This window comes from Nycticebus coucang, chromosome 9 (genome assembly GCF_027406575.1).
Source record: "Nycticebus coucang isolate mNycCou1 chromosome 9, mNycCou1.pri, whole genome shotgun sequence".
Lineage (NCBI taxonomy): Eukaryota > Metazoa > Chordata > Mammalia > Primates > Lorisidae > Nycticebus > Nycticebus coucang.
In genome coordinates, this window is record NC_069788.1 from 45,910,378 (window position 1) to 46,045,598 (window position 135,221).

Consider the following 135,221-nt stretch of genomic DNA (forward strand, 5'->3'; position numbering starts at 1 on the left):
CCTGAGGCCACACAGCAGTGAGAGGCAGAGCCAGGACTGGAAGCTCCCAAGTGTGGGCTCTGGCCACACAGGCCTGCTCCCCCAAGCTACACTGTTCCTGAAGGGGCAGACTCAGGCCATCAGTGCTCAGGGGGTCATCTAGCCCAAAGAGGAAGGGGACATGACTTGCTTAGGATCATGCAGCTAGTGACCTTGGGTCGGGGGGACTCAAATCCCACAAGGCTGCCACAGGAGTCTCCATTTTTCTCCCTGCTAGGAACAGCCCCGCCAAGAGAGGAGCCACTTCTGAAGAAGCCACTGCCTGCCACTGAACACACCCTCTTCCTTCTCACTGCCCTCTACCATGATGGTGTCAGGGAGAATGTTGGGAAGGGATGTCATTCCAAGGGCAGCCTCCTTGTGCCAGAAGCAAAGCCTTGACTTTTGCTGGTCTCCTTAGGCACAACAGCACCTAGGGGCTTCATCCCTCTGCCTCCCAGTCTGCCCATCAGCTGTGGGCAAATGAGGACATACTCTTAGGTCCAGTTGGTTAACGGTTGAGCCGATTCATATTACAGACACTGGTGAGTTAATGCTCTCATAAGCTTAAAAATAAATACATGATAGAACATTCACTGAGGTTCAGGAAGCCAAACCAAATTGCTCAGATGCTCTGGGCATGCCAATTGTGGCAGTAAGCACTCTGTCTGCCCAGCTGGCACGGCCTCTGGTTGAGATACATGGGCAGGGCCAGAGAGCAGCCAGAGGGGGACTCTAGCTGGGCCTTGCACTCTCCTACACAGGGCAGGCCCTCCAACATCTAATCCCATGGACACATAGGGCAAGCAGGAGGCCAGGCTGGAGCTCATATGGCTCTTGATTCAAAGAACAATTCAAGGAGTCTGGATTCTACTGACATGCTGTCAGGGGCAGCAACCCGAGACTGTTTGAAAGGGGGCTATCTGCTCTGGGCCCTATCTCGTGGGTGCCAGGTTTTGGAGGGAAGAGTTGGGCTGAGCTTTGGGGACAGAGGGTGTAAGAGATAGAGAAGGAGGGAAAGAGAGACAGGGCTGGAGAATGACACAGCCGTCAGAGGTGCGCAAAGAAATAGAGAGAGAGACAGGGACGCAGAGGCTGGCCATGTAGCTCTGACAATATGAGAAATGGAAATGACTTTGGATTTTATTGGTTTTGGGTTATTTGCACCTCTGCTCTCCTCCATTCACTCAGATGCTCAGAACTGATGAGCTCAGACAAGAGCTGGAGTCTGGAGAGTAGGTGGAAGTCACGATTCTTGTCCTTCTGGGGGCCTCCTGGGCCCAGAGCTTCCAGGCCTGTGGTTTCTGGCAGGCCTGCCATCATAGCCTCACAAGCAGAAAGGACAGCAGCTGCTAGATGGTAGCTCTAACTTCACGAGACCCGAGAAGGCCTTGCCCTGGCCAGCACACCTTTCTGCGTTCCCCAGCAGTTGGGATCCCCTGAGCTCCCTAGGGACCAAAAGGGTGGCCAGCCAGTTCTCGCCTGTTCTCTCATGAGGACAGATGGGCTATGGGGCCTGGTGTTGATTTCAGGAAGGCCAGTTCTCCTCCCTAGAACAACACCATGACATTCCTTCCCCAAGGACACAGGGCCAGAGATGGAAACCCCATGTCCTGGGGCCCTCAGTGCTGATGGCCCCTCCTGAGTGAGGATCATGGCCTCTCTGTTTTCTCCCACAGACAGAATGAGCAAAGCAAATGTGACTGGGAACACAGCAGGAGCGTAACTCATGGATACATGGGGTAAACACTGTGTGATACCGGACCCTCCAGAGACAGTCCCCGGCTGTGTGTAACACCTTGTCCCTCCTTCCATACCCACATCTGGGATGGCCTCTCAGAGCTCCACCCTGTTCTAACCTGTGACCTTGCTTGGGCAGGTTATTCCATCTCCCTGAGCCCCAGAGCCTACCGTCAGTGGTCTTACAGGTGCACTGTGACTTGGAGCAAGGAAAAGCAGCATGCTGCCAGCATAGTGCCCCACACAGTGGTGGGAAGACAAGGGCTAGGGCACTGGAGAGCTGTGACCATCCCAGGCCATGAGGGCCAAGCTGAGGGGCTGGTATCACCAGCGAGTGTGGAGGCCACAGTAATTCCTTCCCCCACCTGCTGTCAGACCCTGTTCTCCAGAGGGACAGCTACAGTGGGCTTGGCCTAGGGATGAATGAATGCTGGTGCCAGCGAAATGGTTAAATGCCAGGTTTGGGTACAATGTTATCATTACCATCATGATTGCTTCAGAGGACACAGGAGTGTGGGATGGGGTGAGGAAAAGTGGAGTTTTTTTAGGAGCTGGTGAGAACTGAATGTCACTCTCAGGCAGTAGAATTAGGACACTGGGAATCTGAGATGACAGGACTGGCCCAGGGAGACCGCTGAGCTAGGCACAGATGACTCTTGAGGTTAACTTGCTGAACCATAGAGCAGCCCTGAAAATGAGTGTCTACCCGACCAGCCCAGGAGGGGACGCAGGCAGGGAGATAGCTGCCTTTACAGCCTGCCCAGTGGAAATTACCACTTACTCTGAGAAGGTGACCACGTGGCTAGGGGAGGAAATACGTACCGTGGAGGGCATAAACACGTGCAGCCCACCCTCGTCAGTCAAGGCCCCTGCAGAGGACAGATGGTATGCTCGAGGGGGTTAATGAAGAGAATCTTAAGAGGAACTATCTGCAGAAGTGCAGGCAGGATTCAGGGAACAACCAGAGCTGAGGGTGCCAGGGACTAGTAACACTGGAGAGCTGTGACCACCCCAGGCCATGAGGGCCAAGCTGAGGCGGTGGCGTCACTGGCAAGCATGGAGGCCATAGAGGAACACGGCAGATATGGCTGCAGGCCAGCCTGCGTGAAACGGGGCAGAGCCAGGCCTTTCTTCTTCCACTCTCCAGCTCCTGTCCCACCCCGCCCCACTGGCTGAAGCCACTGGGAAGCTACAGGGCAAGGAGCCCGTTGGGATACTCCACAGGCCAGACCTTCAGGCACAAAGTGGGGCAGAGCAGGGTGACAGTGGATTAATGCGTGGGCGGGGGGGACCAGGGGAGGAGGCATGAACAAAAATCACCCATGTGTGTTTACAGATTGGTCATGTCTGTTGATGTGTTGTTTTAGAATGACCATTATCTACAGAAATGCAGTACAATTCATAATTAAAACAAACTTTTTGAAATTAATAAAAAAAAAAAATCACCCATGTGGCCATCTCTTGGGCCACCACCACGGAGCTAGGGAGGCTGGGCACCATCCGGATGCCACACCCAGTGAAGAAAGGCTTAGGCTCTGCCACCCTAGCAGGAATCTAAAGGGTGACCATAGAGTTAATGGGCCACCGCTAATTACCCAGCCTGGCCATTGTTTTGGAAGAGGAGGAGAACACCCATTCACACTCTCGTTAAAGGGTTTCCTAGTAGCCTCTGAAAGTCAGAACCAGTTGAGTTTTGTGCCTTGATTACAAACACCAATCATAGGAGGTACCATAGTTGGAGAAATCTCACAAGTCTCCTGTTTTGCCAAAGAACCACGTTCCAACGAGTGACCTTCATGTGCCCATATATCTGACCAGAGGACGAGGATGAGCACCAGGGTGAAAGGCAGAGATGGGGGAGGGCGAAGGAAGGGGCAACGCAGAGTCCTGCCCTAGAATGCCTCTGAGGGAGGCTTCCTGAAACAGACTGGTCAAATAGAGATAAAGGGAAGGGAAAGGAAGGGTGGGGAGGAGGCAGAGGGTAAGGGCGGAGAAGTGGGATGGGCCCCAACTTCCCTCACTGCCACTCCCAGGTGGGAGGATCAGCTCTGATGCCCCCCAGGTTGGGCACAGTTGGGGTGGCTGTGGCGTGACTGGGAAGGCATGAACTGGAATTCAAGAACAACATGTGCAGGTCTGGCTTTGCTTCAAGCCTGAAGAAGCAGAGAAGTGGGATAAAGCAGAGGATGTGCTGAGATAGCCCAAGGCTATTTTCTGCAGGCTCCGGGCTCTAGGCTCATTCTGGAACAGGATCGAGTGTAGGCAAAACCAGGCCAGTTCCATAGATCTTTATTGAATGAGGAGTTAGGGGAGGGAGAGGTTGACCCATGCCATTCAACTGAATTCCCAAGGCTGTCACCCACTGGCATGTGTCCACGTAGAGGCCCATCTCACTTGGTTTCTCTTCCCTTCCCTGTATGTTCTGCAGGCACTGTCACAGTGCACCTCTGGAAAGACAGCCAGGGACATCTCAGCCTGGTTGCCAACCCACTGAAGGAGAATCAGGAGCCCTTCAAGGTCTCCGCGGAGTCGGCAGCAGTGGCCATCTGGCAGACACTCCAGCAGACCACCAGTGGCAGTGGCAGTGGCAGCGCCTGCGTCCTCACCCAGCTGGCATGCTCACCCAAGGAGAGGTGAGGGCTACCATGCAGAATGACAGAAACACCCAGCACTGCTCCCACCCATGCCCCAGGCCAACCCTCCCCATTAGGGCTGGTGCGGAGAAAATGAGAAATTCAGAGGAAGGCTCTGTCTAGAATAACCAGTGTGACCAAAGAAAGGAAGGGATTTCCTTTTATGCCACTTCTAGAGACAGGATTACGGTGCATTTTATCTCAGAAGCTGATGCACAAGCAGAGCTCTATACAGAGTAGATATTTGGTACATATTCGTTTAATTAAATACCTGTTTCACTGAGACCATCAAGTGTCTCTGAGGGAGAAGTGTGCAGAGCAGAAACCCTAGAATAGCTTATATAAAGGAATAGTGTGGCTAATTGCTCTCACAAAACATCTCTTTCCTTAACAGTTGGGGCATGATGAGGAGAGAGGGAAGTCCGTGCAGCTCATAGCATCCCTGAGGTCCTTGGAGAGGGCTCCAAACCTCTGACAATGTCATCTGACCATTGTTGGATGAAAAAGGTCCCTGGAGATTCTCAAAACATTTAAGGAAAACAAAAGGGAGGTAATACAATGAAAATATCTCCCCTCCCTAAGGAGTGCGGTGGATCTAATTAAGCCTCTTGGCTCAGCATCAGGAAGCAGGGCACATTATCTCCATTTCACAGATCGGGAAGCCAAGATGATGCAGAGGGCAGGAGAAAGGGGGTGTATCAGGGTTTCCCAGCCCACCCTCACCCCACTCCCTGTGGCATTTTGAGGTCTCGAGGAGGTAGCAACCTGCCAGAGTATCAGAGTCTCAGCCAGCCTTGTGATTGTGAATGGGGTTGCTCTGCCATTCCATGTCACCTCAACAGGAAGATGACTAATAATCCAGATCACTCACAAGTGAATTGAAATCACCTCAGCCCTCTGATGGGGTGACACATTCTAATGAGTTATTTTGGGGTTTAGAGAACCCTGAAAGGGCAACAATGTGGTGTGATCTGATCCCAGGGACTGGAGTTGGAGAGGGAGGGCACTTCAGGACCTGCACTGTCTTCTAGCACCCTAGTGAGAGCTGCCAGGGGAGCAGCTGGGGACAGCCCTGTCAGAGCCCATCCCAGAGAGCCCTAGTCAGCCACAGCCACAGGCACCTTTCACAGACCTGCGGCCCTCACTCCCTGATGGTCGTGTGCTCCCGCCAGCCGCAGCCCAGCGAAGGCACTCCTGAGGCCCCAGTCCCACCTCAACACTCAAGTCTCCTTGCTGGTGGAAGAAGACGTTAACGGGAACCAGGTGGAGAAGAAGAGCTTTAACCCATGGGGCCTGCACTGCCACCAGGCCCACCTGACCCGCCTGTGCTCCGAGTTCCCCGAAAACAAGCGGCACCGTATCCTTGCCCACCCTCCCCAACACGTGTAGTCCCAAGGCGAGGACAGAGACAGAGAGACATGGGGGCGGTGGGGTAGGAGTGGGAGGGGGAAACAGATAGGCACACAGCCAAGGAGGGGTGGGCAGGGAGGGCCAGACATATATGAAACAGCCCTCAAACCTGGGACTGAGAAGAAATCAGATCCCACCAAAAGAAAACTCAGAGAGCTTGGGGAAGTCAGACTGAGGATAAACCAAACACAGTGACCCTGCCACCTGGGCAATAAGGAGGGGGTGGGACGAGGGTCGCTGTTGTCAGACAGGTATGATTATGCCATGTTAGGTGGGAGCAGCAGGGGGCTCCGAGGCCTAGATGGGTCCCCAGCCCCAACCTCCCATCTGTCCTGCCAAATTCCTCTCAGAGGCCACTTCCATGGGGAAGTATCCTAGGCATGGACTCTGAAAGGAAGCGGGCTCCCTTCCTCCACAGGCTGGCAGGGAGCGAATTTAGGTTTGAAATGTCCCTTTGCCACTGTGCTCCTTTCTGCAATAGGGCGGCTGGTTCCACAGTATTTACTAAGACACATCTGCAAGCCTAATCCCTAAGAAGCTTTTGCAGGATAATTACTCCGCTGAAATTAATATTCCTGCAACTCATCTCCAAAGCTAACATCAATCCACTTCTCCCAAAAGGTATTGGTTCATTCAGTGACTGGAGGTTTGGCCTTATGATTTTCTTCCATAAAACGTAAATTGAGCCTGGCCTGCCAGGGATTTCATGCCTGCATTTAAATTTCAACCTCAGAGCAAATGGGAAAAGAAAAAACTTACACACTCATCAACTCCCCCTAAATAAATGAACTTACTAAAGCAACCTGCAAAGCTAATACCTTGAATTCTTACTAGCAAGGACAAGCTTGTCTGTAACAAAGGAATGGGAGTGAAGGAAGGATCCCTGAATAGGGAATTTCCAGGCAGCTTCCAGAGGCGCTATCAGCTTTCTTGACTCACTGTGACTAGGATTCCTGTTGCTGGAAAATGTAGTGTCACAGTACACGCATCCCTGTATCCTGGACCTGAAGATGGGGACCCGGCAGCACGGGGACGATGCGTCCGAGGAGAAGAAGGCCCGCCACATGAAGAAGTGTGCACAAAGCACCTCGGCCCGCCTGGGCGTGCGCATCTGCGGCATGCAGGTGGGTCACTGAGGGCTCCCCCATAGGGGCGATGTCTTGGTGTGTTCACTTTGGCATGAGGTCCCCCACCCAGATGCCACTGTCCCTGAAGAGCCCTTCACTTTGGGGGTGGGCAACAGAGGAGGAGCCAGGAACCAGTCTGTCAGCAGAGAAGTGCCTTTCTTGGTCTATGGCATGCTGGGTTCTTTCAAGAACACCCTTCAGGGGAGTGCTGGAGGAGCTGGAGAAGGGCTAAGGGAAAGAGTTCCTTGGTGCATTTGGGCTTCCTGCCTCCTCATTCTCTTAAATGATAAAGCTGAATCCTCTCCTCAGATGCTGTATGGCAGTCTGCTCTTTGAATTCTCATTAGGAATTCTCATTTCCTCTTTTTGCTTTTAGATAGGGTCTTGCTTTGTTGCCTGGGCTAGAGGAGTGCAGTGGTGTATCACAGCTCACTGCAACCTAGGCTCAAACCATCCTCCCACCTCACCCTCCCAAGTAGCTGGGACTAAAGGTGCACACCAAAATGCCCAGCTAATTTTTTATATTTTGTAGAATTCGGGTCTTGCTATGTTGTTGAAACTTATCTCAAACTCCTGGCCTCCCAAACCGCTAGAATTACAGGCATTAGCCACTGTACCCAGCCCATTTCCTCTTCTTAATCCACTTTTTCTGCTTCTTTTTGTTACCTGTTTTAATTAACGAAATGGGAAAATCATAACCTGCTAATCCATGCAAAGGAATATTTTCTTATCAGAAAATCTTATCTTTCTTATTTTCTTATCAGACTCCATACCTCATTTTTGCTGCTCTGATATAGTTTATGGCAGGGGCTGCAGGAAATCAGGAGGAAATAAACTTTCTCCACTCATTCCCTCTTATAGTCTGTCTACTCAAAGCAAAACCAGACACCTTTTTGACGGTAAACGTTATAGCTTTCCTTAATTGAAACTGCCACCCCTTGAAGCTGGAAGTTAAGTCTATAAATTTGTTGCACAGATGTCCCTTGAAAAGCTTGGAATGCAGTCCTCGAGAGAATAGAGTATGATGATTTGTGGTGTAAATGGAATCTCTCTCTGGACCTCAAATCTTCTGAAATTGATCTGATTTATTTAGAAAGTGATGCCTGTCATGTATTTACGATGGCTAATTTAGCAGCCAATCTTCAGTTCCCCCAAAGCAACACAAAGTCTATCATTTCTTTCTGATTTTTTTCAACACTGGTTTTCTGTAAACATATCATGTACTCTGAAGGCAGGAAAGACCACAGAAACTGTCTTGGCCAGGTATGGGCAGCCCTTCCAGGTGTGCCAGGCAGAGGGGTGCCAAGTCCCCCTCTGGCCATGCCTCCACTGGCCTTGGTTCAGCTTTTGCTGCTGCCTGTGCCATCTGAATGAAATGGGGGTGGCTGTCACCATGCCCCCATCAGCATCTCTCTTCCATCTGCTCCCTTCTGGTGGCCAAGACATGATAGGGCAGGGGAGGGAGATAGTGCCAAGGAGAGGAGCCACCATCCCCACAGAGCTGCTATGAACCACCCTCCTCTGCCTAGGCTCCCCTCAGCTGCACTGGCTACTCTGTCCACACTGGACATAGTCTGTATTTTTATCTTCAAACAATTCACCTCACTCCACCTCAAGAGCCAGTACTATATCCTTGGAATCTGCAGAGAAAGGACTTTATAAACTTTGTTGGGAAAATATAATCTAATTGGCTTTCCAAGGCCATTGGCCGTGATTTCAGATTCCTATTTAAGCTTTCTAGCTTGGGTTGCCAATATTTGAGTTGAAGAGGGCCAGAAGCCAGGGCTTAAATCATGAATAGGAGGTTGACATTGGAAATTCACAAGAAAGGAGATTCAAACATTTTCCTCGTGGGTGGAGGGTCACCTCTGTAGGGTGAAGGATCTTTAGTCCTAGAATTACTGTTAAGATCTGCACAGAAAGCATTTTAAAGTGTAAATGCTGCACTGGTGCTTGACGGAGGGTCGCCTCCTGCTCATGTCAGTCACCCTGCACTGCATTTCTTGGACATCATTCCTGGGTCATCCTAGCTTGTGATGCTGCAACCATACCAGATGCAACTTTTTTATGTTTGCAATTTTTCATATTTTCCTCTTTTTTTCTTTTTAATATAAGGTTTATCAAACGGATAAGAAGCACTTTCTCTGCAAAGATAAGTACTATGGAAGAAAACTCTCAGTGGAGGGGTTCAGACAAGCCCTCTATCAGTTCCTGCACGATGGAACCCGCCTCCGCGTGGAGCTCCTGGGGCCCATCCTGCGCCAGCTGCAGGCCCTCCTCTCCGTCATTAGGAGCCAAAGTTCATACCGGTTCTACTCCAGCTCTCTCCTCATCATCTATGATGGGCAGGAGCCAGCAGAAAGAACATCAGGCAGCCTGCATCTCCAGGAGGCTCCCCAGGTGACCCACAGCAGCTCTCCCAGGGGTCTCGCCAAGGTGGACATCCGCATGATTGACTTTGCTCACACAACATACAAGGGCTCCTGGAATGAGCACACCACCTATGATGGACCAGACCCTGGCTACATTTTTGGCCTGGAAAACCTCATCGGGATCCTGCAGGATATCCACGAGGGACAATGAAATTTCTTGGGCTTATCTGGAGTTTTCTGGGCTACGGATCTCAAAAAGGGACCTATTGGTAACTAGGATAGTCTAGACACTCTTGTATGTCTTTGTAATAGTCATATCTACCCTCAAAAGCCATCCCACACATAGCAGGCTGGCTATATTACAGCTGTTAAAGAAATCAGCTCTGGCATCCTGCTCTAATGCTGACCCTCGCAGATTGGACAGTGAGGATAAAGTGGCACCAGTTTGGAGTACACTGGAGGGGGCAGCATGAGTTGCAGGCAGCATGGCAGTGCGATTCTGAGTATCTGCTTCTAAAAATGCTCTCTTGTCGTCATGCTGCACTCTTTGCAAGCCGTGAGGCAAAAAACCTTACTTGAAGTAGCCTTGAAGAGTGAGTTCATAAGTTCATGGTTTTTCTCCTTGTATGCGCTGCCTGCTCCAAGGGCAGACAGAGCCTCTTACCTTCCTAAGAGGAGTTCTAAATGGGGCAGGATGAAGTGGAACAGATTTGCCCCATCTCACCTTCCTGTACCCAGGTTCTAAGTGGACAAGGACAAGCCCAGGCGTGAGCACAGGTGAAGCAAGACCCCAGGTCCTCCATGTGTGCCTACGGAGATGAGGGTCTCTTTACAGACTTCTGAATACCTATTGATAGTGATGATTCTGCCACATTCTGACCATGAAATGCAGCTTCCAGTGGGGGTGGGATGCATGTGAGGAGGAGCCACTGATGTTAAACTACACTCTCCGCTTTCTATTTATTTATAAATAAAAAATACTTGGGGTGGGTGAGGGGAGTCAGAAGAAGCTGGAGGACTGAGGAAACCAGGGGCTATGTTTACAAGACTGGTGGACAAGTGTAAATACGGAGCAAGAACAAACAGTGCTAATTAATTCCTTCTTCTGCAGTATGGAAACCTATTACAATGCCCTTGAGTCAAGCACTGAGATACGTTACCCAATTAGGGAAATAAATTTGTTAATAAAATTGCTGAGGTCACCAGTGATTGTTGGCGCGCCTTATTACCCTTTCCATTTGTTTATTCTGATCACACTGTATAGCAGTTCCAATTTATGAGTGACTAGAGTACACAACAAGAACAGTTCACCAATTTCCTACAATCCTTCAGGGAACTCGGGTGGAAATGGTGGCTAATAAAACATTTGCATGTTCTGCAAGGTAGGCACCAGACCTGACAAGTAAGTGGTCTTTTCATCTGAACCTCATACGATGTAAAATTAAGTATTTTTGGACTCTCGTGGATAATTACCATCAACTTTCCAAAGTCCACACTAAAAGAAAGAAAAACTGGCCTGGATAATAAAAAACTTTTATTTATTTTGAAATACACTACATAGACTTCAAAGCAGGTTAATTTCCCAAATTATGTTTGGCTGAGGCAATGATGTAATTAATTTGCATGCTTTGTGCCCATGGTAGGAGAGTTGAGTCAAAGCATGTGGGGGGCAAAAGGGAGTCAGCCAAAAGCTACATATTTGCTAAGGACAAAACAGAGCCCTAAATGCTGCCTTTTCTGGGCTACTTCCTTGCTTGAAAATCTGGTATCCAAGTCCAAAGCTCCCTGGCTTAGCTTCCCATTCCTCCACCATTGTCAGCCCTGGGAGTTGTGGGACTTGCCAGACGATCAGCTGGAATGCAAGTCTCTTAGGGCTTGCATACCCACAACACTAACTGTGCTACACTGTTCTCCACGGCCTGGGTCCTAATTCCCGCCTATCTGGTGCCACCTCTCTTGGCTATTCCTTCACCCCATGGCACTCTTCATGTATGAGGACTTCTTCCTCCTCTCTAAATCACCAGCCTTCTGAAGATGTCCCTGACAAAATTACAATTTGTTGTAAAAAAGAAAGGGGGGACAAAATTGGCTACGGGTTTTAGTAAATTCTTACTGCACTACTAGACTCAGAGGGGTCATTGTGGTCTAGAAACGTGTAGGTGGCTCTGCAGATTCAGAAATCCAGTGAATTCAGAAAATGAAGAAGCCCATCTAGTGGAGCCAAATCTGGGAACAGGGAGAAGAATAGAAAAGCATGGAAAGAAAAGAATGATGGGGTGTGATGTTTCTCATCTCCAATTTTTGAGTTTATTTGAACATGGAAAAAGGAGTGAGGGAGCCCTAAGTAATCTGGCAGTTGGCAGGTGTCCCCTGAACAGTGATTCTGTGCTGATCTCTTTGCTCAGGCTGTGGAAGATACAGCTCTTGGGGAGCTTAGATTCTAATCAAAGAGACAAGAATAACACACATGAACTGACAAAAACCCACACAAGAGGGCGGTGCCTGTGGCTCAAAGGAGTAGGGTGCCGGCCCCATATGCCAGAGGTGGCAGGTTCAAACCCAGCCCTGGCCAGAAACTGAAACAAACAAACAAACAAACAAACAAAAACCCCACACGAGACAGTACCCAGTGATACTGAGGATTAATCTGTGTGGTCAGTTGATTAACACTATGATTTAAAGTTGGAAGAGGTTTACTGAGAGCAGAGTCATTGCAGAAATTATTGGGAGGGGGGATTTCATCTGGGCCCTGAAGGGTGACAGGAGTGGAGAGGAGCTGGGGGATCAGTGAGGGAGGGGGAGAAGGCAGAGGAGGGGATGGGGGAAGGAAGAGTCCCACATGCTCAGGAGTCTGGGGACAGACTAACCCATTCAGAATGGGGTTTTGTGGTTGGGAGTAGTAGAAATGAAAAGAAATGAAGTGGACCCAGATGGTGGAGATACTTAAAAATCTTGCCAAGTAGCTCATTCATTGTTTATGATTTCATTAGTCTGCATGCCTGCCTGCCTGCCTGCCTGCCTTCTGTCCGTCCATCTTACCAAATATTTACCAAGTTCCTGGTACATATAGCACAGTGATAGGGCCTATATAGGACAAAAGAAAGTGTGAAGATCATGCTGTTATTGTTAATAACCTCATAATTTAACAAGAGAGTTAAGACTCCCTTATGAAAATATCATGGGTGCTTCAACAGGGATGCTCAGCTGTGTAGAGTGATACCCCAGAAGGGGAGGCAGTAAGGCGCACTACTGCGTGGGTGATTACAGAGGTGGTGTTTACATTGTTCCTTGAGAAGGAGTCTGAAAGGTGATGAAGAATGGAAGGTTTTCCAGAAAACGAATTGACAAGTCTGGAATGGGGAATCAAGCATTCTACTCAGAGAACAGCAAGTGATCTGGGTTGGCCATAGGGGGCTGATATACTTGGGCACCAAGAGAGATTAAGATGGAAATGGAGAAATCCCAGAAAGTGAGAACTAGAAAGAACCTCTGAAACTTCCACCTCTACTGCTCCCTCTTGCCTGGAAGACTGTAAGAAAGAGCCTCTTGGCTGATCTCCCTTACCCAAACTGGGTAGCTCCTTTCATTTTTTAATTAAGAAACATATCAGTCAGAGTCAGGCTAACTACTATAACAATCTCCAAATATCAGTAGTGTAACATTATAATCCAAGGTTTATAAGATTGGCAGAGAGCCTCTGCTCCACACAATCATCCAGGGACCCAATCTCCCTCCATCATGGGACACCACCATCTTCAAACACCATCCATACACTGTTGCTGACAAGTAAAAGTTAGATGACACGGAGAAGGCACATCTACATTCCATGTATCAAATTGATATTTGACTTGATAAGGGAGAAATAAAGACACATAGAGCACATGGGGACTGTGAGGGGATGGTGGGGGCCTGACCATGCCAGGGCCACAGGTTCTCATCCAGGTCCTTCCTTTGGTCATAGGGTGTCCCACACGCTGGTAGATTTGTTAAGCATCTCCTCTACCTCAGTTTCCTCATCTGTCCCATGAGAACTCTAACTTGGTCCTCAGGGCGAGTAATGTGGAGGAGCAAGTGTGAGTCATTACCACATCAGTGGATCTGACCTCCTCACTGCTGCCCACCAGCAGGAGAACAGGGCAGCCTATGAGACATTTATCTCCCACCTCCACTCCTGTCCCCCAGTGTCCCCTCTGTGACTAAGGAGGAGACCAAAGAGCGGAATGGTATTACAGCTTTTCCATAATCAATGTCATCAGGAAGGCCTGGGCCTCTGGGCAGCACCCTGGCAGCCCCATCACTCTTCCCAGCTGCATGGAGCTTTTAGACCATGCAGGAAAGGGCAGGAAGCAGTCTAACAAAACAAATGACAAGGCAACACCACTCATCAGCAGCTCTTCAGAATGATCTAAACTTCTGACTTTTGATTTAAATCTGCATCCTCTGTTGCCAAAAACATAAAACAGAAAATGAAGGAAAGAGCTAAAATGAAAGCATGGGCGCCAAGAATTGGAGGGGAGGGAAGGAGGAGAAAAGCAGCCCTGGGACAGCACTGAGCTGAGTGCCAGCCAGGCAGACTGACTTGCAGCCAGGTCCGGGCCTTTCTTATTAGGCATTTCTCAGAGCTTCTTCCTTCTGTTACTAAGCTGCCTTGAAATGTGATGGAAAGGTTGACAGCTGGTCCAAGAATGAAATCTAGCAATCTACCTGCTCCTCGTTTGCCCTTAACCTTTCGGCTTAGCTCCTCAGGATGAGTGAGGGGTGTGGTAGGTGGGCCAAGAAGCCTGGGTTTACATTCCAGTGTCCTTCTCATCAGATTCATTAACTTAACAAACATCATTTAGTGAGAGATGAATGCACCCTAGACCCTATGGTCAAACAGGGAGCAGTGCTTTGAAGCAAGAGGGGACAAGAGTGGTAGAGGCTGTTACTTTAGATGGGGCTCAGGAAGGCCTCTCCAAGGTGTCATCTACTACAGAACAGATGTGAGGAGACAGGCAGGTCCCCAGGGAGGACAAGATGTTTCAACAGAGCTGAGGAACTCGAGACATGTTAAGCTGCACTTACCATCCCCACTCAGCCCAGCATATCTCAAACACACCTGCATTTTACCCCTCCAGCATGAGGCAGCCCTCTGCTGCCAGTGTGACCCTTTTGGCTACTTTTATCCAGGGGTATTAAATGACGGAACTACTCTGACGCAAGTTCAGGCCCACTGTTTTTGGTAACATCTGGCTATTGCAGCCAATCATTTCCTCTACTTGAATAAGTTGAAAGAAGAAAAATCAAGCAATTGTGCCACACAATGAAGCTAAGTATTTAATTCCTTTTTAATGTTTACATTATTAACACCAACATTACAAAATGATATTTTTGCTTTCGAGCAATTTAAATGTGCAATTCAGTATCTTGATTCTTGGGATCATTATAACTTGAAAAACTAAAGCACTGCTCCCTTCCTCCTCTCTCTCCTCCCCCATGGTGCCTCCTTTCTACTTAGAGTGATCAGGGCTCCAGAAAGCCCAAATACCCATTCCGAATGGCTGGGAGGTACAGGCCTGGTAGGGGGAGGCTGTATTCAGTGTGGAATGAGTGACAGTGGCAGGTGGGTGTTAAAATGGTCATAAACGCCCCGAGGGGCTGGCACCAGCAAGCTGCATTCCAGGCAGTGCCTGTTAATGTGTACAGAATGGCACTGGGTGATTGACACACCAGTGAGCCCCAATTGTCTCAAACTACCCACAAGCACAGGGAAAGGAAAAAGGGACCTAGGAAACAGTCAATAAGAGCCACTACATATTGATAGCCTACTCTGTGCCAGCGCTGGCCACGTACTATAATACATATATAAATACACGGTTCACATGGTTCACAGCAGTAATGCTGCAAGGAGGCCCAAAGAGGCACCTGACAAAGCACAAGAGCATGGGCTCAGCAGCCACTCTGCATAGGTTCAAGTCCCAGGTCTTCCACTTACTAGCTGGTGACATTATCTTCTCTGTGCCTCAGTTTCCACCTCTGTAAAAATGGGGACAATAGTGGTACTTAAGTCTGAGAGCCATTGTGAGGACTACAAGATCAATATGCATAAGGCATTTAGAACTGTGACTGCCACATAGTCAACATTCAGTGCTAATTTATCATCATAATAACCCACCCAAAGGCTCTGTCTTTGTTGCCTCTGCTTAGAAGCCGCTCTTGCCCTTCCACAGGTGACTCAGATCTCTATCAAATAAGCTCCTCGGAGTTGGCCTCCATACTACCCACCCCAGCCCCACTACTGTGGACTCAGCACCCTACACTGGTCTCCCTACACTGGTCTAAAAGCTCCATGCAGCTGTGTAGGTCTCACCCTACACAGCTCCTACCTTGTTCATAAGTAAAGGAGTTAATACAGGTAAAGCTCTGTTGTTAGGACGGCATGCGTGCTTAGTAGTTGTCAGGAGCAGGGCCCTCATCTGTCTGGTTCACCACATGAGAGGAGCTCAGGCTGGCTTCGTGGGGCTGTGAGCTGCAGGGTTGCCCAGGGCCCGGCACTCAGAAGGGCCCACACATGATTTAATGCTCAGTTACTGTCTTAAAATTCTTAGTTATTTAACAAGGAATCTCATATTTTCACTTTGCAATGGATCCCTAGAAAATTTTATGTACTAGATGAATGGATGAATGAATCAATGAGCAAGGCCACATTCCCACCTGGGTCTGTCAGACTCCAAAGCCTCACTACTTTTTTTTGTTTGTTTTTTTGAGACAGTCTCAAGCTGTCGCCATGGGTAGAGTGCTGTGGCATCACAGCTCACAGCAACCTCAAACTCTTGGGCTTAAGTGATTCTCTTGCCTCAGCCTCCCAAGTAGCTGAGACTACAGGTGCCTGCCACAACGCCCAGCTATTTTTAGGCTGTAGTTGTCATTATTGTTTGGCGGGCCCAGGCTGGATTTGAAACCACCAGCTCCAGGGTATGTGGCTGGTACCCTAGCCACTGAGCTACAGGTGCCGAACCTAAAGCCTCACGACGTAACCACATGACAAACAAGCCTCCAGATGGGGAAAAGAAAAGTGGGCAGGGCAGTCTGAACTGGGGACACCCACAACCTGACCCAGAAGGAGATGGGGTACAGGAGAAGGAGGCATCTGTCTGAGCGTCCTCTGCATCCAGGTGTTCCTCGTTGATCCTCATTGCACTGTACCACAAGTGGCATGAAAACCATTAGCTGCCACCTAAACTTACTCTTCCTGTTGCCTAAGACAGAGGAACCTCAGTCCCTGCCTCCCAGGAGGGCTGTCAGCCAGCCAGGTGCTCTTCAAAGTCACAGCTGTGGTGGGGCCTCAGGCAGAATTATAAAGCCTCGGGGCACCCAGCACAGCCCTAGGTGCCTGGAGCTTAATAAGTAAATAGATACAATCCTTGCCCTTTGGGCCTCAGGGCAGTCATCAAAACTCTATGACTATAAATACTACTGAGGTGAGGATGGAGCAGAGAGGTATTGTTGGGCTGGGAATCTGGTGGGATTCATCAGGGACACTTTCTGGAGGTGACACCCTTGAGCACCTCACTTTCCACTCCCCCGTGAACTTCCCTTACCTCAGATGGGTGTTGGACACCTTGGGCCCCTGGAGGTTCTTCTTTAATAGGTCTTTACTCCTAACACCCAATGCTGTTCCCTTGCTAAGAGCACCCATTGATTCTTTCCTCAGATCCTCAGATTGATTCTCTTCCCCAGTCCTGCCCCGGGCCTGCCTCTTGCTGCTCTGGAAGCCATCCCTATTCTTTCTTCCCTTCTCCCCTGAACAGCCAGAAGTAATATTTCTTTCTCCAAACCTTCTAGCATTGTCTAACACGTAGGTTAAGCCTCTGTCACCTTTAACTTGTGTCTTAATTACGTATACACTTCCAGACCCAGCAGTCAACTCCTTGAAGGCAGGATTCTTGGGATTCACCTTTACGAAGTAGGTGGGGCAGGAAGGAAAAGATCTGGAAGAAGCAAAGCTTTGTAGCATGGGGTGGTCTAGGCTAAATACGAGGTGATGAAGATGCAGAGGGGGCAGAGGCTTTCTGAAGGAAAATCTAGACAGTGGGGAAATCTTTTGAAAGAAAAAAGCAGTCCACATGTGATGTAGCCAGAGATGTATCAGAAAAACAAACATGTTTTAATGGGAGAAAATATTTTGAAATCATATATATGATAAGGAATTCATATCCAGAATATATAGAGAATTCTTGAAACTCAATAACAAAAAACAAACAACCCAATTCAAAACTGGGCAAAGCACTTGAGTAGAGTGCTTCTTCTCCAAAGAAGATACATAAATAGCCAATAAGCACATAAAAAGAAGCTCAACATCAATAATTATTTGAGAAATGCAAACCAAAGCTACAGAGAGATACCATTTCATACCCAATGAGGTTGGCTACCATCAAAAAAACAAAAACGCTGCACTGGACTAGGTGATCTGAGGGGAGTCATGTTTACAATGAATTGATCATAACCAGTTAAAGGATTTCCTTGTTCCTTTCCACTTTTCCACCCCTACTGCTTCACTTTACTCACCTTATTACATATACATGTGTGTATATATATATATGTATATACACACACACATACATACATACATATATATTTTATTTTTAGACAGGGTCTCACTATGTCGCCCTTGGTAGAGTGCTGTGGTGTCACAGCTCATAGCAACCTCAAACTCTTGGGCTTAAGTGATTTTCTTGCCTCAGCCTCCCAAGGAGCTAGACTACAGGTGCCTGCCATAACACCCTGCTATTTTTTGTTGATGTTGTCATCATCGTTGTTTAGCTGGCCCAGGCTGGGTTCAAACCCGCCAGCCTCAGTGTATGTAGCTGGCGCCATAACCTATGGGCACTGAGCCTACATATAATTTTTTCAAAACCAGAAAATAACAAATGTTGGTGAGGATGTGGAAAAACTGGAAACTTGTGCACTGGTAGTGGGAGTGTAAAATGGTACAGCTGTGGAAAACAGTACAGCAGTTTCTCAGAAAATTAAAAATAGAATTACCAAGGCCAGTCCCTCACGCCTGTAAACGTAGCACTCTGGAAGGCCGAGGCGGGTAGATTGCTTGAGTTCATGAGTTCAAGACCAGCCCGAGCAAGAGCAATATTATGGCAGGCATCGGTAGTTCCAGCTACTCAGGAGGCTGAGGCAAGAGAATTACTTGAGCCCAAGAGTTTGAGGTTGCTGTGAGTTATGATGCCACAGCACTCTACCAAGGGTGACAAGTGAAACTCTGTTTCAGGCTCAGCGCCTGTAGCTCAAGCGGCTAGGGCACCAGCCACATACACCAGAGGTGGTGGGTTCGAATCCAGCCTGGGCCTGCCAAACAACAATGACAACTATAACCAAAAAATAGCCAGGCGTTGTGGTGGGCACCTGTAGTCCCAGCTACTTAGGAGGCTGAGGCAAGAGAATCGCTTATGCCCAAGAGTTTGAGGTTACTGTCAGCTGTGATGCCACGGTACTCTACCCAGGGCAATAGCTCGAGATTCTGTCTCAAAAAAAAAAAAAAAAAAAGAATTACCATATGATCCAGCAATTCCACTTCTGAGTAATTGCCCAAAAGAATTGAAAGCAGGGTCTTTCCTGTAGGTTGCTTTGATAATTTTTTTTTTTTGTGGTTTTTGGCCGGGGCTGAACCCACCACCTGCGGCATATGGGACTGGCGCCCTACTCCTTGAGCCACAGGCGCCACCCTTGAAAGCAGGGTCTTGAAGAGATATCTGTACATCCATGTTCATAGCAGCATTGCTCACATAGCTAAAATGTGGAAGCAACCCAAGTGTCCATTGATGGATGGATAAAGAAAATGTGGTATATACCATACATATAATGAAATATTATTCAGCCTTAAAAAGGAAGGAAATGCTGACATATGCTACAACACGGATGAATCTTGAGGTGAGGACATTATACTAAGTGAAAAATAAGTCAGTCACAAAGGTCAAATATTGTATGATTCTACTTATATGAGATACCTGGAACAATCGAAAATCATAGAGCAAGAGTGGGGAACCTCTTCTTGTTGAAAGATTAACTTAGCTGTAATCAAATAAGTCCACATTCAATAAACTTTTATTAGATATACTTAAAATGTACACTGTTTTGAAAAAATCTAAATACTAAAAGCACTTAAGAATTTTAAAAATGAAAACTATTTGTGGCCCAGCGCTTGTGGCTCAAGCGGCTAAGGTGCCAGGCACATACAGCTGAGCTGGCGGGTTCGAATGAGCCTGGGCCCGCCAAACAACAATGATGGCTGCAACAACAACAAAAAAAATAGCCAGGCGTTGTGGCGGGCATCTGTAGTCCCGGCTACTTGGGAGGCTGAGGCAGGAAATCACTTGAGCCCAGGAGATGGAAGTTGCTGTGAGCTATGATGCTACAGCACTCTACCCAGGGCGACAGCTTGAGGCTCTGTCTCAAAAAAGAAAAGAAAAAGAAAAAAGAAAACTATTTGTTAATTTCGAAGTTAACTAAACTTTCAATGACTTTGTTGTGTCTGCTTTTTGTTGGAAGGCATTGGAATATTTGTTTGTAGAATGGAAGTCTGTAGTTTCAGCTGATCCCCTAAATGAGTCTTAATCATTTGAGAGTTTGAGGGATTGATTTGGGTTATGTAGGAGAATGTAGATTCACAGCAGTAAGTAGTTGAAAAGGATGAAAGAATTTTGGGGGCATGTTGCTGAAGATATGGGTATTCTATCTCATTTTTCCATATTTCGATTGGATCTTTCTTAGCATCAAATTACAACTTTAAAATGTCACCTACTGAGAACTCAATTGATTCTATGTGTAGTTAACTTTAAGTGCCTTGATGATATCTACTAGGTGAAGCTGAAATGCTAATTTGAGTGTGATATCTCAGTGAACCTTTGCTTGTATGCTCCAATTAGTAGGTCTATAACAGCTGTGTATTTTTCAAATGATTCACATATATCATCCTGCTCATCAGTGACCTTTACTAATGGGGGGAAAATGTTTATCCAAAATTTCCTTTTGGGCTCAGCACCTGTAGCTCAGTGAGTAGGGCGCCAGCCACATACACCGAGGCTGACGGGTTCAAGCCCAGCCAGGGCCTGCTAAACAACAATGACAACTACAACCAAAAACTAGCCAGGCATTGTGGCGGGCACCTGTAGTCCCAGCTACTTGGGAGGCTGAGGCAGAATTGCTTGAGCCCAGGAGTTTGAGGTTGCTGTAAGCAGTGATTTTATAGCACTCTACGGAGGACAACATAATGAGACCGTCTCAAAAACAAAAAAAAAATTCCTTTTGAAGAAAAAGTGTTTTGAAAAAAGATAGCTTTTTAAAAAATGCTTGGATTTTTTTGGCCACATATATATATAGTTTTACCTTTCAAAGAAATATTCAAGTCATTTTGATTTAACATGATATCACACAGAAATACTATATTCCCATAGTAATCTTTCAATAATTCACAGAGCTGATTCTGTTCTTCACAAAATTTATATGTTCAGGCAGAGATAAAATTTTAGCTAACACCTGTCCCTGCATTAGCCAATGCACTTTAGAATGATATGGCAAATCCACACTGAATACCTCATTGGTCACCTTTAGCACGTTACAAAACTGATGATGCCATGTTGCATTTGCAGGAATAGAGTTAACAATACTTATAACTTATAGTAAAGTGTCACTTAAAATAGTAGCTTTAGGCTCAGCGCCCCTAGCACAGGGGTTACGGCGCCAGACAACACACCGAGGCTGGCAGGTTCAAAACCAGCCCGGTACAGCTAAACAGCAATGACAACTCCAACAAAAAATAGCAGGCTTGTGGCGGGCACCTGTAGTCCCAGCTCCTTGGGAGGCTGAGGCAAGAGAATCACTTAAGCCCAAGAGTTTGAGGTTGCTGTGTGCTGTGACGCCACGGCACTCTACCCAGGGTGACATAGTGAGACTCTGTCTCAAAAAATAAAAAATAAAATAATAAAATAGTAGCTTTAGCACAGAGATTTTGCTGATTCAAGATACAATGAAAATAAATGACATCATCTGTTATCAGTCAATACTTTCTTTTTATTTTTTTGTAGAGACAGAGTCTCACTGTACTGCCCTTGGGTAGAGTGCCATGACGTCACACAGCTCACAGCAACCTCTAACTCGGGCTTCCAGCGATTCTCTTGCCTCAGCCTCCGGAGCAGCTGGGAACTTTTTTTTTTTTTTTTTAAACCAGGGAGTGGGTCGGGGAGCGGGCGGAGGGCCTCGGGGCAAACCCGGCCTGGGAGAGACCAACAGCCCGCCACCCGCGCCCCCTGCCGGCGCCTCCGCGCAGCTGCAGGCCTTTCCCGGGCGGGGAACGCCCCTCCTGGCCCAGAGGCTGAGTCCGCCCTCCTGCTGGCTGTGAGCCCAGCCGCCAGCGGGCTTCTACCACGGGTCAGTCAATACTTTTTATATCTGTACAATAAACCCTTCGTGTTATGGCACAGAATAACCAAGAGATGAACCCAGCTACTTACCGTTATTTGATCTTTGACAAGCCAATTAAAAACATTCAGTGGGGAAAAGATTCCTATTTAACAAATGGTGCTGGGTGAACTGGCTGGCGACCTGTAGAAGACTGAAACTGGACCCACACCTTTCACCATTAACTAAGATAGACTCTCACTGGATTAAAGATTTAAACTTAAGACATGAAACTATAAAAATACTAGAAGAGAATGCAGGGAAAACCCTTGAAGAAATCGGTCTGGGCGAGTATTTGGTGAGGAGGACCCCACCCCAGGCAATTGAAGCAGCTTCAAAAATACACTACCGGGACCTGATCAAACTAAAAAGCTTCTACACAGCCAAGAACACAGTAAGTAAAGCAAGCAGACAGCCCTCAGAATGAGAGAAGATATTTGCAGGTTATGTCTGCGACAAAGGTTTAATAACCAGAATCCACAGAGAACTCAAACGTATAAGCAAGAAAAGAACAAGTGATCCCATGGCAAGCTGGGCAAGGGACTTGAAGAGAAACTTATCTGAAGAAGACAGGCACACAGCCCACAGACATATGAAAAAATGCTCATCATCCTTAATCATCAGAGAAATGCAAATCAAAACCACTTTGAGATATCATTGTTGTTTGGCGGGCCTGGGCTGGATTCAAACCCACCGGCTCAGGTGCATGTGGCTGGCACCTTAGCCACTTGAGCCACAGGTGCCAAGCCTGTACCAGAATGTTTATTGCAGCCCAATTCATAATTGCTAAGTCATGGAAAAAGCCCAAGTGCCCATTGATCCACGAATGGGTTAATAAATTGTGGTATATGTACACCATGGAATATTATGCGGCCTTAAAGAAAGATGAAGACGTTACCTCTTTCATATTTACATGGATGGAGCTGGAACATACTCTTCTTAGTAAAGTATATCAAGAATGGAAGAAAATGTATCCAATGTACTCAGCCCTACTATGAAACTAATTTATGGCTTTCATATGAAAACTATAACCCAGTTATAACCTAAGAATGTGGGAAAGGGGGAGAGAAAGGGGAGGGAAGGGGGGAGGATGGGCAGAGGGAGGGTGATTGGTGGAATTACACCTGCGGCGCATCTTACAAGGGTACATGTGAAACTTAGTAAATGTAGAATATAAATGTCTTAACACAATAACTAAGAAAATGCCAGGAAGGCTACGTTAACCAGTGTGATGAAAATATGTCAAATGGTATATGAAAGCAGTGTATGGTGCTTTAATGATTTAATGATTGCATTAATGTATTAACATACACAGCTATGATTTAATAATTTTAAAAAAGTTATAAATTAAAAAAAATTAAAAAAAACCTTCGTGTTTTCCTATCATGGAAGGTGCACCATCTATACATACACTAAATTTACCAAATTCAGTCCAACTTCATGACATTTATCTTGAAAGTTGTTGAAGATACCTATTCCGCATGTTCTATTTGCCATAGTGCCCAAAGTAAGTAATTCTTTTTTTTTTTTTTTTGTAGAGACAGAGTCTCACTTTATGGCCCTCAGTAGAGTGCCATGGCATCACACAGCTCACAGCAACCTCCAACTCCTGGGCTTAAGCGATTCTCTTGCCTCAGCCTCCCGAGTAGCTGGGACTACAGGCGCCCACCACAACGCCCAGCTATTTTTTGGTTGCAGTTCAGACGGGGCCGGGTTTGAACCCGCCACCCTCAGTATATGGGGCCGGCGCCTTACCGACTGAGCCACAGGCTTTGTAGCAGAGAAAACCTTCTGTTACAAACCGAATGAAGTATAATACTACCGCGTTGAGTCAGTAGTATCAGTTGATTCATCCAAAGCGATTGATTAATATATATTTTCTTTTTGAAGTACTGCATGAAGTTGTTCTGTTGAAGCTAATTTATGCCATCAGTTATGGGTCTCCTTTAAAGAGGCATCTGTTTGTACTTTGAAACGTTATCAGGGTCTAAGCATCCTACAACTTCAGCAATGCATTCTTTCATGAGTTTTATATCTGAATGGCTTCCCTTTTCCCCCAAATATATAAGCTACTTTACAAGTTGCTTCAGTGGCATTATTTCCAGGTCTTATTGCTGCTTGAAAGAAATATCTTTGCTTTTCCTTTTCATCTTTTAATTTCTGCAATGCAACCTTTCGTGTCTCTCCCTCTAATTTAAAATATTTGTGGTCCTTATGTTATAATGTTGACGACACTGAATTTCTTTAATGCCGATATTGCAGTATCACAAAGCAAGCAAATCATCTTATCTTAGCAGAAGTGGGATAACACTGCAATTCCTAATCCTCATTTAAAAATCTGTTTTCTTCCTTCATCATTCTCTTGGTCTTCTTTGACACAATGGGCTATTAAGCAGATAGAAATTAAAAAATACTTTGAAGCTGTGCAAACTATTTACAAATTCCACTTCAAATAGAAACACAGTACACTATTGTCAAAAGCTGATAACAGACTGGTGTACTCAACTCCCATAAACTGTCACCAACCAGCCCCACTTGGGAGTGGCTCCAGTCAGATAGGGAAAATTAGAACTATATCATGAGTGCAGCAGCCATCAATTTAGCCCTTATGGTTTACTAATGTTCTATTTGTGCTGGTCAATCTGGAAGGATTACTTCATTAAAATGTATTTTATTCTTTGGCATTTAAAATGTGTTCATTTTAAAAATAAAAATATAAAAGATGAACAAAAATATATTAATAAAAATAAAAGGATTTGGTCTGTACAATTGGGATTCAGTCTAAAGGGCACACTTAAGGACCTAAAAGGCCACATGTAGCTTTAACGTTCCCCACCCCTGTCATAGAGACAAAAAATAAGAGTGGTAGGGAGTGACAGATGGCAGCCACTACAGGTTCAAAAGGAAAAGTCCCTTGCAATTTCCAACTGTTGGAAGAACTTGAGGAAAGGCAGAAAGGAGTAGGAAATGGACAGTTAGCTGGGGTCTAGAAGATAACAAAGATACTGAACCTAGAAAAGTGGCCTACAAGATGGAGTCTGAGAAGCTAAGCTGAAGGAGTATAGCTGACCTAGTCTGCTTAGCCTTCCCCACATACCTTCCATGATTATCTAGTTAAGTTTTCATCACGATTGTGAGGATGTTTGTCTCAAAAGATTTGGGGGGAGGTAGTCACACATAACCAATAAGTATTGTTAGACCAGAAGTTACTTTAATGTTGTTTTCTTTGATGATTCTCTTAAATATTTTCTTAGGGTAAAATTTACTTTTATTACTATATTATTAGAGTGAAGATTATGTTTCTGTTGTTTAAACATGTTACCTTGGGGTGGCGCCTGTGGCTCAGTGAGTAGGGCGCCCGCCCCATATGCCGAGGGTGGCGGGTTCAAACCCAGCCCTGGCCAAACTGCAACAAAAAATAGCCGGGCGTTGTGGCGGGCGCCTGTAGTCCCAGCTGCTCGGGAGGCTGAGGCAAGAGAATCGCGTAAGCCCAAGAGTTAGAGGTTGCTGTGAGCCGTGTGACGCCATGGCACTCTACCCGAGGGCAGTATAATGAGACCCTGTCTCTACAAAAAAAAAAAAAAAATGTTACCTTGTTAGAGTAAAGATGATTCTGATACTATTTTCTGTCAGAAAAACTTAAAATTTTCTAGGTTTATTTCTTTGTATTTCATTATACAAATTATTAGAATTGTAACTGAGGCAGAATAGATTTGAGAGGCTACTCTCACTGATCTCCAGAACTGCTGGCCTTCTGAAAATAAAGCTCGTTGGAACTAATCCCCATCTTTGCATTCGACCGACAGTGACAGGTGGCAGGCAACAACGTGATACTTACAAGATGGACTGGGGTGATAATTGGACCTCCAAGAACAATTTATGAAAACCAAATATACTGCCTTTAAAAAGTGGACCTAAATACCCAGAAACACCCCTCTTTGTAAGATTTGTAACACAAATTAATATGGAGTTAATAGTCCTAATAAAGTGGTGGCCCCAAGAGCCGTATCAGTGCTAGTAAAATGGCAGAATTCATACACCATCAAAGCAAGAGCTTTGGCACCTTCCAATGTCTAAAGAAAATATGAAACTCCCTCAGCTGCCTGAGGACAGTGCTACAGCATTTAATCAAAAAGAAAAGCCACAGGCCCTTCCCCTCCCCTACCATTCAATTTAAGCAGTCTTCAGTTTCCACAGTAGTAAATTTTCTAAATTTCTCTTATAGACCTCAAAGTACTAGAAAGTAAGTTCCCATTTAAAGGCAATTTATCTTAAGATATTGTAAATAATACTATTTTTTGTTTATTTGATATACATAAGTTGTGCTATAACAAATCATCCCATCAAAGTTAACCACTGTCCAAGTAGTTGAACTTCTAAGATCAATACAATATATTTAAATTGGTTCCCATAGTATAATAACTGTTGGGGCACATCTAATTCAACTGTGAAAAAATACATCACACAATCACCTTGCTGCTGATTACATGGCCTGGGGTCTTCTTGAACCCCCAACAGCAACAGCCTTTCAGCCTGGGGGCTTGTTAGAATAGATGTGAATGTTTTAGGTCCCAGCTTGTGAGACTACCTGTTGGGGTATGGGGTGTTTTACCTACATCCCTGGTTTCTTTCTTTAAATCTTAAATGATGCTCCATTCTAAGCCATCATCCCTTCCCCACTTTCCTCTATTCCCCCACTTTCCTCTATTCCCTCTATATGCTTAGCCAAAGCATATAGATTGTAATCTCTTCCCTTCCCTCTGAGATTGGCCTTTGGTGAAGTATTCAGGGATTTCCCCTCTTGTCTCTCTTCCTCCCTTTGTCAAGGAGTGCTGCTTTCTCCCTCCTTAAGTCCCTCTTTGGACCATCAGCACCCAATACTTTCCATGACACTTCCTTGCTATGGCCAAAAGCCATCAGGTAAGGTTGGAAAGACTCTCTGACCTCCTTCATTTAGTTTTTGGAACATTTATTCCCTCCACCAGCCTAGGAAATAAATATTGAGTCCTCTGCTTTTGTCATCAGTTGATGAATTTTTTAGCTATTTTTTTTCTTTTTATTGTTCGGGATTCATTGAGGGTACAATAAGCCAGGTTACACTGATTGCATTTGTTAGGTAAAGTCCCTCTTGCAATTGTGTCTTGCCCCCAAAAGGTGTGGCACACACCAAGGCCCCACCCCCTCCCTCCTTCCCTCTCTCTGCTCTTCCTTTCCCCACCCCACCCTCCTTCTTTCTCTCTCTGCTCTCCCCTTCCCCCACCCCCACCGTGACCTTAATTGTCATTAATTGTCCTCATATCAAAATTGAGTACATAGGATTCATGCTTCTCCATTCTTGTGATGCTTTATTAAGAATAATGTCTTCCACTTCCATCCAGGTTAATACGAAGGATGTAAAGTCTCCATTTTTTTTAATAGCTGAATAGTATTCCATGGTATACATATACCACAGCTTGTTAATCCATTCCTGGGTTGGTGGGCATTTAGGCTGTTTCCACATTTTGGCGATTGTAAATTGAGCTGCAATAAACAGTCTAGTACAAGTGTCCTTATGATAAAAGGATTTTTTTCCTTCTAGGTAGATGCCCAGTCATGGGATTGCAGGATCAAATGGGAGGTCTAGCTTGAGTGCTTTGAGGTTTCTCCATACTTCCTTCCAAAAAGGTTGTACTAGTTTGCAGTCCCACCAGCAGTGTAAAAGTGTTCCCTTCTCTCCACATCCACGCCAGCATCTACAGTTTTGAGATTTTTGTGATGTGGGCCATTCTCACTGGGGTTAGATGGTATCTCAGGGTGGTTTTGATTTGCATTTCTCTGATGGGGATGATGAACATTTTTTCATAGGTTTGTTAGCCATTCGTCTGTCTTCTTTAGAGAACATTCTATTCATGTCTCTTGCCCATTGATATATGGGATTGTTGGCTTTTTATTTGGATTAATTTGAGTTCTCTATAGATCCTACTTATCAAGCTTTTGTCTGATTCAAAATAGGCAAATATCCTTTCCCATTGTGTAGGTTGTCTATTTGCTTTGGTTGTTGTCTCTTTAGCTGTACAGAAGCTTTTCAGTTTCATGACGTCCCATTTGTTTATTTTTGTTGTTGTTGCTATTGCCATGGCGGTCTTCTTCATGAAGTCTTTCCCCAGGTCAATATCTTCCAGTGTTTTTCCTATGCTTTCTTTGAGAATTTTTATTGTTTCCTGCCTTAAATTTAAGTCCTTTGTCTATCTTGAATCAATTTTTGTGAGTGGGGAAAGGTGTGGGTCCAGTTTCAGTCTTTTATATGTGGATATCCAGTTCTCCCAACACCATTTATTGAATAGGGTGTCTTTCCTCCAAGGTATGTTCTTGTTTGTTTTATCAAAGATTAGGTGGTTGTAAGATGTTAGTTTCATTTCCTGGGTTTCTATTCAATTACAAGTGTCTATGTCTCTATTTTTGTGCCAGTACCATGCTGTCTTGACCACTATGGCTTTGTAGTACAGCCTAAAATCTGGTATGGTGATGCCCCCAGCTTTATTTGTATTACTAAGCACTGCCTTAGCTATAAGGGTTTTTTTCTGGTTCCATACAAAATGCAGAATCATTTTTTCCAAATCTTGAGAGTACGATGTTGGTATTTTAATAGGAATGGCATTGAATAGGTAGATTGCTTTGGGAAGTATAGACATTTTAACAATGTTGATTCTTCCCATCCATGAGCATGGTATGTTTTTCCATTTGTTAAAGTCCTCTGCTATTTCCTTTCTTAGGATTTCATAATTTTCTTTATAGAGGTCCTTCACCTCCTTCGTTAGGTATATTCCTAGGTATTTCATTTTCTTTGAAACTATGGTGAAGGGAGTTGTGCCTTCATCTTGACTGTTATTGGCGTATACAAAGGCTACTGACTTGTGGACATTGATTTTACATCCTGAGACATTACTGTATTTTTTGATGACTTCCAGGAGTCTTGTCATTGAGTCTTTGGGATTCTCTAAGTATAAGATCATGTCGTCAGCAAAGAGGGAGAGTTTGAACTCCTCTGCTTCCATTTGGATCCCATTGGATTCCTTGTCTTGCCTGATCATATTGGCTAGAACCTCTAGCACTATGTTGAATAGTAAAGGTGACAGAGGACAACATTGTCTGGTTCCAGTTCTAAGAGGAAAAGCTTTCAGTTTTACTCCATTCAGTAAAATATTAGCTATGGGTTTGTCATAGGTAGCTTCAATCAGTTTCAGAAATGTGCCACCTATGCCTATACTCTTCAGTGTTCTAATTAGAAAAGGATGCTGGATTTTATTGAATGCTTTTTCTGCATCTATTGAGAGGATCATATGATCTTTATTTTTGCCTCTGTTAATACAGTGGATAATGTTTATGGACTTGTGTATGTTAAACCAGCCTTGCATCCCTGGGATGAAATCTACTTGATCATGATGTATGACTTTTTTGACAATAAGCTGTAATCTATTGGCTAGGATTTTGTTGATAATTTTTGCATCTATATTCATGAGTGAAATTGGTCTGAAATTCTCCTTTTTAGTTGGGTCTTTTCCTGGTTTTGGTATCAGGGTGACGTTTGCTTCATGGAACGTGTTGGGGAAGATTCCTTCCTCCTCAATTTTTTGGAATAATTTCTGCAGTACAGGAATAAGCTCTTCCTTGAAGGTTTGATAGAATTCTGGTGTGAAGCCATCTGGACCAGGGCATTTCTTTGTTGGAAGCTTTTTTATTGTTTCTTTAATCTCAATGCTTGAAATTGTCTGTTCAGGAGCTGTATTTCTTCCTGTCTAAGTCTAGGGAGAGGGTGTGATTCCGAATATTGATCCATTTCCTTCACATTGTCAAATTTCTGGGCATAGAGTTTCTGGTAGTATTCAGAGATGATCTCTTGTATCTCTGTGGCATCAGTTGTTATTTCCCCTTTATCATTTCTGATTGAGGTACTAGAGATTTTACTTTTCTATTTCTCGTTAGTCTGGCCAATGGTTTATCTATTTTATTTATTTTTTCAAAAAACCAAGTCCTTGTTTCATTAATTTTCTGAATGATTCTTTTGTTTTCAATTTCATTGATCTCTGATTTGATTTTGGATATTTCTTTTCTTCTACTGGGTTTAGGCTTAGGTTGTTCTTCTTTTTCCAATTCCATAAGATGGCTTGTGAGTTTGTTGATGCGCTCTCTTTCTGTTTTTCGAATGTAGGCATCTAAAGCGATAAATTTTCCTCTCAAAACTGCTTTTGCAGTATCCCACAGGTTTTGGTAGCTTGTGTCTTCATAGTTGTTATGCTGAAGGAAGTTAATGATTTCCTGTTTTATTTCTTCCTGCACCCATTTGTCATTCAACAGAAGGTTGTTTAATTTCCACGCCTTTGTGTGGGGTTGAATGTTTTTGTTAGAGTTGAGTTCCACCTTTAGTGCCTTATGGTCTGAGAAGATACAAGGTAAATTTTCAATTCTTTTGATTCTGTTGATATTTGTTTTGTGTCCCAGGATATGATCAATTTTGGACAATGTTCGATGGGGCAATGAGAAGAATGTATATTCTTTATCTTTGGGATGGAGTGTTCTATATGCGTTTATCAAGCACAGTTATTCTAGTGTTTCATTTAAATCTCTTATATCTTTGTTTAATTTCTGTTCAGAGGATCCATCCAGCTCTGTAAGAGGAGTGTTAAGTTCCCCTGTTATTATGGTATTATCAGATATCATATTGCTCAGACTAAGTAAGGTCTGTTTCAAAAATCTGGGAGCATTTAAATTGGGTGCATAAATATTTAGAATTGAAACATCTTCTTGTTGTATTTTTCCCTTGACCAATATAAAGTGTCCATCTTTGTCTTTTTTGACTTTAGTTGCTTTAAATTCACATGCATCTGAAAATGAGATTGCAACTCCTCTTTTCTTCTGAATTCTGTTTGCCTGAAAAATTGTCTTCCAACCGTTGACTTGGAGTTTTAATTTGTCTTTTGAAGCCAGGTGTGTTTCCTGCAGACAGCAAATGGATGGCTTGTGTTTTTTAATCCAGTCAGCCAATCTATGTCTCTTCAGTGGGGAATTCAAGCCATTAACATTTATTGAGATAATTGGTAAGTGTGGTAGTGTTCTATTCATCTTATTTTGTGAGAGTCCATTGCTTAGTTTTATCTTTTGCATCAGTGTGGAAGTTAGGTTCTGTCCTTTAATTTCTGAGTTCTTACTTTGCTGCTGATCCATTGTGATCGTCAGTGTGTAGAACAGGTTGAAGTATTTCTTGTAGAGCTGGTCTTGTTGTGGCGAATTTCCTTAATGTTTGTATATCTGTAAATGATTTGATTTCTCCGTCAATTTTAAAGCTTAGTTTAGCAGGATATAGAATTCTGGGCTAGAAATTGTTCTGTTTAAGTAGATTAAAGGTAGATGACCATTGTCTTCTTGCTTGGAAAGTTTCATTAGAGAAGTCTGCATTCACTCTGATGGATTTGCCCCTGTAGGTCAACTGGCGCTTACTCCTGGCAGCTTGAAGAATCTTTTCTTTTGTCTTGACTTTGGACAGGTTCATCACAATGTGTCTTGGAGAAGCTCGGTTAGAGTTGAGGTGACCTGGGGTCCGATATCCCTCTGAAAGGAGTCAGTCAGAATCTTTGGTGATATTTGGGAAATTTTCACTTATAATATTCTCTAGTATGGCTTCCATTCCTCTGGGGCATTTTTCTTCCCCTTCTGGGATTCCTATAACTCGTATGTTGGAATGCTTCATAAAGTCCCCTAATTCTGTCAGTGAACATTCTGCTTTCTCTCTCTTCTTTTCTGCCTCTTTAACTATCTGAGTTATCTCAAGAACTTTGTACTCTACCTCCAAAATTCTTTCTTCTGCATGATTTAACCTGTTGCTAATACTTTCTATTGCATCTTTAAGTTCCCTAATTGCTTCAGTTCCTTCAGCTCTGCTATATCCTTTCTATATTCTTCATATTGTTTATCTCTTATTTGATTCTGTTTTTGGATTTCCTTTTGGTTATTTTCTACTTTATTAGTAGTTTCCTTTGTTATTTTCCACTTTATTAGTATTTTCCACTTTATTAGTAGTTTCCTTCATTTTCTTCATTGTTTTCATCATCTGTATTCTAAATCCCCTTTCTGTCATTCCTATCATTTCTTTATAGGTGGAATCCTCAGTAACTACCTCATGGTCCCTTAGAGGGGTTGCTCTGGACTGGTTCTTCATGTTGCCAGGAGTTTTCTGCTGATTCTTCCTCATGAGTGATTTCTTTTATCTGTTTCTTTGCCTGAATTTTCCTTTCACTTCCTCTTGCTCTTTAAGTTCCTGTGCCTGTGGACTAGGGTATCGATGAGTCCTTTTGATACAGGACTAGAAGGATGAGAAGGTTGAAGAGCAAGAAGGGATAAAAGAAAGAAAAAGAAAGAAAAGAAAATAGAGAAAGGAGAGGGGGTGGGTAAAAGGGAATATTGACAAAAATAAGAGAGGCACAGAAAGAGGGAGACAGAGCAATATAGGTGTACAGTAGGGTACTTTGACACAACCTTTAAAAAACCCCAACCTCTGGGGGTTCCGGTTGGGTGGTTCCCTTGAGGTCAGCAGCTCTTTGCTAACCTGGTCAGACACAGTACCCCACCTCCACCAAGTAGAGAGGAAAGATAATAATGCTATAAATCAAACCAAAACAAGCAAACAGAAAACTTTATGGGATAAAATTGGGTAAAAAAAACAAATAATAAGGGTAGAAACACTAGCAAAAATGAAGTTCTAATTATTGAAAAAGGCAGCAATGGGAAATTGTATTTAAACTAGAAAAATGGAGAAAGAAAAAAAGAAAAGAAAAAATCTGTAGGGAAAAGGTTGAAATTAAAAAACAAAACAACAACAAAAATAAACAAAAAGCAAACAAACACAAAAACAAAGCAGTATATATATCTTGTTGAATATTGTCTGGGCAACAGGTGGTCTTCTGGGGTATGAAATGTTAATCACAATGCTGATACGACTGGAGGCCTCCACTGATTTCTCAAACCCCACAGGGTGGAGACCCTAAGTCTCTCTTCAGCCCTCTTACAAGGCACTTTAAACTTCTAACCTTGGCTAAGTTAGGCGCAGGCACTGGCCACAATGCCCAGCTATTTTTTGGTTGCAGCCATCATTGTTGCTCAGTAGGCCCAGGCTGGATTCGAATCTGCCAGCTCAGATGTATGTGACTGGCACCTTAGCCACTTGAGCCACAGGCGCTGAGCCTAGCTCAGGTTTTAATAAGGTGAAAAGAACAGTCACCAGGATTACTCAGACCTGCCAGCTGTCAGAGTCCTCGGTGGTTAAACTCGGAGAAAGCCCACATGAAGACACTTGTAAGCATACATGATCCCTCTGAATTGTTGTCTTTTCCTGAAATTGCTTTTGCCTTTAAAAACTGAAGAAGTGGGTAGAGGGAAGGGGATTGGTGGGATTACACCAGCGGTGCATCTTACAAGGGTATATGTGAAACTTGGTAAACAGTCTGTGAAGCTAGTGAATGATGCCCCATGATTATATCAATGTACACAGCTATGATTTAATAAAAAATAAATAAATAAAAATTGGTGAACATTAAAAAAAATAAAATAAATAAAAACTGAAGAAGTTTTTGAAACTGGGCTCTCATTTGGTCATCCTTGAAATCCATTGAGGTCTAGTTTGGAATCTGATAATTGGAACAAAAGAACCTTGAATTGCATATTTTGTTGTTGGTGATTCTGCTTCTCACAATACTCTCAGTAGGGATGCAGAAAGAACTAGGTGTGTGCATCAGATCCCTGAAATTAGCGGGCTTGACTTCCTGGCAAATTGCTGCATTTTTCCACTTTTTGTTCAGGACCATCAAATGCTGAATTGTGGATGCGTACCAAAATATAAGCAATTCATTGTGTACTAACTTTTTTTATACTTAGTATTTGTGTAAAACCACCCTTTGAGCAGTAACTGTCAAATCTGAAAAGCAATTGATGTTTCCATTAATCTTTTTCCAGGAGAAAAAAAGTTAGTTCTAAGGAGTCAACATCCTGTAAATAAAGTTTAATATAACAGTACTCCATAAGCAGACTTTTTATTGTCGGACCACTGCTTGATTTTAAGGTAATTTTTATAAGTGTGTATTAATCAAAAAAAAAGAAAAGAATAGTGGTTTCCAGGGGCTGTGGGGAGGCAGGGAAGGGGGGAGTTATTGTTTAATGTGTATAGAGTTTCAGTTTTACAAGTTCAAAGAGTTATGGAGATGAATGACGTGAGGATTGCACATCATTCAGCAGTATTTAATACCACTGTACTATACATTTGAAAATGGTTAAGATGGTAAATTTTATATCGTGTGTATTACAACACAATAAAAAATAATAAATTACAAAACCCATAAACAAAATTTTTCTAGGGTGCATCCACCTAGCTGCCATTGCCCAGGCTAGAAAACCTGAGCCTTCTAGAAAAAAGTGCCTAGCTTGCTAGGGGATGGGAGGACAGAGGGGATACTTACAGGGGCTGGGAGAAAGGGCAAGAACGGGGAAACACTGAGAAGAAGCTGCGGACAGTACCAAAGGGCAGTGACAGGTACAAGGGCTGTAAGGGGGGCAGAGGAGCACGAACAAGGCAAGGCGTGCCGTCTACGTTGATTAGATTCAAACATCTTCATCCAATAACTACCTGTATTTACGTGGTAAACGTACTGGCTCATGCAAAATAGCGGAGGTCTCCGAGGAGGGTTTTTTAGTCTGGAGTTTGTGCGGTCATTAATAAAGAGAAGTCAAGCTGTCCCTGGGGTATTAAGTGTCTGCCTGGCCCGTGGGAACTGGGCCAGTTCCAAGAGTAAGAAGGTTAAATTGGCCCGGCTGACAGAAACAGGCTAGCAGCGCCCCTACTCGGAGAGGAGCGGGCAGCCGGCCCAGACGCGCATGCCCACTCCTGTCTCCCACCCCGCCTCCTAGGAAGGGCTCGAGCCTTAGGGCGCAAGCGCTACCCGTCTGTACCGACTCCTCCCCCAGGGGCGGGAACTAGTGGGGCCCAAAATGGCGGCCAGTCGCTACCGGCGTTTTCTTAAGCTCTGTGAGGAATGGCCAGTGGACGAGACCAAACGGGGCCGGGACTTGGGCACTTACCTGCGGCAGCGGGTAGCACAGGCCTTTCGGGAGGGAGAGAACACCCAGGTGACCGGCGGGGAGGTGGCTGGGGCGGGGGGAGGAAAGGATGAGGTCGGGCGGGACCAATGAGCGAGCTAGCAGCGAGACCCGCGCATGCGCGCACCATTCCTCCCAGGCTGCACGTGCCTGTGGACCTCTCCCCCCCCCCCACCCCCGCCCATATCCCTCCGGGAGCTCCACGTCTCTTTTACTTACATCTCTTACTCGGCAGCACCTTGGTATTACCGAAGAAACTTTTCTAAAATCCTGATGCCTGTGACCATTAAACCTTCCTCAATCAGAATATCTCGGGGTGAGGTCTTGGCCTCAGTGTTTTTAAAAGCTCTCCAGGTGATTGTTTTAGGTGCGAGCAGAGTTGAGACCCCCCCCCCAACACCAGTCGCAAGTGGTGACACTCAGGCTTGTTGCCCCCGTGTCACGGTACCATTACGTCGGAGTGCTGTGTGTTGACCAAACTGATTACTAATGGCCTCCGCAGGGCCCCCAGCAAGCTTTTCCGTTTTTCGTGGGCCCCTATAAGCCTATGCAGCAGGTGTGGCGCTCTGAGATTTTTATTCATTCATAGAGCACATATTTATTGAACACCTACCATGTGCCAGGAACTGTGCTGGGTGCTACAGAAACAGTAGTGAATTAGATGAGGTCCTGCCTCTATGAAATTTTATATTCTGGTTCAGGATACAATAAACAAGTGCCTAAGACAGATAAGTACTGTTGTGGACATAAAGGAGGGTAGCATGATGAAAGGGTAACGTTAGTCAACCTTTCTGAGGAAATGGCATGTAGGTAAGACCCCGGAGAAAAGGGTGAGCCAGCAGTGTACAGTGGCGGGAAGGGCACTCCAGGTGCTGCAAGATCCTGAGAGGATAAAAAGAAAGCAGAATGGTTGGAGGTGAGTAAGGTGGAGTCTGCTAAGAGTTGAGGTCAGGAGGGTGCCAGGCAGGCTAGGGTCTTAAAGGTTCTAATTAGGAGTTAGATCTTACTATAAGGCCAGTGGGAAGCAACGAGGGACATTTTAGTCAGGGGCTAACTGAATTTACTTTTTTAAAAAAGGTCACTCTGGTTAAATGTGGTGAATGGGTTAAAGGCAGCAAGAACAGAAACAAGGAGGCTGGAGAGAAGCCTGCTAGGCAAGAGATGGAATTGGTGGATTGGATGGGGAGGGCAGCACAAGCAACGGAAGTGGCTAGATTCAGGTTACATACAGATTGAGTTGACTGGACTTGCTGATACATAGGAAGCAGGATAAAGGGAAAGAGAGGAGCCAAGAATAGCATCTACATCTTACCCTTTTGGTTTGAGTAACTGGGTATAAGATGGTGTCATTTACTGAGATAGGAAATAGTAGATGAGGAACAGGTGGGCTATGGGAAAAAACATTGAGTTAGATGTTAGGTTAAACTTGAGATGCCAAGTGGACTGACTTCCAAGTAGAAATGTCAGGTAGGCAGTGGTATATTTGAGCCTGGGCTTAGGCAAGAGGTCAGAAGAGATATGAAATGAGACACATACACAGTCTGAAGAAATTACTTTTGCAAAATTTGGCTGAGACCTGTCAAAGCAGGAACATGTGTTTTGTTTCTGCAGCTTAGCCTATTATAGCCAAGCCGGCTCACCTAATGGAAGAAAAGCATGCCTGGTGGCATCATTGTGACTGGGCTGCTAATTGGGTGATGGCGTGGATGAAGTATCTGGGAGGAGGTTACACTACAGTCAGGGCCCTAACATCTTTTATGGCGGTCTTCATTGGCCCACAGTGTAAAGAACTTGAAAGCAAGAATTGTGTCTAGTCCCAACTCTGTAAACCCTATAGACTTTCTAGGGCTCTGTTCCCTGCATATTTTTATGCTTCCTGAGAATGGAGGAAGCATAAAAAATGCCATTATCTCCAACCCAGTGTTTAGTGTGGTTCTTGGCACATAAAAAGCACTCAGTAAATGTCTGAATGAATAGATAAATAAGTGTTTGGTTATGGCTCATGAGACAAAATTCATTTGAATATAGTTGCAGATGTGGCACTAGATGAAGAGAAGTAGGGAAGAACAAGAAGGAAATAGCTCCTAAGTGGTAAGAATTGATTTACTGTGTTTGGAGAACTGCAGAAAGTGCAAAAGAGAGACAATCTGGTCGTCACCACCAGGGAGCTTAACTGGTGGGCAGTGAGAGGCTAGATCCTTGGGGAGGCAAAAGAATGACATTCACCTACTTGACTGTTCATGTAAGAGGAGCTAACAAAGGAGGGCAGAGCTTTCTTTTTTGGAGTTGTCATCCTTTGTCATCACCTAGGGAAATAGTTTCTTATCTGTCAAAGACCCACATAGGTTTGAGTCATAGCTGCAGGTGCAAGTCATGGCTTGGTTGATGGTTCCACAGCAGCTGATTAATGTATTCCTGGTAAAGTGAATCAGTGCATCTTGATGGCAGTGGGCATTTACTCAGGACCACTGTTGTATCTCATCTTAATGTCACCTGAGAATGCACCTGGGCTTAGTAAATCTTTGTGATAATTTTTGGAGGGAGCAACCCCTTGCTGATGTTGAGAACAGTACTGTGAGTCACTCCTGCTGACACCCCCAAATTATTTATAAAGACCTTGATAAAGGTGGTTCTGGTAGGCTCTTCATTAAACTGGCAGCAGGAGGTAGGGTGCTGATTAGACCCAGTTGTCTGATGGATATGGAGCTCCCACTTGGTTATGCCAGTTGCCAGAAAGACAGGACTGGAGGGGAAGATAGCTCTGCTCACACAACTTTTTTATTCCTATAGAAGAGAGAGGCAGGCAGTCCTCCCCTAGCCTCTTAGCTTCGTATGTCCTAACAATAACAAAGGTGCACAGCACACCTTTCTATGCATAATCTCATGTAATTTAATGTGTAGTGTGGCTGAGTGGTGACCATTTTATAGATGATAAAACACAATCAGAAAAATAAAACAACTTACTGAGGGTCTTCTGCTGGTAAGAGAAAAGCCAAGTAAACAGACCTAGCCTGCCTGACCTCCAGTGTGACATGTCTCCTCAGTGCCTAGTCTTTCCTCAACTGCTGTTCTCCCAAGTTATATCTTGTTAGAACAATCTCTAATTCTATGAATATCAAACCACTTCCTTCACTTCATTCCTCACTCAAACTTTTTTGGACCATAGAGAGTTTGGGCAGTGAATTAAATATCTTACTGTGTTTGCCCACCTGCTTTTCTTTGCCCCAGCCACTACCTTCCTAGTGTGGTTAGGAAGAGAGATTGTCCTCCATGGGTCACCAGTGCAGGAAAGCCAGGCTCAGTAGAAGGCGAATTAATAATTCATACTGAAACCCAGAGTACAAAAACTACTGCCTCCATTTATTCCGCTTCAAATTGCCCTCAGGGGAGTTTCATGGTCCACCCTAAACCTACCCAGAGGGGAGGCGATGGTGGGAAGCAGGAACACATGTAACACCTCTTACACCCTATGTCCTGTTGTGCAGTTTTTAAAGTCACCGTTGATAGGTTTTGCCCCCCCCTTTGAATACAGTTTCTTTAACAACACGTGTTTCCTGGAGCTCTGAGAGCTTAATAAAAGAATCACAACATGAGGGAAGGTGGCAAAACAGCTAATTGTTGACTTCGTTATAGTGAAAGGAGCAAGTCCTTCTAATAAGTTCATTAGGTGCACAAGCAACTACCTGAAAGATCCCTGACTGTGTACCAGCACCCTTTATCTTAGCACAGAGTGTAGTCCTGAGGGACTATGTGGAAATGGTACACAGGAAGGGACTCACCCACCAGCGAGTTCTTATAACTGTATTGTACCCAGTATTTATTTAAATAATAATTGGCCCAGTTTGAAAGAAGTTAAATGTTGTCTTGGGTTTCTAGTAATGTAAATGATTTTTCCACCTTGTCAGAGGAGAATTCAAGGGTTTTATATAATTCTGTTTTGTTGGTCTTCCAGTTAAGTCTTTGGCATTCCTCAGCATGGCCGGGAGTTGGCTCCCCAACTGCCTGCAACATGCTGGCCATGTGAAGCCACCTCACTGTTGCTCACCCTCATACGTGGACCCCTTCAAGTCATGTTTTTGAGGAGTAGGCTAAGAATCGATTATTCTATTTTTAATTATAATATTGAGCCCACTGCGAAACAGGAGTTGTGAAGAGAATCATCACTAAGGGGGAATGCAAACATCTCCATCTTTTTTTCTCTCCCAATTCTGAATGGAGCTAGCATTGAGTTAAGGTAGTGTCTAGATCAGTGGTTCTCGACCTTCCTAATGCTGCGGCCCTTTAATACAGTTCCTGTGAGTTGTGACCCACAGGTTAAGAACTGCTGGTCTAGACCAAGGGGTGGCATTTTTCTGTGCATATGAAGATACAGGGACAACTAAACGTATAGTCACTTCTAGTGGGACCATTGAAAGATCTTTGGATCTGTCCATTGCCTCCTGGGTAAGTTGCAGGCAACTTTGTGAGACTTTCAGTGCCCTCTGGTCCTTGGTCCCAGCCTTTGGTTCCAGCCTTGCTTCTCACTACCCCCAGCATAAGCCGCAGCCTCAGCAAGGGTGTCTTCACATTGCCTCTCAAATTTGCTATAAAGAAGTGGCTATGAGACTAGTGCACTGTCTTATAGGTGGCTGACAGCAGTTGGTACATAGTCTCACTACTCAAAAGGATATCAAGAGCTTGGTGACCATTGCTTAGGGGTTAGGGTGCCAGCCACATACAATGGGGCTGGCGGGTTTGAATCCGGCCCAAGCCTGCTAAACAACAACAACTACAACAAAAAATAGCCAGGTGCTGTGGCGGACACCAGTAGTCCCAGCTACTTGGGAGACTGAGGCAAGAGAATCGCTTAAGCCTAAGAGTTTGAAGTTGCTGTGAGCTGTGATGCCATGGCACTCTACCAGGGGTGACATAGTGAAACTCTTGTCTCAATAAATAAATAGACAGATAGATATCAGTGGAAATGTCTGTCTAATTTCAAAAGCCTCACCACATGCTTATGCCAACATAGATAGCTTCCCAGGCCCTTGAAGCTTTTCCTGCCTGAAACAACCTTGTCCCGTGCATCTTCATGCCTTGTCCTCCCTGCTACTCCTCTGATACCCGTTACACTGGTGCCCAGGTCAGTGCTCCTCAGAGTTAAGGACTCTGGCTCCCCTCACCCTGTGTCAGTGCAGTGACACTCGACCCTTCCCTGTCAGCCCAGCCTGTGCCCGTCTCCCACCTCAGCTCTCCTGCCACAGTGGTGTTCCACAGCTCTGGCAGTGTTATACTCTGCCCCAGGGCATGGTTGATTTTTAATGCAAGTGGATCTTGTCTCCTCAGCTTGACTGCCAGCTTCTGCAGTGCCAGGCTGGGTCTTCTTCTTTATGTCCCCTCACAACCCCCCAGCAGAGCACTATGCATAGTAGGTGCTCAAGAAATAGATTTCCAATTGAATTGAAGGGTATAGGCACCCATAATAGAATGAACTCATTTCAGAAGTTCATTACCAAGTCATGAAAACCTTTTTCATAGATCCTCCTGGACCAAATCCAATTCTACCTTAATTAGCAAAGCAATTTGTGACACCCTTTCCCCAAAGTTCTTATGCGTCCCTTTGTGAGACTAGAATAGGGACCGCTGTACCAATTGCCGTCACCACCCAAAATTCAATTTTGCAAATTGAAATCAATGCCTGCAGCACTGATGTAGATTTGTATGTATAAAAGTTTAATATGGTAAAGAGAAATTTACTGACGACTGAGCAGGGGAAATGCAAAAGGAGCAAAAATAAAGCTATAAAGGACACTTTGTCAGTTGAACATCTATTTTATTCACATTTAAGGAGCAGTGCTGAATTTTTCATAATGCCCCTACTGCTGCCTTTTTCAGACCCAGCACTGATATTAGTCCTAAAATGTCCATAATCTCATTGGGTGCGAATGCAAAATCAGGTAATTTAAAGCTTGTATGAAGAATATTTCTAAAAATGCACAATCCATTTCATGAGAAAAACTGTATGTTTCAAAATTAAGGAATGTTTGTGCTAGAGTCTGTGAATAAAGTATGAGGTCTAAGTGTGTGGTGAGGCTTCTGGAATTAGACAGGTTTCTCCATTGATATCTTTTTAAGTAGTAAGTGAGACTTTTTTAATTGGTGAGCTTGGACTGGGTATGACTAGGAACTGGAATTGGCCCAGGCTGTGTGTCTCCTTCGGCAGTAGGAACTTGGCTAGAAATTGACATATCTCAAACCCCCATCACCTCCACTGAGCTACTTTCCTAGCCTCATTTTGACACTTTTTCCAACCTCAAATGGGAAATTGGATAGCAAAGCCATCTTTAGAGCTTATAAGTGTTTGGTTCCTTCTCAGGTTATAATTGAGCTCTTAGGGTTATGTGAATTATCTAGAGACTATCTGTCTAACACTGTGAGAAGTTTAAGAGTTGAGGGAGCCCTGAAGGTCACTTTGTTTTTTGTACTCAGACCTTGTAGACGTTTGCTGTCATATGAGCAAGAACAGCCCCCATCCTCCTGTGTCCTTCTATCTGCTCTGCTATCCGTTAGAGATGGGAAAAGATAGGAGAGAAGTACACCACCCTGTTAACTCCCTTGAGGGTGTGTTAAAGGTCACCAAGCAGTCCTCTGGCAATTTCTCAAGTTAGAGAAGTGGTGGCAAAGCAGAAGGGGAACTTCAATTGGCAAGGTATCTGAGGGTAAGGTCTGGTTGAAATATGTATGGGTTTGATCAGGAAGCAATGGTGGGAGCCCAGGAGAGAAGCTCTGGGAGGAAGCCAAGTCTGCGCATTAACTTTCCGAGCAGCTTGGTTAGGAAGGTAGTTGGGATGGCGGTAGGAGGGGAAGGCCCACGTGAGTGGCCATCAGGTGAAGACTGGATAGAGCAGACAGCTGCTCACTTGGCAGACCTGGCCACAGACCATGGCTTACTCGTGACCACTGAGAGCCTTCAGGATAGGTCTAGAGCAGCAGTTCTCAACCTGTGGGTCACAACCCACAGGAACTGTATTAAAGGGTCGTGGCATTAGGAAGGTTGAGAACCACTGGTCTAGAGTGAAGCCTTGATGATCTCCCTTGCCTTTTCATTTCCATCTCTAACGCCACACTCTGGAAGTACACACCAGCCACACAGCCTGACCCACTGCCGTTCCCTGGGTGCTGGCGCCGGCTGGTCCTGTGCTTGGAGCACCTCCACTTCCTTTGTGGTATGCACTTGTCCTCCGTGGGTCATTCTCCAGCACTTCCTGCCTGGATCCCAGCACCCCCAGGCAGTGTTGGTACCCTCCTCCACAGGCCCATGTACCCTGTGCACACTATTTCATCTACTACCACCAGGGTTGTCTTGGACTGTTTTATTCTTTCTCCTTTAGGGACCTGTGTTTACTACAATTATTTACTATTTGTAACCCTAAGAAAATCTTACCACTCACATTTGTCAGTGTTCCAGGCTCAGGATTCAGAGAAGCCTAAACATTACCTCATTTATCCTCACAGCATCCTCGGAAGTAGAGGCTATTATTACCTTTTCTTTTAAAAGAAAGGTTAAGGGGCGGCGCCTGTGGCTCAGTGAGTAGGGCGTCGGCCCCATATGCCGAGGGTGGCGGGTTCAAACCCAGCCCCGGCCAAACTGCAACAAAAAAATAGCCGGGCGTTGTGGCGGGCACCTGTAGTCCCAGCTACTCGGGGGGCTGAGGCAAGAGAATCGCGTAAGCCCAAGAGTTAGAGGTTGCTGTGAGCCGTGTGACGCCACGGCGCTCTACCAAGGGCGGTACAGTGAGACTCTGTCTCTACAAAAAAAAAAAAAAAAAAAAAAAGAAAGGTTAAGTTGGCCAATATGCTTCAAAAATGGCAATACATGAAAGATAGGCCCAAGAATGGTCCCAGATTAAAGGAGCCTAAAGATACATGGCAGTTCATTGCAGTAGGAGATTCTTTTTTCCTGTAGATTATTACTGAGACAATCGACAGAATTGGAATACAGACATTAGGTGAGATAATTGTGTTGTATTAATATTAAGGTGGCCTGAATTTAATCAATGAACTGTGGTTATGTAAGAGACTGTTCTTATTTTCAGGAAATAAACATTGAAATACAGGGTGGTCATATTACGGAGATAAGGGGCCTTATGCTACTCAAGTGGATCAGAAGAAAAATGTGTATGTACAGATAATAGACAGTGATAAAGAAAACGTGGCAATATTTTAAGTGTTTCTTGGCCAGGCACCATGGCTCACACCTATAATCCTAGTACTGTGGGAGGCTGAGGTGGGCTGATTTCTTGAGCTCAGGAGTTCAAGACCAGCCTGAGCAAGAGCAAGTCCCCATCTCTGGTAAAATTAGAAAAATTAACCACGCATCGTGGCAAGTGCCTATAGTCCCAGCTACTTGGGAGGCTGAAGCAGGAGGATCACTGAGCCCAAGAGTTTGAGGTTGCTGTGAGCTACCATGATGTCAGAGCACTCTACCCAGAGCAACAGAGTAAGACTCTATCTCAGAAAAAAAAAAGTGTTTCTGGGGCGGCGCCTGTGGCTCAAAGGAGCAGGGCGCCAGCCCCATATGCTGGAGGTGGCGGGTTTAAGCCCAGTCCTGGCCAAAAACTGCAACAACAACAACAACAACAAAAAGTGTTTCTTGGTGAAAGATCAGCTAGTCTGCCCAACGTCCCATAGCTGGTAAATTATGGTGCCAGGATTCAACCCAAGCAGTTTGACTACACTGCTCCCTACAGCCTTGGAGACATTTATTCACCTGAGTGTCCCTGCTCATGAATGAGCCAAGCACACAGTATGTGCTCAATGAATGCCTGTTAAATTTGTAAGTGAGCAAGTCTGCACAGGTATGATGAGAGCAAGCAAAAGCTGCAACGCACAATTATCTTTTGGTAATTTAAGTAATAATCTTGTGCACAAAAAACTTTGTGCCAGTGTTAACTCTCTTTTTCCTTTTGTATCTTGTACCTTATGTTCTTCTGTGTTAGTTCTAGGTTATATGTGCCCTGCTGAGGAAATAATGTTCCAAATGCATTAGTCCAAAGCCTATGTACAGAATTCTGTTCCACTGGATTTTCCCTGGAACAGCTTACTAGCAGAGAGGCACCAGCCTTGCATTTGTTTGTTCATTCTGTCCACTCAGATAATGCCTTTTTATTACTAGATAGCAATACTAACTGGCCACTTTCTCGGTCCATAATCCTCCTCTGATGTGGCTACTTGAGCATTCTCATGATGAGTAGCCTGAACTTGGGAATGGATCAGGTACAACTAAATGATGGATCCTCTTTATTGTTTGCTGAAAAGTGGGGATTTCATTTGACATGCATATGGAGGCAGAAGTGGAGCCACCTATTAAAATGCTTTACAACTGATTTATTTATTCTCTGCCTTCAAGAAAGGATTTAAGGTAGGAAAAAATTCAACATTTAAATTCTGGGAAAAAACATAAAAGAGCAAGTTTTTATTCTAGGGAGCTTTTCAGAATTCTTGGCAGAAACGTGTAAAGAATTCTAGATAAGGCTTGGCAGTCGTAGTGCAGTGGTTACAGCACCAGCCACATACACCAAGGCTGGCAGGTTCAAACCCAGCCCAGGCCAGCTAAACAACAATGACAACTATAAGAAAAAATAGCCGAACGTTGTGGCAGGCGCCTGTAGTCCTACTTGGAAGGCTGAGGTAAGAGATCACTTAAGCCCAGGAGTTTGAGGTTGCTGTGAGTTGTGATGCCATGACACTCTACCAAGGGCGACATAGTAAAACTCTGTCTCAAACAAAAAAAAAGAATTATAGATAAATAATAGCAAGGGCATAAGGAAGGGAAAATAAAAAGAGATGTGAAAGGGGGAAAAACACTTCTCGTGTGTATTACCTGACTTCCCAGGAATTTTCAGCAGGGGCATTACTGTTTTGGGCACCCAGAGGATTTATTTATTTCCCCTTTTTATTGTAAGGCCTCAGTACTCTGGGCCTTCTTTCTAGCAGGACCTAATGGGCTCCCCATCTACATTCTCTGGTTCTCTTCAGTTCACCTATCTTATCTTAAACACTGCCTTCTTTGTGTTTCTTCCTATAGAATTTCAGCAGCTCCCCACTTAACACAGATGAAAACTCAAATAATTTTTTTTTTTTTTTTTTTTTTGCTTTTCATGAAAGAATCTTTAGTATATATCATATTGGAGGCTTAACTCAAAAGCCTTGGTCTTAAGCTGGGCTTGGTGGCTCACACCTGTAATCCTAGCACTCTGAAAGGCTGAGGCAGCTGGATTCCTTGAGCTCAGGAGCTGGAGACCAGCCTAAGCAAGAGTGAAACCCTGTTTCTACTAAAAATAGAAAAACTAGGTGTTGCATTGTGGTGGGCACCTGTAGTCCCAGCTTCTTGGGAGGTTGAGGCAAGAGAATTGCTTGAGCCCATGAGTTTGACATTGCTGTGAGCTATGATGCCACAACACTCTACCCAGGGTGAGAGTGAGACTGTCTCAAAAAAAAGCCTTGATCTTTTTCTCTCACCCAGGCTCTTCTACCTTTCTGTTCAGGCTCTCAGTCAGACTGGTCTGGCTGGAAGCATCCCATAGCATTCCTGCCTCCTGCTTTGATCAGGCCATCCCCTCCACCAGGAAGGACCCAGCCTTCTCTCTTATGCTCCCCAACTCATGTGCATCCTTCAGAGCCCAGCACAGCCTCATTTTCATCAGGCACTGACCACTTGTGTGGGTGGGGACTCTCCCTCTGCATCCTCAGAGCACACACTGCCCAGTGTTCTCTTTGTTAGGCACACCCTGCCCAACCTTACATTTCTATGGTGGCATCATCTTGCCATCACTGACAAGGTGGTTCATAAGTCACAGAAGCTTTACAAATGTTTGTTTGCTGGATGATTTATCAGTTTTTTTCTGCAGGTTGGGAAATTGAGGTGGAGCCATTCTTCCAAAAAGGTAGTTTCTAATACCAGAGTTGTAGGCCAGGTCTGTTTCCCACAGAGCAGAGAAACCAGTGATAGCTGCAGGCTAGCTTCATGTGAATGCCTTATTAAGTATGTCCTCCCTCAAGGTACAACACAGTATGGAAGGCAAGATTCCTTTGGTCACTTCCTTTGTTTTTCAGATTGCAGAGCCTGAAGCCTGTGATCAGATGTATGAGAGCTTAGCACGACTCCATTCAAACTACTACAAACACAAGGTGAGTGGGCCACAATTTTTTATAGCCCTCTGACAGTACAGCCAATAAGAATGAGTGAAAATCTTTGTGAAGAGTGGTGGGTGTGTTACTTTCGAATGGAACCAGTAATTTCAACCAAGTCAACAAAGGTGCCTGGTAGAGGCTTTTGGCTCACCTAAATAAAAGCTATTTAGAATTATGAATAAAAGCCATATAATTGATATGCCAGTGTATGCTTCTGGGAGTGTCTGACAACCTTCGGCTCTTAAACATATTTTCTCATCCACTTTGATGGAGGGAGTGTTTATCCACACTCTGGTAGTAAAGATGGGATGATTGGGAAACTCCTGTCCCTTTCCAAAGCTGAGCCTTGACATGATTACTATCATATTCCATGGAGTTTTGTTTTTCCCAGACTTCAAAAATATGTTCAATGACTCCATAAGTACAAATGGCCAAATGGAAAAGCCTAAAGAAGGGATTCCTTCTAAATCTCCCATGCTGAAAGTGTGGTCCAAGAGCCGCAGCATGGCCGTCACATGGAAGCGAGTTAGAAATGCAGGCCCCGGCGACACCTGTGGCTCAGTGAGTAGGGCACCGGCCCCATATACCGAGGGTGGCAGGTTTGAACCCAGCCCCGGCCAAACTGCAACAAAAAAATTGCCAGTTGTGGCAGGTGCCTGTAGGGAGGCTGAGGCAAGCCTAAGCCCAAGAGTTTGAGGTTGCTGTGAACTGTGACACCACAGCACTCTATGGAAGGCGACAAAGTGAAACTCTGTCTCTTAAAAAAAAAGAAAGAAAAGAAATGCAGGTTCATAGGCCTCACCCAGACCTTCTGAAATCAGAGCCTGCATTTTCCAGAGAGGATTCCTGTGTGCACTAAAGTTGGACATGCCTCCTCCAGGTGAACCGGTTCTTGCTATGCTACGTCTTAACCTCAAGGTGGCACTGCTCCTCTCCTTGCCAGGCTTCCTGGCCTTTGGATGCCCCCGTGAAAGGGCAAAGCTGCAGAACTAATCTTCCCTCCCTTCTCTCTCCCTATCTGCCCATGACTAGTATCCTCGGCCCAGAGACACCAGCTTCAGTGGCTTATCAGTGGAAGAGTACAAGCTGATCCTGTCCACAGGTATTAAAAGCACAGCTTTGCAAATGATTCTTTGAGTTTGAGCAGCCAAGGGGAATTATCTAATAAGACAGTTTTGCTTGATGGAAAGTCTTATGGAATAGCCCAGAGGAAATTCTGAAGCTACAGGGCTCATGCCTTTTGGCCACAGAACGTGGAAAAGGTCAAAAACATTATTTAAAAAAGAAAATCTATCTTTAGTGCTTTTAAATTCAAGGCTAAGCAGCAAGGAACAGGGAAATACATATTTGCCAAATGGAAGTAGTTGAAATCAGGATAGAAAGAAAATAATTTTATTTTTATGGTCCTAAGGGGGCTTTACATACAATGAGGATTTTAATTAAAACAAAAAGCCATTCAATAAATGTGTATGGGGATATCCGCCTAAGAGTTATCTGACTCAGGGGACGTGGTCAGTGGGTTAGATTTGAGTTTAACTAGATATATTTTAGAGTCATTGATAGACCCTGAAAGGAAACACCCTGCCAAGCCCTCCCCTCCTTACTTCCCTGTCTCCATTGTTGCTGAAGAGAGAGCAGGGGGAGCCAGGGTTGAGATAGGCAGGTACTGGAAAATTACTATTTTTATTACCAAGGATATTGTATGTAAAAATAGGCTAACCTTTTGTGAAAGAGCACAGCCCTGAAACATTTGCCTTCTGGTACTCTAGAAATTTATCTTTTCCTTTTCTTCTGGCAGCTTTAACAACTAAGTTTTGATGATTTGGCCTTCTAGGAAACTCTTACCCTCAGAACATTTTAAAACCTGGTAGTATCACTTGCTGTTGTGTCAACTCTGACTCTACTTTTATTATAGTACTTTCTGGAAAATTGGGGTGAAGATATTTTGCGCAGAGAGATTCACTTTATTAACAACTTATGTTTGTTTTTTGTTTTGGGTTTTTTTGTTTGTTTGTTTGTTTTTTAAGAGACTCTCATTCTTTTGCTCCATGCTAGAGTGCTGTGGCATCAGCCTAGTTCACAGAGAGCCACCACACCCAGCCCGGCAAATCTTTTTTTTTTTTTTTTTGTAGAGACAGAGTCTCACTTTATTGCCCTCGGTAGAGTGCCATGGCCTCACACAGCTCACAGCAACCTCCAACTCCTGGGCTGAAGCGATTCTCTTGCCTCAGCCTCCCGAGTAGCCGGGACTACAGGCGCCCGCCACAAGGCCCGGCTATTTTTTGGTTTGCAGTTCAGCCGGGGCCAGGTTTGAACCCACCACCCTTGGTATATGGGGCCGGTGCCCTACCGACTGAGCCACAGGCGCCGCCCCGGCAAATCATTTTTTTTTTTTTTTTTTTTTTGTAGAGACAGAGTCTCACTTTATGGCCCTGGGTAGAGTGCCGTGGCCTCACACAGCTCACAGCAACCTCCAACTCCTGGGCTTAAGCAATTCTCTTGCCTCAGCCTCCCGAGTAGCTGGGACTACAGGCGCCCGCCACAACGCCCAGCTATTTTTTGGTTGCAGCTTGGCCGGGGCCGGGCCTGAACCCGCCACCCTCGGTATATGGGGCCGGCGCCTTACCGACTGAGCCACAGGCGCCGCCCCGGCAAATCATTTTTAATGTGTGAATTTACTTCCATGTCCCTGAGTCCGTGTAATTTTCAAGATTGATGCACGTTTTCATGGTGAAGGCCCCAGAAAATTTGAGCAAAGTTTGAATTTGAAATTAGGATGGAAATAAGTTCCAGAGGCCCTGCCTTTGCCCTCTCTTTTTTTTTTTTTTTTTTTGCAATTTTTGGCTGGGGCCGGGTTTGAACCCACCACCTCTGGTATATGGGGCTGGTGCACTACTCCTTTGAGCTACAGGCCCCGCCCTCTGCCCTCTCTTTGTTAACCCTCAAGGAAGCCTCTGTGAGTGGGGAAAAAAGCAGCAATGAAGGATGGGAGATGTAAGAGTTTCCTCCATGGGCCTGTGGTGTAGCTTGTTCTGGCTGAGTTTAGTTCCAGGAAATTTGCTTTTGTTTTCAAAGTAAGCCTCATATTTTTGTTGGAATTGTGTGGAGTGCACCTTGTAGTAAGATGCTTTGAGGGTCTACCAAGTCTGAATTGTGGACATGGTTTGGGTCACATATGCGTCCAGCTGGGATTGGAGTCTGGGAGATGCTAAAGGAGGCCCCATGACTTGTGAGTGGACACAGATACCTCACTGTCACATTTTGTGTTCCATATGGGAACCTGGACTTCTGGAAAAGTCCTAAATCAGAATGCTGGGCTTGTGGCTGAAGTACAGGGTGTATCCTAATTAGGCAGGAGCCTCCTGACAATAGCTTTTTTTGTTCAGAAAAGCTATTCTTTTTCTCCAGAAGTTAAAAGATAAAAATTCAGTCTATGAAAGCTAAACAATACTATGAGATTATCTGAATTAAAAGTACAGGTAAAATTAGATGTCATGGAACTTTGCCCTGGAAAGACTTCAGACCAGTAGTTCTTCACTGGGGACAGTTGGCCCCCCAGGGGATATGTAGCAATGTCTACAGACATGTTTTCTTTCTTTCTTTTCTTTCCCTTTTTTTTTTAAGGCAAGCATGAAACAGAGTTTATTGAGGGAGAGAAAGATAGACTTACAAGAGTAAGAAAGCTTAGAAAGCAGGATACATTCGCCATAGACAGAAAACAGGCCTCCATTGCCAGGGCAAGTAGGCAGAGGCATGAAGACATTTTTAGTTGTCACAGCTGGTGAGAGGGACCAGAGATGCTACTGGCATCTAGTATGTAGAGGCCAGGATGCTGCTGCACATCCAATCAACCCACAACAGAAAATTATCTGGCCCAAAATATTGATAGCACCAAGGCCAAGAAATTCTGCTTTGGTTCCTGGGTGTTGGGGGTGGAGTGTAGGTCTTGCCAGTACTCGCCCCTCCTCCCTTCAGAGTAGTGAAGGTAGCTAGCTTTTCTTGGCCCACCTGCCCTGGTGCAAATCCCACCTCTACCACTTCCTAGCTGTGCAACCTGAGCAAGTTACTTGACCTCCCTTTACTTGTTTCCACATCTGAAAATGGAGCTAAGAAGATCTTCTGTGTGGAGCAGACCAAGTTTTTCAATGAAGCATCTGGGCCTATAGGTTGCTTAGCAGACACTGCAAGGTCATTTCTGTGGCCTTGTATGGAGCAGGGTAGCAGGCAGCACGCACCGCTTAGATGCTGAGTGTGGGGAGGGCAGGAGACTGCTGTAAGTGTGCAATGTGCTGGGTGCAGGGTCTGACACAGTGCTCAGTCACCATGAGCAGTCATTTCTGTTGACTTTTGATCTGCTTTTCAGAACTTGGGTCTGAACTTCAGTACTGAAAAGCAAGGCATGCTTATGTCAGGAAAGCTCTGTGGAGCCCATCTATGCCATCAAGTTGTAGACTTTAGTCTCTCTCTTTTTGTCTTCCCCTTTCGCAGACACCTTGGAAGAGTTTAAGGAGATGAATAAAGGCATGTGGAAGAAACTGCAGGAAAAGTTTGCCCCCAAGGGTCCTGAGGAAAAGCATAAGGCCTGGGCTCAGTCCTTATCTCGCCCACGTACATAAGTGTGGAGTCTTGTATGTTAATGCCATTGTTAATAAAGCTGCCCCAATACCCACCCTTACCTCATGGTTTGGGAATCTTATCTAACCTTCACAAAAAGGAAGCCCCTTGTTGCTGTAAGTTTCAGCCTCAGAAGAGATGCTGTTTGAGCTGTCTGCCACAACCATTGGTCAGGGTGGGGAAGTCTCCTGGGGAGAGGAAATGCAGGTTTTCCTCTGGACCTAACAAGGGAGGGTAACAGGACCTCTGCACAAGGTGCTTCCTGCTCGGCCACAGGAGCCCCCACCTCTCCTGGGGTCTGTCTCCTGGCAAGATTCTCAGGCTCCCTTTTGTTGTAGGAGCTCCTGGGAGGATGCCAGAAATAACAGTCAATATCTAAAAGGGCATCCTGTTGCAAACAGAAAGCAGCAGGGAGGTGATGAGGCTGAGAGATGTGAAACCCTGCTTGGCATTCGTCTCCACTGACTCAGTGGATGGAGCTCAGGCCTCTGCCCAGACCTTGCAAAACCCTGTGTGCTAGTTGGTTTAAGGGACAGCAAAACTCTAGACAGGTCAGGCCTCAGGTTGCAATTGGCTTTAGCACTGTGGGCAGGTTCTGTGGGAGACCACAGGACAGAGCCCCTACGGGCTAGGGAGACCCACAGGGTCACATTATTCCATGGAACCTCAGCTCTTACTGGTAAGATGTTCACATGCCTTACTTGAGCATCCTTTTGTTAAGAGTACTGCAGGAAGAAAGGGTAAGGCTGGGGCCCACAGCACCCCTCACTGGTACTAAGTGAAAGTGGGTTTTTAACCTTGTTTGTACCTAGATTTGTACCAGGATTCATGGGTATGTTACGGAATGCGTAAAATAAATGCAGTAGGATTACAACGGAAACCCACTAGACTAAAATACAGATCTGTTAGAAGCCCCTGTTTAGCAATGCCGTGAGATAGGATGTTACTCAGAACATCTCTGGAGAATCCAGGCCAGCAGGGAAAGGCTTGTATTGCTCTCCTCTGCCAGTGTACTCTGTTAATTAATCGGTACAGCCCCTGAGGCAATGCAGGAAACATATCCCTTTTTAATGGACTAGATTTTTTATTAATTTATTTAAGGCAATTAACATATTAGTTCTCAGGCCAAAGAATCTGTAAAACATTACACCAAAAGAAGAAAAAACAAGCAGTCAAAAAACAGCCACTCTAACAGTTCAGCACTTTGTCACGTGGATGTGTGACTCTTCCCCAGGAAGCTGGGGAAGAGGCAGGTCCCATGAGCAAGGCTGTCCATCCTTGAGTCATCAGGCCACCTGAAGCGGTGCCAAGGGGTGGCCTGGACACCCATAGTGAGGTCTGCACACAGTCTACAGCAGATCTGAGGCATAGAGGGAGCTGTGTAGCCATGGGCAGGGCTGAGCACAGCACCCATGGAATAAGTTAAATAACAAAGTACTAGAATCACTAGTAACAGCATTACTGCCACCTCCCTTAGAGGCAGGCAGCAAGCATATGTAGTGCTTGGAGATAAAGAGGTGAGCCCACTCCTAATCACTCACAAGGAGGGCTACAGAGGGATTCAGTTACTGTTTCAAAGGACAAAGTTCTCCAGGACTTTTCCTCCTCTAAGGCACTAAGGTAAACTGGGGCCCAGTGAATTTCCTTGAGACCTTTCTCAAGGTCTCTAAGCAGGACTATTAACTCTGAGGTTCCCCTTCCATGCTCATGAGAGGCTGGGTTGGTGTGGGGGTGTCTGGCAGGCTGGCCAGGCCACGTGACCCAAGGGAGGGAGCATTACTCCTAGTCACAGTCTCCAGTAAGGCATACCCCATGTTGGGGCCTTTGGTGGCTCTCAGCGGCTCATGCAGTTCTGGACATCCACAAAGCCTAGGCGTTGCCTGCGTTTCCGCTGTTCCGTCATCTAGGGTTAAACAGATGCCAACAGGTCCAATCTCTGTGGGCACTGCAGGAGACCTGGTATCTACCCTCTCCCCATGGATCCAGCTGCTGTTCTGCTGAGGACTCTCAGGGTGCTACAAGGATGTCAGCTCCAAACTCTCATTCTCAATTAGCATGTCACAAACCCCTGATTTGGTGCAGCTGGGAAACCATCCCACCTAACAGAGGGGCTGCCTGATCCTCATGTAATCGCTGCCAGGTGCAGATGAGGATGTTCTGGGCAGAGGGGCCTTAAACTCCCCATCTCCAGTGAACCCTTTGCAGGGACTCCTTGCAGCTGTAGCAGGGGGAACATGAAATAGGGCCCCACACCCTTGTACCAAGGTTCCACTTAGCCTGGTCTTACAGGGGTGTGAAGCAGGGTTTACTAACTCCGTCTAGCTTGCCATGGAGGGGAGAGTGTGTGGAACCTACCTTCACACCCCAAGCCAGGAACAGAGACCAACAGGAAAGATAGGTAGGGGTAGGGGAGCTTTGAAGGCCCTGGCACCCAGCATCTGCTCACCCACATGGCAGGCTGAGGGAGCCCTCAGGGAACCCCTAGGGGGGTCAGCAAAGGGAGGGATGCATACCTGCTCCTTGAGCTCATTGAGCTGGGCAGTGAGGTGGGACACCAGCTTCATGGTGGAGTTGAGCTTGTCCTGAAGAATCCGTATCTCATTCTGTTCCCCCTCACCCTCGTTGCTCACAAGGGACATAGCCCGCATCCGGGGGAACCAGTCCAGGTTCTTATTCTGAAAAACATCACCAGTGGGATGAGTAGGCTTGGGTTCGGCCTAGGAAAGCCTCTAGAAAAACAGTAATGTGTGAGGAGGCTCCTGCCACACCCTTGACAAAATTACTTGCCAGGGATGTGTCATGGGAAAATCTGAATTGACTTGGGTCCTCCCCAGGGCCAGAGTGAGCTGGCAGAGAACCCTCTGCCACCATGACGGGCTGGCTTCCGTTAGATGGCCTTGTCAGCTGAGTTTGAGTCCTTTGCTGGTATCCACACTGTTTACTCCCAATACCCCATGAGAGGTTGGGGGAAGGCCTCCCCACCCAGACCCTGAATCTCCTTCCTTCCTCCCTCCCTTCCGCCCAGCAAATACACCCCACAGTCAAGGAAGATGCGAGTCAGACAGATGGCAAATTGAAGGAGCAGGAGGCTCTGCTGAGAAGGGCTGGTGGTCTGACATGTGTCTGGGAGGCAAAACCATGTCTCCCAGGACAGAGGAGGAGTGGGAAGGGAGAGTGCGCCAAGCAGTTTTCTGGTTCCTGGTTGCGAGATGTGAATTCTGAGACCAACAGATAAATCTATACTCAAAGATCAGTTCAAAACACAGTAAGACCCAAAAGACAAAAGAAAGTCCCTTATTTATGATTCACTCCTTTCACTACTATAGAAATCGGACAGATTACAAATTTGATACCTCTAAATCTGATGATTTTAAGATATTCCAGCCTCCCTCTCAGCCTCTGGGGACCATCCAGACTTGAGAAAGCTGCCCTCCTCCCTAAGCTAGACAGAGCTCCCTCAGAGTGACCCCAGATCATCAGCCACAGGCAGTCTCCCATGCCCACATTTCAGCAGCAATGTGCCCATAGGCCCAGCGACACAATGATTGTCCTTCAGGGCTGACCAGCTTGTTGTGGACTTTTTCCCTCCACGGCAGTGGCCAGCTGGCAGGGCTCCTATGCGGCTGAAGCTGCCTCCAGCTGCTCTCTGCTCCCCTACTGACCTTTCAACAAGTGTCTGCAGCACTTGTTCCCAGGCCAGTGCAGATGTGGCCACTCCTCTCTAGGGCCCAGGGGACTCAAGGCCATGAGGACCTCTGGTGCACAGCCACTTTGACTCTAGAACACCTGGTTTTGGCCACAGGCCCCACACAAACCCTGCTCATACCTTAATCATCTGGGCCACGTAGCTCTCAGGGCCCGTGTAGTCTGTCTTGTTTTTCACATGGACCAGCACGATGAAGTACAGGTAGTTCCACATGTTGTGCTCCAACTTGATGTGCTCCTCAAACGACACCGTCTTGTTGTCAAACTTGTCCCTTTCCAGACCTAAAGGTACAGAGGGCGAGGATGAAACCATCAGCCTCCAAGACCTACTGTGGGGCCACCTGGGGGAGGGGATATGGCTGCCATGCAAGGAGGGCATTTTTTCTCCAGAGAATGCTTCTGACACAGACTCTGGGATATTTGGGTCACTTCTATTTAAAGTAGCAGCCACTAAGCCATGGAGATCCTGACCCGCCACAGTTGCAGACTTCTGCAGGGGCAGCTGAGGGCTCTGGGAGCAAACCTCAGAATTGCCCAAAGCCCCCAAATGCAGGGAGAGGAGGAATGGCTGGAAAAGGGAGGTCCTGCAGATGACGCCTGCCCCTTAGCCTGAGGGGCCTGGTGAGGGGATTAGTACTTCTATGAGGAGTAGGAAAAGCACTGAACTGAGTCCAGAGCCTTAAGGCCACTGCCTGGCTCCAGCTTCCTCATCTGTGAACTGAGAGGATTTAAAGGGACGGCCCTTTGCCACTCTTCTATTACTCCAAGTTTAGGCAGGGTCATGTTCTCAATTCTGGGATGAGCAAACTGAGTGCACAGGCCACCCAGTCCTGCTGTGGCCTCTGCAGTGCAGGAACCAGCCCTCACCACAGATGAAGCATGTTGTCTTGAGAATCTCCTCCTTCTTCTGCTTCTCGCTACGCAAGTCAGCAAAGGTGTCGATGATCACCCCAAAGATGAGGTTCAGCACAATGATGATGACAATGAAGAAGAACAGGAGGTCGTAGACCACTCGGGCTGGGAAGAGAGACTCCTGCAGAGGCAAGATAAGGAGGCTGGACCCAAGGGTCACCAAGTTCACTAGAAGGACAGGACTCATGCCAGGGATCAGGGCTGTGATAAAGGGGACCCAGACCCCAGAACGTACTGAGGGCCTTTGGCTCCAAGGGCCATGAAGGTGGCAGAGTGGACCCACCTTAGCTCCATGGAGCAAGAATTATAACCAGAAGCCCTGAGTCTGGATTAAGACAGAGCAGACTCAGGCTCTGCCAGGACGGAGCCCTATAGAAGGAATGTGGCATGGGGAGCTAGAACTGCAAGACTCGCCTTGTCTCTGCCCCTACCTTTTGATTAGAGGGAGAGCCAGCTCTGAGCTCCTTTGCCCCACCCTCAGGATGCCTGGCCTCACACATTCTAGAAACCCACTGTCTGGCCAGAGTTCTCATTCCCAAGTAATTAGGGGAGGACTGCCCTTCAGGGAGTGGCAGCTGCCCTAGCCAAGTCATGAGGCTTCCTCATGAGGCCAACTCAGCTCCCCACCCCCCTCTCCTGGGGGCTGTGCCAAGCCAGTGGCCCTAGCAGAGCCCTGCATGGCCTGACTCACACCTTCCCTAGCCCTGAGGCGAGGTTTAGTTGCCAAGGTCTTTCCTTATGGCATTTAGAGTGAGCTGGAGGGGGTGAAGGGCTAGCTCAGCAACAATGGAAAAGCTGAAGGGAAGTGACTAGGTGTAGAGAGCAAGGAAAGGGATACAGACAAGAGGGGTTCAACGTGGAAGGTATACTGGAGGCCAAGGACAGGACTCTGCACATTTGCTGATCTGGACGGGGACTTGGAATCGTGGATTTGGGGTGAGGCAGGGTGCTCACATCTTTGGAAGGCTTGCGGAGAATATCGCCCACGCCGCCACCATTACGTAGGCCATGGTTCATGACAGTGACAATGCACATCAACAGAGTGTCACAGGCCCGCTCTGTGCTGTCCAGCTCTTCATCCTCTGCAAGCAGACAGCATGCTCAGACTTGAGGCACCTGCCCCCCAATCCAGACCCCCATAGACACACTGCCTCACCTTCTAGGACCTCAGGCACCGAGACTTCTGAGACACAGTCCATCTTGTCCCCACTGCAAGTGCCCACAAATGCAGCAGCTCCATGTGGCATCCCCAGGGGGCCAGCTGGAGGGGATATGGACAAGGTCACCAAAAGACCCAAATGCCTGGCTTAATCATCCTCCTGGCTCTGTCCCCTGCCCCATACTCTGCAGGAAAGGTTACTGATGCTGCCAGCTCTTCATGTCCTGGGCTGCACACAGGACAGGGCAGAGTCCCCATACCCCTAGGCCAGCATGAGGCAGCCCCTGCAAATACTGAGTTGAATATGAATGACAGCATCTGCGAGTGGCACCAGCTTTCAAGCAAGTGGCTCTGGGCCAGAGACCCAAGGTGTTCCCACACCAAGTCTGCCCCAGGAAACAGAGAGGCAGACCGGTGTGAGCCAGACCTTTCCAGAACCCAAGAGGAGAAACAGGCAGCCTGGAGGTCCTGACGCCAGTCACCTGTGAGGCCCAACCTCATCCCATACACACCCGCCCAGAAGAGGAAGTCCCAACAACCTCTGGAGTGGTTGCTGGGCAGCCGGTCAACTTCAAGGATGAAGTCATCCTTGAGGAAGAGGAAACCAACAATGGAGAAGAGGTAGACCAGGATGAGGGCCAGCAGGGCAGTCAGCAAGATGGAACGGCCATTGCGGGTCACACTCTTGATGACATTGAATAGCGTCTCCTCTCGGTAGATGAGATCAAAGAGCTGCAGGATAGGGACAGGGCCTTGAGGGGGTGGGCCAGCCAATCTGACTGGGGATGTCGCTGGGGACCCCAAGGCTGCCCAGGCTCCTCCTTCAGGGTCTCCACTGAGGTGGGAGTAACCAAGCTCAAGGAAGCTTCTTGGAGGAGCCTAGTCCAGGGGAAGGCATGAGGATGAGATGGGTAGCTGAACCCTGGCCACAGAAGGAGATACCAGCCAGCTCTTACACTGCACTTGCTGCACACCAGAAAACACTCTAAGTCAGTGGTTCTCAACCTTCCTAATGCCGTGATGTATTTTCATTGTTATTAAGGGGTTGCGGCCCACACGTTGAGAACCTCTGCTCTAAGTGCTGTTCATGCATTAGCTCATTTCATCCTCACAATTATTCTAGAAGATAGGTGCTGTTATTATCCTCATTTTGTAGAAGGAGAAACTGACGCACAGGGCAATTAGGAAACTTGTCCAAAGCTACACAGCTAGTAGGGGTCAAGCTAGGATGCAAACTCACGGCCTAGCTCAAGTCCAGGCTGGTACCTCCACTCTACTCTGTAGGAGAGAAGGGTGAGATGGGGACCAGGAGTGGGCCTTGGGGCCAAACCCATTCCTCCTAGCTCAGCAGCAAAAAGATTGGACAGAGAGACTGGTGCTGGGGAACTGCCAGCAACTCATGGGACACCTCAACTGCCTGCGCCCCATCCAGCCCCAGCCCAGCCAGGGGCCTCACCAAGATGCTGTAGAAGAGCTCATGGGCGAAGAGGCCCAGGACACTAGTCAGGATGTAGCCCACGTGGTAAAGGAATTCCATGTCCATGATCATGGCTTTATAGCCCCGGATGAAGGTGCCACGGTTGCCCACGAAGCTCACCACAAACACAATCTTGTTGATCAACTAGGGGTGAGCACAGGGCATGGGCATCAGTGCTCCACAACCCACCCTGAATCTTCACCCCCTGCTACCATGCCCAGCTGATGCCCAGATCAGTGGGATGAATCAGAGCTGGTCCCACTCAGCCTGGGAGGCACACCATTCATGAGACAGCTTCCAGAAATGCACCTGGGCTCCTGGGACTCAGAACAAAGATATCCCTTAAGTCCTCAGCTCCAGAAAGAAAGTGAGGGACAGGTAAAGGAGGATGGGGGTAGAGACACCCCTGGCCTTCACAGTGACTGGGTAAGTTAGGAAAGGCATTTTATTTCCATCTGTTAGGAAACTGTCATAATATACAAATCTTTGCTGTCTGCCACATGAATAGTGCCTTTGAGCAGTGCACAACCAGCCACAATGGACGCAGCAGCCCTGAAGCTGGTGTTCTAAAGTGACTTCTGTCTGTCTCTGAGTGCAGGTGTCCCCAGATGTTAACGGAGAGGGAGGCGGCACAGAGCGATCCCAACTGCTGATCTATGATGAACTTGGGGACCCAACAGAGAGGAGGAGATGGGACAGAGCAGTGGCTCCTGGGACAGAAGATCAGCTTCAGGTTACTGCATGGAGAGCATGGGCTGGTTTGAGGATGGGTCTCCCCTGGCACTCACGTTGAGGGCACCCAGGATGTTGAGTGTGGGCCCAATGCCCAGATAGTAGATGGAGCGCAGGATGAGCGCCACAATGAGGGGGCGGATGCTGTAGCGCTTGGTGAACAGGGCCGCGATGGAGAAGCAGATGAGGATCCAGAACAGCAGGGAGATGAGCGGGGAGCCCAGCACACCTAGGGGTCCAGGGGCAGGGTGAGTGACCTTCGTCAAGCCCACCACAGCCCTGACAGGTCCAAGAGGCACCTAGAAGCCACCCCTCCTAGAAGCCTTCCCTATTAAGTTCCTGGTGCCTGGTTTTAGCCTGTTACATACACCTGCATCTCTAGGCCTGAGGGGCCCCTATCCACATGATGCTACCTTATCTGGCTTCCGACTCACTTATCTTTGTGTGCACACACACACATACACTCATGTGCCCTCTCCCATGAAGCCGAAGACCCTGCCTATGCCCTGGGACCGTACCTGAGTCTTTTCATGATGGGAAGAGCCCACAGGGCAGGGAGAGGAGAGCTACTCTGCACTCTGCACCTAGTTCTCTCAGAGGCTGGCTAGCCCCACAGCTTTGCCCAACCGAGGCAGGAGGTCTGGCAGGCTCCCAGGACCCTGTTGGCCAGCCCCACTTCTCACCTGTGGATGCGCCCTCCACATAAGGGTAGAAGAAGGCAATGATGATGTTGATAAACACTGCCAGGTTGAAGGAGATGCTGCCCCACAGAGTCATGCGGCGGGAGAACCAGTAGATCAGCGGCATGCCTGGGGAGGGGGGCAGCAAGCTGGTATGGGGTCCTAATGATCACCTTCTGCCCACCCACGAGGGGCCCCAGCTACCTGCACAGCTGCAGGCCCTACTCAGGAGGAAGACTGGTTGACTGGAAGAGGCCCTCCTTGGGGTGGGGGCCGGGCAGGCCTAGGGGGCAGCAGTGAGCAGCTTTGGGACCACCCTGCCCTCCTGCCCCATGGGTCCTCACTGCGGAGCTTGCGCTGCCACTCCATCTCGTTGTGCAGGAAGGAGGACTGGTCAAAGAAATCGCTCACTTTACTGCCCTGCTCGTCCTGCTCAGTGGTGGTGAATAGCCGGTGCTTGGTCTCCTCCGTCAGGAACTGACAGATGCTGGGCACTGGGAACACAATCTGCTCCATGCTGCGGTCCTGCCGCACAATCTGGGCACACAGTGCTCTGTCACACCTGGCCAAGGCCCACACTCACCCACCCCTACCCGACTCAGGCCCCACCTCGATCTGGGATGTGTGGTTCTCGTAGTAGGCCAGGGGGTCCTCCTCCTCCTCCTGCGCTGGTGCCGAGGACTTGAGCATCTGTGACAGCTGCTTGTTGTTGAGGCTGAGCTGAGATGAGGAGAGCGCTGAGGTCATGCCCCGCACCCCACAGCCAGGCCTAGCATCCGACCCCCACCCTTCCAGGCCTGAGCCCAGCTCTGAACTACACCCAGTGAGTGGCCCCTCAGGGCAAGCCCAGCTCCACTAGGACCCAGCCCCAAGGGTCTGATGCTAAAGGGAGGAAAGGAGGAGAGCCATGGCCAGAGACTCCCCTAGGACAGGCGGTGCTGGCTTCAGTCCTGCCCAGGCACAGCTTGAGCCCTGAACAAGGCTTCCGGACCAGACCCAGACACTCTTCTCATCTCCCCCACCCTGGCCTTGCTTCTGCTTCTAAAGTCTGGTTTTTCACCCCTGGCTACCAGGCCCCCAAACCCTTGCCTGGAACTCAAGTCCTAAGGCCTCATTCTGGTCCGGCCTCAACCAGAGATCACAGCTCCTCCCTGAGTTCCTGGCTCTGCCCCTACATCAGATTCCAGCCTGACCCTGAGTCCTCAGCTCAGCCCTCCTCTCTCAACTCAATTCATAGCCCCGCCCCCAGTTCCCAGCCTGGCCAACACTCACCCAGCCAATAGCCACCCCGGCCACGCTCCTAGATCTAAGCCTCACCCCTGCCCTAGCACCCACCATGGAAGAGATGCCCTCAGCCTCTTCCTCTTGGATACGTTTCACAGGCTTCAGCAGGTGCTGCAGCTGTTTGTTGTGCCTGGAGAGCTGAGTGAGAAGGTAGCACAGTCACCAAGTGTGGGGTCTGCAGGGGGCAGCTGGGAAGAGACAGCCATCGGGGTGAGACCCCAGGTGGAACTGGTACCTGCAGCGCCAGGATGTAGATGTTGTGGCCCACTTCACGTGGGCTCACCTCCGAGTTCTCGCGCTCCTCCTCCTGCAGGTAGGCCTTCTTGATGACGTCCACCTGGAGGGGTAGCACCTGCTCAAATGCCCTCCTCCTGGGGCAGTAGGGCCAGCTGGGCCCTGATCCCCTTCCCAACACATCAGACACACCAGCCTGCCCAGGCTGCCCCCTGCCTAGCCTCACCAACTCCTGGGGCCGCAGGCTGATGAGGATTCGCTCTGCGTTCTCACTGTCATGCCGGCTCTCCATCAGAGCCAGGAGCAGCTTAGAGGCATTGTCCTGGTGGAGGGGTCCAAGGAAGGCAGACCACAGTCTGAGCGCCCCCACCCACCCCACACAACCTCCCTCTGGGACTACTCTGTAACAGCCCCTCCAGCCCCCAAGATGTGCCATGACCTTCGCACCCCCATCTCCCAAGCTTGCAGAGAAGTGCTGCACATCCAGCCCACCTGGGCCTGCCTTCACCCCTACCCTGTGGCAAACACACTCAACTGTCCAGACAGAGGAAGTCTTCATAGTTGCTTCTAGAGCAATTGTACGTCCCAGCATGTTTGCTCACACATGCACTCTTGTGTACATATAAACATGCATATGTAAGATGCATACAACCTGCACACATCAGCACACATAATGCCAACACCATGCCATTACACATGCCACTGTGCACCCTCAGTGCATAAGTCACACAGGCACGTGCACACACATCACATGCACACCGCACACTCATAGGGGCCTCCCACCAGACCCCACCTTGAGTTGCAGCACCAGGTCCATACGGTACTTGCACAGAGGGCTGATATCATTGAGGATCAGTGCGGTGATGATGTCTATGCCATTGGACTCGTGCGTCACGATGCAGGTCTGGCAGAAAGCAGTGGGGGCACATGGGGACCCAGGCCCCTCAGCACTGTGGTGGTTCCAGAAACCTAAGCCTCTGTCCCTGCCCCAGCGGCTCTGTTCACACTGCCACTCTGGATGCCACTCACACACCTGTGACAGCTCACCTGGTTCTCATGGCAAGGGCCCTGGCAGTATTCAGTGAGGGTCTCAAGGGTCTGGATGACGAGGCCCACGTTGTCCTCATTGATGTAGAGCCCCAGCAGCCCCAGCCCCCCCGTAGTGCTGCCGCACATGATGTCTAGGAACTGCAGCGTCTCACACACCAGGTTGTAGTTGGTCTTGTTGTTCTGACACCGCAGGAAGTTCTGCAGAGCACAGAAGGGTGGGCACAGCGTGGCTGCAGCAGGGAGAGGAAGGCGGCTGGAGAGCGGGATCCCTGGTGCTGCAGGGGCAGGGTGCCAAGGCCAGAGGGACACCAGCCGCAGTGCACAGCCAGATGTGGGTTCATGTGCTGGTTGAAAGCCAAGGGAAGGGGCGGGTGCATGGCAAGGACTCACCTGCAGGTCCCGGTTGTGGTTCTCGCACAGCAGCTGCAGGAAGCGCAGGATGGGCTGCATGATGAGCACGGACATGCCCATCTCATTGCTCTGCACACGCTCACCCACCTCGTGCCCCCGGCGCAGGCTGGGACCCAGTGAGTAGCGGGACGAGGAGCCAGGCATCGAAAAGGAGGCTATGCGGCCTGCAGGTGACACCTGCTGAGGCTGGGGCTGCTGGAGTGGCCAGCACCTCACCCTCACCCTGTGTCCCTCCCTGGCCGTGCACATCTCCTTCTGTGCCCCCACAACCCTGCACCCTGTGCCCCTGCCCTGCACCCCTAACCTTTGGTGGTAAGATCTGCTGGCTCACGGTCCTCACTCGGCTGGCTGCCCAAGTCATTCATGTTGACTGCCACTGTGGACTTGGTCTCCTGCTGGGCCCGCTTCATACGGTCGTGGAGCACCTTGAAGAAGCGCTCTGATTTCTTGTCACTTGTCATTAGGTTGTAAAAGGACTTCTGGAAATGGACAGTGGGATAGGAGCAGCCTCAGCACTGGTTCTGAGTGACCTTGGTGAAGCTGTGAGGCCTCTACTCCCTGCTGCAGGGACAGGATGAGGCAGACGGCCCAAACATGTCCAAAGTAGACTGAGGTGGGTGGGGAGACAGAGACAACTCCATGCCCTATGACTGAGGCTGGGATGGGAGGTCAGAAGCATGAGAGGCGGAGAAAACTACTGTCACTGTGGTGCTTGAGGCCTGTACTAGCCCCCTCACCAGCCCTATACCTGCCCATGATGCCTATGTCTGTTCCCCACACTGCATGAAGGATCCCTTGAAGTTCAAGTCACATCCTTCCTCTGCTGGAAACCCTGTGGTGACCCCATGCCCCAGGCCCCCAGAGGAAAAGCCACAGCCTCCCATTGTCCATGAGGCTATGTGATGGCCTGCTGCTTCTGATCCCAAGTCCCACCACCCTTCTCTGCCCCATTCTAGCCACATCACCCACTCCCCCTTTGTGGCCTTTGCCTGCTCTGCCCAGTCGAAGTGCCTGTGTGCTCACCTCTGGGTATCACACATTCCCACCTCAGGAGCCTTCCCCAGTCATTCCACTTAAAATAACGCTGCCCTTGCCCGAATCACCCCAACATGTCTCCATTTACATGTGGATTATGCTTACTGACTGTTGTCTCTACTGAAATGCAAGTACCAAGAAAACAGGGTTTGGTTTTGTTCACTGCTGAATCGTCAGTGCCCAGAACATTGCCAGGCACACAGAAGGTGCTGATTTATCAAACAAATGAACAAAGGAATGAGGATGAAGCAATCAGAGAGGGCTTTATGCAGGAGGTAGGGAGGCCTTGAGTTGGGGGACAAAGCCTCAGGAGGATGTGGGAGAGGAGGGAAGGAGGCCCAAGTACAAGTGGGGAGGCAGAAACAGGTGGATGTGATGAGGCAGGACAGAGAGGATGAGCAGAGATGGTGAAGGGGCCACATGACCCAGGGACAGATGTAGTATTAGACCCACCTAAGTGGCCAAGATCTAAGCTGGCTGCCAGCACCTAGGCCCCCACCGCCTCAGTGACTTGGCATACCTGCCCCACCCCAGGGCCCACGCCACACCTGGATCTCAGTGTTGCCACCATCCAGCAGGCGGATGGCCAGACCAATGCTCTCCTGAAAGATCTTCTCATTCTTGGTGCTGGTGATGAGGTCACAAACCAGCTTGGTGGCCCCCTCCTTGTCTAGCCGGCACTGAGTGGCTGCAATTGCTGACCAGTCTTGGTCCAGGCCTAGAGGGGACACTCATTTAAGGAGGAGCTGGTGAGGAGGCAGAGGGAGGGAGGGACCATGCCTGGGGACACTGGAGGCAGGGCAGAGGAAGGCGGTACTGACCAGTGCCCATGGGGTCTGGAAGGTCCCCTTTTGAGCTGGACTTCCGGTTCTGGAGGTAGTTTTGTAGCAGCATCTTGCGCAGCTGGTTACCCTGGAGGAGGGTGGGAGTGAGGCCCGAAGTGCACACACTGCTCCATTTAATGACTGGCCTGGCAATCCCGGCCCTAAGCCCTGGGGCACTCACCCGCTCCCCGTACTTGGCCTTCTTGAGCAGCATCTGCTGCAGGGTGCGCAGCACCCTGATGCACAGCTTCTCCTCCGATTCCATGAGGTCCTTGGTGTGCTGGATTAGCCTGGGCAGGGCGAGAAGGGGCTCAGGGCAGCTCCACGCTGCCTCCCTCCAGCACTCCCCCATCCTACCCCAGTCGGAGTACCCACCAGCCCTCTTACCCTGTGGGACTTTCTCTGACCCAGGCCTCTGGGCCCCCACTGTCCCCACACCCTGGCCCAACATCCCACTCACTTGGACAGGAAGCCCCCGCTCTCACAGCGCTGATAGGCCTCACTGCCCTCCAGGAAGAGCAGCTCAGGCCAGTGGAGGACATCCACCAGCACGGACAGCTCGGCCTGCACCAGGGGCTTCAGCCGCTCTTCCAGGGCAGTGATGATATCCTGGGATGGGCAGGGCAGGGTCACCACCAGGCCCAAGAGACCACCAGGGTTTGGCGCCATCCCCCCACCCAAACACCTCCAGCCCTGTGCCTGTCTGAAGGACCCGGAACCCACAGAGATGCTTTGACAAAAATGTGACATCTGTCTGCTCAGAGCCCTTGGCTGGAAGCCACAAGATCTGGCTTTTCTCCCAGTCCCTCCTCTGGCTTTGTGTGACCTTTGGCAACCCTCTGTCCTCCCTGAGTCTTGGTCTCCTGCCACACTGGGATAACCCTACATACCAGCTCATGAGCCCAACAAGACAGTGGACAGAAATGTGGTACATAGACAGCAAGGTGCTGCAGGAGTGAGGGGTGGGCCGACCCCATCATGAGCTCCTACCCCCCACCAGCAGGCATCTTGGGCTCCTCAGTCTCCTCCTGCAGAGCCTGCCCTTAGCAGCCCCAGAGGAGGGGACAAGCTAACCAGCCCCTTCCTGGAAGTGTGGGCAGCATGGGAAGGAATGCCACCTGAGAACCTGCCCTTCCACAGGGGGAGAGCTGCTGAGTCAACCAAGCAGCTCCCGTGGCAGATGCCAGGCAGCCCCACACCCACCTGCAGCTTCTCAATGATGTTCTTGTAGTCCCACTGGTTGGCAGTGGGGGTGACGCGGGGGAAGGCCCGCGTGGCTGCCTTGTAGTTGGAGGCATTCCGCTGGGCTGCAGCTGCACAGCTGGCCCCACTGCTGAGCAGTGAGCTGATGTGGGCGTCCAGGTCCATGGGCAGTAAGATGGCCCGGCCCTTGGCTGGGTGGGAACGAAAGGGGCGCTGGAGGGCTGGTGTGTGTGTTGCTGGGTGGGGGTTGACCAGCCAGAGGCTAGGCTCAGGGCTGCAACACTGGGGAACAAGGTGAACTAGACTGAGGGGCTGGGATTCAGGGATGTCTACCGTGGCCCCCACCTAAGCCACCTCTACTAAAATGCAAGTACCAAGAAAACAGGGGTTTTGTTTTGTTCACTGCTGAATCGTCAGTGCCCAGAACATTGCCAGGCACACAGAAGGTGCTGATTTATCAAACAAATGAACAAAGGAATGAGGATAAAGCAATCAGAGAGGGCTTTATGGAGGAGGTAGGGAGGCCTTGAGTTGGGGGACAAAGCCTCAGGAGGATGTGGGAGAGGAGGGAAGGAGGCCCAAGTACAGGCGGAGAGGCAGAAACAGGGGGATGTGATGAGGCAGGACAGAGAGGATGAGCGGAGATGGTGAAGGGGCCACCTGAGGGACTGAGGTGCTTTCTTCCCCTTGTTAGGTAAAAAGAATTTCTGCCTCTTTGATTCTTCCCTGCTCTACTCTGAACCCTCCACTCCTCTCTCCCTCCTTCCTTCTCTCTCCAAGTGTCCCTAACAACCTACAGACCTCCCTGCTGCTTAAGACCATTTGTTTAAGCACAAAAACCCAAAATCAAGCAAACAAAAAACTCTAGCTGGTGAATGCCATCCAGCATTTTGCTCTGGGGAACTGACTCTGAAGAGAAAATAGCTTTTCTCAACTGCTAAGATGCCAATAGACACCAAGAAAGACTTACTGAGAACTGGGAGCAGATGGGCGAGTTTAGGGATAAGGTGTCTATTGTGAGGGCAGGCGTCCCTGTGGCAGCGGGTGGGGAGGGGTGCTGGCCAGTGTCCCTGGCACACTCACCCACCATGGCGAGGGTCCGGATGCAGGCCTCCACGGAGCCCTTGTGCTGCTGCTGCAGCCAGGGACACTCGAGGAGCCGTGTGGTGGATTGCAGCAGCTGCACCACAATCGTCTGGTGTGTCTGCAAGAGAACACACAACCCACTGCTGCGGCTTGATCCCCACCCCGGACAGCCCTAGACCCAGTGACCGGGCCCAGTGGGAATGGTCATGGGTAGAAGGACACGGCCTTCACCAGCCACCACATGCCTTTGTGCCAGATGGGAAAAGGCATCCCCAGTCCTTTCAGCAGTACACAACTTGCCCAACTGCACACAGCAGCCCTGTGAGTAACTCCCCAAGCCTGGGGTTCATAGCCATTGGCTGACCCTTTAAAAAATATTTCAAAATAAATTCATGTTGGACAGTGCCTGTGGCTCAATGGGTAGGGCACCGGCCCCATATACTCAGAGTGGCAGGTTCAAACCCGGGCCCAGCCAAACTGCAACAAAAAAATAGCCAGGCATTGTGGTGGGCACCTGTGGTCCCAGCTGCTTGGGAGGCTGAGGCGAGAGACTCGCCTAAGCCCAGGAGTTGGAGGTTGCTGTGAGCTGTGACGCCATAGCACTCTACCAAGGGCAACAAAGTGAGACTCTGTCTCTAAAAAAAAATAATTAATTAATTGATTAATGTTGTGAAAAGGAGACACATTCATATGGTTCAAAAACCAAAAGAGCATTGAGAGGTCTCACCCCCATCACCCTCATCCACCTACATCCTGTTGCTGCCTGGGGCTGATCAGAGGTAGGAAAAGCACAATTTGCCAGAGTCCCATGATGATGCCAAAGGCATCCCTGGACCCAAACAAATGTCAAAATAAACCCAGCCTTGCTAGGGGGCAGGACCCAGGATTTTTTTACTATTCTTGTATTATCCCCACCCCAGCCCCAGCCGCTGTATCCCCAGTAGCTCCTTTATTGGTTGATGTGTCCTTCCAGTGCTTCTATATGATTTTTTCTTTTTTAGACAGAGTCATTATGTCACCCTCGATAGAGTGCCGTGGTGTCACAGCTCACAGCAACCTCAAACTTTTGGGCTTAAGAGATTCTCTTGCGGGCGGCGCCTGTGGCTCAGTCGGTAGCGCGTCGGCCCCATATACCGAGGGTGGCGGGTTCAAACCCGGCCCCGGCTGAACTGCAAACCAAAAAATAGCTGGGCGTTGTGGCGGGCGCCTGTAGTCCCGGCTACTCGGGAGGCTGAGGCAGGAGAATCGCTTAAGCCCAGGAGTTGGAGGTTGCTGTGAGCTGTGTGATGCCATGGCACTCTACCGAGGGTGATAAAGTGAGACTCTGTCTCTACAAAAAAAAATTAAAAAAAAAAAAAGAGATTCTCTTGCCTCAGCCTCCCAAGTAGCTGGGATTACAGGCCACAACACCCAGACTATTTTTTTGTTGTACTTGTCGTTGTTTGGCAGGCCCAGGCTGGGTTGGAAGCCGCCTGCCCCAGTGTATGTGACCTGCGCCCTAGCCTCTGAGCTACAGTTGCCAAGCCTACTATATGATTTAGGTAGTATAACAGGGTCATTCTCAAGGGAACTGAGCCCTCTTTCATTGAGGAACTCTGAGGCTGGGAACTGGCTCATGCCAGGAAATCTGGGGGTCGACTGAAGGGCCACGACTCTTTGGGTGATTCAAATCAGGCATCTGTACACTAGCCTATAGTTTTTTTTCTCCTTATACAGATCAAGTAGGACTTCAGAAGGCTGCCTACCTTTTTCATTTCCAGAGACACCAAGATCAACTGGCCATCATGAACAATCTCTGCAAGTCAGACTATCATGACCACTGTATTGGCGCTGCTCTCCAGTGCCATAACCAAGTCCCCCTTATCTTTTGTGATAAGCACTGCCACCCCCAGGATACACATACCCACTGAACTTAGGAATTCCTATGATGGTACAGTTCCCATTGTTAACTCTTGACACACAGAAACTGTGGAATAATGGAAGTTTGTTTTAAACTGCTAAATTTGGGGTAGTTACACAGCATAGATAACTAATATACTTGTATATCTTTCTGCTAGTTTTTTATGCACAACCAAGTATGACCATGTATTTTTATTTACCCTGTCCCTACACAAAATCCAGCCATGTCAGTCGTGGCAGGGGGCAAGAGAATCTCACCTGCAGGGAGGTGCTATTCTCAGAGAATGGGGAGCTGAAAAAGGCATTGATGGTGTCTAGCACGACGGTCAGCACGTACTTCTCCAGTGTGGGGTCAGCCAGGCGCTTCTCACGCTTGCTACAGACCTAAGGCAGGAGAAAAAAAATGCCTGGGGGGTCCACACATAGGGCGCCTCCACTCCCACCCTCCTGGGGGGCTGCCAAGACCCCCAACCATGACCCTGCCTCCACGGGCCCCACGGGGACATACCCGAGCCATGTCTAGGGTGAAGTTCTCAAAGAGTGTCCAGATGTGGTTGCTGGTGTAGATCTCCTTCATCTCCACCTCCGTGTCTACATAGCAGTGGTTCACGAAGTTCACATAGGCCATTTTCACCTAAACAGTTGGTGAGAAGCCAGGAGCATGAGCAGGGCCACCTGGCCAGGCTCTTTCCCTTGCACTGGGCCCACTCCCCGGCACCCCCACTCCTGTCCACTCCCCTGACATCTCTACAGTTCCCTTGTCCTGTCTACCCATGGCAGGACTCAGCAGCTGCCTTGGCCTGGCTCCAACCCGCTCCATACCTGCAGCCCTCTCTCCCAGTCCCCGAGGACCCCCACCTCAGTGATGCAGTCCTCATGAGTCACCACAGACACCACGTCCTCCAGTGGCAGCAGAGAGGTGCACTTGATTTCAGTGTAGACGTTCTTGCCCTCAGCACAGGCGGCCAGCAGGTCCACCAGGGAGATGTGGTACATGAGGGGGCTGTGGTCCTCCACGCCGTCACGGGCAGCCTTCATCATGTCCAGCAGGTGGGCCAGTGAGGCCTTATCATTGTAGAACACGACCACATCGTCACCCGCATTGGTCAGCTATGGGGGCAGGGGGCATGTGTCAGACTCCCTCAGCCCAGCAGGCCTGGGTCCCCTCTCCTGTGCTTACCAGGGAGAGACTGGGATTCTAACAGCAGCCTTTGCCTGCACTCAGGAAAACCCTCCCCTACCTATGTTTCTCAGCTATGTCTCAGGCCTTCTGCCATCAGACAGTAACTCCTCAACCCAGAAAGTCCCCCCTTCTCTCGTTGGAAAGAAGCCCCACTTGGGCTCATCTCAGAGGCAGCTTCCTCCAGGAAGCCCTCTCTAATCCCACTCCACCTGGCTTATCCTCCCTGTGCTCCTACTGCGTGCTATTTAAACCTCCGTGGAGCACACACTGCATCCCTCTCGTATACAGGTTGTGTTAATCACAGTGATATAACCATAGTGATCAATAGTTAACATTGCAGGCACTTTCAGCTCATCCCATCTCATTTACAACGTCCCCACCATACTCGTCACCCCCTGCCCACAGTGTAAGATGCTCAAGGGCAGAGACCATGTGAGGTCCAGGTTTAGATTCAGCCCTTTATCCTTTGTGCCTTCTTCAGTTAACAGCTGTTTTCTGGAGTCCTACCCTGTGCCAGACATTGTCCCAGCTACCTGCCCCACCCAGGGCTGACACTCAGCTGGCTTCCCCAGGTACATGCAGTCCTTGGCTCATGGCAGGCGCTTCATTTCTTTCAACCATGTTGTCTGAGTTCTACTAAGTTACTAATGCCACTGAGCCCCTGCTTGAGTTCTGTTAGGCCTGAAGCCCAAGTTCTACCAGACCTGCAGCCTCAGTTCTCCCTGTGTCCCCTCCATGGCACAGCAGATGAGTGTTCCTTTTGTGTCCCACCACCCGCTGTCCCTGAGCGCCCCTGGGCCGTGCCCTCACCTCAGTCATGATCATGTCCTGGCACTTCTTGACGTACTTGCCCTCAGCCTTGATGACAGTGTGCAGGAAGTCCAGGTACTGCACATGGCGCCCGTGGGTGGCCAGCAGGTGCACAAAGTGCTGGAGCACAGGCTCGCTGATCTCAGAGCACAGCTGGTAGTTGTTCAGGAAGATGTGCTGCATGGTCTCTGCCTCCAGGAGCTTTGGGTGGGTGGGGCATCCATCAGAAAGGGGGTCTGAGCACCGCCCCACCGCCTAGGGGCCCTCAGCCCCGTGCCCTCACCCCAGGTGTGAGGAAGAGGTGCAGGTGCTTGTGCAGCAGGGCCTGGTTGCCAGGGTTTCCTGCACAGAACTTCTGCAGGAACTGGTGTGTGTATCGCAGGATCTCCATCATCTTGGCATCACCCTGGGCAGAGAAGGCAGGAAGAGGGTGCTGGGCCCACCATGGAGGGAGGGAGGCAAGGCCCAAGCTCAGACAGGCATAGGGGTGGGCTGGGCTTGGAATGGAGACCATGAAGAAGCCAGCATAAGGCAAAAGCTGGGCACACAGGATAAGATGGAAATGTAGGGCAGAGGCTGTGAAGCAGAGATGAGGCTAGAGAGGGGCCGAGGTCAGAGTCAGAGCCAGGGAGAGGTGGGGACTCATCAAGGTCCAGATCAGACAAGGTGAGGGGCCAAGAGTCACAGGCTGATATGAGACTAAGACTGGACACAGGAGACTGGGCGTGCTTGGCGCATGTGTCTAATTCCAGCACTCTGGAAGACCAAGGTGGGTAGATTGCTTGAGCTTAGGAATTCGAAACCTGCCTAAGAAGAGTAAGACCCTGTCTCTAAAAATAGCCAGGCGTTGTGGTGAGCGCCTATAGTCCCAGCTACTTGGGAGGCTGAGGCAAGAGGATTGCTTGAGCCCAAGAATTTGAGGTTGCTGTGAGCTATGACACCATAGCACTCTACCGAGGGTGACAAAGTAAAACTCTAAGAGAAGAGAAGAGAAGAAAAAAGAAAATAAAAGAAAAAAGAACAGAAAAGAAAAGAAGAGAAAGAAAGAAAAAGAAAAATTAGCTGGGTATAATGGCACCTATAGTCCTAGCTACTTATGAGGCTGAGGCTGGAGGATCACTTGAGACCAAGAGTTGAGGTTGCTGTAAGCTAGGCTGACACTATGGCACTCTAGCCTGGGCAACAGAGTGAGACTTTATCTCAAAAAAAGAAAAAAAGACTGGTGGGCGGTGCCTGTGGCTCAAAGGAGTAGAGCGCCGGCCCCATATGCCGGAGGTGTTGGGTTCAAACCCAGCCCCGGCCAAAAACAGCAAAAAAAAGAAAAAAAGACAGGAAACAGGAGCAGGCTGGGCCTAGGGACAAGGCTGGGTGAGATGTCAGAGGGAGTCAAGGACAAGGATCACAATAAGTGCTCAAGATGAGGCCAGCATTAATATCCCGGGTCAAGGAGAAGCTGGGGCCAGATTAGGGTCAATGTGGGTCACAGCAAGGAAGCTGAGGCTCAAAGTGGAGAAGAAGCTGAGATCATCAGGGATAGGCTTGCAGGGGCAAGAATCTGGGGTCAGGGTCAAGAATCAGTGTTAGGTGGAGACACATCAAGGTCAAAATGGATCAGGATGAAGGGTAGAGGGCCAAAGGCTGAGAAGATACAAAGATCAGATTCAAAGGTCAAGATGTGTCTGGAACGGGTCAGTATAAAAGCTCAAAGTGAGGCTGGCGAGGTAAACATAGGGACTGGTATACAGCTTGGGTCAGGTTAAAGTTCAAAATTCAGAGCACCTTGTCATAGGGGATCTGCAGCAGGTCCAGCATGACCTTGTGGGCGTCCATGTTCTTGAGCAGCCGTTGCTGCTTCTTCCTCATCTGCTCCCCAACCCCACACATCTTGTTCAGCCGCTCCAGGATCTGGGGAGAGATGGGTGAGCCTAGGGCCCTTCCTCTGCCCACCAGGCTGCCCTTTGCCTGGCTCACACAGCCAAGTTCTCACTTGCATCCAGGACAGGAAGGAGGAAGGAGGTCACAGATGCTGAATCAGAGTGTCACAACAAAACAGGGAAGCACTAAAAACCCAATTCTACCCACAAAAGTAAACAGAACTATATGACTGAAGTGGAATTTCATGAAACTCCTTCAGCTTTAAAATAATTCCATCTGGACCCTGGCAGTGCTGTTGTTAACAGGCAGGGAAGGCCGGAAGATGTCTATTTTGAGGGCCCATGGCTGGCAAAGGTGGAAGTACAGGAGGCCTGACCAGCAGGTCAGCAGAGCCCTAGCCCCAGGACCCTCGGCCACTCACGCCTTTGACGATCTGGTAGTTCTCACTGCTCTTCTCCCCAGGTGGGTGCGGAAAGCCCTCTTCATCCGTGGGCCGCTGGGAGCATAGAGAGGTCAGCCAGGCCCACCCTCTCAGGAGTCCTGTCCCGGCTTCCTGCAGCCCTGCTCACCTCCTTCTTGTCCTTGGCAGTGCCTGTGTCCACCTCCTCGCCCTTGCCGCTGCCCTTCTTGTCCACCCACAGCTCTGACTTCTCCACCATGGTCCGCAGCCGGTCCAGCTCTGACTTGATCACCTTATAGTTCTCCACATCCTGGGCAGAGATCAGCAGCTGTACCTGCAGGTGAAGGATGAGCCTGGCTGGTAAGATGCCTCCCAGGGCTACCTGAAGAACTACCCTAGTCCAGAATTCCCACCTGTCCCTGGAATTGCCCCTCCACCAGTGTCCCTCTCCACCAAGCCAAATCCTACTTAATATTTATGACCCTGCCATAAGCCCACCACCTCCAGCTCCCTGAGCTGCTACATCACCTGTCTTCAGTTACTCACTAACTACTGTCACTTGTCCACTCAGATCCCAAACAGGCAGGGCAAAGCATTCTGGCATCAACGAACACTGGCTGAAAGTGGAAACTGAACTCTGAAGACCTGGGCCTGCATCTGACTGCCACCTTCCTCACTCTGGGTCAGTGGGCATGGGAGGAAAGCTCCATGGGCCTCGACTTCTCCCTGCCTCACATGGGAGGGAATAAGGGAGTAGTAACTACCCCACCAGGGCTGCCGCAGGAATTCCGTAAGATGGTGCAAGCCCAGGGCTCGGCGCCTGGCACACTTAAGCACTTACTCTTCCAGGCCTGCACCGAGTTGTACAAAGGGAGCTGTCAATACTAAGTGACAGCACAATAAAAAGCACCAGTCACCTCAGTAAGGGCTGCCTGCATGCTAGGTGCACATAATAGTTTGCAACCTGTAAAGTGCTGTCCACATGGTAAGAAATGGCAGGCAATGAGTCAAGCAGGAAAGAGACAAAGGTGGCCAAGACTTGAACCTCTCCTTTAATGAGCTCAGCAAGGCTGAAACCCCAAATGTGCATGCTAAGTTCCCCCCTGAGTTGGGAGTTTTTTAATCATCATTTACCCCCAGCACCCAGCACAGGCCTAATGCTCGGTGCCAGTGCCAGGTAGTCCTGTCACCTGCTTGAAGGTGTGCATGGCTTCCTGGCGCTGGCTGAAGTGCTTGAAGAGCAGCTGCAGGGCGCCCGAGACCAGTGGTGCGTAGTCGTGCATGGTCAGGTGGATGAGCACGCGCAGGAACATGCGGCCACCCTCATCATCCACCTCCAGCATGCTGCTGGTCTTCCTGCGGGGACAGGCACAGGGGCAGCCCCTGCTGTCCCAGTGGTGCAGGGACCCTGGCACAAGCACCCTCCCCGCTACCCACTCAGCAGATGCAGTGCCAGTCTACATTTACTAAAAATACTGATGCTTTCTCAGCAGTCTGTAAACTGCCTGAGCCCCTCCCCCGCAGTGACCCCACGTCTCCTGGGATCCCTCAGGGCTCCCTTGGTTAAACCACTGAAGCAAGGACCCCCTCACCAAGAGGATGTACACAGAGCACAGAGATGGAGAAAGCATCATGTTTTTATTTTTACCAACCTCTAACCAAAAGATAGCATTTCCTTCAATGAGGAAATATCAGTGCTACCTGTGAGTTTGTCACCAATAAAAATCACAGATGTTTTCATATCACCTCAGAGTTGTTAACAGAAATCATGAAATAACGTTTACATTCATCACTACTTCAAGTAATGGTGCTAATTACACCCACTGGGACAGCTTGTTATTTAATGTGTTAATAAAGAGGCACATATATAACTGTCACTTCAAATTGGTTTTCCTCAATATTTTGATAACTGTGCCTCAAAGCCATTGGTTTCCTTTGTAATTGTATGTGCTTTATTTTATGAATTTAAAATTAATATTCTGTGAAGGGGGGTCTGCAGGCTCTGCTGGATGCCAGGGAAGAGCCTGGCACCAAAATGGTAAGAGCTTGCAGGGACCCCTCCCCACTCTAGCCTGTCAAGCCAAATATCCCCCACATCTCCTCCCTGCTGTGGAACCATCCATCCAGCTCCCTGACTCAAGTCCTACTGCACAATTAGAGGCACAACTGCCCATAGTTGAGTCAGGGGGTGGCCAGGAGGATTAGATCTAAGTAGCCCCTAGATCCCTGAGCCTGGGTGGGGAAGAGTCAGAGCACAAAGCCTGGTGAAGGTCTGTGTGGGGGGAGGGAGGGGTGACAGAGGAGGGAAAGCCAGCTCACAGCCCAGGAAACCCGCCCAACCCAAGAGCAGTGTCAAACCTGCCAACCCCATACACAGCCTCCTATTTCCACCCTGGCCTCACCCCACTCCAAACATGGCCTCTGCCTGCTCCCCAATGCGATCCAGGTTCATGTTGGCAGCTGTGGGGAACAGGAGGTAGATGGGGACAAGTGGTCAGTCCATTACCAGGAAAGATGGGGAGCACAGGGAGAGCTCCGTCCACCTCCTGCAGTAATAGCTGGGTAGCAGCCCTTCTACCTGTCCCTCCCTGGAGAGGAAGTTCAGGGTTGCTGGGACGGAGTAAGTAGGGTCAGAACCATGGGTGCTCACTGCTCTGTGGGGCAGGACCAGCATGAACAGAGGTACCAGCTGAGAATCAAAAGACCAGGTGCTAGATTCTGACTCTGATTGGCTGTGACCTTGGGCAAGTCCCTGCTCTCCCGTGGGCCTCAGTTTCCCGATTTAGGAAATGAAAGGAAGGGTCCTTGCCCTTCCCTGTTACTTTGGCAATTAAATGAGATGATGGAAAGAAAAGACCCTGCAGACTGGGGAAAAGGGCAGAGCAGGGGATCTGGCTCCACTCCACTGCCCACTGCCCACTGCCCCTAGTCAGCCACGAAGCTGCAGCCTGAGGTGGGGAGAGGGACTCACTGGTGGAGTCGAAGGCGGGGGCTGTGCCATCGGCACCACTGTCCTGCATGGGGAACACCTCCACAAACTCCTTCTTGAAGACAGACAGCAGGTAGGAGATGCGGTAATCCAGGCGGACGTTGAGAATAAACTGGAGAGGAGGGGAAAGGGTGAGGACTGATCTGAGGTCAAAGGCCCTTCCTCCTCCATGAGAGGTAAGGGGGACCCCAAATGGGCTTATCACTTGGGGAGGGTCCTCAGAACAGATGTTCACAGATGCTCCAGGACCCCAGCTCCTGCCGCAGTCCAGGGGAATAGTGAGGCAGGGAGCCCCCCACTCCAGCCCATTCAGTCCCTCTTCCCCAGGCTGGACACTGACAGGAAAGGGAAGGAAAGTTAGGCCAACTCTCATCCTCCTATCCCACTTAGCCACAGTCCCTGGGGATCTCAGAAAGAAAGAGAGACTGAGGAAGCAGGAGAAGCCATTAAGGGGTAAGGGGGAGGGCACAGGGATTACAGACAGCCTTGCCTGGTCTCTGTCCACAGGGGCACAGAGCCTCTGGCCATACTCCAGAATGCAGACATGCAAACTCCCTCCTCTGACTCCCCAGCCAGAGTGGGTCCCCCGCAGAGGTCACTGCATTCATTACCTTTCCTGCCCTCTACTGACAGCAAAGCAAAACCAAGAATCCTTATCCCTCCTCAAGACCCCATAAGTTCCTTCCTTGGGTACCACTGGAGTCTCAGATGAGACCAGAACAAGAACAACTCCTCCACCTCACCACAAAATAGGTTCTCAAATCCAGCTCTGCTTCAAACTCCCCATGACCTTGGAAAAGTCCCTCCCTCCTTTTACTTTCCTCATCTGTAAAAATGGGAGGATTAAGCTAGGAGGGTTTATCACAACACAGACTGTGGACCCCACCTGCAGTGCTCTTGACTCAGTAGGTCTAGGATGAGATCCAAGAATGTGCAATACTTCTGACAAGTTCCCAGGTGATGCTAATGCTACTGGCTGAAGGACCACGCTTTGAGAATTGCCTGACAGAGATCACTGTGGAGGCTTCTAGTATCAAATACTGAAATCTGAAGGGTTCACAGTGACTGCCCCTATTCCCAGGCCCTCTCCAAGGCTCTTGGCCCAGTCACCTGCAGGATTTCCAGGATCTTCAGTTTGGTCTCCATCACCACAATGTCTTCATTCTCCTCAAACTTGCTTCTATCCAGTGGCTCAGCAGCACCAGCACCAGCAGGCAGGCTCGGGCCACCAAAGACAGACTGCTTGCGGCTCAGCATCATGGTAGACATCATGTGCCCCACACCTTGGATGGACCGCCTCACATTCTTGCCTGTGGAGCAAGGAACAAAAAAGGTGGTTTGAGGGTACACAGCAGGGATCCCTGGTCTGACGAGGAGGCAGAGTATGTGCCCTGTCTGTGTTAGCTGCAAGATAAAGCCTTGCTAAGGAAGGGACAGGGCTACCCAGGAGGGCTACCCAGGTGAGCTTTAAGCCAAATCTGAGAAAAGCAAGGAGGGCCAGGGCAAAGGTGAGTTCTGTGGGCACATGGGTAAGAATTCTCTATGGGAAATGCTAAGAGCTGCTGCAGAGAATAGGGGACTAAGGAACACTGTGGCGGGGGCCCTAAAAAGCAGGTGCCAAACTCTAGGTATTCTTGTTTAGAAGAGTTTATGTGGCCTAGGATTGCCTGAGAGGGCAGGGCTGCACCTCATCCCTCAGGCTGTGCCTTCCTTCATCCTCACACTCCAGATGCCAGGGCTGTTGTCTCCTCTGTGATGGTGGTTCCATGATAGCTGGGCTCTGTCTCCCCTCCTCCCTCATTATCTCCTCCCCTAAGGTCTCCACAGTGGCTGGTCCAGCCAAGGTAGGAGGGAACTGGGGCTCAGACGCCCCCTGCAGCACAGCCAGGAGGAAGGCTGCACAGGGGGCTGATAAGAGGGGAGGACCTCAGGGCTAAGAGGAGGCCCAAGCTGGGCAGAGGTCTCACCGCCTGGATCCTCATAGGCCTGCAGTATGGCCGGGGGCCCCTGCACGCAGTCAATGATGCCCAGCAGCGTGCGAGTGAGCCTCAGCAACTCGCTGAAGCTGTAGAAGCCAAAGTAGATGAGATTGTGCGCCAGGCTGACCACCTGCAGAGATGGGATGTGGCTGATGTAAGAGTGGGCATGGCCAATACACACAGGGCGGGGCTTCATGGAGGGCAGACCAGGGCCTAGGAAACAGCCATGAGGGTGGGGTTCCCAGGAGAGTGGGGTCTCAGGAAAGGCCCTCCCTGACTGAAAGGGTGAGTGGCCCAGGGAGGGCAGCCACAGGATCAGAACAGATGCCTACCACTTGAAGAACCCCACGGTCTATCCCTCTATGCTATCCCCCTGCACTGGCTGGGGGCATGGCAGGAAGTGGGGTCATAGAAACCACAACCCACCCTTGGGTGCAGCCTGAGGCGGGTGGGGCACAACCCAGAGTCACTCTGACCCCCAAGTCCCAGGCACTCCCCCAGCCACCTCGAAGGTGAGCTTGTTCTTCTCCTCATTGGCAAAGGGCACGGCCTCGCTGACCACATTGTTGAGGTAGTCCTCGACGAATTCCATGGTGCTGGCAAACTTGTTCTTCTTGTCATCTCGGGAAGCATTGAGGTTGGAATCATAGCTGGGGGTGGAAGCGACAAGGCTTAAGGATCCCTGCAACCTGCCCACCCTAGCCTCTGCTCCAGCCCCACCTGCACGCCCCCCACCCCTCTCACTCCTTGATGGTGATGGCTGTGGGGATCTCAGTCCAGAGGCGGGCAAACTTGACAGGTGTGACCAGCTCCTGGGGGTCACGGTCCACGTGCACGTGCAGCATCAGGTGGCAGAAGGAGGCACGCAGGTCAAAGGGCAGCATCTCATCCGCCATGCACAGGAAGATCAGGTCCACACCCAGCTGCTGGGAGATCTCATCAATGGCCAGGTACTGCCGGTCCAGGCACATGCGGGCAAAGAGCTTCAGCTGGTACCTACAGGGCAGGGAGGACAGTGAGAACAGGGAAGTTGGGGGCCAGGGAGAAGGGATTTGGTTACAGCCCCTACAACAATAAGGAAAAATTCTGAGTTAGCTGAATGGAAAGCCCATCCATAATGACCAGTATTTGCAATTCTGTCCCTTCTTGCTTAGGAGGAAAAACACCTTCTGAAACAGGACAGGGTGTCTGGGAAGAAGGGTGTCTGAGATGAGAGGGTGGGAAGTGGGAGGTACTAAGAGCTAGCCTAGGGCAGAGAGAGTGAGGACAAGCCAGGAAAGAGGAGAAGAGTAGAAATATGAAAATGAGGGATACTGGGAGCTCTGCTGTGCCCTGGGCCACGCCATGCCCTTTCTGCCTCAGAGACCATTGGCTCTGGAGCCAGACACCTGGGTGTGAACCATGGCTCCCCACTTAGGGCTGTGTAGCCTTGGACAAGTTCCTTTATCTCTCTGTGCCTCCATTTCCCCAGCTTTACAAGCTGGGCAATGATAGTACCTACATCATAGGGTTGCTGTTGAGGCTCAAATGGTGACCAGGTGAAGTGCTTAGAACAGCGCCTGGCACATGGCAAGCATTTAAGAAGAGCACCTGGTGCTATTAATAAAAATATGTATGTTTGGAATCAGGCTGGGTTTCTTTGAAGCCTGGTTATTGTGCTGAACCTGGCCTCAAGGCCACCCCATGCTATTTCTTCACTCAGCCTTCCCGGTCTGAGCTTCACGGTGAGGGATGGAGGCAGGGACACCTCTTCCTGAGCAGGTAGGAGCCATACTTGAAGCTGGCAGAGCTTACCTGTCAGCTGGAATAGACTGCGGCCCACTCAGAAGTCCCACGGGGAGGAGAGGGGGTCAGTGGTGCACAGGGGGGAGGGGAGGGGCTAGGCACCTGTAGTAGCTGAGCACGTTCTCGTCATGGGCGTTGCCAGCCCTCGCCTCCTGGGCCAGCTGCCTCACACTCTTCTCATGATGCTCGTTATTCTTGTCTGTCCAAGTGAGCCACACTTCCTCCTCTGAGTACTCGATGCTCAGGTACTCGTGGGACTGGGCCATCTCCTTCACGGGCCGGAGCCTGCAGGCCAGCAGCACTCATCACACGACGCCAGAGCTAGGGCCAGGACCCAGGCCCCGCACACACCCAGCCACATTGGGCTCTCCTCCCTGACCATGGCCGTTGCCAGGCCAGCTGTGGTTCCAACACTGCCTCCCACTGGGCACGAATTTCCATCTTGGGAACCAGATGGACCATGAGCATCTCAAAGGCAGGGTCCTTAGCTCATTCTCCTCTGTGTTCCTTCACCCTCCCCCACAGTGCTGGGCACAGCAGACACTGGGTTCACGTCTGCAGAAAGCAAGGGCATCAGCTCCAGACAGGGCCCGAGCTCTAAGGCAGCTGTGGGCAGGGTAGGTTGAAACCCAGGCGTGGCCCCTGGGCTGTGGGTGGAGGCAGTGCAGCACTCACTCAGTTTGGATGAGAATGTCACTGTTCTTGGGGTCCAGTACACACTTGCAAATGAGCTCCTGGGTGACAGGGATGGCGATGTGATTGGAAACACACAAGTCAGAGAGGTAGTCCAGGAACCTGGGGTGATAACAGCAGGGTATGGGAGGGGCTCAGAGGCTGGCTCTATAGACACAAAGCCCGCCCTCCCTTCCCCACCTGGCAGCACTGGTCCCCCGGAAGCAGCTTACTGCCCACTGCCCCTGTGCTCTCCCATGCCTTGCAGGTAGGTGGGATGGACTCCCAGCTGCCCAGGGAAGGACAACCCAGGGCATCACTCTGGGGCTGGGAGGAAAGCTAGCTGTGGGCCCAAGGGTCAGAGTGAAGGGAGACAAAGGCCAAGGTGACATTTAAAATGTTTAACAACTGGTTCAGTACAGGCAGTGACTTTGTCACCAGAAAAGGATCTTGGGAGCCTCCTGCTATATACCAGGAGTCTCTCCTCTTATTGCTAGAGTGGGCCAAATTTGGGAAGGTCCCAAACAGAGACTGGGAAGACCACGGCCGCAGGGAGGTGACAGTTTACCAACAGGTGCAGACCTACAGGGTGGCCATAAAGCCACCGTATATTTTGATGTTTTAACAACCAGCACCTTTAGACTTCCTACCATGGGCAGAGGAGGGAGGAGGGAGGAGGGCAGGTCGGGCCCACCTGGGCTCCCGGTTCTTCCGCACTAGGCTGACAAAGGTCTCCACCTCAGTCTTGGTGATGTGCTTCTCCAGGAGCTTGCGGTTGTTGTGCAGCAGGGCAGTGATGGTGTCCTCAGCCAGGATGTCATAGCCAATCTGGGACTGCATCATCCCAAACTGCTTAGCAATGTGCTCCTGAGGGACAGATGGGCCCGGGTCACAGACAGCCACAGGTGGGGCACAGAGCCCCAGCTGTGATCCGGAACAGTGCCCTAGACCCTGATAGAGACCCAGTACAGGCAAGGAACCCACGACCCTAGAAAGGAGGAGGGCTGCGGAGGAAGCCAGCACCAAGCAGAAGAGTGGCTTTATATTATAGTCATATAGCTGCTGGTCTGTCTCCCCTACCAGAGGGAAACCTGCTCGAGGGCAGGGACCTTGTCCATCTGGCAGGACCAACTACATAATGTGTGGAGCCCGGTGCAAAATTCAACAGCAGAGCACTGAGCCCAGCTTGAGGCCTTGTGAGCACTTAGCCAGGCTGCACACCCAGGAGGGCATGTGCCTGAGGAAATTCACACTGATGAATGGACAGTAAGGGAGTGAGTGAGTGAGCAGCACCACAGCGGCCCACCTGGTTCTTGCGGTAGTCCTCCTGGGAGTGCCGAAGCACGCGGTAGCACAGGCGGAACATGTGCTGATAAGGGGCATTCTTCTGGTCGGACAACTCCTCCAGCCGCACCAGGGGACCCTCACCCCCCTTGTCACGGAATGGGGCCTTCAGAATGCCAAAGATCTGGGGGAACGCAGAGGGTGAGCAAGGATAACTCCGTATCTGCCTGCACCTGTAACTGTCCCACCTGACCCTTCCCTAAAGCCACCCCTGACATCCGCCACAAGCTGATTCTTAGCTGGACCACACCAGCCCCAATTCCAGCCCTAACTCTCCCCAGTCTTGGCCAATGCTGACCTCAGCCCGTCCCTCCCTGACACAATTCTAATCCCAACTCAGAGCAGGGGCCTGACTCAGCACATGAGGGAAGAGAGGAAGTCACCACACCTCAGGGGTCTGAGGCTAAGAAAAAGGCAGGCCAGGCCACTGTGGGCAGAGCCTAAGCAATCAGACTCAGGCCTGCCATATCAGAAAAATGTGACATAGGCTGGGAGCATTGGCTCATGCCTGTAATCCTCATACTGTGGGAGGCTGAGGCAGGTGGATTGCTTGAGTTCAGGAGTTCAAGACCATCCTGAGCAAAAGCGAGATTCCTTCTCAACTAAAAATAGAAAAACTAGCTGGGTGTGGTGGCAGGCACCTGTAGTCTCAGCTACTTGGGAGGCTTGAGGCGAGAGGATTGTTTGAGCCTAAGAGTTTGAGGTTGCCGTGAGCTATCACACCACAGTACTCTACCAAAGATAACAAAGTGAGACTCTATCTCAAAAAAAAAATGAAAAATAATAACATAATTTCAAAAATAAAAAAAGCAGGGGTTGGTGGATGAAAAAGACTGCTGGAACAGAGACCAAAGAGAGAGAACAACTGAATGGAATGAAAAAAACCTTAGTTGGATCCTGGTTTAAAAAATAAGCTTTGGGACAGGCACAGTGGCTCACATCTATAAACCTAGCACTCTGGGAGGCCGAGGCAGGTAGATAGTTTGAGCTCAGGAGTTTCAGACCAGCCTGAGCCGAGAGTGAGACCTCATCTCTACTAAAAATAGAAAAACTAGCTCGGCTCAGTGCCTGTGGCTCAAGCAGCTAAGGTCCAGCCTCATACACCAGAGCTGGCAGATTCGAATCCAGCCTGAGCCTGCCAAACAACAATGACAACTGCAACCAAAAATAGCCGGGCGTTGTGGCAGGTGCCTGTGGTCCCAGCTACTTGGGAGGCTGAGGCAAGAGAATCGCTTAAGCCCAGGAGTTTGAGGTCGCTGTGAGCTATGATGCCACAGCACTCTACCCAGGAGGACAGCTTGAGGCTCTCTCTAAAAAAAAAAAAAGAAAAAAGAAAAACTAGCTGGGCATGGTGGTGGGTGCCTGTAGTCCCAGCTACCCAGGAAGCTGAGGCAAGAATAATTGCTTGAGCCCAGGAGTTTGAGATTGCTGTGAGCTATGATGAATGACATCCTAGCACTCTATCCAGGGCACCAGAGTAAGACTCTGTCTCAAAAAGAAAAAAAAAAGAAACAAAGAGAAAAAAAGCTTTAAAAAGACATACATTTGGGGAAAGTTAGGGAAATTTGATGGGTAAGTAGTAATACCCAGTCTTAGGTATTACTTAGGCATTAATTTTCTTAGGTATGTTAATGGTACTGTGGTTATACAGGATCATGTCCTTATTCTTAGGAGATCATGCTGAAAAATTTCAGGATAGGCACAACCTACAGTCGAACCTCCATAGCTGACTACCTCCCTACACCAACCACCTCAAGTTGACCTAATTTTCTTTCTTTTTTTGAGATAGTCTCACTTTATTGCCTTCCAAAGAGTGCCGTGGAGGCACAGCTCACAGCAACCTCCAACTCCTGGGCTTAAGCAATTTTCTTGCCTCAGCCTCCTGTCAAGTTGACCTAATTTTCATAGACCAGACATGCATCACATGTACCTATCAGCACACAGGCCTAGTTCCTTATGTCAACCACCTCTGTGTGTTGACAAGTTTGTGACAGTCCCTGGGGTGGTCAACTTACAGAGGCTCTACTGGATTTGAACTGCATGGATGGAGGGATGGATGCACAGACAGTTACATAAATCCAAACTGGCAAAATGGTAACAACTGAATTCAGATGGCAGGTGCACCATGTTGGCCATACTATTCTTTAAATATTTTCTCAACATTTGAAAATCGTCATGATAAAAACTTAGGAAAGGTTTTGTTTTAAAATGCCAAGTTCTGGGCCTGGCATCATGAGTTCAAATCCTCACCTGCTGCTTCCTAGCTATGTTGTCTGGGCTAGCTACCCAGTCTCTGCGCTTCAGGGTCCTCAGTAAAACAGGAGTAATGATAACGGCACCTCCTCTACAGTGGGGATCACGAGTCAGTACAAGTAGGTACTTGGTCATGCCCATAGACATTCTTTTTTAAAAAAAAAAAAAAAAAAGCGGTGATGAGGGCAGCGCCTGTGGCTCAGTAGGTAGGGTGCCGGCCCCATATACCAAGGATGGCAGGTTCAAACCTGGCCCTGGCCAAACTGCAACAACAACAACAAAAGAAAATAGCCAGGCGTAGTGGCGGGCGCCTATAGTCCCAGCTACTAGGGAGACTGAGGCAAGAGAATCGCCTAAGCTCAAGAGGTTGCTGTGAGCTATAACGCCATGGCACTCTACTGAGGGCAGCAGAGTGAGACTTAAAAAAAAAAAAGGAAAAAAAGGGTGATGAGAATCAGCAGAGAAACCCAAGCAGGCTGTCCCCACTCATACGCACAAAAGCACCTGTTTGAGGATATTCTGCTCCCGCATCAGCTTCTGCCGTTCCCGGTTGGGCTTGGTGACCATGATATCCAGAACATTCTGCCCATTGTTAGGGACATCACTGACAAAGAACACCAGGTCCTCCAGCAGCTGTATGACAAACCTGGCCAAAGCATGGTAAATGAGGAGTGTAAGTTGCCCTGTGGGTAACCAGCCCTTCCCAAAGCATGGCTTTCCTGAGGTCACTTACTAGCCCCCAGAGCACAAACCCCCATCATCAGCCTACAGCTTCTCTCCCCAACTTTACACTGATCTGCTCTCAAAACAATCAGGCCCCTACACCCTGGATGCTGAAGTGTCCCAAGACAGAATCTTAGAATACTCCAATTGGGAAAAGAACTGCAGGGCACGTGGCAGAGTGTTTAATGTGGATGGGGTCTGCATTTACATCCTGACTCTGCCACTTACTAGCTGTGTGACCCTGGGCAAGCATCTTACCCTCTCTGAGCCTCAGTCCCATCATTAGTAAAGCAAGGTAACAATGGCTCCATCATAGGATTAGTCTGGGACTATGTGAGCAGTGAGGAAGGCACCCAACTTCAGAGGCCTAGGCTCAGCCAGGGCCACAGGACCAATCCCCACCTCCATCTCCTCCACCCTGGCCCTGACTGCTCAGCTTCTGCTTTGTGACTCCCAAGATCACACAGAAACCTCAGCAGCTCTGCCCATGCAGCCCACCTGCGATCATTCTGGCTGATGAAGCCCTCACTGAGTTTGTCCACAGCACTGGCCAGCATAGAGCTGGCATCGTTGGCAAAATCCAGGTCTCGGATCTCAGACACAGGCACTGACACGATAGCAAAGGCCTCCTTGTCTTCCTTGGTGGGGCAAGTGCCCAGCTGCAGGGACAGGGATCAGCAGGGCATCTGGGGACAAGCTCTGGCTCCTACCCTACCCCCTGCCCCAGGCGGCCCGAACCATAAGCCGGATGGGCCGCTCCTCCTCCACGTCAATGGGCACATTGGTGCTCTGGATCCAGGTGTTGGTGCAGAGGTGCCGTAGCCGGACATATGAGTTCCTGCAGGCGGGTGGGAGGGCAGGGACACAGAAGCATATGTGGCACATCACCCACTGCCTGCCCAGTCTCCCTCTCCAGCACCATCACATGCTCCACCTTACTCCACACCCTCAACAGTCATGGGACAGGGGCGGTTGGTGTCCTTCTAGGCAAGAAGTCTGAAGCCAGGGAAGGATGGCAGAGCAAGCCCTACACCCTGGCTGTAACCGCTTCCTTTGCAGAAGTCTCCAGATTTGTCCCCATTTCCAAAACCAAAAAGACCTGCAAAGACCCTAGACCCACAAAGACCCCAAAGGACCTCAAAAGGACAGAGTAGTGAGGGACTGGAAGAGTCCCAGAGACAGAAAGGCCCAGCCTGGGTACCCCCGGCTGGCCTCCAGGCACACACAGTGCATACCCACCGGGGCACGAAGGAATCAGTTTTCTGCAATGTGGTAGGGTCCAACTCAAAGAGAGAGGCAATGTCATTGCCATGGGGCACAGCCACCAGGCGGTACTTGATCTTCTCCCCAGCATTCCTGCGGGCTGTGCGGCCCTGAGCACCCTGCAGTGGGACCTCAAATCAGTCATGTGTCCCTCCCTCCTCTCAGACCCTAAAACCACCTAGGATCCCACCAAAGAGACCTCCTCCCTCCAGCCCCACCGCCCAGGGCTTCAGGGTCTCCCATGCCCCTTCCACTCCCAGAGAGGCCCCTGGTCACTCTTTGTCTCTCACCATTCCTACTGCCTTGGGGTCTGAGGCATCACCTTTGTAGCTGGGGTTCTCCTGGACAGATACAAGATGGGGAGAGCTACTGGACACCAAGCTATATCCACGTGACCCCACCCTAAAACAAGGTCATCCACATAGGGCCCTGGGTTCAGAAAGGCAACCCCCACCCTCCCTGGGGTACCGATCCCAGCTCTAAAACCCATGTCACTCCAAGGGGAGCCCTTTGTGGCTCTTCTCCATAGATTCACAAATGAACAAATACACATCACACCAACACACACCAATGTGCCCAAATGCACAAGTGTGTGCATTATGGACAGGCTAGGAATTTTGCTCATTGCTCTATCCTCTGTACCTAGAATAGTGCCGGGCAAATAGTAGGTGCACATTAACATTTATTAGGCTTATTTACAATCATGCGCTTATTTGACAATACTTGGTAAGTAAACACATGAGTACAGATAAGCCAGGTGCGTGGTCACTCGTGTCTGCGTCTGCAGGTGTGTGCACATGTGCTCCTGCATGCCCATGTGGCGTACACAGCCTGACTCCTAAAATGCCCTCTGCTTCTCACTCACCTCTGCAGCCAGGTAGTTGCCCGTGGCCAGGTGCTTGAAGCGGTATAGGCCATTCCAGTGGCCAGCTCCTCCACGGCAGGGGTCATGGTGAACCACCTGGGGATGTGCAGGGGTAAGGCAGGAAGAAGAGATGGCCAGGGAGGGGCCCCCAACCCTGAGGAGGCCTGGAGATCTCTGGGTAGGTGGGTGCCTGGACCCTCCTTGGCCTCTTGGCTCCCAAGGGGCTCAGAGGACAAGTGGAGGCTAACATCTCTCTCTCCAGGGTGATGGGGAAGAGGGAGGGGTGAAGTCCAGGGCTGAGTCCAGGTGTGGGAAGCAGGACTCTGACCTCCACCTCCCAGAGGGCATTGGAGCTGGTGGCCGAGGTGGCAGACTGGCGCAGCGTGGTGCGCAGGAACACCTGCAGCTTGCCCTTGTACTCGTCACACGTCAAGAACTTCTCCTGCTCTGCGTGGAACAGCCGGACCACATCTCCCTGCAAGTGGTGGGGCATGGACTCAGCACAAAGTGCCCCCTAGCTCCAGGACCCTCCTAGGCCCAGCCCCACCTGCCTCAGATGCAGGCAACAGATGGCAGGGTGCCTCTTGCTCCTTCCAGAGCAGAGCCACCCCATAGGGCAGCCAGAGCCAGGCACTCAGGCACTCTGCCCACTGCCCTCCTCCCAGAGCCTGAATCCAGTGTCTTCCCAGGCCTTCCGTTGTCCAAACCCTCCTTTGACAGCCTTCTTCCCTATCTGTACCTCTAGACACCCTGTCTAGCCTGTAATGGCCTATCTCCAGTCACCCTCTCCATGAAGGAGGGAATCACCTCTCCCAGGGCTCTTTCTGCCTAAATATCAGTTCATGCCCAGCCTGGAGGGTGTCTCTATGGTTTTGGACACAGTTTAGGGTCCTGGCTCTGCTCTTAAAAGCTGTGTGACCTTGAACAAGTTCCTTAATGTCTTTGCCCCTCAGTCGCCTCTTTTGTAAAAGGGGAATTCTGTGACCTCCCTGCAGAAATTGTGAGGATTGCGATATAATGAAGTAACACGGCACACTTACTGCATCTGGCCAGTGCACAAACTTGACAAGAATCTTCTCACTTTACAAGATCCTCACACCAACCCTCTGGGTACATACATCATTATCCCTATTTTAAAGGGCAGAGAAATGTAGGCCCAGAGAAGATAAGCATCCTGCCAAGGGTCACACATCTAGTGGCAAATGGGATGTGAATTGGTTCCAGGACACACACCCTATCTTTCCACCACATTTCCTCCCATTGAGCCTGGGCCCATAGCTCCCCAGGCAAAGCTGCCGCACCTACTATCATCACTATTCCACTTTCCTCCACTGAACACAGCACTACACGCAAGGACTCAGTGAACAGCTGTGGAGTGGATGCAGGAAAATGCAAGAACGCATGGATGAGTGACTACACATAGATGGGGCGGGTCACTAGGGAAGAATCTAGTGACTTCTGTGCCCAGGTGTGAAGGGTGAGAGCAAAATAGGGGTGGACTTTGCATGAAAAAGTCTTGCTTCTGAGTTGTAATCTAACCTTCTATAATCTAACCTCAGAGCCCTGACAGAAGAACCAGAAACCACTCTGGGTAGCACCAAGTGATGCTTCATTTTTCTCAGTGCTGCACAGATCCAGGGCTGGAACGTGTCATCAGGGAAGGCCCCTGGGAGGGGTGGTGCGTGGGTTGGGCCTTGACTGATGTGTGAATAATGTACAGGCTTAAGGAGGGGCGGGAAAAGGTAGAGCATGGGTGGAAACAGCCTGGGAGGTGGGAGAGATGAGGAGGGTGGGGACTGAGGCAGGGAAGAGGCCAAAGAGTCTAACAATAGCTTGACTAGAGAGGAGGGCAGGGGAAGGCCTCTCAGGGCAGCTGCTCTCAGGCCTGTCACCTGCTTCTCTAACCAGTATCCTAGCCTGTTCCCCTTGATAAGGAGCCTCCCCAAACCCACTCCTCCCATCTGCCCTCCCACAAGACCACTCATACCCCGTAGACTGGTTCCATCCCTCAGAGCCCCACTCAAGACACCTCTGAACTCTCCCATCTACCCCCACACGTTTTCAAGGTTTCTCAAATGGTCCCTCCCATGACCCCAGGCAGCTCGCTCTGCCTTGAGATCCCAACTCTCCCAATCTCTACTGCAGTATCTCCCAGGCCCCCTCCCTTACTAATCCACACATCAGCATGTCTGGGACCAGGGCTTAGGTAATGACTTAGCAGATGAGGCAGCCTCAATTTCTTGCCAAAAAGGCCACAGGGCAAAGGGTAAGAGGTCTAGCTCAGGTAGCAGGAGTAGTAGAGGGGACTAGGTGCTATATAAGGCTGTCCACCCACCCAAGGTGGGGGGTAGGGACCCCTACTCTAGTGATATCCCCTTAGCAAGACAGAAAACAGAAGCTAGCCAGAAGCCAGAGAGGATGGAGGGGGGTTGTGGCCAGAGACAAGAAAAGAGGCAGTCCAGCTGGGCCACGTGGGCGTGGCCCTCAGAGAAGGCAGAGCCAGGGTTAAGGCAGGGACTTGGGGCCTGGTGGCTGGGAAATGGCAGGAAGTAGAAGAGGGACCTGTCAAAGGGGGACTGGGCAGCCAGCCAGGCAGGGTGGTGGTAGAAGGGGCTCCCAGTCCTTACCCCTTTCAACACCTCCTCTAGGTGGTCCCGGAACTGCATGAACAGGTTAATCTTCCAGCTGGTGTTGCAGTTTACAGAGTTGACCTGGAGAAAGGCAGAGAGGCCCATGATGCCAGGCAGACCCTAGCTGCTGAGAAAAGGATAGTTCTAGGGCCTGGAGAGGGAAAGGGAGGAACTAGCCCAGCCACTATCATAGCACAAGAAGAGATCTTCTCCCAGCCAGGAACCCCAGACCCCAGTCTAGCTTCCCTAGGGCTGCCAGCCTGTGGGGTGGAAGATGAGGGCAGTGTCGGGAGACAGGTGCGGTGCAGGGAGACCCAGCGCCTCCAGGGCCAGATGGGGCTGGGGCTGTGGCAGGGAGTGGGTGTCTATACCATCAGGGGTATGTGGACATCCCTCCACTGCAGGGCCAGCCCCATCCACCTACTCACCTCCTTGCAGCCTGCGTTGTCGCTGAGCTCATAATTGCTGGCATGCAGAGGCTGCCCGGCGTTGACAGGATTCAGGATCACCTTGTCCCCCACAACCACCTACAGCAAACAGGTGGAGCAGTGAGAGTGGGAAGGGCAGGGCCTCTCCCACTGCCAGGCCTCCAGGCCTCTGTCTGGGTCTCAGTCCGCCCTTCTAAGAAATGGGCAATCCTTTTCTGGTCTCCACATCAAAGACACTATGGGAGCCTCTCTGGAGATGTGGGCTGCCCCTTTCACCAGGCCCCTCCAGCCCAGCCTTGTCCTTACATTGTCCCCATTGCTCCGCAGCTTCCAGAAGGGCTGGATAAAGAGCCAGGAGCCCTCGTTGCCCGTGGCATCCAATGTGACCCGCATGGCGTTCTTCTCCAGCAGGGCTGGCAGCCGCTTATTCACTGTCAGGTACTTGTTACTCTTCATGTGCAGGAGCTGGGGGGCAGGTAGGGCAGGGGTGAGGTCACTAGGAGGGGCCAGCCCATCAAGGAGGCAGCAGGAGGGACCCACTGGATCCCTCATGCACGTACAGTGTCAGATACATTGTCATAAACACACAGACATACACACAATAACAAGCAGTCACATAGGCTCACGCTGCCCCAGGTAATCACCAGTCAGTTAATCACAAAAAAGAAACTGTTTTACATACTTTACTTATATCAGCTCATGCAATCTTACAACAATCCTAATTCCAAGAGGGAGCTACTGTTACTGGCCTGATTTTGCAGCTGGAGAAGCTCAGACATCAGGAAGTTAAGTAACTTGCCCAAAGTCACACCATTGAGGAGTGGCAGGGCCAGGATTTGAGCCCAGACAGTGTGGCTCCAGACTCTGTGCTGTGACCACTATGTTAAAAAACACACCCCCACACAGCTATGCAGGCCACACAGCAGACACACACAGGCCCAGACACACAGTCCACAGGGGCCCCCATTCATTGCGAACACCTGTGCAGAGGGTAGTGTCTACTGGTACCCCTTCCCCAGCACCAGCCCAGACCCTTAGCAAGAGGGAAACTGACAAGATGCAGGCAGAGCTCACCTGGATCACACTGCCATACTTGACGACATCCCCATGCACCTTCTTGTTCTCCGTGTCATTTTGCTTCTGTTCCATCTGAGCTGCATGCTAGGCAGACACACACAGAAGTGAAGAGTGGACTCCAGAGCTGCTCCCAGAGGGAGACATCCCCCCATCTCCACACAGGTACACACATGAGCACAAAAACACACACACTCACCCTGGACTCTGGGACTCCTTGGGACTACACCCCAGCTCCTACCACTGCCCCCAGAGTGACCCTCGGCCATCTAGCCACGCCCTCCCACTATCAATGAGGGCCTGAGGCTCAGAGTGCAGAGGGACAGCACACAGGGCCCAAGGAGCTGAACCCCTCACCCTGTGCCCCACCTTCCCTGGAGGGGTATGCTGGCAGGAGCTAAGCCCCTCTGCCCAACACCCCAGCAACCTAAAGCTATGCCTCACCACCCACCCCATCTCACCAGACTTCTGATGCCTGATACTGGTCCTCTGCTCCAGCCTAAGCCCCAGCAGGGGGTTACTTAGTGACACTGCCTGGCTCCCTTCTTCACCCCAACTCCTCTGTGAACCTCTGTTCCAAAACCGTGTGCACTCCCAGCCCACTGCCTCCAGGAAGCCTTTCATGACTGGCCGTATCCAACTCTGACGGATCCACCATTGGTGGCCTAGAGAATTTGGTTCACATCCCATTAGAAACATTTTTTAGGCACTTCTGTCTCCTGTTAGACTGGAAGCTGCCTGGGGAGATGGGTGCTCTGTCTCCTCTAGCAGGCTAGGGATTTCCTGAGGGCAGAGGCTATATCTCCTCCATCAGATTAGAGGCTCCTGGAGTGCAAGGGCCTTGTTTCCTCCATCAGACTGGCACTCTCTGGCAGGGGAGGTTCTCTGCCATTCTCTCCCCCAAAGTCCTGTTATTGAGACCAGGGTGAAGGTGGCAGCTAGAGAGGGTTGCCATAGACAGTGTGACCTTCCACAGAGCACAACCAAAGCCTCCCACTCTCATTTCTATCGGGACTGGAGTTAGGACCCTGAGCTCTGTCCAGAGGAGACTGCCCAGGATGTGAACTGAACCACTGCCCACAAGGAGCCCATGAACAACTGGCAGGCCCTAGCAACATGACATGTGTCCGAGCAACCCAGGGTGAATCAGAGATTTGGGGGCCATCTAGCTCTACTGCAAACTCACAGACAGACATCTAAGGGCCCCAGGCTCCAACTCTGTAAAACAGACGAGAGGTTAAGACTAGATCCAGGGATCTCAAATTGAGTTCCCTAGAGCCGACGGGAACTCCATGTACAGCTATACAGGTTGTTCATTGCTCTATGGTATCAAAACTACATTTACTGAGCCATGTGCCCTGGCACAGGGCTGTGCCAGCCTGGAGGAAGGGGTATCTTCTTCTAATTAGCAATACTATGTACAGACCACTAAGGTCACTGGGAGGACACCCTACTCCCCCATCTGCCCTCATTCACAGCAACTCACACCAGTTTCTTGCATACTGAGTTCTTAAAAATCATTCAGCTTAGCCATAGGGCTCCTACTGGCTCTGACAAGCAGTGGCCCTGCATGCACGTCCAGATCTCTGGTGCATATAGACAGATGCACCCCTGCGTGCACGTCCAGATCTCTGGTGCATATAGACAGATGCACCCCTGCGTGCACGTCCAGATCTCTGGTGCACATAAACAGATGCACCCCTGCGTGCACGTCCAGATCTCTGGTGCATATAAACAGATGCACCCCTGCGTGCACGTCCAGATCTCTGGTGCATATAGACAGATGCACCACAGCGTGCACGTCCAGGTTTCTGGTGCATATAGACAGATGCACCCCTGCATGCGCACCCAGGTCTCTGGTGCATATAGACAGATGCACCCCTGTGTGCACACACACACCTGCAGCTTCTGCAGCAGCACCACATCCGCGATCTTCTCCTTGTCCTGCTTTGTCTGCTTGGCCTTCCAGTACTGCTTCTGGGCTGAGTAGCGGTTCATGGGGCACACCTTGAAGAGGCAGTCTGCGGTGGACAGGTAAGGGAGGGCATTCATCTGGGGCTCAGGGCCTTCCTTGGAAAAAGCCCCAGCCAGTAGCTCTGCTCTCCCAACCCCTCCCCACTCTCCTGCCCCTATGTGGATAGAGAGGCAATGGTTGGAAGAACCCCATAGAAGAATTTGGAACATCCTGGATTATGCTGAGAAGAAGGAGTCTCACCTGGGGGTGGCATGTGCCCTCTTCCCCATGGAGGATTCACCAAAGGCTCCAGGAGCCTCACCCTATGTCTGGACAGCTTTCACAGGTATTGGCAGCTAACAGCTCACATCTGCACACTTATCTGGACAACTGCCTTGACCAACAGAAAGCATCTTGTCCACAGATGTCTGAACAATGACATACCCTCCTCCCAAGGGACAGCCCAATGGGTGGCACAGGCATAGAAAAGCACAACCTCTGGAAGGGACTGTCCCAGGGACAGCTCACACTCCCCAGCTGAGGATCATCTTCCCCTCAAGCCACATCCTCATTCAGCCTCTTCCCCTGCCCTGCCTGAGAAAGGAAGAGCTTCCTCACTCTATTCTCTCCTGAAACCCTTCCTCAATAATTCACCCATCCTGGGCTCTACTTCTAGGGAACTTGACCTAAGATAGGGCAGACCAAAATGCCAGAAACATGGGTGGCGCCTGTGGCTCAGTGAGTAGGGCACCGGCTCCATATATGGAGGGTGGTGGGTTCGAACCCGGCCCTGGCCAAACTGCAACAACAAAAAAATAGCCAGGCGTTATGGCAGGCACCTGTAGGAATTGGAGGTTGCTGTGAGCTGTGATGCCACAGCACTCTACCGAGGGCGACAAAGTAAGACTCTATCTCTAAAAAAAAAAAGATGCCAGAAACATGTTTAGTACTGCAATTTTTATTTTGGCAAATAGACAAAATGATTATCATTTCCGTAAGTCCAAACTCCAGAAAGGGTATCTGATTTTTCTGCTTACCCAAAGGACGCACAAGTTGGGCAATCCTATTCTAGAGTGTGTGAGGAGCAGGGGGGATTCTGGGTGCTGGTGAAGTGATGAACCAGGGCCTGTATGACAATCGCCTGGCTGGGCTGTAAGCGGTGAGCAACTTGTCACAGGAGTGTGATACACAGGCTGACCAGGGGGGTGGCCTCAGTGGCCCTGAGACTCCCTCTCATGCTGTCGCTGTGGGGTTCGTGACAGCATTGTAGCACAGAACACAAGAGACTGTGCCAGGAGGCTGGAGGGGAGCTGGGGGTGGATGGGTCACAGAGACTAAGACCCCTCCTTCAGGCCCTTTCCTGTTCCCTCTAAGAGGAAGGCTGCGTCTCTCTGGTCAAAGTCAGTCATCTGTTCCTGGGTAACTAAAGCAAAACTGGATTTCCCATCTAGCCCATGAGGATGCAGAGGCCCTCTGAGGCCATCAGGAATAGAAACTAGGTGAGCCAAAGGTCAAGGAAGGCAAAAAGTCCTTGAAGGGAGGGGCAGAAAATGGCAATTCTATGAGCTGCCCTGCCTGGCCCAGGGACAGCTCACACTCTCCAGCTCTCTGGGGTTCAGGCTGAGGCTGCAGTACCAGCACGAGCGGCATCACTTCTGGAAGTGAGCGTTCCGTTTGCTGGAGAGAGCATGTCTTTACGGGCTCTGTCAGCCTGAAGACCTGCTGGCACAGGCTCCTAGAGCCCCTCCAGGCCTGTCATCACGCGGCTGCCACTGCCTTGTTAGATGCGGGTAGTTCCCAGCAGAGTGGTGGGGATGGGGCCACACTGAAGGTGTTTTGGAAATTGGGGTGGGATGGTGACTTGGGGTGTACCATCAACTGTCACAACTGGCCCTTAGTGGGCAGGACAGGGATGCTGAACGCCTGCACCACAAAGACTGCCCCCACATGATACCTGACTGTAAACGTCCCACCTCAAACACTCGAGAACAGACCCCAGTGCTGTTGGCCCACAGTCACACACAGAAACACAAATATATTTGTCTTGAATTTAGTGAGCACTAGATTTTCCAGAAATGCAAATCCAGTATACACCCAGGGAAAACTGTCCTTTGTGCTATTCAAATTTTATCAGGAAGTTTTTGCTGTTTCAGAAAATCCATCACTCACGGTCATGCCCATGACAGCCATATTTATGATTTAAAGGCAAGCATTTGCTCTTTTGGGTCTTCTAGTTGTGCCCAACATTTCCTTCTAAAATATGTATTTTATTAAAAATTACTCTCCCCTTGGGCGGCGCCTGTGGCTCAAAGGGGTAGGGCGCTGGTCCCTTATGCCAGAGGTGGCGGGTTCAAACTCAGCCCGGGCCAAAAACTGCAAAAAAATAAAATAAAATAAAATAAATTACATCTTTAAAAAAATTACTCTCCCTTGATATGCTCTTATACTCAGAGGACCCTAAAGACTCACAACCACAAGACTCTTGGAAGTCATCAAAAAATACAGTAATGTCTTGGGATATAAAATCAATGTCCACAAGTCAGTTGCCTTTGTATATGCCAACAACAGCCAAGATGAGAGGTTAATTAGGGACGCAACTCCCTTCACCATAGTCCCAGAGAAAATGAAATATTTAGGAATATACCTAAATAAGAGGTATAGAGGTGAAGGTAAAGAGGTGAAGGACCTCTATAAAGAAAATTATGAAACCCTAAGAAAGGAAATAGCAGAGGACTTTAACAAATGGAAGAACATACCATGCTCATGGATGGGAAGAATCAACATTGTTAAAATGTCTATATTTCCCAGAGCAATTTACCGATTCAACGCCATCCCTATTAAAATACCAACATCCTATTTTCAAGACTTGGAAAAAATGATTCTGCATTTTGTATGGAGCCAGAAAAAAAATCCATATAGCTAAGGCAGTTCTTAGTAATAAAAACAAAGCCGGGGGTATCACCATACCAGATTTTAGGCTGTACTACAAGGCCATAATGGTCAAGATAGCATGGTACTGGCACAAAAATAGAGACATAGACATTTGGAATCGAATAGAAAACCAGGAACTGAAACCAACAACTTATAACCATCTAATCTTCGTTAAATCAAACAAGAACGTCCACTGGGGGAAAGACTCCCTATTCAATAAATGGTGCTGGTAGAACTGGATATCCACATGTAAAAGACTGAAACTGGACCTGCACCCTTCTCCACTCAGAAAAATTGATTCAAGATGAATAAAGGACTTAAATTTAAGGCATGAAACGATAAAAATCCTCAAAGAAAGAATAGGAAAAACACTGGAAGATATCAGCCTGGGGAAAGACTTTATGAAGAAGACCGCCATGGCAATAGCAACAACAGCAATAATAAACAAATGGGATTTAATTAAACTGAAAAGCTTCTGTACAGCCAAGGGGACAATAACTAAAGCAAACAGACAACCTACCCAATGGGAAAGGATATTTGCATATTTTGAATCAGACAAAAGCTTAATAACTAGGATCTATACAGAACTTAAATTAATCCACAAGAAAAAAACCAACAATCCCATACATCAATGAGGAAGAGAGATGAACAGAATCTTCTCTAAAGAAGACAGACAAATGGCCAGCAAACATATGAAAAAATGCTCATCATCCCTAATTATTAGAGAAATTCGAATAATAGCCACCCTGAGATATCACCTAACCCCAGAGTGTTAGGATTACAGGCATGAGCCACCTCATCCAGCCCCCTCTAAGACCTTTATCCCCACACATAATATATCAGAAGATGCTTACCAAATACATAAACAAATGAAAAGATGATTTAGGCCCTGTCCCCATGCACATCTCTACACTTTTACTGTGCTGGGCTCTTTGTCCAGAGGCAGCCCTGTCAGAACCTCAGAAGGGGCCCAGAACTTTGCTTCTCACCAAATTGCAAAGCAGGGCAGACAGGAGGAAAGGTGGACAAGTACCAGGAGACTGGGCCCATGGAGGGGCAGCAGCATCAAAGGCCGAGAGGAAAGGGAGAAGGCCCAGGGGGTTTCCTACAGTAAGGACTATGCGTCCCAGGGCCATGTGCCTGTGGATGAAGGGCACAGGGCTGACAGGGCTGGCGAGGCCTCAGACAAGGGGCTATTTATTCATCAAATAAAGTTGATAGGGCTAGGCGCTGGTGGCTCTTGGCTATAATCTCAGCACTTTGTGAAGCTGAGGTGAGAGAACTGCTTGAAGCCAAGAGGTCAAGACCAGCCTGGACAACATAACAAGACCCTGTCTCTACAAAAACAATTTAAGAAGAGCAGAGAGAGAAAGAAGGAGGGAGGGGTGAGGAAAGGAAGAGCAGAGAGGGAAGGAGGGAAGGGGGTGGGTGTCTTGGTGTGTGACACACCTTTTGGGGGCAAGACACAATTGTAAGAGGGACTTTACCTAACAAATGCAATCAGTGTAACCCGGTTTCTTGCACCCTCAATGAATCCCCAGCAATAAAAATAAATAAATAAAAACAATTTTAAATTAGCCAGTCATGGCAGTATGTGCCTATAGTCCTAGCTATTCAGGAGGCTAAAATGGGGTGTCTCAGGTCACATTGAGCTATGAACCCACTATTTTTTATTTTTTGAGATAGCGTCTCATTCTGTTTCATCCGGGGTAGAATGCCATGGCATCAGCCTAGCTCACAGCAACCTCAAACTCCTAGGTTCAAGTGATCTTCCTGCTTCAGCCTCCTGAGTAGCTGGGACTACAAGCTCCAGCCACAACAAGTGACTAATTTTCCTATTGTTAGTAGAGATGGGGTCTTGACAGACCAGTCCCTTAAAAAAAAAAAAAAAAAAAAAAGCGCCTGTGGCTCAAAGGAGTAGGGCACCAGCCCCATATGCCAGAGGTGGTGGGTTCAAACCCAGCCCCGGCCAAAATCTGCAAAAAAAAAAAGAAGAAGAAGAAGAAAAGAAAGTCAATGGACAGGTACCTGAAACTGACTAAGGCATCTAACACTCTAAAAACCCACTGCCAGCTGTGCATGGTATCTCATATCTATAATCCTAGCACTCTGGGAGGCCGAGGCAGGTGGATCACTTGAGCAAAGAAGTTTGAAACCAGCCTGAGCAAAAACAAACTCTGTCTCTACAATAAATAGAAAAATTAGCCAGAAGTTGTGGTGGGTGCCTGTGGTCCCAGCTACTTGGAAGGCTGAAGGAGGAGGATCACTTATCAGAAGTTTGAGACTACAATAAGCTATCATGATGCCGCTGCGCTCCAGCCAAATTTGTTTGCTCTCTCAAACAAAATTCCTCTGCCACTGTATTGAATCATCCAAGGTAGGGGGAGCTTTAAAAGATATTAATTCCGGGCAGCACCTGTGGCTCAGTGAGTAGAGCGCCGGCCCCATTATACCAAGGGTGGCGGGTTCAAACCCGGCCCTGGCCAAACTGCAACAACAACAAAAAAATAGCTGGGCATTGTGGATTTGGGAAGCTACCCTGGAGGCTGAGGCAAGACAATCGCCTAAGCCCAAGAGCTGGAGGCTGCTGTGAGCTGTGAATGTAGTCCCCTAGGCAAGAGAATCACTTAAGCCTAGGAGTTGGAGGTTGCTGTGAGCTGTGATGCCACGGTACTCTACCCAGGGTGACACCTTGAGGCTCTGTCTAAAAAGAAAATAATAATAATAATAAATTGCTTCATCAGATTTCCTAAAACAGTTACCCCTGGGAGGGAGACAGGAAGTGAGTGAGGACAGGGTGGGGGAGCTAGGCTCTCCTCCAGATCCTAGACCACATGTTTATATTACTTTCATAAAAAGAGAAGAAAAAGAATAACAAAATTTCAAGTGGCCAATAAACAGATGAAAAGATGCTCAGCCTCACTAGCCGGTAGAAAAAAGGCAAATGAAGACCACAGTAAGATGCCATTTCATACCCAGCAGGTTGGAAGAAATGTAAGTGGGACTAAACCTAGTGTGGCAAGGATGTAGGCAGAACAAGGGGAGCTGCCTTCATGTCTGTGGGTGTGGAGGTGATAGCCCCTGTGGAAAGCCATAGGGTCATTGCTCCTGTGATGGAAGAGTATCCCTCCCACCCAGCTCTTCCCCTTCTCAGAATGTACCAGAAGAACCTGTGCCTATGAGCCCAAGGAGAGACTCACTTCAACATGGGGACAAGCACCAAAAGCTAGAAGTGGGCTAAATGTCCATCAACAAGTGCGCCAATAAATGTGTTGCTATTTATCACCCAGTGGAATATTACATGGCAATTAAACAAATGAACGAGAGCCACAAATAAATTTCAAGAACAGTTCTTTTTTTTTTTTTTTGTGGTTTTTGGCCGGGGCTGGGTTTGAACCCACCACCTCCGACATATGGGACCAGCGCCCTACTCCTTGAGCCACAGGCGCTGCCCCCTCAAGAACAGTTCAAAATGAAAAAAGTGCAAGAAGATTTGTACAGCAGGCTATCTTTAATTTATAGGGTGAAATACTCTATACTGTCCAGATATACCTTTATGTAATACTAGCGAAACTGTTCAAACAAGCCCCTGAATGACAAACCAATTTCTCCTCTGGAGAGGGGCTTTGGCTACAGCTATGTTATTTCTTTAAAAATAAAAATATCTAATGGCAAATAAAAATAAAATGGCAAAAAGGATTTAACAAAGCTCAGCATGGAGTACATGGGTTGTGTGTTATTTTTTCTTTATTTTTGTGTAGAGTTGAAATATGTCTTAATAGAGCTGGGAGCACGGAGAGGCAGAAAGGAGGTGTGGGCTGGGGGCCAACCAAGGGAGGCTGCTCAACACCTGCACCCACCAGTCTGAACAAATGACCACCACACACTTGTGCTGGGGTCGCCATGGCTAGGGGTGTGAGCTCTGGGGTTTGGAGGCAGACCTGGAGACAAGAGACCTACATTGTGGTCTCCCTGCCCAACAGGAGGAGAAGAGAAAGAAAGGGCCCTGGGGTGGAGAAGAGGCATGAAGATGGAGTTGGGATCCTTCTCTTCCACCTCACTCTGCTGACTGGGCCCATGGAAGCCTTGGGGACCACGGGGTGCCCCAGGGATCCTGGGGTGGGCTCTGCCCACAGGCTTTGGGGAAGTAGAAAGGAAGGGATGGGGGAGTGGGAAGAAGCGAGGGGAGAGGAAGGCAAGAAATCAAAGGAGCATTTGTTTTGCTAAGTGGCTTTTTTGTTGTCAAAAATTGGCCCCAAAGTCAGTCCACTGGCAGCCTAGGGCAAGTCTTCCTTGGCCACACCCACCTCCCTGTCACCAGCCTGTCACACCACAAAGCTGCCCACACATACCTCAACACATAAGCCTTCTCCTTCCAGCCCCAGCCCCTCCCTACCCTGGCACAGCCCACCCTTTGGGCCCTCACCACATTCTCTCTCACGAAGTTCCTCCCAAAACTCACCTAAATACCTCGTCTAAAGTGGCATCCTCCCTCCAACAGCCACTTCAAAGTTCTTCTGACCACAGGAGAGGCCCAGGCCACCAATCTCCACCCACCTCAAACTTCAGGGAGCCAGGACAGGTGTGATCAGAGCTCCACCTCCAGGCAAGGGCTCCACACAAGCACCCTGGAAGCCCCAGAGCCTGGGCCCAGTGGCTTCAAGGCTGAGCTCAGCCAGGGGACCTCTGGGTGGGTCACATCAATGGGACATGGCCAGGCCTGAGAGAGGGGTCAGGGGCTGGGGGGAGCCAGAGGAGTCCAATGCATTTATCCCTCAAAAGTGTACTGAGCACCCACTATGTGGCAGATGCTGCAAAAAAGACAGTAAGTAAACTAAACCAACAGAAATCCCTGCCCGCCCTGCCTGGAGGAGCTGACATTCCAGTGAGGGAGGAAAAAAGACAAAAATCATTAAAATATGTGGATCAGGTCAGATGCATGCCATGGAGAAAGGTAAAGCAGGGAAGGGAGATGGGCTCAGTGGTCTGAGTGGTCGGGAAAGGCCTCCCTGAAGCCTGATGCTGAGTGTGAGTGCCCCGTGGGTGTTTAGAGTAAGAACATTTCAGGCAGAGGGCACAGCAAGTGAGACTGTGGCTGATAAACAGGAGGAGCAGCAGGAAGGCTGGTGTGGCTGGAGGGAAGCAGGAGAAGGGGAGAGGAAGGGAATGAAGTGAGAGGCATGAGGCCAGGCAGTGTAGGGCAAAGGGTCTATGGTAGCAAGGGGTGCCCACATGTGCCCCCCTCCCCAGAAAAGCCCCTGCTCAGAAACTGTGATAGAAGCAGGAACAGAATAGCAGAAGTGGGGCCCTTCTGCTGGCCAGGAACCCCTTGCCCCTTCTTGCACTTCCATGGACTGGACAGGCCACTAGCAGCCAGCCAGCCAAAGATGTCACAAGACTGCCTTAAATCCCATCCCCTTCCAGCATCCCTCTCAAACACAATCTCGACTAATCCCTCCTGAGCTGAGCAACCACAGGGCAGACATGGTGGCGGCAGACTCAGCGTGTTCCTGCCTGCCCCCACCCTACCTAACACACACCCAGGACCTGTCTGTCTGAATGTCAATCTCATCCTTCACAGGCAATCCCAACAATAGCACTTTACTCTAACTTGGCACAATGACAGCCAGGATATCCCTTAAGCCTCACAAAAGCCCTTGGGCCCACAGGGCAGAACTGAGGAGCCCACTGACTACTGGCCAAGGTCACAGAGCAGAGCCAGGACTAGGCCCCAGAAGCTCCCCTAGGGCAGAAGTCACCCATAAGACAGAGCTGAGGATACAACCAGGGTCAAAGAGTTCTGAAACCATTAAGTCCAATCCCCTTTCTGTAAGGATGAGGAGACTGAGGCACAGGGAGAGTTCTCGCCTTGGCCTCCTAAAGCCTGAGGGAATTCTATTTCCCACCCCTGTTCCCTCAGGAACGCCCAGTCATGCAAACAAAGAAAGCCCTGTGCCTGGTGGGGAGTATGGGGGTGAATGGGTCCCTGGCCAGAAGTGGGTGTGCCCCTGAGAGATAGGGTGTGGCCCCAGAAAATGAAGGAGAGGTGTGTCTGTGCCAAGATGGGAGCAGTGCTAGCCAAGGGGGTTCCACTGACAGCACCAGCCCTCCCCTATCCAGCCATTGTGGATAAACATGGTTGAATAAATCCAGCCCCATGTCTGGGACTGAGAAGAGGGAGGCCTTACCTCGGAACTTCTTAGGGGGGTTGTCCAGGTCCCCAGCTGCAGGCTCCACCACACAGCGGTCATCCACCAGCCTGGGAGAGAAGGCAGCTCAGTGAGCAGGACAGAAGAGACCTGTGTCCCCCTCCCCCCCCTCCAGAGCAGGGGATTCCAGGGCACTAGTGAGACTTTCCTGAGTCCCCTAAGAGACTTCTTCCATGGGCAGAGGCTATGGCTCAGTGAGCAGGGCGCTAGCCCCATATACCGAGGGTGGCGGGTTCAAATCTGACCCCGGCCAAACTGCAACAAAAAAAATAGCCAGGCGTTGTGGTGGGCGCCTGTAGTCCCAGCTACTCGGGAGGCTGAGGCAGGAGAATCGCCTAAGCCCAGGAGTTGGAGGTTGCTGTGAGCTGTGTGAGGCCACAGCACTCTACCGAGGGCGATAAAGTGAAACTCTGTCTCTACAAAAAAAAAAAAAAAAAAAGAGACTTCTTCCATCACTGACAAGCCCCCACCATCAAGTGCTCTTTCTGCCACTCTTAAAGGCAAGTTCTCTGGGGTGGAGGTGGGAGGACCCCAGGAACACAGAGACACACCCAGCCCACGCTGTCCCCCAACTGAAGCTGGAGCGGTCCTGTGGGGACTTTGCTGCAGTCTGGGCTGTCATATGCTGCAGGCACTGCAGACATAACTCCTGTCAAAGCCCCGAGCCCTGCTACCCTGACCAAAAGGTCAGTGGGCAAAGGTAGAGGGAGAGGAAAAGGGAACCAGAGACACAGGCAGGGGGACAGACAGAGGCAGAAAGAAAAACAGTAAGATAAAAAGGAAGAGAAATGGAGATAGCAAGAGACTAGAGATAGACAGATACGAGAAGTTTATGAGACACCAAACTAGAGATATGAGTCTTTGGGTCTCAAAGGTCTCATGCCTTTCCACACTCGGCCATGGCCCATTCCATATTCCCCATCTACCCACCCACCATTCACCATTTCTGGCATCTAAAACTTTTCAATGCCACCCCAGCCTCTAGGATAAAGTGATCATGATCACCCACCAATTCAAAAGTCAGCTCTTTCTCAGCACCCTCACATCTGTTGCCCCTGAATTCTCACCAACTCCCTAACAAGTGGATAATCACTAGCATCATTTTACAGAGGAGAAAACTAAGGCTGAAGATTAAATAATTTGCCTGAAGTCACAGAACTGATTTCAAAGCCCATGATCCTTCAGCACCTTCCCTCCTTGGGTTGGCTAACAAGGTCTTTGGTGATCTCTCCTCCATCCACTCCCTAGCACAGTTTCCTTGCCACAGCTGTGTGAAACCTCTTGTTGATGCCAAGGTCCCTAGAGCTCTCATCCCTCCAGAAGCTCCTCTCTCTTACTCTGTAGGCCTTTCCTTGTCCAGTACTTCCTGTCCTGTGGGCTTCCCTCCCCCATGGTACAGCTCCTGGTTTTGGCCTCTCCTGCAACTGTGTCTCTTTCTACTTCTACACCTGCTGTGCCTTCAATGTGAGTTCCTTGAGGATAGGACCCTGTGTTTTTTCTTTAGAACCATCAGTGCTTTGCACAATGCAAAGTATTATGATATAATAAGAAATGCAGGCCAGGTACCATGGCTCAAACCTGTAATCCTAGCACTCTGGGAGGCTGAGGTGGGTGGATTACCTGAGCTCATGAGTTTGAGACCAGCTTGAACCAGAACGAGACTTCATCTCTAAAAATAGCCAAGAGTTGTGGCAGACGCCTGTAGTCCCAGCTACTAAGGAGGCTGAGGCAAGAGAATCACTTGAGCCCAAGAGTTTGAAGTTGCTGTGAGCTGTGATGCCACGGCACTCTACCAAAGGCAACATAGTGAGACTCTGTCTCAAAGAAAAAAAAAGAAAGAAAGAAAACAAACGCAGGCAGTCTCCAATCCCCAAGTTACGAACATCCAACTTACGTGAACTTGTACTAAGGATGGAGGCTATTATGGATAACGGGTAAACGTTCTTGTTCCAACTTACATACAAATTCAACTTAAGAACAAATCTACAAAACCTGTGTTCATAACCCAAGGACTGCAGAGGCTGCCAAACAAAATGTGTACACATTTTTTTAGAAAGGAAAAAACTGTATTAAAATTGCAATACTCGGCTCAGCACCTGTGGCTCAAGCAGCTAAGGCACCAGCCACATACACCTAAGCTGGCAGGCTCGAATCCAGCCCAGGCCGCCAAACAACGACGGCTGCAACCAAAAAATAGCCAGGCGTTGTGGCGGGCACCTATAGTTCCAGCTACTTGGGAGGCAGAGGCAGGAGAATCGCTTGAGCCCAGGAGTTGGAGGTTGTTGTGAGCTTTGATGCCATGGCACTCTACCCAGGGTGACACCTTGAGGCTCTGTCTCAAATAAATAAATAATAAAATAAAATTGCAATACTCATATTGATAATGTTTTTTTTTGTTTTGTTTTTAGAGAGAGAGACAGAGTCTCACTTTGTATTAAAATTGTGAGCTCAGCGGCTAGGGCACCAGCCACATACACGAGAGCTGGCGGGTTCAAACCTAGCCAGAGCCTGCCAAACAATAATGACAACTACAACCAAAAAAACAGCTGGGCGTTGTGGTGGGCGCCTATAATTCCAGCTACCTGGGAGACTGAGGCAAGAGAATCACTTAAGCCAAAGAGTTCAAGGTTGCTGTGAGCTGTGACAGCACAGCACTCTACTGAGGGCGACATAGTGAGACTCTGTCTCAAAAAAAAAAAAGTGTGTATGCATTTTTTGGGCACCCTTTGTACTTGGTCTTCATCCTGGCTCCTGTCAGAGTTCCCAAAGCCCTCGTAACTTCCTAAGTGATTAGGATAAGGGTGATAAGAGCATCTTTTCTTATAATATTTGGACTTTCGTTTCCAGTTCCTGAAATAGCTCAGAAAGAATAAAGATTAAATGGCATTGGCTCGGCACCAAAAAAAAAATTAAATGGCATAAATTTGGCCGGGCACAGTAGCTCATGCCTGTAATCCTAGCACTCTGGGAGACTGAGGCAGGTGGATTGCTTGAGCTCACGAGTTCTAGACCAGCCTGAGCAAAAGTGAGACCCTGTCTCTACTAAAAATAGAGAAACTGAGGCAAGAGAATTGCTTAAGCCCGAGTTGGAGGTTGCTGTGAGCTTTGAGGCCACAGCACTCTTCCCCAGGGTGACAGCTGAGACTATGTCTCAAAAATAAAAATAAAAGGGCGGCACCTGTAGCTCAAGGGATAGGGTGCCGGTCCCATATGCCTGAGGTGGCGGGTTCAAACCCAGCCCCGGCCAAAAAAAAATAAAAATAAAAAATAAAGTAAATGGCATAAATTTGTTCATACCAAGACCAGTTCAGCCACACCTAAATTTATGCTAATGAGGTCACATTTGGAAAGCCCCTAAGAATGGGGCGGCTGATTGCCAGGGGAACTAACCATGTGATGAAGGGGTTAAACTTTTTAGCTCCAACACCCTAATCATGGTCTCCTCCTGGGAGGGGAGAACCACTGAGGATTAAGTTGATCACTAATGGTTTAATCAATCATGCATACATAATAAAGTCTCCATAAAACCCAAAAGGACTGGGTTTGGAGAAATTCTGGGTTGGTGAATACATGGAGATTCTCGGATGGGGGCACACCCAGAGAGGATCTGAGGCTCCGCGCCTCTTCCCACATGAACGGAGGGTTGTAGGAACCCCTGGTTTACAGCTGCTCTGTCGGAATCACCAGGAGGCCCAGACTTGCAACTGGTGTCTGAAGTGGTGGCAGTCTGGTGGGACTGAGCCCTCAACCTGTGACCTCTAACTCCAGGTAGAGTGTCCGATAGGAATCAGATTGTAGGACATCCAGTTGGTGACCATAGAGAACTGAAGAACAGCCTCAAGTTTTCATGTGTAGTTATTCAATTTTCTACTTCTACTTTGTTATTATTTCCATTTTGCAGACAGGGAAACTAGAGCATGGAGAGGTTAACATTCTGCAGAGCCAGGCAATGAAGCCAGCATCCCAGTGGGAGCTGGGCAGCTCCTTGTGGCAACAGGAGGAGAGAGGGCCTCAATCTCTATTTCACCAGCATTGCTCAGTGCTGGCCCTCTCTCCTTCTCCATCTACACTCCTGACCTTGGTCATCGTTAACCACACCCAAGGGCTCAAAAACACCACTAACACATCCACTGAGAACTCCCACGTTCACTTTCCCCAGTCCTCTTCACCCAAACTCCAGGCTCAGAGGCCTAATTGCCTACTCTCCGCTTGGATGTCTACAGGCATCTCAAACAGCAGGTGCGAACTGGGCTCCTGGGCTCCACTAGAATGTGTCCCTCTTGGAGCCCTCCTCCTCTCAGTGACGGCAACTCCACCCTTCCAGTGGCATGGGCCAAAACCCAAAAAACTGATCCTCAGCTCCTCCCTTGAGCTCATGCTTGATACCTCATGCCAAACCCTAACCTGTTAGGAGATACTGTGGGCTCTTCTAAACAGATGCAAATCTGACATCTTCTCTGTCATCTCACTTCCACCACACCCTGGCCCCTACTAGTTCTCACCCAGACTTCAGTAACTGCCTCCTCATTGGTCTCTCAGGGTCCCCCTCACCCCTACAGCCTGTTCCCCACAGAGGGATCCCTTTATGTTTTTATTTTATTTCTTTGAGACAGAGTCTTACTCTGTCACCCTAGTTAGAGTGCTGTGTCATCATCATAACTCACAGCAACCTCAAATTCTTGGGTTCAAGCAATCCTCTTGCCTCAGCCTCCCAGGTAGCTGGGACTACAAGTGCTCACCACAACGCCCAGCTTGTTTTTCCATTTTTAGTAGAGATAGGGTTCTCTCTCTTGCTCAGGCTGGTCTCGAACTCCTGAGCTCAAATAATCCACCTGCCTCGGCCTCCCAGAGTGCTAGGATTATAGGCATGAGGGATCCCTTTTTTCTTTTCCTTTTTTTTTTTTTTTTTTTGGTAGTTTTTAGGTGGGGCTGGGTTTGAACCTGCCACCTCCGGTATATGGGGCTGGCCCCCTACTCCATGAGCCACAGGCGCCGCCCCCAGAGGGATCCTTTTAAAAGGTAAGTCAAGGGCGGCGCCTGTGGCTCAGTGAGTAGGGCGCCGGCCCCATATGCCGAGGGTGGTGGGTTCAAACCCAGCCCCGGCCAAACTGCAACAAAAAAATAGCCGGGCGTTGTGGCAGGCGCCTGTAGTCCCAGCTGCTCGGGAGGCTGAGGCAAGAGAATCGCGTAAGCCCAAGATTTAAGAGGTTGCTGTGAGCCGTGTGACGCCACGGCACTCTACCCGAGGGCAGTACAGTGAGACTCTGTCTCTACAAAAAAAAAAAAAAAAGGTAAGTCAAATCAGGCCAGCCCTCTGCTTAGAACCCTCCATAACCACTTGTCTCAGAGTAAAACCAAAAACCTCACATGGCCTGAAAGGCCGTCGTAATCCCCACCCCTAACGACTCTGATGCCACCTCCTCCCTGCCCCCACCCCTTGCCCACTCTGCTCCAGCCCCCCAGGTGACTGGGTACTGGCTCCTCCACCTGGAGCCCTCTACCTCCAGGTCTCTACTCAAGTGACCTATTCCCATGGAGATCTTCCCATTATTTTTAAAATTGTCCCACAGACCTTATGCCCCTCCCAAACTGTTCTCCACAGCACTTATACCACCTGGCCAGCTACATATTTTACCCATTTTGTTTACTATCCCTCCTCCCCACACCAGGGGATGTAAGTTCCACCAAGACAGGTATGTCTGTTTTGCTCCCTACTGTATCACAGCACCAGACCACTGCCTAGTGAAGAGTAGGCTCATAGGAAATACATATTGAGTGAATTAATTTATTTTACTAGTGTGGAGTAAAGTACATGAAAAGCAAAAGATAAGGACCCTGACCTAAGAAGTTTCAAATCTCATTGGGAAGACGAGGCACATGCTCAGAAGCATAATAATATAAAGAATATGCATCAGTGCCAACTGGTGGTACCAGCCGTGGGCTGCAGGTTTTATACGAATTCAGAGAAGGGAGAGGTCAGGGCTTGGCCAATCAGAGAAGGTGTGAAAGAAGCAGCGGGAGCTGCTCAGTCTTGAATAATTCATAGTATTTCCTGCAAGACATTAGTGAATCAGATTAGCTGGCTGTCTCTTAGCTAAGCCCTGAGGGGAGGGGACACAAGATGAATGAATTTTGATGGGGGGGGCCACTGGCCACGCCTGAGACCTGGCACTGCCAGGGGTGCTGGAGCCACAGGGTAGCAGGGAAGTTGTGCAGCTGAAGAGAAGATGGGAGTAGCTGCCACAGCCCCCATCTTGGCCAGCACACAAGGCCTGTGTCAGAGGAAAGAGGAAGAAGCCAGAGTCCCCTTCCTCAGAGATTCTGTCTGAGGGGAAAAAACCCATCCTCATCCCAGACCCCACACCACATCTCCCCTGGAACTTCCTTGTCTGGGTCACACATGCAAGTAAGACATGAGAGTTCAATTGCCAAAGTGCTTTTCCTAGTCACTCTGGCACAAACCGGCCTAGTCATTATGTGGATGTCCATCTGTCCCCACCCACGCTTGCCCTCCCCAGGCCCAGTGGCCTACAAAGCAGAAGTGCAAACTGAAGCCACTCAGAGAAGGGGAAGGGCGGGTCGGGGGGAGCACAGCCTCCAGGAGAATTTCAAACAAAGTTGGGAAGGAAAACATCCCAGATCTGCAGCTGGGAGGGGCCAGGAACAGTCGCCTGAGGGGCCCCAGCAGAGAAGTGAGCTGTATCAGAAGTGAGCCATATCGGAGGGTTAGAACAGCAAGTCCGGGCTGCGGGAGCACCAAGGTCAGCCAGCAGTGACAGGCAGGAGATGGGACCTTTGGAGAGTCCTCCTGGGTCGGAGACCAGCAGAACAGGCATTGCTAGGAAGGCTGGGCTCCATTCTGTACCCTACTCCAAGGCCTGACGCATTAACCTTCCTTTTTTTATGCCCCCCATCTGGTGTGTGCAGGCAAAGGCGGCCTTGGACAGGATGTTTTGCAGAGTCCCAACATGCTCCCAAGTGCCCCTCAAAAGCCTTCCCTCCATTCCTTTGTACATACTCATTAGGACCGAGGAATCCGAAGAAGATGCTATCTAGCGGGAGAGGGAGTCAGGTAAGCATTTACAGATAAGCAGAAAGCCCTCAGCAAATGGGCCGGGAGGAGACCCTGGGCGGGACGCCCCGTAAGTTTTAATGGAGGAGGAGCCTCAGAGGGCGAGGCCGAGCTCCCAGCCGCCTCGTAGTCGGAGGGGTTCTGAGACCCCGCGGGCTGGGTCTGAAGGACGCCGGCGTCCCATCTGCTCGCCCCGGCCCGCCCCCAGAGTCCCAAGGCTCAGACAGCAAGCTCCTGCCGCCCGCCCCCGCGGCGAAGCGAAACTCGCTGCTCCACGTGCAGCAGTCGCCTCAGCCAAGCCGCCACCGCAGCCGAAGGAAAAGCGAGGCCAGCCCCGGCCTGCCTCAATTGCCAGCCTCTGCCAGGACGCCCAGCCTCGGCTGGGCGCGCCCGGGGTGGGGCGGGAGACGTGCCGCCTGCGCCCCCGCCCGCGCTTTCCTCCTCTCACGGGCTTGGGGGACCCTCCCCACCTAGTGCCATCAGCATCCCAGGTCTGAGCTCCTCACAATTCTTCCTTGTGGTGGGCATCTGTGTTTATTAAACTAGCGGAGCCACAGGTGCCAGGCTCTGGGTGCGCACCTGATGCTGTAACCAGAACCGAGCTCTCCAGGGGAAAGTGACGCCTTGCTTGGCACACTCCGACTCCCACGTGCTTCTGAAGGCCACGATCCCAGAAAGGGCCTACCCCCGTCCCCCCAGCCAGTCCACTGACCTCACCATCCCACCCGCACACGATGAAGCCCCACCAACTCCTGCCATCCTTCATGTTGCCCTCAGGCCCCTACAGAGTTCCCTGCCCATTCCCAGCACTGGTATCGCCCCCATCCTAAGGCTAATAGCACCCCAGCAAAGATCACATTAGAAAAACCTCCCTCCAATGTGCAAACTCTTTATGGCTTATAAATCGTTTTTATATCCAATACCTTTTTCACTCTTACCACAGTCTAGCATGAGGCCTGCAAGGTGGAAAGGAACCCTTTGAGTCATGCAGTGGTCAGATGAGGTCACAAACACAACCTATGTCTCCATCTATTCAATAAGACCTTACCTTGAGCCTACTACATGCTGGGGGTAGTCCTCACCCTCCTGTATCTCATGCCTACCACCCTGAGTCCCCTGAGGACAGGAGCCAGACCTGTACCTGTGCATCACACCTATCCCCTCCCCTCAATCCAGGGCCAGCCCAGCAGAGGCAAGGGATCAGAGGCTGTCCTGCTGTGAGCCTTCCATCCACTGGGAGGCACAAGACCAGTATGAACAGCAGAGAGGCAGGGAGGATGGGGCTAAGAACAAAGGGTCCTGGACACTCCAGAGAGGAGCTGATTGCCAGTTTGCCTCAGATGGGTACAGGGGAGGGTGCTGTCTGTGAAATGTCCAGGGGGTTGACATCCCAAGACTTTGGTCTGAGGGTGGAAAAGGAGACAGCTGTCCTCCAGGACCTGGGTGGCCTCATTCAGCCCAAGGTGGACTTTGAAATCCAGGTGGAAGCCATGAGAAAGGCAGCAGGGCGGGTCAGGGCTGTCTGGAAAGATTAGATAAGGAGGAGGAAGAAAGGAGCTAGACAGAAATGGGGTAGGTGATTATCCAGGTGCCTGAATCAAAACCCACACCTACTAGCTTGGTCACCCTCAGAGCAGCCATGGAGAGGGCACCACAGATTGGGGAAATCCCCTGGGGACCCTGAACAACCCAGTCAATCTCTCATTCAGCTGTGGAAACTGGGGTATAGAGGGCAAACTAACCAATTTAGGTCACAAAAATTAATGGAATAGCCAGTTCCAGACCCCAGATCTCCTGACTTCCAGCCCTTGGCAGCACTGGGCACCACTTAACAGATCCAGGCCTGCCTCTAGGAGGCCACTCCCAATAGAACACTGGATGGGCTGAGGGTGGATGAGGATGCTAGTGGACCCCCTTCTCCAGAAATGCAAAGTCAGATTCACTAGGTGGGAGTGGAGGAGGGTTGGGAAGAGGAACCCAGATTCACTGGCTGGGGTCCCTGGCTCACTGGAGAAAAGAAATTAATGTCCACTTCCTTGTAAAAGCATCCATTTCCTTTACTTCTACAATATCTTTACCAAGGATCCACCCAGTGCCACCAGAAGGGCCAGGCAATATAGGGAATATATGGAATTTTAAAATGAGCACCGCTAAAGCCTTCAGAGTTTAAAGTCTAGAAAGAACAGTAAGCTGCAGACTCTGAGAACCCCAAAAGTCTCTCCAGGAGAAGAGGAGATAGCAACAACAACTAAAGTTGGCCCAAGAGAAATAAAGGTCCCAGTTAGTATGCCAGCTTTCAGAGAACCTGCCTCTGCAGCAGCCCTGAGTTTCTAGCTGTCAGGATTGGGTGGGCTCCTGCAAGTCCTGGGAGCTCTCTCCAGCAAGGCTGGGTTCTTGGGAAGACATATCTGTAAGGCCAAAGACAGGGAGCGGGAGACTGAGAGGGAAAGCTAAAAAGAGATGCAACTGGGGCCACCCAGCCTTCCCAGGCCTCTCCATCTCCCCATAATCTGAATTGGACTCTCAGGCTATCCCACCAGACAGTCAGCAGGGCAGACCCTCAGGCCAGACCAGCTCAGCTCCAAACAAAAGCAGCCCTGACAAATCAATCTAGAGAGTGAGGCAGCACAGGAATCAATGTCATGGTGGGAAAAAAAGAAGTAGGGGCAGGGCACTGTTTGAGATTAAAGGAGTTTTTTTACTTTGGAGACAGAGTGTCACTCTATTGCCCTGGGTAGAGGGCCAAAGTATCATCATAGCTCATATAGCAGCTTCAAACTCTGAGGCTTGAGCAATCCTCTTGCCTCAGCCTTCTGAGTAGCTGGGGACTATAGGCATGCACCACTAGGCCCAGTTAGTTCTTTCTATTTTCGTGTGTGTGTGTGTTTTGGCCGGGGATGGGTTTGAACCCATCACCTCCGGCATATGGGACCGGCGCCCTACTCCTTGAGCCACAGGCGCCACCCTAGTTCTTTCTATTTTCAGTAGAGACATGTCTCACTCTTGCTCAGGTCGGTCTCAAACTCTTGAACTCACGCAATCCATCTACCTCAGCCTCCCAGAGTGCTAGGAATACAAGCATGAGCCACTAAGCTCAGCTAGATAAAGGAGTCTAAAGAAGCATAAGAACCAAATGTAAAGTGTAGACCTCACAGCATCCTGATTTAAAGAAACAAATGCGGTGACGCCTGTAGCTCAGTGGGTAGGGCGCCAGCCATATACATCGAGGCTGGCAGGTTCATGGGTGGTGCCTGTGGCTCAAGGCGTAGGGCGCCGGTCCCATATGCCGGAGGTGGTGGGTTCAAACCCAGCCCCGGCCAAAAATCACAAAAAAAAAAAAAGAGGCTGGCAGGTTCAAACCCAGCCCAGGCCTGCTAAACAACGACACCTGCAACAACAACAACAAAAAAAAAAAAAAAAAAATAGCCCAGGCAAGAGAATTGCTTAAGCCCAAAAGTTTGAGGTTGCTGTGAACTGTGACGCCACAGCTAGCCAGGGTGACAGCTTGAGACTCTGTCTCAAATAAAATAAAGAGGGCAGCACTTGTGGCTCAGTGGGTAGGGCACCGGCCCCAGCCAAACTATAACAAAATATAGCCGGGCGTTGTGGTGGACGCCTGTAGTCCCAGCTACTCGGAAGGCTGAAGCAAGAGAATCGCTTAAGCCCAGGAGTTGGAGGTTGCTATGAGCTATGACGCCACAGCACTTTACTGGGAGCGAGAAAGTGAGACTCTGTCTCTAAAATTAATTAATTAAAGAAACAGTCAAAAACAGACTGAGGACAATGGGCATATCTGACTATGCATTGGGCATTGGATGCTATTAAGGAATTATTAATTGATGTGACCACAGCACTGCAGTTACACAGGAGCATATCCTTATTACTCAGGGACATATAAGGAAGTATTTAGAGGTGAGAAGATGCAATGTATGTAATTTGCCATAAAATACTTCAGCAAAAAATAGATGTAGAACTATAACCAAATGGTGTTCTAAATGGTTCTACTTTCCCTGAATTATATTTATGCATCAGGCTGATGAAAGGTGTCAAAGTGATATAGCTCAGATGTCAGTCCAGAGTCTCCCACTATAAATGATCTGTAAAGTCCATCCATTGCCATCATCATCATCTGTGAGACAGACTTAATTCTCCTTCCTATGACCTATATCACCCTTGCCATCAGTTTCTAAACTCAGATACTGGAGATGGCTCTCTTGCAGGCTGGAGGGAGGAGTGACTGGCTGCCTGAGTGAGAAATGGAGGAAGGGATTTGTTAACCAAATCTGCCCAGGTGTCAGCCTCAAGCACCTGCAGCTGCCCCTGGGCTGAGATTTGTGTTTGCTGCCCCTTCTGGCTCCACCCAACTGCCAGCCAAAAAAACACACCACTGTGATCATTTTCTGTCTCACAGAAGCCCCTGCAATGAGTCCTTCCTGCCTGTCTCCCCAAGTGGAAATCCATCTGTAATGCAGCCCCACCCAGTTCCAACCCCAGCCCACACTCTGGCTCACTGTGTCATGAATGCCCAGCCTCATTTCTGCCCCCACCATCTCACTCCCTGATCTGAAACACCCTGCAAACTACTCTCAGAGAACCCCAGACTCTCTAAGCCAGGGGTGCTGACTTCATGGACTTGTGACTGACTGCAGGTACAAACACTGGGTACCACTTGCACTGTACCCCTGGTGTGACCAGCCTGACATACCCAGTGGACTCAGAGCTCACATTCAGCGGCTATGATGAACTGTCGAGTTCTGGATTCTGTGTCCTCCCTTCCCCTAAGGTTTCCTTCCCTCCTTTCACAGAGTCCCCACTCCTAAGGAGAGGGTCCCCCAGCTCCACCTGGGGTGAAATCTAGAGAGCAAAGCTAGAGGTGGACATGCAGGAATGTCAGACTTGTGTGCAGAGAAAATCAGAACCTCCCCCTAAACTGAGAGCAGAGAAAACCAGAACCTCCCCCTAAGCTGAGAGCAGAAAGCCAGTGTGGCCCCACCCTAAAATTCAGCAAGTCTCCCCACCCCCAACCCCAGCCACCGCCCCACTGGACCAAGCCAGGGAGGGGACACAGGGCAGGAATGTAGGGCAGGGCACAGTGTGAGCTAGTGGCTATGAACAGCAGGATTTTTTCAGGCCAAGGAGCAGGAAGCAGCCTGAGACCCTGGAGTCCACGCAGACACTCAAGGCTCTATCCTCAGCCACACTACCCCTCTGTATCACCCCCACCCATCACATCTTTGGGCTGCCTGGGACCTGCCCAACCTTGAGGGCAGAGGCTGTCTTACTCCCCAGTCCCCAGCCAATACTCACAGACACACGTGACAGGGGTCAGTCCCTCTGTGGCACAGAGTTCTATTTCTACCCCACCTCCACCACCAAAGAAATACACAAAGTTAGAGAGAGCTTATGAGATAAAAGATGTACATTCTCTTTGATCTCCATTTCTGAGAATTTACCCTGAGAGGATAACTGGACAAGTATTCAGGCATGTGTGGACTAGGATGTTCAGGGCAAGTTGTTTGTAACAGGAAAAATATAGAAGCAGCCTGAATGCTGAATACTAGACTTAATGCTTATTTAATGCTTAAACAAATTAAGGTACATTGTATTATGGGATGCTATGCAGCCATAACAATGGTGTGTTGGCATGAGAAAATACAGCTTACTGTATCTGAGAAAAGACAGGATACAAAGCCATATGTGCAGTTTGATATCATTTGTAAATGTTCATTTGTGCATATAAAAGGCTAGAAGGTCAATACAGAATGTTAATATAAGTTGCAGGGGTAGTCCAGATGATTTTTTTATCTGAATTTTCACATTTGTCATAAAAAAAAATATATATATTTTTTTTTTTTCAAAAAATGAGCTGCATGGCTTAGAGCCCATAGCTCAGTGAATAGGGTGCCAGCCACATACAGCAAGGCTGGCGGGTTTGAGCCAATGACAATTCCAACCAAAAAATAGCCGGGTGTTGTGCTAGGTGCCTGTAGTCCCAGCTACTCAGGAGGTGGAAGCAAGAGAATAATAGCTTAAGCCCAAGAGTTTGAGGTTGCTATGAGCTGTGATGCCACAGCACTCTACCAAGGGCAACACAGTGAGACTCTGTCTCCAAAAAAAAAAAAAAGCTGCATGGATCACACTAGCTGAGGTCAAGACCCTGCCTTGGGGTACAGAACAGAAGTCTAACATCTCATTCCAATGAAATCACAATTAAATGAAAGCCAAGGCAGGTCTGAAATCTACCCAGGGAATGTGGTCAGCAGGGGAGGAGCAGTCCCCCTCCTGGAATTACATGTGTCTTGGAGACCTAAGGCTCAAAAGGCCCTTACAGATTGTCTCTGCCAGCTCCCCACTGCATGAAATGAAACAAGCTAGAATTCTTTTTTTTTTCTGTCTCACTTTGTCACCCTCAGTAGAGCGCCGTAGTGTCACAGCTCACAGCAACCTCAAACTCCTGAGCTTAGGCGATTCTCTTGCCTCAGCCTTCCAAGTAGCTGGGACTACAGGCGCCCACCACAATGCCCGGCTATTTTTTTTGTTGTTGCAGTTTGGCCAGGGCCTGGTTTGACCCCACCACCCTCCGTATATGGGGCCAGCACCCTACTCACTGAACCACAGGCACCGCTCTAGAATTCTGCCTTGATTACTACTGATTGCCCAGCACCCAAAACAGGGCCTGGCTCATAGTAAGCACGTTAGTGTTTATTGAACAATTTAACAAAGTCTGATGAGGGCAGAGAAAGGCTCTCTGAGACGAGGGGCAGGCAGGCTTCCCCATAGCCCATCAGCCTGGGTGGGCCCTCAGGTCAGCAATGCAAACCCAGGTACACATTAAAATCACCTAACCAGCTCCAAAAAACTCCAACACCCAGACCCTACCCCTAAAGGGATTGATACAGTTAGTCTGGCAAGGGACTTGGGAGCTGAGATTTCTTTTAAAGATCCCCAGGAGGTGGTTAGGTACAGCCAGAACACTTCAGAGATATGTAGGCTACCAGAAACACACTCTGAGAAAGGAAAGCCTTGTCAAAAACACCCTGCCAAGTTAGTGATAAGGCAGACACCTTTCCTGAGAGCCATGCCCCTAAGGCTCCCAACCGCAGGACCCTGACCCTGGGAACTTGGGACTTCCTCTACATTTACCCCCACATTTCTTGTGCCTTCTAGAGAAGGTGAACAGAGACCTCCATGGGGAAAAGGCAAGGGTCACTTCTGACCCTACTCACTGTGGTCACCTAGCCCTAGCTGATCTTGATCCAGAGGTCCTAAGAGCCCCCCAAATGGTGTTCTACAGCCCAGCATGGGTAGGCACAGGCATTTGATAAATATTAGCTCAACTTCAAGACCCAGTTCACCTGCACTACCCTAGCTTAACCCCTGTGGGTCTGCCTCTCTGGGCACTCAAAAGAGATCTTCAAGGAACTAGACATGAGATCTTGAATGGTTCACATGTGTTCTTAGCTAGTTCTTCCTAGCTGCTGGCCTGAAGCCACATTAAATCCTCTACCTTTTGCTGGCCCTGATCAGCCTCTTCAACTCAGGCTTCTGCTCTTCCCACCTTGGGTGAGAGGCAAAGCAGTGGCACTGGGCAGGCTTTCCTGCCAAGAACAGGCACGGACCTGCTTTCCCTATCTGGCGAACAGACCCCTCCCGGCCTTCCAACCCAGAGTTAATGTACAATCTCCACCAGGAGCTCTAATTATCCAGGAGACTCTAATTGGCCTCCTCCACTTTGCCATGAAGAGCTCTGACTCTTCTTATGACTGCCTCAGCCTCCCTCCTCAACCAATGCCCCCCGTCTATCTCCCCAACTGACCTGGCCCTTCTGCCCACCAAGGCCACCCCTGTCTTTTACAAATTCATTTCACCCAGTCCTTACTGGCACCTCCTGGCCACTGGGCATTAGGCACTGGACTAACACAGGTACTCATCAAATCAGCCTCCAGAGTTCACAGACATAGGTGTCAACAGACTCAGGAAAGGCAGAGGGGACTCTGAGTTGAGAATGGAGGCAAAATGACTCTAGGGAGGGGAAAGCAGAGAGAGAATCACTTGCACCAATGCTCTTCACACCTTAGACTCTGGGAGTATAATTAAAATGCAGATTCTGATTCAATAGAATGGGGCATGGAGTCTGAGATTCTGCATTTCTTTTTTTTTTTTTTGTAGAGACAGAGTCTCACTGTACTGCCCTCTGGTAGAGTGCTGTGGCGTCACACGGCTCACAGCAACCTCTAACTCTTGGGCTTACGCGATTCTCTTGCCTCAGCCTCCAGAGCAGCTGGGACTACAGGCGCCCGCCACAATGCCCGGCTATTTTTTTGTTGCAGTTTGACCGGGGCTGGGTTTGAACCCACCACCCTCAGCATATGGGGCCGGCGCCCTACTCACTGAGCCACAGGCGCCGCCCGAGATTCTGCATTTCTAACAAGCTTGTAGGTGATGCTGAAACTGCTGGACTGAGGACTATACTTTGAGTATCAATAACCCACATCATTTACGAATCCTTCTTTCCTTGACTCTAAGTTCCATGAAGGTGAGAAGCACAGCTAGCTCCCTTATTTGCCACCCCAGCACCCAGTACAGTGTCTGTGGATGTGTTGAATATATGAATGGTGCAATTATTAGTTAATCCTGATAAAGTGCCCAGCATTATGTGGGCCTGCAGGGAAACTTCCAACAACCTGATTAATACCAGAGAGCAACAACCTGATTAATACCAGAGAGTAGTCTGTACAAAGCATTCTGAAAGCATAGAGGACAAAGGGTTAATTATGCCCTGCAGGGCTAGAGGAAAGTGTATCTCTCAAAAGAGGCCACTTAGCACTAGGGCTTAAGAGGATTGGACATTTACCCAGACAGAGACTGACTAGGAAGCAGGAGCAAAGGTAAAAAGACTGACCACATGGGATAGGCCGCAGGTACACAGAGTAGTGTGGTGCAGCTGCAGCTGCAGGTAGGTGTATGCAGAAGGCATGAGAAAAGCCTAGAAAATTAAGGTGGAAGCCTATACATGTTGGGCGTTGAGGGTGGGTAGAAAGTCAGAAGGTGTGGAGGTATTTGCCTATGGAAGGTACACCCTGGGATAGAAGGGCTCTCAAAGCCACCAGGACCTGCCCCAAGATCAAGATGGACTGGATCAAGAAGTTCCTGGAGCAGGAAGGGCCAAGGTGAAAGTTATGTTAGGGGGCAGCAGATGGAATCCCTTATGAGGGAATGAGGCCTATCGGAGGGCAGGGGAAGAAAGAATAAAATGTCTTCCCTGGTTGTGTTCAATCTCACAGGTGCTTAAAAACCACACACTGGACGGTGCCCGTGGCTCAGTGAGTAGGGCACCAGCCCCATTTACCGAGTGTGGTGGGTTCAAACCTGGCCCCGGCCAAACTTCAACAAAAAAATAGCCGGGTGTTGTGGCAGGTGCCTATAGTCCCAGCTACTTGGGAGGCTGAGGCAAGAGAATCACCTAAGCCCAGGAGTTGGAGGTTGCTGTGAGCTGTAACACCATAGCACTCTAATGAGGGCGATGAAGTGAGACTCTGTCTCAAAAAAAAAAAAAAAAATGTAGTCCCAGCTACTTGGGAGTCTGAGGCAAGAGAATCGCCTAAGCCCAGGGGATGGAGGTTGCTGTGAGCTGTGTGACACCACAGCACTCTACCAAGGGTGATAAAGTGAGACTCTGTCTCTACAAAAAAAAAAAAAAAAAAAGACTCACTATGTGTTCAGCCTTGAGATAGGCACTAAGCAACAGAGAGAGATGGTTCCCAAAAGTCCTCAGTGCTGTTCACACCCTAGGAAGGAATTTCCACAGTTGGTCTCCATGTCCCTAATGGCCTCTTCACTCTCCCCTTTGTCCCTGAGCATCATTAGAAGTGTTTACTATGGGGTGGCGCCTGTGGCTCAAAGGAGTAGGGCAGCACCGGCCCCATAAGCCAGAGGTGGTGGGTTCAAGCCTAGCCCTGGCCAAAAACTGAAAAAAAAAAAAGAAGAAGAGTTTACGATGTACCTGCCATGTGCATGCCCTGGTCTCAGAGCAGCCAGGGGCGGGTCATTGCTCTCTGGAGGAAGCCTGCACAGATGCTAGCCCAGATGTGGATCCACCCCCGTCCTCTGGGGAACTGGGCAGAAGTCAGATCGGGTGGGAGTGGACAGACCAGTGGTCAGGGATTCCACGTCTGAATGGGGAAGGGAACAGGAGAGGCCTAGAGGGTGCTGTGACAAGGCAAGCAGAGCTGGCTGGAATTCCCAGTGGGAACTCCCTGCTGGCAGTGCTAACCCTTTAAACTCACAATCCATTCCTATCCAGCAAGACTAAAGCTTAACTGCCAACACCCCTGTAAGAGACCAAGGGATCCAAGTGACTCCCACCTCCCAGGCTTGGGGTGAGCCAAACGCTGTCCAGAGCCAGCCCTGGATTGAGGATGCCAGAGCTGTCCTCCAAAGGAGCCAGAGAGAAGGACCACAGAGCTGGCTGGCAGCCAGCTGAGTGGGGTGGGCAGAGGAGGGTGGATTTACCCTAGAGCACCATTGTGTGTGGTTGGGAGGATGAGACAATGTAACACAGGCAGGGAGACTCAAAAGAAGAAAAAGTCTGGCCCTACCCCGGGGTCTGACTGGAAAGGTAGAGCCCATTCTACTCCCCCATTTGCAGGACTCACCCAACTGCTTCTCTGAAGATAAAGCCATTATCTCTGCCTAATTTCTCTCCCGCCCATCCCAGCTACAGATCCGGCCCTCTCTAGAGACATGAATTGATTCCCTGTTTATCCAGCCCAGACCCTGGGGGGTGAAGGCCAGAATTGATTAATGTTTGTAAAGTGCTGGCAATCACCTGGGACCAGGGACCCAGGGGCGCCAGATAACCCGCGCAGGAAATTGACTGGGAGAGTGAGGACAAGAGGGGCAGCTGGCCAGAATCTGGGACGCCTAGAAGGAGAAAATTCAGAAGACACTCCTACTGAAGGGCGGCGGTACCAGGAGAGAGCTGTGAGAAGAGACGACCCCCTTAAAGGCACTACAAGATCCTTAACAGAGGATTCCAGGCCCCAAGCTGAACCTACAACCCTCACACGTCCGCCCCACCCCGAGAGCCGAGCATGTCTAAGCCCGGATGCTCCTCCCCAACTCAGGGTCCAGCCACCCACACCGCCCCCAGGACCACCTGCAGAGGAAGTCTCGCCCCCTGAGTCCCCTCTGAGGTAAGGCGGGAGGGTGGAGGCTTCACTGAGGGGGGCGCCTCCTGCCAGCTCCGGCCGGGCCGAGCGCCTGACTCCTACCTGAGCAAACACTTCACTTCCTTTCTCTAAAAGGAGGCTAGCCATTCTCCAGCTCCTTGAGGCTGGGAACGTCCAGGTCCTCAGGGGGCGGCGTGGCAGAACGCATGCAGCTGGCAGCAGGACCCAAGCGCCCCCTCCCCGCCCTCGCCCTTCCTCCCGGTCGTTTCACTCACCCCAAAGTGCTGATGAACCCATTGACAGAGCCCTCGGCGTACAGGGAGACGATGTCCCCGATGTGGAGAAAGCTGGACATTTCGCTCATGGCTGCGTCCCTTCGGAGCCCAAGGTGGCAGGGGCGCCCAGGGGCGCGTGGGCAGACTCAGTGCGGAGGACAGAGACGTCCGCGGGCAGAGGGGCGCGCCCCGGCCTCGGAGATTGGGGGTCCGTGCGGCCGGGGCGGGCTGGCGGCCACAGAGCAGAAGGCAAGGCGGCGCGGCGCGGCGCGGGGTCCGAGTGAGGAGCTGCCCACGTCTTGGCGCGCCCGCCGCCCGCCAGCCCGGCCCGGCCCGCGCGTACCTGCAGCGTAGAAGGAGCAGGAAGTCTGGGGCCGCCACACACATGCAAATTCCGCTCGGGAGGCGGGGACGCCACACCCCGACCCCCCCACCCCGCACCCCGCCGGGGCCCGCCCGCCGGCACCCATGTGCACCGACCCGCCTCCCGGCGCCCAGCACCCTCGCACGTCCGGGGTCCGGACGACCAGGGCGCTGCCAGCTCGCCTGACTCCCGGAGACGCCCTGGGTCCAGGCAGTCCCGCGGCTCCCGCAAGCTCTTGGAACTGCCATCCCTGGGAGGCCCAGCCGTAGCCGGGGGCTCTCTGCCCTCGGGGTTCCTCAGATTATCCACTTCCTGGCCCTCCGGTCGCTGAAAACCAGCGCGGGCCCATCCGGAGGGGGAGTCCAGTGCCCCTGCAGGCGCTACGGTGAGCCACGCTCAGAGAACGCGCCCCAGGGTGCCCTTGTCGCAGCAGCCCTGCGTCTCCGCGCCCAGCTGAGAGCCGTCTGACGCCTAAAGGCGCGCTCATCCCTTTGCAGTACAAGTTGGAATTCATTTTGCTCAATGTGAAAAGCATTTTCATTGCACAAGAGAAAGTGCTAGGGTTTGGAGGGGAAATGAAGCAATCGGGTGGGTTTTGTTTTTTTCTCTCCGCATTCCTGTGTACAAAGAGATCCAACTTCCGAATCAGTTCAGGCGCTCCCTCTCCAGGAGCTGGCTGCAAAACTAGGCTCCTTCTTTCCTTAAAAAAAAAAAAAAAAGAAAGAAAAAGTGAGGGAGATAAAGTTACCTAAGCTAGTTAATAGGGCACTCAAAAGCCAACAATGACAATGACAAGTAAGTCTGGGTGCTAGCCCTCCGCCAGTGACCCCGCTTCGCCACAGCCGGCGTGCTCTGGCACCCGAAGTCCTGCCCTCAGACTCATGTCCCAGGCTAGCTTACTTTCTGTTCTGTTCTGTTCTGTATGTACCCGGGTGCTTGGGTGTTTGCTTTCTAGTCCGTTTATTTGAATTGGGGTAGGGTACCCGCTGTCACCCCCATTCTATTACATTTGCTCCCTTCCAACCCCCGACCCTCTACTTCCTGAGGGGGGGGCGCGTTTGTCCCTGGGAGAAAGGGAGGAGGGGACTCAGTGACTGAAGCAGGAAGGGGAGACGGGGGGGGGGGGGTGGGGGGGGGTGGAGATAGTTAAGAGCAAAAAGACAGCTGGTGACCCGGGCAGGAGAAGAGGGAGCCCTTGGCTGTGTGTGGTTTTACAATACCCCCAAGAACCTGGGAGGGGAGGACAACTCTGGGATCGCTGAGTTCAGTATTCTACAGTTTTTTCACCCACTGTAAAAAATAGGTTCCACATCAGCCTAGTCCACACCTTCATCTATACAGGGTGCAAGCGAAACAATAGTTTCACAAAACAATACTTACCCTTATGACCGGTGATACATTCTGATATTTTCTATTCTATTTCAGTCTGTGTTGTTATTGTTTTAAACTGGTTATAACCCACTAAATTACTTTTAAAATGTACCAAATGGGTTGCAAACTGCAGTTTGAAAAACTTCATCCAAGGGCTGGGAATGTCTCAGACCTATAATCCTAGCACTCTGTAAGGCTGAGGTGGAAGGATAGCTAGAGCTCAGGAGATGGGAAGATAGTTTGAGACCAGGCTGACCTCGTCTCTGCTAAAAATAGAAAAATTAGCGGACAGTTTTGGCAGGCACCTATAGTTGGAGTTACTTGGGAGGCTGAAGCAGGAGGATTGCTTGAGCCCAGGAGTTTGAGGTTGCCATAGCCTGGGTGACAGAGTGAGACTCTCTCTCAAAAAAAAAAAACAGGGCTGAGGCTCAAGGCCTGTGGCTAAAGCAGCTAAGGCGCTAGCCACATACACCTGAGCTGTTCGAATCCAGCCCTGGCCCGCCAAACAACGACAGCTGCAACCAAAAAATAGCCGGGCGTTGTGGCAGGCGCCTGTGGTCCCAGCTACTTGGGAGGCGGAGGCAGGAGAATCACTTGAGCCCAGGAGTTTGAGGTTACTGTGAGCTGTGATGTCACGGTACCCTACCCAGGGTGACAGCTTGAGGCTTTGTCTCAAAATAATTAAAAAAATAAAAAAACAGGGTTGGGCTCAGCGCCTGTGGCTCAAGCCGCGGCTAAGTTGCCAGCCATATATCCCTGAGCTGGCCAGTTTGATTCAAATCCAGCCCAGGCGCCAAACAACAATTTAACAGCTGCAACCAAAAAATAGCCGGGCCTTGTGGCAAGTGTCTGTAGTCCCAGCTATTTGGGAGGCGGAGGCAGGAGAATCGCTTGAGCCCAGGAATTGGAGTTGCTGTGAGCTATGATGCTACAGCACTCTACCCAGGGTGACAGCTTAAGGCTCTGTCTCAAAAAAAAAAAAACAGGGTTGGCGTAAATGTGTTTTGGGCACCTGCCACATACACCCAGGCAGGCAGGTTCGAACCAGGCCCCAGCCTGCTAAACAACAACAACAACAAAAAATAGCTGGGTGTTGTAGTAGGTGCCTGTAGTCCCAGCTCCTTGGGAGGCTGAGGCAAGAGAATCGCTTAAGCCCAAGAGTTAGAGGTTGCTGTGAGCTGTGACGGTATGGCACTCTACTGAGGGCAAATGTGAGACTCTGTCTCAAAAAAAAAAAAAAAAAGTCAAACTTCATATAGGCCACTGTGCCTAGAAGAGATGACCAAAGCTCAGAGAAAAAGCACCAAACATCAAGGTCACACAACACATTTATGGTAACTGGAGACAGAAGTTTAGCCCAGCATTCTCTACTGCCCCCTCCACTCGAACCTTGCTAAGGGCCACCACCTCAGAAAGTTTCACTTGCTCCAAGAGTCAGCAAGGAAAAATGTTCATTTCCATAAGTGGTTATTGAAGGCTTACCGTATGTCAAGGCTCTGCTGAGCACCAGGTTCTAATCATGCTGTCAGCTGGGCCCAGTTGCATTTTCTCCTTCTCTAGACACAGCAGATGAAGAGGGATTAGTTGGAAACACCTGCAGGACTTGTGCCTTCCTTTCCCCAGCCACAACAGGGTTCCATCTCCTTCCTCTCCCCAGATCCAAATTGATGGTTCCATAACTCAGCCAGTGTCTCACAACCAGGAAGTGGAGGTAACTCTACTTCAGGCCTATCTGCCCCTAAGCACATGCTCTTGGTTTGCCCACCCCTCCTCCAGCCTGGGAGAGCACTGAGCCTCTCTCTCCTTCAACCAGGAGGACTCAGAGACAGGGAGCATGCCTCCCTCCCTACTTGACTCAAGTGCTAGTATGCTGTTCGCAGCCTCCTGCCACACACTGCTTCTGGGAATTTTCTGGAGCTTGAGGTCTAAGCTGTTTCCACAGAAACCACCCCTGGGCTCCAGTCCCCTATCACCTGCTTCTGCCAAGACAGCTTCACTGTGAGCTCTGAGTTCTGAGTTAGAATTTGTTAAAGACAGGTACAGCTGATTAAAAAAAAAAAAAAGTTAAGAAACAGATGGTACAGCTCCAGTGAGTTTGCTCCCCTGCTTGAAGGCCGGAAACCTTTCTGCACCTCATTGCCTGCAGAGCAGGCTCTCCATGCCCTAGCCCATCACAGAGACGCTCACAGCCTGCCTGCCCGTCCCCTCTTCTCCCCACCCCTATACTCTCTGGAGACACCAAGATGGCTCCTCAAGCAGAAACCCAGGTCTGCAAGTCCCAGACCTGGGTTTAAGTCCTAGCCCTGCCACTTTCCAGCAGCAGTTCTCTCAGCCTCTGTTTCCTCATCTGTTAAATGGGGAGAGTGTCATAGCATCCCCAAGCAGAAGAATGAGTGTCCATTCTCATTTCCCCAGGACCTCATCCACTTGTACTCCTGTGCCTAGGCTCCCATGGCTTCCTCTACAAAATACCCCTTTTCCATTTGCCATGGTGAGAATAAAGTCTCCTTCCCTGAAGTACTGGTCTTTTAAATATTATTAGAAAATACTTTAAGAAACAAAAGATAGGGCCGCCGCTGAGACCAAGATGGCCGCTGGATTTGCTGTCTTCCTCAAGAATGCTTGGGCCAACAAGCCAGTGCTGGTTGTGCCCTTCACCGTTGGGGGCCTCACTATAATTATGCCGATGCTCAGCCCCTACACCAAGTACTCTAGCATGATCAACAAGGCCAGGCCCTACAACTACTCAGTGCCCATCCAAGATGATGGGAACATGCCCGATGTGCCCAGACACCCCCAGAACCCCCAGGGTCCAAGCTTGGAGTGGCTGAAGAAACTGTGAGCACCTCCATCCATAGGGAAGGTGGATGGAAGCACCTCCATCCCCCTCCCTCATGGCCCCCAATAAAAACGTGAAAACCAAAAAAAAAAAAAGAAGAAGAAATAAAATAAAAGATAGGAGCATCTGTAGCTTAGTGGTTAGTGTGCCAGCCTCATGCTCCAGGGCTGGTGGGTTCAAACTTGGCCTGGGCCTGCTAAACAAGCAAAAACAAACAAACAAACAAAAAAATAGCCAAGCATTGTGGTGGGCACCTATAGTCCCAGTTACTAGGGAGGCTGAGGCAAGAGAATCACTTGAGCTCAGGAGTTTGAGGTTGCTGTAAGCTATGACGCTACAGCATTCTACCCAGGGTGACAAAGTGAGACTCTGTCTCAATTAAAAAAAAAAAAAAAGAGGGCGGCGCCTTTGGCTCAGTGGGTAGGGTGCCGGCCCCATATGCTGAGGGTGATGGGTTCAAGCCCAGCCCCGGCCAAACTGCAACAAAAAATAGCCGGGTGTTGTGGCAGATGCCTGTAGTCCCAGCTGCTCGGGAGGCTGAGGCAAGAGAATCACCTAAGCCCAGGAGCTGGAGGTTGCTGTGAGCTGTGTGAGGCCACAGCACTCTACCCAGGGCGATAAAGTGAGACTCTGCCTCTACAAAAAAAAAAAAAAAGAAAGAAAGAAAGAAAAGATAGAATCATAGTTAATGCCCTACACTTTCCAGCTATGTCAAAACTATGTATTTTGCAAAATTTAGTCCCGACTTTTTTAAGAATAAGGGCGGCGCCTGTGGCTCAAGGAGTAGGGCGCCGGTCCCATATGCCGGAGGTGGCGGGTTCAAACCTAGCCCCGGCCAAAAACCACAAAAAAAAGAATAAAAACTTAAAAATTCAGATGAGGCACCTTATGCATACTTCCTCTCAACTATACTCCCCTACCTCTCCCTCCAAACAAAGGCACTATCCCGATTGCGTGGGTATCATTTCATGCAGGTTTTTATGTCAGTAACACATACGAATGTATGCATAAACAAGGTATGATATCACTTTGCAGGGGCTTACATTTTGTATAAATGGTATTACCCTGTGTACATCCTTTAATATAGCTGGTCAAACAGTCCACTTCCTGATCACGTCACAATTTGTTTTTCCATTTTGGTCTTGAATAAATACCTAAGTTTTGCTATTACAACAAAGTTGTAGTACACATTCTTGTCTCCTCGTACATATATACGAATGTGTCCAAGGTAGTAGTGTTGTTTTCACTGTGCATTGAGCCTCATTAATGCATTACAAAGTCAATTTAGTGGGTAAAGATCAGCATCTTTTAAATTCAAAATTGGACTTGGAGCCCGGCTCAGTGGTTAGGGCGCCAGCCACATACACCGGGGCTGGTGGGTTCGAACCTGGCCCAGGACTGCTAAATAACAATGACAACTACAACAAAAAAATAGCTGGGGCTCCATGCCCGTAGCACAGTGATTACAGCACCAGCCACATACGCTGAGGCTGGGGGTGCGAACCCAGCCTGGGCCAGCTAAACAACAACAACTGCAACAAAAAATAGCCAGGCATTGTGGCAGGCGCCTGTAGTCCCATCCACTTGGGAGGCTGAGGTAAGAGAAACGCTTAAGCCCAAGAGTTTGAGGTTGCTGTGAGCTGTGACTCTACAGCACTCTACCAAGGGTGACATAGTGAGACTGTCTCAAAAATAAAAAAAAAAAAAGCCAGGTGTTGTGGCAGGTGCCTGTAGTCCCAGCTACTTGGGAGGCTGAGACAAGAAAATCGCTTAAGCCCAAGAGTTCAAAGTTGCTGTGAGCTGTGATGCTACAGCACTCTACCAAGGGTGACATAGTAAGACTCTATCTCAAAAAACAAAAAAAATTCAAAATTGACTAGAAAATAACTAGTGTCACACTTCAGGGTAACTATCAGGGTAAAAGTTCATTGTGTATGTTCTGAGTCATGATGTATTTTTTTTCTTTCTTTTCTTTCTTGTTTTTTTTTAGAGACAGACTATCACTGTCACCAAGGCTGGAATGCAGTGGTGGGATCATAGCTCACTGTAAAAATGGAACTCCTGTGTTTAATCTATCTTTCCACCTCAGCCTCCTGAGTAGTTAGACCTATAGGTCGGTGACCATGCTCAGCTAATTTTTAATTTTTTGGTAGAGACAGGGTCTCACTATTGTTGCCCAAGCTGGTCTTGAACTCCTGGCCTCAAGTGATCCTCGCTCCTCAGCCTCCCAAAGAGCTGATACCCCAGGTCAGAGCCAGTTGAACCCAGTCCACAGTGTATTTCTTATTGAGGATGCCTGTCAAAAAGTTTGAAAACCCCTACTCTAGGGTAAAAACGTAGAAAGTAAGATTGCTGAAATAAAGGTAAGGTTCATTGTCAACTTCCTTAAAGTTTCTAAATTGTTCTTTAATTTAATTTGGCTGTTCTAACTTACCCTCTTTCCAGCCATGCAGGAATATGCCCAGTGAACCATGTTCTCACCAACATTGGGTTCTGTCAGCTTTTTAATTTCTTTGTTCCCCCCACTATGAGAGAACATAGCACGGGCTATCTTGGATTGAAACACTCTATTTTTTTTTTTTTGCAGTTTTTGGCTGGGGCTGGGTTTGAACCAGCCACGTCCAGTATATGGGGCCAGCGCCCTACTCCTTGAGTCACAGGCGCCGCCCTGCAACACTCTATTTTCTTTTTCTTTTTTTTTGTAGAGACAGAGTCTCACTTTATGGCCCTTGGTAGAGTGCCGGGGCCTCACACAGCTCACAGCAACCTCCAACTCCTGGGCTTAAGCGATTCTCTTGCCGCAGCCTCCCGAGTAGCTGGGACTACAGGTGCCCGCCACAACACCCGGCTGTTTTTTGGTTGCAGTTTGGCCAGGGCCGGGTTTGAACCTGCCACCCTCGGTATATGGGGCCGGCGCCTTACCGACTGAGCCACAGGCGCCGCCCAATACTCTATTTTTTTATTGGCCTCCCCAGCAAAGTGCACATCACTTTGTGTCTCCAGGCCAAGCCAAGCATATAGTAAGTGCTTAATAAATCTGTGCAGAATTGAACTGTCAAAGAGAAAGATAGTGTGGAAACTAAATAAATTGCAGCAAGAGATAAATACACAAGGAGACTACGGGATCTCCAGCTTGGGGTCAGGTACCTGGGACCCCTGGGTTGGAGAGTAGGGAGTTCCCATGAATGTTCCAAGGACTTGGGAAGGAGAATTGATGGGCCCCACCTATCCTAGGTAGCTTGAGTGGGACACTGCTAAGCAGGGGCCAAGGTCAGGACCCAGAAGGAGGTCACCACTATCTGCCTGACCCAGGCCCCAACTTCAATGGCTAGGTATCTCCCAGTACCTACCAGCCCCACCTCCCAAGGGAGGCTCTCTCAGAGGAAAAACAGAGGGGATGAGAAGCTCCAGTGAGAAATACCAAACTCAGGATGCCTAGGAAACCAGTGATTGTAGGGGCCTCTAAGTGCAGGAACCCAGGGGCATGGGCTAGGTATGGGAATTATTTTTTACCTTATCTCTTTTTTAAATGTTTGCATTTCAGACTATGTGGCTGTATAGCCTATAAACAAAAATAAATAAAAATAAGGATGTTCAAAGCATTACCCCTGAGCTCCAAGTGGCAGCAGGAAGACCTCCAGGAACATCTCCTGCACTCTCTGGGCAACCTGGGCCTGAGGAAGCAAGGGAGGAAAGGTGTGGCACTCAGATCTTCTCCCTGACTCAGAAGGGGACACTGGAGCAGAGGAGGGGCTGCCAGCTCTGAAACTTGTGTTTCCTCCACCAGTGTCCTCCCCTCCCCCTTTCCCCACTGCCACAACCACCTTCTGGAGACCTGCTTCCTGCTCTGCTGTTGACTTTGCACAAGAAACAGACCTCTCTGTGTTCACATCACCTTCCCGGATTTCACCCTTGGCTCTGACTATTCTTTCAGCTCTTAATGGCCCTCTCTGACTGTGATCGAGAGGGGTAGGAACACCCCCCACCAAGCTAGCTGTGCAGATGGACAGTCGCGTGGTTTGGGGCAGATAACAGGGCATTCTCAAGGCCTCCTCTGCCCTTTGTTTCTGATATGGCAGCAGGGCCAAGAGGGGTGGGGCAAAAGTGGGCCAAAAGGTTGACTCAGTACAGCAGCCACCCTGCTGGGTCCCTGCTCTGGGTGGGTGGGGTGCCAGCCTGGGCCTGCTGGAGTTCCCAGAGAATTCCTTCCCCATGCCATAAGCTACCCTGGGCAGGCACCTCAGCCCACAGTAACCACTTAGCCACAGCCAGGGAGAGTGCACAGGGCTGTCTACTCAGGAGTCTTCACACACACACACACACACACACACACACTCTCCCTCACACACCAACATTTTTATTCCTGTACTCTCACTTACACACTCAGACACACTCAGACGTACTCAGTGTCTTGAGAAGGCTAGGAAGGAGACAGAACTGGTTTTCCTTCACCCCCACCCCCTTGCCCCGTCATCAATGCCATATCTATGTATTTCAGACATGGGCTGACCACCTACTGCCTGCTAGGGACTGAAGGGGAAGCAGACTGGGGGAATGCAGGCAGTGAAATCAAACACGTGGTCCTGGTCTGGTGAAGCGAGAGATAACACTGATCACAGAAGAAGGCCTGCCTGCTCCCCTCCCCCTTCTAACTTTGGCCTTCTTAGAAAGAGCCCCCTGGTTCCAGAGTCCTAAAAACCAAGGGGCCTCTCCAGATTCTCAGATGTTTGTTGTGTGAGTTTTGTTTAGTTGTGTGTATTCTTTTTCCAGTGAATGTCTGGCACATTGCAATCCTCAAACATGTGGTTATCTTTATTGTATTGGCATAATCAATGACTTGTACATTCAGCAATAGCATTTGGGCAAGTTTTATCAGCAAGCAATATTTTCAGTTAATAAATAAGTTTTCCAAAAATTGTTTTGTTTTTTTTTTGTAGAGACAGAGTCTCACCTTATCGCCCTCGGTAGAGTGCCGTGGCATCACACAGCTCACAGATCCTCCAAATCCTTGGGCTTAGGCAATTCTCTTGCCTCAGCCTCCCGAGTAGCTGGGACTACAGGCACCCGCCACAACGCCCGGCTATTTTTTTGTTGCAGTTTGGCCGGGGCTGGGTTTGAACCCGCCACCCTCGGCATATGGGGCCAGCTCCCTACCCGCTGAGCCACAGGCGCCGCCCAATTTTCCAAAAATTGTAAGAATGGATTTAAACTCGCTGAATGTAAAAGATCGAACCTCAAGTCACTGTAGCTGTAGTAATTGCTTATTAGTTTAGATGCTCGCACTGCATGTGCTGTGCATATTCTGATTTTATTAAAATAAAAAGTTGAGTGCGGTGCCTGTAGCTCAAGGAGTAGGGTGCCAGCCCCATATACCAGAGGTAGTGGGTTCAAACCCGGCCCCAGCCAAAAACTGCAAAAAAAAAAAAACAAAACAAAACCAACTCAGCACCTGTGACTCAAGCGGCTAAGGTGCCAGCCACATACACCTGAGCTGGCGGGTTTGAATCCAGCCCGGGCCCACCAAACAATGACGGCTGCAACCAGAAAACAGCCAGGCATTATGGTGGGTGCCTGTAGTCCCAGCTACTTGGGAGGCTGAGGCAGGAGAATCACTTGAGCCCAGGAGTTGGAGGTTGCTGTGAGCTGTGATGCCACAGCACTCTACCCAGGGTGAGAGCTTGAGGCTCTGTCTCAAAAAAAAAAATCAAAAAACCAAGGGGTCTCTACTCCAAGTCCTCCCCAGCCGATACCCCATCACCAGGTGCCCCATCCTTTCTCCCTCGAGGTGTCAGTTTGGTAATCTATGACCTCTCCCAGGGCACCTTGACAAAGGGAAAAGAAGTCCTGGAGCAAGACCACTGGAATCCCCAGCTCCAGCCACTTAGTAATGGGATGGAACAGCTCTCAAGCAGACAGAATGTGGTGGCTCGCACATGTGATCCTAGCACTCTGAGAGGCTGAGGAGGGTGGATTGCTTGAGCTCAGGATTTCCAGACGAACCTGAGCAAGAGCAAGACCCCATCTCTAGTAAAAATAGAAAAACACTCTACACAGGGCCACAGAATAAGACTGTCTCAAAGAAAAAAGAAAAGCTCTCAGCTTTTCTGGGTCTCGGCTTCCTTACGTGTGAAATGAGAATGTAGAGCTGCATCCCTCAGGTCCTGGCAACACATACTCAACAGGTGATTAAAGAGTGGTTAATATAATAAATTGAACAACTTAAACAGAGGTGTGGGCAGTGTTAAGGAACCGCCAAGGATGGTACAATGCCCTGGAGCTAGCACAATGGAGCTGTTACTACTCAGGCCTGAAAATGCAAGGAGGAGAGTATAGCCCTCCAGAGACCAAGGCCCAGCCACTGCCAGCCTAGGCTTGGCAGTGGGGAGATGAAGAAACAAGTACCCCCATTTGTCTTTCCTCTGCCCTCTAGTCTCTTACTAGTACCTCTCCATTGGCATAACCTAATGGAAACCAGAGGGGAAGGGGGCTGGGTAATTCAGACCATAAAGGGCAACCTCCTGGGGCACAGAGCAAGTGTAGAAGGGTAGACAGCAGATCTGGAGGGGCAAGTGAAAAACCTGGCCCAAATAACCACTTTGCAAAGTACTCAGCTCAGTCAGTGACTCTCTGCAGGTGTCATTGTTTGCTTCATCCTGAGGACTATCAAAAAAGGGAGGTGCTTATAGATTTAAAGAAATGACAATCTGAGGATGGAATTTTGTTTTAGATGGATGACCAAGGATGGGACATGTATAAAGCAGAAGATTTGGTATAGATTTCTAGGCCGGGCACGGTGGTTCACACCTGTAATCCTAGCACTTGGGAAGCCGCAGCAGGTAGACTGCCTGAGCTCATGGGTTTGAGACCAGCCTGAGCCAGAGCAAGATCTCATATCTAAAAATAGCAGGGCATTGTGGTGGGCGCCTGTAGTCCCAGCTACTTGGGAGGCTGAGACAAGAGAATCACTTGAGCCAAGAGTTTGAGGTTGCTGTGAGCTGTGATGCCATAGCACTCTACCGAGGGTGACAAAGTAAGACTCTGTCTCAAAAAATAAACAAAGAAAAACAAACAAAAAACAGATTTCTACAAGTCAGGCCTCCAAGTCAGCCTCCCCAGTTGAATAATCAGTTTTTGACTGTCTGATACAGCCACTGGTCAGGAGAAGGAAGTTCAAGGGGCTGGGTTGAGCTGCCAACCACCACCACCCCCCATTTCCCCATATTCCCCACTCTATACCCACACCAAGGTCTGAGTCTGAGTTGGGGGGTGGTGAGGATTACAGTGGAGGCTGATTATGTCTCCCACTGGCCCTCTGAGGTCACCCCATCCTGATGTGGTCAGCATCTTGGCAGGAGCTCCCAAGGAGGGGGGGCCTCTGGCCATTCTTTCTCTCTCTACACTCTGGGGAGGACACTGCACCTGAGGAGAGGTGTCACAGGCCTCTGTGAGTGTGCCCAGGCTTCAGCACCTCAACTGCCAACAAGAGGGAGCGACAACCTGAGATCCCTGTTGAGAATGGAGAATAGCATGGAAATCTTCCCTGGTGGCAGAGCCAGGCAAGAGCAGGCTTTGCCTGACAGGAGTGGGTGATGAAAAGAATGATGACAAGTCCACCTGGGCTGGGTGGGCCCTGGCCTACAGCCAGGCCCCACACCCACCTTGGCAGGACTCAGGCTCCTCCCACCAATCCTTGCCTAGGCTGCCTGGCCAAAGCTGGGAATGGCTGAAACAAAGGGGTGCACCCACCAAACAGGATGTGCTTCCACACAGAGTTTGTCAGCCTCTGCTTCTGGATCATTCAGAAGAGAGAGGTCATGCAGCAAGGGGTGTGCCTTCTGGGGGCAGGAGGGGTCACAGCTGAGGCTCTCCAGAGCAAGGAGGGAGAGAAAGGCCTGCTGTTTGCCCAGGAGCCAACGAGACACTGGGGCTCTTGTCTTGGGGCAGCAGAGAAGGCTGCTGGCCAGATGGAGAGCAGCCGGCCTAGACTATGCAATTGGCCTCTTCCTCCCACACCCCCACCGGCTCCTTGGCTGGCCAGAAAGGAACAGAGGAAACCTTACTAAGGCCTGATAGAGAGCAGTCTCCATCCCCAACTAGACAGCAGGATGGCTCAGGCAACAGGGTATTCAGAAGCATCCCAGCATGTCCAGAGAAATGCTGTCTTCCCAAGGCCAGGATGCTGAAAAAATCCTAGGATCTTCAAAGTTGGGCAGGATTTCTCTGAAAGGGAAACTCCAGTCTGTGATGACCAAAGCCAGCCTCAGCCTTTTTTATTTTATTTGAGACAGAATACCCCTCTGTCACCCTGGAGAGTGCCGTGGCATCACAGATCACAGCAACCTTAAACTCCTAGGCTCAAGAGATCCTCCTGCTTCAGCCTCCTGGGTAGCTGGGACTACAGGTGCCTTGCCATGATACCTGAATACTTTTTCCATTTTTAGTAGAGATAGGGTCTCTCTTTTGCTCAGGCTGGTCTTGAATTCCTGTGCTCAAGCCATCTCCTCCACCTCCCAAAGTGCTAGGATTATAGGTGTGAACCACTGTGCTTGCCTAGCCCCAGCCAAACAGTCTGGTGAAGAGGGCCGAATTCAACCACTCAACAAATTTGTTGAGTCTATGCTGTGTGCCAGCCACTGTACAAGGTGCTAGGGTACAGTAGTGATTCAAAGTTAACACAACCCTCTTGGCATTCAAGTTCAGATGCAGATCTGAATCACCTGCCTAAATTATATTGCAACTTCGCCACATTCTGTGGAAGAATGGGTTGTGGTGATACAAGTGTCTCTTCCTCAGGGAAGCCCTCCTGCCTCCCACTGCCAGCCCCCAGGCAGGTTGGAGCAGTGGGGGCTGGGCAGTGAAAGGCAGGAGAGCTTCCCCGAAGAAGAGACACTTGCACTCACACTCCAGCCAGAGGGAATCTAATGTACAAAGACCCTGTGGCAGGAAGAAACACAGCCTGAAGGGGCGACAGGACATTGTGATGGGTCATGGAGAGGGAGCTGACAGAACTACAGGCTGTCAAGAGTGGGGAGGTGTCTTTCATCCTCTCCTGCATCTGCCTCCCTGCCACAGCGGGCCTGGACTGTACAGGGTGTCCACCCTCCTGGCTCCCATTGCATCTGGGCTAGTCCCTTCTGGAATCCTGGGTCAGGGAGGAAGTCCAGTGACTTAATCATTGTCCTGCTGCTCAGCTGATGAGTGTGGCAGGAAGGCTCTCCTCTCAATTCAGATCCTCATCCAAGGGTAGGTGGGGCTGTTGGGAGAGCAATTCCAAAGAAAGCTCCAGCCCCATTCTGTCCAGCCCACAGATTTTTTTTTTTTTTTTTGGCCAGGGCTGGGTTTGAACCCACCATCTCCGGCATATGGGTCCGGCACCTTACTCCTTTGAGCCACAGGCACTGCCCCCAGATTTTTTTTTAAATTATTAATAATAGCCTTTAGTTTTGTAGAATAGTTTTAGATTTATAGGAGAATTGAGCAGATAATATAGAGTTGCCATATACTCCTCTCATCATCTCAGTTTCCCCTATTATTACCATACTGCATTGACGTGGTACATTTGCTGTAATGGGTGAACCAATACGAATACATTATTATTATTTTTTTTTTTTTTTGGCCAGGGCTGGGTTTGAACCCGCAACCTCCAGCATATGGGGCTGGCGCCCTACCCTCTGAGCCACAGGCACCGCCCCACGAATACATTATTATTAACAAAGGCAGTAGTTTACATTAGGCCTCACTCTGTGTACAGTGTACAAAGCTCTATGGATGGGGTGGCACTTGTGGCTCAGTGAGTAGGGCGCTGGCCCCATAAACTGAGGGTGGCGGGTTCAAACCCGGCCTCAACCAAACTGCAACAAAAAAAGTAGCCAGGCATTGTGGTGGGCACCTATAGTCCCAGCTACTTGGGAGGCTGAAGCAAGAGAATTGCCTAAGTCCAGGAGTTGGAGGTTGCTGTGAGCTGTGTGATGCCATGGCACTTTACCAAGGGCGATAAAAACAAACAAACAAAAAAATAAAAAACACCTCCATGGGTTTTGAGAAATACATAATGTCATGTATCCCCCATTACAGTATCATACATTATAGTGCCACTATCCTGGGAGAGCATTTCCAAGGAAGTTCTAGCCAGGTGCTTTCCAGCTCTTCCAGACCAGGTGACATTACCTTCACCACTGCGGAGAGCAGCCACCCTGGAGACCCTGGATGAGTGAAGAAATCAAGACTCAGAGAGGTTAACTGTCAAACTCATTCATGGTCACATGGTGGGTAGTAGCAAAGCTGGGCCCCTGGCTTCATTTGCACTCCCAGGAAGCACAAACCCACTGGCACATGGGCTTTTCCCTGCTGGCAGCATTCTCAGGCTGTGTACCACAGCTTCAGGTGGTCCCACCAAGCAGCAGGGGAGCCAAGGTGGGGGGTG

General features: G+C 49.5%; 4 protein-coding genes and 1 pseudogene across 4 annotated transcripts in view; 4 read left to right on the forward strand and 1 right to left on the reverse strand.

Annotated features, from left to right (window-relative positions):
* Positions 1–10,508, forward strand: part of IP6K3 (inositol hexakisphosphate kinase 3) — a 23,640-nt gene extending 13,132 nt beyond the window's left edge. The window contains exons 3-6 of the mRNA XM_053603677.1: positions 4,187–4,391; positions 5,564–5,748; positions 6,750–6,925; positions 9,043–10,508. Coding sequence (XP_053459652.1) covers positions 4,187–4,391; positions 5,564–5,748; positions 6,750–6,925; positions 9,043–9,510 — 1,034 coding nt within the window. The 3' untranslated portion in view covers positions 9,511–10,508. The remainder of the gene's footprint in view (positions 1–4,186; positions 4,392–5,563; positions 5,749–6,749; positions 6,926–9,042) is intronic.
* A 14,117-nt stretch (positions 10,509–24,625) lies between these two features.
* On the forward strand, positions 24,626–25,923 carry LOC128594675 (ubiquitin-conjugating enzyme E2 variant 1-like; annotated as a pseudogene).
* An 8,782-nt stretch (positions 25,924–34,705) lies between these two features.
* Positions 34,706–50,709, forward strand: LOC128593512 (ubiquinol-cytochrome-c reductase complex assembly factor 2). Its single transcript, XM_053601563.1, has 4 exons — positions 34,706–34,895; positions 45,957–46,031; positions 47,067–47,136; positions 50,523–50,709. The coding sequence occupies exons 1-4, from the start codon at positions 34,758–34,760 to the stop codon at positions 50,648–50,650; spliced, it is 411 nt and encodes a 136-aa protein (XP_053457538.1). The 5' UTR covers positions 34,706–34,757; the 3' UTR covers positions 50,651–50,709.
* A 984-nt stretch (positions 50,710–51,693) lies between these two features.
* On the reverse strand, positions 51,694–120,355 carry ITPR3 (inositol 1,4,5-trisphosphate receptor type 3). The gene is made up of 58 exons (XM_053601564.1): positions 120,225–120,355; positions 101,686–101,756; positions 92,512–92,633; positions 90,613–90,699; positions 89,845–90,003; positions 89,539–89,637; positions 89,108–89,191; positions 86,809–86,955; positions 86,481–86,576; positions 85,906–85,956; positions 85,592–85,734; positions 85,091–85,190; positions 84,851–85,011; positions 84,134–84,275; positions 81,339–81,500; positions 80,727–80,899; positions 80,036–80,155; positions 79,463–79,645; positions 78,320–78,571; positions 78,081–78,225; positions 77,564–77,705; positions 76,707–76,906; positions 75,579–75,708; positions 75,010–75,067; positions 73,798–73,963; positions 72,777–72,941; positions 72,629–72,703; positions 72,112–72,237; positions 70,616–70,738; positions 70,333–70,533; positions 69,198–69,449; positions 68,848–68,973; positions 68,598–68,723; positions 66,438–66,558; positions 65,355–65,545; positions 64,612–64,760; positions 64,333–64,441; positions 64,149–64,239; positions 63,876–64,045; positions 62,597–62,771; positions 62,272–62,456; positions 61,879–62,079; positions 61,625–61,735; positions 61,058–61,153; positions 60,833–60,934; positions 60,649–60,735; positions 59,923–60,033; positions 59,658–59,850; positions 59,317–59,442; positions 58,690–58,862; positions 57,881–58,045; positions 56,964–57,156; positions 56,422–56,526; positions 56,220–56,347; positions 55,221–55,386; positions 54,475–54,635; positions 53,162–53,323; positions 51,694–52,551 (listed from the first exon to the last, which is right to left on the reverse strand). The coding sequence occupies exons 1-58, from the start codon at positions 120,311–120,313 to the stop codon at positions 52,483–52,485; spliced, it is 8,016 nt and encodes a 2,671-aa protein (XP_053457539.1). The 5' UTR covers positions 120,314–120,355; the 3' UTR covers positions 51,694–52,482.
* A 4,191-nt stretch (positions 120,356–124,546) lies between these two features.
* Positions 124,547–125,889, forward strand: LOC128594532 (NADH dehydrogenase [ubiquinone] 1 alpha subcomplex subunit 3-like). The gene has a single exon (XM_053603416.1). It carries the CDS (start codon positions 124,547–124,549, stop codon positions 124,799–124,801), a length of 255 nt encoding a protein of 84 aa, XP_053459391.1. The 3' UTR covers positions 124,802–125,889.
* The last annotated feature ends 9,332 nt before the right edge of the window (positions 125,890–135,221 follow it).

What these genes read in the sequence shown, in the direction of transcription:
- LOC128594532 (XM_053603416.1), top strand. Translation starts at nt 124,547, where the DNA reads ATGGCCGCTGGATTTGCTGTCTTCCTCAAGAATGCTTGGGCCAACAAG.
- LOC128593512 (XM_053601563.1), top strand. Translation starts at nt 34,758, where the DNA reads ATGGCGGCCAGTCGCTACCGGCGTTTTCTTAAGCTCTGTGAGGAATGG. An exon ending in GGGAGGGAGAGAACACCCAG is followed by an intron (nt 34,896 to 45,956) that starts GTGACCGGCGGG and finishes TTTGTTTTTCAG; the next exon opens with ATTGCAGAGCCTGAAGCCTG. An exon ending in CAAACTACTACAAACACAAG is followed by an intron (nt 46,032 to 47,066) that starts GTGAGTGGGCCA and finishes GCCCATGACTAG; the next exon opens with TATCCTCGGCCCAGAGACAC.
- ITPR3 (XM_053601564.1), bottom strand. Translation starts at nt 120,313, where the DNA reads ATGAGCGAAATGTCCAGCTTTCTCCACATCGGGGACATCGTCTCCCTG. An exon ending in CCCCCCTAAGAAGTTCCGAG is followed by an intron (nt 92,634 to 101,685) that starts GTAAGGCCTCCC and finishes TGTCCACCGCAG; the next exon opens with ACTGCCTCTTCAAGGTGTGC. An exon ending in ACATCATTGAGAAGCTGCAG is followed by an intron (nt 64,761 to 65,354) that starts GTGGGTGTGGGG and finishes TGCCCATCCCAG; the next exon opens with GATATCATCACTGCCCTGGA.